The sequence below is a fragment of the Scomber scombrus genome, chromosome 2, assembly GCF_963691925.1.
Source record: "Scomber scombrus chromosome 2, fScoSco1.1, whole genome shotgun sequence".
Lineage (NCBI taxonomy): Eukaryota > Metazoa > Chordata > Actinopteri > Scombriformes > Scombridae > Scomber > Scomber scombrus.
In genome coordinates, this window is record NC_084971.1 from 6,770,794 (window position 1) to 6,912,784 (window position 141,991).

The following is a 141,991-nucleotide window of genomic DNA, read 5'->3' on the forward strand; positions in this document are numbered from 1 at the left end:
TGAAGCGCTCTGTGTGGTAGGACAGGGAGCCGCTGTAGGCCGCCCAGTTGGGGTACTCTCCTCTCTCCAGGATGAACTGCTGGCCCTGGAAGTCATGGTGCTCGAAACCAACCCAACTGGACAGAGAGGTGGAAAGGGTCAAATGAATGAGTGACAGGGGTACAAAGAGTTTAGCCGATTCAGACTGGAGATAAAACAAACAGATGACAGGTGACATTAAACATGATGAGAGGAGATAAGAGAGGGGGGGAAAGGCCTGCAGATCCCTCTAGTGGTCAGAAGCAACACTACACGTAAATAGGAGGATGATAAGTTGTTAAGAATCCTGATTGGATGATTTAAAAAAAAATGTTAATTGTGGAAAAGGTTTCATCTTTAAATTCAATATCTGCCATTTTCCAAAGGATTGTACTATTTTTTCAAGATTCAGGAAAACCTTAGCTGAATTTACAAAATGACATTAATGAAAAAATAAGTTTCTAAGTTCTAATGATACAAACGTGACAAGTTCCTGTCAGGTTGCACAGAGAAGAAGAAAAGGATATTTAATGTATCATTAACTGTATGACAAAGAAAAGTCTGGAACCAGAAATTTAGCTTTAAGAGTTACGAAAACTTTGAATCCGATCATCAAAATAGCTGCAGATTAATTTGTATTTGATCATTTTAGTTTGTTGACTTTGATTCTGCAAAAACAGCTTTTGGAGCTCAGCAACTATATTTGAATCTTTAATCCATAAATGATGTATACTGCTGCACTGTCGGCAAGATTCTGAGTGAATCTCTCACTGAAGAGTTAGAGCTAAATCTGCAGTCAGCTGCTGAAGTCAGCAGGTGCTGGAGAATCAATTGGCAAGCTTTGCATAACATGACTAAGACCTGGGCTGCTCAAAGTAAAGTTTTGGTCTTAAATGCGTCAAAATACTGAGGGTGACGTGAGTATGCTCTTACTCTCACTCTGAATTAAGAATAAACGCTGTGCGTAAGTGTTAAGACTGATCCACTGCTGCTGAATTATTTGAATGAGCTCGGAAGGTTTTGTAACTGTGTGAGGAAACTCCGACAGATGGCTGTGTTACGCACGCAGAGACACGCTTACCTAGGAAGAGAGAAGATGCTTAGAGATCCTCGGCCTAATACTGTGTTGAATTTAGTGAGAATCCGATCAAAATGATAAAAACTACAATAACTATCAGCATTTGGCCATTCTGAAAAAAGAATTCATTTCAAATTTAGCTTGACACTATCTTCCAAAACTGATAGAATCTAAAACTTGTGTCCTGCCTCTTTTTAAGTTAAATATTTCATGTTCAAATTAAACTCTGTATTATCTGATCTGGAAAAACAGTAATAATCAAAGACCTCATTAAAGCACAAAGTCGCATTTAAAATTAAACATGTGTCCTTGTTCAGCTCATGCATCTCATACATTTTAACATTAACATTATCAATTCTAACTTAACATGAAGAGCATATGTGTGTATGTGACACAGTGAATATTCTCAGAGGGATTCATCATCACAGGTTGTGCATTAAAATGTGATGAATGGGTGATGCAGCATTGACGTGTAAGCTTTTGGAGGCCTGTCATTGGCTGATTCGGTGACAGGGGGTGGGGGGCAATTTGGGTAGACATAGCTGTAGTTATTTATATCTAAGTTATTTTTAGGGGTGCATCTAGCAATTATTTAATTACCAAATAATCTACTGATCATGGCCTCAATTCATTGTTGTGGCTATGAAATGTTAAAAAAACTAGAAAATGCTCAGTGTTCAAAAATCTGCAGAGAAAAGCAGCAAATCCTCACATTTGAGAAGTTATTTTTTTTATTTTGTAGACCAATTATGTAATTACCTGACTAATTGTATCAGATTGACTTATTTTATAGCATTTATGAGTAACTGCAGTCAGCAACTGAGCACCACAGCTTAGCTCTTAAGTTAATTTTAGTGTTTTTTAATAAGAAAATTGTGTTGTAGGATCCTATTATAGGTTTTTGCTCCTGTCCCCCTAATTTTTATGACTTGTAAATCAAAGTTAAGACACATCTGTGGAAAAATTCTTCATTAATTTGATACTTTCTGGCCCACTTCAACCCCATCACCCTCATCCTTTCCTCTCCACCTCCCGTTTGAGTGTTTTTGAGGGCTTTCATTCAATTAAGCTCCCTCACAGCTCAACAATGCTGACTCACTCTCTTTCTATCGGCTTCCCCTCTTTACCTATCTGTGAGTGAACTTCCATCATCCCCAAAACCAGGTCGAGTGGAGTTGAAGTGGACTCTGTAACACTGAAACAACATCCTCCACTATCCCTAACTGAAAGTACATGTGCAGAAGGATCTTACGCATACTTACATATTTCCATTTCTGGATGTACTCATATATTATTTTCACAGTATGTTATCAGGTGTTGAAATTAAAACTGAAACAATAGCAACATAAACATATAGAATAGACTCATTGTTGCAGAACATGTGAAATTGGAGGTCGATGACAACTTCCACGATCAGTAGTTATAGTGATGGATTTATACTTGGGGTCAAGGCCTTAGATTAAAACAGTAAACCAGCTGGCATCCTCTAGAGGTCATGCTGATCTTTTACACCATGTAACTCTCACTTTTGGTGCTGAAAATATGACTGAAATAAAAATAAAAGTTGTGAGTGCAAAAACTGGAAGATAGAAATATAATAGTAACAGTATAGATAGTATAGTTTACATATGAATAGTGTTTTAAATAGTAAAATCCTTTGTGTATACACTTTATGAGACAAAGAAGTGTCACACGGTTTTACTAAAGGCACAAAAAACCCTTGTGTGGCCTCAAATTATCAATAGAATCTGCTGACCACAGGTGAGAGACACATTCCAGGTTTGAATAGCCAGCACAAAAGTGAGAGTCCAGCAGTGTAAATGGCTTTCAGTCTGGTTAAAAAGACTCTTTCTCTGTGTCTGAAAGAGCAGCAGTCCTGTTTATCCTGGGTGCCCCCCCCCCATGTGTAGGATGGAGTGACCTCTGAGGTGACAGCTTGGACACTACTTCCTCTATTATGATCTCTCTCTCTTTCCGTCTCACAGAAACAAACACACACTTACATAAACACCCATACACAAGCACAAGCACAAGCACAAGCACACACACACACACACACACACACACACACACACACACACACACACACACACACACACAGTCAGCCAGCCAGCTTTCCACAGAGACTTGCAGGCGTACAGGCTGTGTGACTCACGCTCCACTCTCCACTCGGACGGAACGGATGTTGTCCAGGCCGCACTCGTGGATGTTGCAACACTCGGAGGTGAACTCCAGACACTTGCCCTGGAAATGCTCCCTGTCGAACACAGTCACCTACATACACACAGAGAGAAGCAAGTAGGAGGTGTGAAGGTGTGTGTGCTATATGCGTGTTGATGAATATGTGTGTAAGTGTGTATGTGTGTGAATTCACCTTAAAGAAAGGGGCTGTACCCATGCTAGGGAAGTACATGGGGGAGGACATGTGGGTTCTGGTGATTCTATTCATGTCTAGAGAAAAGCAGAGAGACATGGATCAGAAAAGGAATAAAAAAAACATTCAATAAATAAAGTAAATAGTATTGTTTAATATATTAGATAAAAATAGTTATTTTTAATGTGAATTTTAAGTGAAGTGTAATAGTTTCTATTTGTTGTGAGGAAAAAAAATTACTAATAAATAAATAAATAAAATAAAATATTTCCCTCCATATGAATCAGGACATTTGACATTGAATTTACAATAAAAAAATCAACTATAAAGTAACAAGTCTGAGGTACAAACAGTGATCCTGTAAATCCAGCGCGTGGGAAAGTTTATCATTAGTTTCCCGCTCTGCTTACCTGGATGCTCTCCTCTCACTCCTCACACGTCAAATCCTCTTTAGGAGACTTTTGTGTGAATCTGGCGCTTCTGTTTTATACCGGCGTCCACGCGGGGCCTCGTGCCCGCGCGTGCGCGCGTATTGCCCCAACATACCAATGACTCTGAACGAGGAGAATTTGTTGAGTGTGAAGCTTGATACAATACAGGTAGATACTTCTGGTTCAATTCTTCAAATTAAGCTCTATTGAACAGAATAACCGTGTGTGTTGATTTAGATTTCAGTGTGATTGTTCCACATCATCATCCAGATGGTCACATGCTTTGTACATTTTGAAGTTATCACAATTCAAATTTAATTTTTCATTTTTATTTAAAAAATTAAAATAAAAATTTCCCCAAGTCACGGTTTATAAAACCTTTAACACCTTCTTTTTAAACATATTCTTTTTCACAACATTCATGAATAAATGATTAACTACAGATGCTGCTTTATTATTCTTTATATTCTAAGCCCATTAGCCTGCTACTGAAACAAACTGCCAATTAATAGATTAGTCAATCAACAGAAAAGTAATCAGAAACTATTTTGATAATAAATCAATGAATTATGTTTTTAAGCAAAACTATCAAAAATCTTCTAGTTTCTCCTTTATGAGGATTGTTGCTTTACTATAACATCATAAATTAAATATATTTGAATTGATCCCCCTAGGCTTTAAGATAATACACATTTTTGACTAGACTTCATGACATTTTAATCGATAAACTCATACATAATCAGCAGATGAGTCAATATAAAACAATTGTTGATTGCGCTTTATTTATATATTTCTTTTATTTTTATATTAATTTATTCTTTCATTATTCTCATTCAATTCCTAGAAGTCAGGTTTTTATTTTGAAGGATGAAGAAACATGACTTCCGATACATGGCTAACAATGAACAGCTTGACCCAGGTGAGATGACCCCAAACACCCATGTGACCTCTGCACGCTCCTCTGTTCTCGTGTTATTGTGCGTAAAAACGGATCGTGCGCGCTCCGGGGAGCCGGCTGGTGCCCTCTCTCTTTCTCTCTGTGTCTCTCTTTCTCTCTCTCTCTCTCTCTCTTTGAAGCTCACCCCATGCGGCCTGTCGACTCAGCAGATCATATACAGTGCAGCCACAGAGGTACGGGTGGTGAATGCAGGGCTGTTGTGTTCTTGGTCTATTCGTATAGGTCAGCAGTGCCATCGTATAGAGCAACAATGGCCGGGGCTATAGGCAGAGAATGAGGTGGATTTGTAAAGCCATCCGGGGAGCCTGTGTCCATGATGCCTCCCATAAGTTGTGGAAATTGGGATAGAGCAATAAAATTAATGACTATAATTATTAGTTAATACTAATAATGGTGTTCTCTTTAAATGAGTGAGAAAAAATAGCTAGAAAATGGTTTAGGATAGTCATACATGTGCAAATAAAGCCAATAAAAGAGAAAATGGCCCAACTTTGTGGATATTTTTGGAAAGTTTTCAGCCTATGAAGTTGCAGTTGTGTCACATCCGCACAATATACGCATTGATGTGGCTTTAATGTAAACCCACAAGTCCATCACTTCAGACAATGGGCCAGTTACCACAGCAACATTCCCACTCTTACCTCATCTGGTCCTTGGAACTTACATTTGTCATCACACACACACACACACACACACACACACACACACACACACACACACACACACACACACACACACACACACACACACACACACACAGGCCTCATCAAAGGACAACCCAAGTCACGACCACCGTGATATTCCTACAGAATTTCTTGCACTCAGCTGTGTTTTATAACGAGAGCGAATGCTGATGTATAAGGCGTTGTGTCGTTTGCTGATGTAGAGGAAGAAATCACTCCTCTGGAGGACTGCTTTTTACTTTTATGTAACAAAATCTCATGTGGGTATTTTTGCCCGGATGCTCCAATTGGATCATTCGGTTCTAGTATCAGCTCTGCACATGTATTCAACCTCTCCGATATGTGAACTATTTGGGATAAAGTACCAAAGGATGAGTTTTCTGATATGAGGATGCAACACTGACGCACACACACTCACTTCTTATAAATGGGATGATGTACTGATGGACGAACACACAGACGGATGTACTGACAGAGTGATCAATGGATGGATTTTCAGTCATTTAATGAGCTGGTGTAACAGCCTGTGTAGTCCATCCACTTACTGATGACATGACAACTGAGTGACTTTTAATATACTAGTTTGTTTTTAGAGCTTTGTTTTGCTCATATTTTGTGATGTCCTGTTGTGTTAAATGCTGCATTTCTCTGTTAGTGTGTATTAAACTGAGAACATTAAACATCACAGGTGAAGGTGTATTTCATACATCAGTCATGCCTCAGGCACTGATCAGTGGGCTTATTTAAAGCTAGGTCCTTGACTTTTGTTAGCATGCCATGTATAATCTGATGAAGTTTAGAGTCTTTTTATTTATTTTTTTAACTTTCTTTTTCATTTTTTTATTTTCATTTTGAGACAGCAAAACAAATACTCATCAAGAGGACAACATATGATCACAGCTTTCTGCTGTCACAAAAAGATTACATATAATACAAGACCATACACACATTCAAAAACAAAACACAAAACAAAACAAGCAATCAAAAAAACAAAAAAAAACCCAAATTGTGTGGGGGGGGAGTTTAGAGCTTTACAGTGATGCTATTACAAACTATTACTCATCACCTAGTAAACCTTTAGACTCACAGTATGAACACATTACAATGTTGAGTCCATGCTTTGTTTCCAGCTGAATGTAAACTGTACAGTCACACAGCATTGTCTAAAGGGACATTCATGCAAGATAAAAGATAAAGAGTTTACGACTTAATAATTCTGTGCAAATATCAAATAAATATAAAGTCAGAACTTCTTCTTGGCTGAGAAGCATCCACAAATAATCTGAACTTTCCTTATTTATTACTGAACAATATCTTACAACTGAATTCAAATATCACATTTTCAACTTACTTTTTTTGTTATTTTCCCTCTATCCCTATATCATTTCTTTCATATCTTACAGATCATGTTCTATAGTGCTCTATGTGAACATTTGATATTATCTGCGTTTTCTCTGTTGTGTTAGTTAAGAAATGTAAACGCCTTCTCCTTCATTTACTTCATAATTTCTATGATATGTGAAGTGATTTCAGACAGAAAGAAAGCAAATCACGCATTTAAACAAAATATATCCAAACAGGATGCACTTGTATATTCTTACTCCTCTGAGAAATATTTCATCAAATCAACTATACTATAGGATGATGAACCTTGTCTGAATCCATTTGTGAATGGAGGACTTAAGGTCTGTCCTCCAGGATGAATGAATAATAGAGGTGACCCACTGTGCCAACTTCCCCTCACTGCCATCCACTTCATTTAATGCATTCATGTGAGTCTCAGCTGTGACTGAGGACGTCAAGCAGTCACAGAGAGGGAAGTGTATGATTCACCCCTTCAATTCCTCTCCCATTGACATTTCACTGATGCTCCCCTGAGAGTGAGAATTTGACAAAGTTCAACTTACAGGATTTATGAGGCCGACTATTGAATCCTAGATATGACCATTTTCACCTCAGGGGATCAGGATGTTATCTGATGAACAGCTGAGGTACTGGAAGCAACAGACTTGAGCGTCAGCAGCCTCATGTGGAGGCTTGATGTCACACGACCTCAGAATGCGTGTTCGGAGCTATGTTTGACCGGTTCACGCCCTCGTGTTCACTTACAAATAAGCAGCTCATGGTCATCTCTCCTGTAGCTAACACCCATCACATTATTTTATCCGCCCACATGAGGACAAAAAAGGCAGAGGGGCTTTAATTTCATTGCTTTCTCCCACTGTGATGTACATGGAGATTCAGGTTATAGTCCGTGCACACTCTGAACCCCTTTGCTCACCCAGAGGTGGAACACGGAGGTTATTGCTTCTCACAGCTTATTGCTTTTCCTGTTATTATTTGTCCCAGTGTCTCTTGATTACAGCACTACCTCACTGAAGGCAATAGGAATGAATAATTATGTGACAGCCTCTTAAATGGGAACCTGGCCAGCTGGCTTCGGTATTATGAAACTGATATTGTGGTTAGGATGCTTTTGTGTGTAAAAGCTCACAACAAAGTCTCATTTTAGTCCAGCTGCGCTCTGCTTTTAGCTCAATTTGTCTTTCATCAAGACTCATAGTTTAAATAACCTTTAAGTTTGAGCTGACGCTCTCCAAGACTAATTTTTTTTACATTGTTATATTCTTTCTCAAGTTCTTCTCTCCTCTTGGGCCTATAACCTAGCATCTCTCTGCCTCTCTCTCTGCCCCACCATCTCTCTCTCTCTCTCTCTCTCTCTCTCTCTCTCTCTCTCTCTCTCTCTCTCTCTCTCTCTCTCTCTCTCTCTCTCTCTCTCTCTCTCTCTCTCTCTCACTCTCTCTCTTTGATGATGGGGTATTTCTATTCTGTGGGGGCTGTGAGCTCAGCGAGTTTGTTTCTGTGTCTATAATCCCCTCTCACTGGGCGCCAGCATATAAAAGCTACAAGGGGCCCAACCCACACTCACACAGACCACCAGTCCCACTCCTGAGTCTACTACCAGTTTTACTCACACACTGCCAGAGGTAAGACAGTGGACAAACATACAGAAAAGAAAAGAAAAAAGGGAGATAGACAGAGACTTATTTAATAACTAATAATGAGTTGTTCAAGCTGGAGATGTGAAAGTCAAACATTTCAGGTGAAATGTGAATTTCTATCATGCAAATCCAGCCACAAAATGCACTGTAGCCTGTTTAAGTCTCTTGAATTCAGAATAAATCATTTATTCTGAGATTGAATTAGCTAATGCGGATTTAAAACACAGCATGACGGCTCCTTTTTTAATTTAGGTTAAAAACTGAGAAGACTTCCAGTTTCAGGCTTTATAAATGTGTTTATATATGTAATATACACTTATTTTAAATGTACTATTTTTGTGGATTTGCAAAGAATGACATAACTGTGTAGGTAAGTCTGAATTAAGTAGAATATATTTTATGATAGAAGAAGTTTGATGTTGTTTATTATACATTTCAGTGTAAAGCCAGTTGAGTGATAACATGGTAGTTTGTGTGGTGAAGTTTGTACTGAATTCAGCTTTGTTAGTTATTGTAGAAAAAGTATTGGAGATGGGTTCAGAAAAGGGGGAAAGTTGTGTGTATTTTCTTTCTTACTGAATAGGAGATATTTAGGAAATTTTCGACTTTGTCACTTAATTGGACATTTTAACAGAAGCAAAACTAGAGTGAAGTAGAAGTTATTTTAAAAAAGGACAGCTCTTGGGTCAAAAGTAAAGAATGAATAGAATACTTGTTAAAGTCAGATTTTTGTCATAATTTTTTAATGTTTGCTATCATTTTGGTAATTGCTAATTCTACTTCTATTGTGGCGTTTGATAGCTATGTGAAAATGTTTATTTTTTCCATTACCATATTAAGGTTTACATTGAAGTACCACCTTAAATATCTGAGATATTGTGGGGAGTGTTGCAATTTTTCTTTTAGCCAAAGGGAGGGTAATTATTTTCTCATAATTTTTGTCAGTCCCTAAATGTGTCCTTCTCTTCTCTCAGTCACCATGTCTGCTGGAGGAGATAAGTCCAAGTCTGCTTCCCAGACTGACGGGAAGGCCGCTCAGAACAAGATGTCTGAGATGGGCACAATGTCTTACAAGGTATAGTACACACACATGCAATATATGATCAAACATCTAAAAATAAATCACACAATCTTTTTTTCACATGGTGTGGAGCAGCTGGCCTCAAACTAACAGTTTAGCCTCTGGGCGGATGTCTATTATCACAACTTGCTAGTTCCTATAGCTCTGTGAGGGGGTGGCTGACAGCTACAACTGCCAGAAAAATGCAATGCGAGGCCTCTATGTGTTAAGTCAACTGTAGCTGTCAAAACAACACACTTTTGCTTCACCTCGCCTTTCTCCTCTATCACTCTATCACTCCTTCCTTCCTACGTCTACTCTCCTCAGTTGTTGATGTTGACTTTCTCGCCCATGTTCTCATTTTTATTTTTCCACTCCTCTCAACCATCCAGATGTGTGTGTACGACCAGGAGAACTTCCAGGGCCGTTGTATCGAGATCACTGGCGAGTGTATGAATGTGTGCGAGATGGGAATGGACAGAGTGCGCTCCCTGCGTGTTAACTGTGGACCGTAAGTTGCCTGTACCTTTACAGCCACACACACATACCCACACATGCAAGAAAACATACTGTACACAGCACCCACACTTGTCCGAGTGAGCACAGAGTAGGTGATTTCACAGTTGTACCTTCCCATTATCTGAAATTTCACACTATGCGTTTCAGGCTTTTGGCTAATGCTTTTATCCCGAGTGATTTTCAGAGAGTGCAGCAGTGGAGTGAACTCAAATACCTAAATTACACACATAACAAAGCAACACACAGCTAGGACTGTGACTAGAGCAGTGCAGCAATTTTAATGTGTTGTCCATTAAAATAAAAGGATTTAAGCACTAATGGGATACAGAGAACATTTATGCCAAATTAATCCACCACCTTCCCTCCTCTTTCTTCCATGTGAACTTTCCTTACCTCCTCAGCTTCGTGGGCTATGAGCAGATGAACTTCTGTGGTGAGATGTTCATCCTGGAGAAGGGCGAGTACCCCCGTTGGGACTCCTGGAGCAACAGCCAGAGGAATGACTACCTGCTGTCCTTCAGGCCTGTCCGCATGGTAAAGCCCTCTTTCTGTTTTACCTTTCTGAGAATGAAATGCTCTCCTGGCTTTGACGCCCATTTTCCATACTCTTGATGGTAGTTTGCTTTACTTTTCTTAATCTCTGTCTGTATCTGGCCATTTTCCAACTGCTCTCCCCTTTTTTTTCTATCTCCATCATCTTCCAGGACCCCGAGAAGCACAAGATCTGCCTGTATGAGGTCGGAGAGTTCAAGGGTCGTAAGATGGAGATCATGGACGATGATGTTCCTAGCCTGTTCTCTTATGGCTTCACCGACAGAGTTGGCAGCATCATGGTTAGCTGTGGAACGTGAGTATTGTGGCAACGTGTTACAAGTTGATTTTAAATGTATCATTTGGCTTTATGGTAAAAACCCTTATTCACTTTCTTGCCAAGAGTTGGACAAGAACATTAATACCACTCACATCTCTGTCTGACAAGAGCCAGGCTACCTGTTTCCCCCTATTTAATGTCTTTATGCTAAGCTAACCAGCTGCTACTGGCTGTATGGTAAATATAAAAGCACAGACAGAACAGCTGTATCCATTTTTTCAAAAAAGAGAATAATAAAGCTATCTCCCAGAATGTCGAAACATTTCTTCAAACACCAAGAAGACCTGCCTCTGCTTTTTATGTCTGGCTGTAGAGTTGAAAGTCAGCTATTGCAAGTCTCTTCTCTAATTGCAACTCCAGACTGTTAAAGCATACATTTTTTAAGAGTTGGCTACAAACACTACACCCTGTTTTTGCAACAACTGCGTCAGACCATTTGTGACGTGACTGTCAAACTGAGAGAAACAGCAGCATAATCATCTACTATCTGAGCGCTCTAAGTGTCGGCCTGGGAGTGAGCTCAGGAATAGAGGCTTTTTCATTAGCAGCTAGCCGAGGGTGTCATGAACGTCAGCAGCTCAGTGCCTTTCTGCACTTAGGTGTGTGGTAACAGACAAGGTTCTTTAACTGCTGTGATTACTTCATTTGTAGCACTTCAGGCTACCTGAAACAAACAGCTGGAAGGCACATTGCCCCTCAGCAGCAGAACTAGCAGATCAATATCATTATTTGTTAAAAGATGTCTGTCCTCCTTGATTTCTCCGCATCTGTCTTTCTAGCATCGTTCTCTCACATTTTGCTTGTTTGTTACACATCTGTCAGCCTTGAGATTTTGTTTTTTGAATCAATTCTCCTGTCATTTTCTCAGTTCAATTATGAACTTTTTTCCTCTTCAAATTCTACATTGTACACAAATACTATCTTGTGAAAATGTAAATTCAATTTCTTTCCCCTCTTCTCTTCCCCTGTTTCTCTCCAGTTGGGTGGGTTACCAGTTCCCCGGATACCGTGGTTGCCAGTACGTGCTGGAGAAGGGTGACTACAGGCATTTCAACGAGTTTGGCGCCCGTAGCCCCCAGATGCAGTCCATCAGGCGTATCCGTGACATGCAGTGGCACCCTCACGGCTGCTACACCCAGTCCGCCAAGTGAAACCCAGCGAGGGCGAGGAAGAGAGGGATTGGAGGAGAAATGGAGGTCCAGGGAAGGCACAGAGATGGAAGCGGAGGAGGGAGGACAAAGAAGGAGAGGAGAAGGGAGAGGGTGTAATCATTTCTCTTCTGTCCCAAAATCAATCGGCGGTTTGAGTGCAGGGTGGAGGGAAAACAGTAGGTTGTTATTTTTAGCTGTTGGAACATTGTAATCTAGTGACCAATGAAAAGTTATTCAAAAGTGAAGATCAGATAATTACATGGACCGCCGAGACCGATTCTTATAATAAACACTCTCCATTTTTGTTCTCCCTTTCACCGTCTCTGTCAGCTCCCTGCTTCCCACTTTCCTCCCTCCTCCCCTCCCTCCCTCTCTCCCCCTCACACACTTCTCTTCCACATCCCACCAAAGTCAGCCCTCACGCAACTCATTATCGCCTGACTGAAGGGGCTACCAGTGTGGATTCGTGTGTGTTTGTGCGGTGGGGATCTGAGGCAGAAGAGAGCCCCGAAAAGAAAGCGGTGGCAAAGTCTCTGCGCTCAGATCCTGAAGCCACATCAAAACCCTGAAACCCAATAAAGCATCTTAAATCCTACTCACTTGAAATTATGTCTTTTTTTTAACATACATGGTAGTGATATGGTAGTGATATATGTTTACTAAAACCATGGACAGATTATGATAATAGGCACATCCTTATACCTACCAGAGGTGCTGGTTGCTTTACACCTTTTTCTGTAATATTTTCCATGTTAAGCTTTACATTCATGCAGTTGGTTGAACACAGATCCTGAACTATAATGTTTTGTTCATGCTGGAGATAAGACGAGGCTCTGTAAATCTTTCCCAAAGCTCCCAATTGTTATGTAGCTGAATTATGTAGGAGAAAATCAACAAGAAATAACAGCAAGACTTTGGTATAAACCAAGTAATTGGACTAATTAAAATGTTGACCTGATGATGGCACTAGATAAAAAGTTAACAGATCTCCAGATGTATTTGAATTTTATCCTAAGAGGGACATGAAAGTGTGCGCCAAATTTAATGGCATAAAAGTTGAGATATTTCAATCTAGACCAAAGGGGGTGACATCCCTGGAGCCACCCTCTAATAGATTACGCTTGGTATCAGTAGATATTACAGGGTCAATAATATCATCAGGATATCTCTATGTTTGACTGAGCCCTTGGACTTTGCAATTAGAAAAAGTTAATAGCAGTCATGTCAATCTCTGAGACCCCTGAGCCTTTGCCCCCGAAAGGCTCGCTCAGTGATCCAACAGCACCCAAGTGAGCAGCAAGGAGTTCATTATTTTTTACACTGTAGCTCTAATTCATGTTGTATTATTCAGGAAAATGAGTAGGTGTACCCTGACTTGCTGCCAGAACAGAAAACATGTTGCTTGGACTTCATCTTTTTCTTTAAAGCACACGAATTTCTGTTGACTTACTTTATGTGCTTGGAGTAATTTTAAGTATCGACCAGCTCACTAGATTTGTTATTGTTAGAACACACCTCGAGGTGATTTGTGACTTCTAACTCCAGTCCGCTCAAAAGTATAATCACTCAAAATAATTCATGCTGCAGAAACACAGGTCTGGTTTGTAATGATGGAGAACAACTTGAATCCACATTGTTGATTCGTGAGAGAAGAAAGCACTCCCATCTCATCCACCTTCCATCTAAAATAGCACATTACTCTATGTTTTGAGGCTTTGTCTGGAGAATGATTTCTTGCATTATTTATCTTTCTCAGCAAGGAGAGAATACTGACAGCCAGTGTGGTCTGCAAACGTCAGCGCCTAAATGGATTTGACCACATTTGAGCATTCACACTTTCTTTTTATATATAATACAATCAGTTATGCAATGCTTTCTCCTTTCCCCTGTGACCAAATGCACCACAATGACAAACTACATCATTCATAATGTAATCTGCATAGACTCTTGATGCCATGAGGTTTATCTATAGCGTGTGATGTCAGTGATGATTTTATAGAACAGGGCTTCAAATCGTGAAAATATAATGACGCAACTTCCAGTAAACTGCACAGGAGTATTGTTCTGTCATTATTAGTGCAGGAATAATGCTAATAATACAGTATATTAATATCACCATGTTGTTTCCTTTGTCCTATCCAACCTGCGCACCAATTCATAAGCTTTCTGTTCGTATATAACAAAAGATCAGCTATTGTCATCAATAACAACAGTACTCACTCCGATAACAAAATACCGAACCTAACACAATGACATGCTGTAGCGTAGGGGATGGAAATGGTTACATAAAGTGCAAAGTGTTGGGGGCCAGACAGGGAAACATATGAGAAAAAAAGAACACCATTCCCCAAATCATCTTGGGGCAGAAAGAGCAGTATGTCCCTTTACAGCCCAGAAGAAAAGGGGAGGGAGAGGAGATAAATAAGGCACACCTGTGAGCCGGGGGAAGGAAACACCTGACAAAAGGCAACATGAAACACTAAACTTCCAGTTTTAGATAACCTATCTGACCTCTTCAAGAAAACAGTCAATGTCAATGTCAATGCAGTAAGCATGTTGATGTAACCTAATGATCACAGTGGTATCAAAGAATGTCTTACATCACTATGCCTTGTTGAGGAGATAGTGAGAAATAGTTTTCTTTTAATGGAAGTCCCAACAGAGGGCTCTGAGAAGTTTGGCGGTTTTGTAAAATACATAAATCATTATCATCCTTTAATGATACAACACACAACACACAATGAAGCCTGTACAATTTAATGCAGTTAAAAACTACCTTACTGTAGCCGTTAGTGTTCAGAAGTTGATTTTCTATCGGAAGAAAATCACGGAGAAGGGACAAAATAGTGTGAACACTGTCAGAAATGAGCCTCAGATGGGTGAATTTTAGCTGTAGATATGTTTTTTCCAGTTCCAGAGTTCTGTTTTGAACCTGCGTCCTGCATCAAGCTGTTAGCATGTTCATGCGTTGGGTTGGATCACACTATTAAGAAATGATCATTCCTGCATACGTTTTCTTTAGTCCTGCTGGCAGAATTGGGCAGATAATTAAAGTTTGGTTGTGAATCTAATGTCTATCTCTGTTACATTTTTGTATTACTTATTTTTTCATGATTACATGAGTATAAGTTCTGGAAACACTATAATTACTGCTTGAGTATCAGTCAAAATTGGAGCAGGTCTTGTTGGGAAAATTAAAACTTTACTGACTGAATCATCAGTAATATCAGATGAGCAAGCTGAGTTATGCTCTATCATAAATAGTTTGAAGCGTTTAAACCACTTTCTTAATGGCTATACTTAAAGGCACAGTGGGGAGATTTTACATATTTAAATACCAAGATTAACAACGCACATTTTCAGACAGTCTCTCCTGGAAGGCATTAAACTTGTTATTCACATGAAAAGAGAAAAGTTTGTCTCTCACCTCGGCACAGCTGACCAATCATGCATGAAGTGGATGGGACAATTTTTTAATTCAATTTTTAAATTTTGAATAGTTGCTGAAACATTTAACTCAATACTGCAAAGGTCAGCCTCATGGTGGCGCTAGAGAAACATTCAGTGGATCACCAAAATCAGTAAGATATATTTACAAGGGAACATGAACATTTATACGAGGTAGGTGAAAACTTTGACCTGCTGGTGGCATTAGTTGAAAAGTCAGAGGGTCTCTTAAATCATCCGAATTCATCCTTTGGGTAACATGAGTGTTGTTATAAAATGTCATGGCAATCCATCTAATAGTTTGTTAGTTAATATATTTTAGTCTGGACCAAAGTATTGGACCAACTGACCAACGAAATGAAATCTGCTTCATTAATAGGAAATCAAAAGACATGAAGCTGACTCTAAGACTCTAAGGGAATATTGCAGTCTAAGAAATATTCAAACACCAAGTTTAAAATTCTGCCTGTGCCTCTTATAGCAAGCTGAAGTTTACAGTTTATAGACTCCAGTAAATTATTAACAGATTTGGAATTTTAAATGAACTCACTTTCTGATTCTGTGTCAGTGTTAGAAGAGGAGCAGTGTTTTGCCCTTGTTACGATGACAAAGGGAATTTGATACAGCTCTAATTATTGCTGGCTGGTTTCTTCTCCACAGCAGAGACTGATGAGGCTCACGGGTTCTGCAGAATTTAAAGTCACTGAAAGAAAAAAAAAAGTGATAGACCATTTAGAGTCATTAAATGATCTCATGCTGCCATGTGAAGGGGTATTGACGTTTTATTTTTTTATTTGTTCTTAAATGTGGCTCCACCCTCTTTGCTAGCCTCCTGGAGCAGATCATTGATTGGCACATGGTCTATCATTCAATCATGAGAGCAAATTGAAACTCTCAGTAATAACATGAATGAAAACTGCACAATGAATGAAGACTCCACAGATAGAGTGGATACGGCTGGAGCCCACAGACGTCACCAGACTAACATGTGGGTGGAGGGAGTAACAGAAATAGCAAAGCCAATAGAAAGAGGTGGCTCATCTGGGGAAAAAGAACATTTTGCCATACTTAAAGCAACATCCTGGAGCTTATTTGAATTTATCTTGTGTTTACTCTTTGTGTTTAATTAATTTTTTGTGCTTCATTATAGCTCCATAGAAATTATTTGTGTGATGTCACCTCATTTTTCTTTGACAGCTGGACAGGTATAAATAATGTAGACTCAAATCCAAGCTAATTTAGTTCTTGAAACAGTGTTACAGTTTAATATGTGATGATGCTTCATTTAAACACTTTTCTCATAATTATTTCATCCCTCTCTCCTGAAATACTTCGGTCTTTTGAAAGTGCAGTTAAAAACCCCTGCCATCCCATTCCAGAAATAAACTCTCTCAATTCACCTCAGCCTCCTCCTCCCTTCAAGGTACAGGCACACTTCACCTGTCACATTGGGACCCAGTTTAGTTTAATCTATAAATACATTGAGATAAGACACCTACAAGGTGCTATGAGCCTTCCTCACTATGCTGTTAAATATGGATTGGAGGAGTATTGACGTCAGACTGACACGCACGCACACACACACACACACACACGCAAATACGCACGCAAGTTAACACACACACACATATGGAGGTCCATACATGAGTAGATCCAAGCAGCCACACACACACACACACACACACACACACACACACACACACACACACACACACACACACACACACACACACACACACACACACACACACACACACACACACACACAGACCCACATATGGCCACTCTTATTTCCAGCCTTGCCTCTGATGTCACTCTGTGAATTGGGACCATCTCAGCAGCAGGGCATTATGGGAGAGCTTTTGAGAGCTTAATGACTCCTTGCAGTACAAGACTGATAAATAATGAGTAGGGAGAGAGAGAGAGAGAGAGAGAGAGAGAGATAGAGAGAAAATGGCAAAAACACACACATACACACAAACAGGGAAATGAGCCTAATCTCCAACTTCTCTCTTCCATTTCCTGTGCTATACCTCTCACTCCATCTGTTGTTTGATCGACCCTGTGCTCGCAGAAAAACAACACAACAGGTCCTCATGTTTGTTGCCAAAAATGACCTATAATTACGTTACGTGTGACACACACCATGTAGGAGCTGTATTAATTATTAAGTGGTGCAGTTCAGATGGCGTTTATATATGATGACAAATTGTGGCTGATTAGATTCTAACTTGCAAAGACTTAGTTGACTTCACTTCCCGCTGTTCACTTCCACTTTCCAACTGCGAATCGGGACAGTTTAAAAAAAAATGTAACTACGATTGTCATGGTGTTTACTTTTGCCATAACGACGAAGGTTGCCTAATTTTTATTTATACATCTCCAAATCATAACAGGAGTTATGTCGAGGCACTTTTCAAATTGTCTAGGTGTCGAACTAATTTAAGTTCGAGAGCCACATACAGTCCAATTTGATCTCATATGGGGTGGACCAGTAAAACCATTGCACAATAACCTACAAATAATATATATTATATATATATATATATATATATATATATATATATATATATATATATATATATATATATATATATATATATTATAATAAACCATCTATTTACAAAATAGATAAACAGCCTGAGATGTCTTAAGAAAAATTAGCGCAATTTCAAAAATATATATGTCTCAGGTTTTTTCAGATTATTTTGCACAGAAGCTGCTGATTGACAACATTTTGCACAATTTTCAATATATGAATGATTTAAATATGACAATATGTGTTCATTGTTTTTTTCAGAGAGTTGTAAAAAACTAGCAGAAAATTATTTTTCTGCAATTTTCATACTTTGCAAAGTTATCCAGTGGGCCACATTAGACCCCATGGCGGGCCAGTTCTGTCCTGCAGGCCGTATGTTTGACACCTTTGGTCTTCTAGATTGTACTCTTTAATTTAATAATTTAAATGAAGTAGTAACTTTCACCCACAACATATTTCAAGTGATCTTTTTATCCCAAACCATGATCTTCCCTGACCCTAATCAAGTGTTTTTTGTGCTGAAACCTTACCAAACCAGCTCCACAGCCCTATCACATCATAAAACATCTTTTTTTTTTTCAACAAAGATTGGTAACAGTTCTGGAGAGAACACATAAAAGAAGTTGTTCTGTTAATTACTGCTGATGGAGATGCCAGATTAGAAGATGCTCCCATGGGTTGTTCTAGAGTGCATGGTCAAAGGCCTTTTTAGTCATTCAATTTGGAGGACTTGTTTCTTTTATTAGCTCTCACCACCTGATTGGCTGCTCACAAAAAGCAATTTCACATTTATTAGAAGTAGTTGAAGATGATGAGATGAATGCCCGCGCATTCTTCTCCCAGTAGGGTGAGGTCACTGAAGAAATGATCTCTACATAACAATAGCAGTTGTCATCATCTACAGAAGTGAGAATGCACAACAGCTCATTTAAAAGAGAGGCTTGGGCTTATGTTAATCTAATTGGAAGTAGCGTGAGGATAGATTCTTCAGTTTAAGGGATTGTCAAATCGACTTTAACAAGGTCATTAAAGCTACCATCTGCTTATTCTGAGAGCTGCTTTATGGAGGACCAAACATGACTCATTAAACACACACAAAGATGAATGAATTTATAAAACCAAAAAGTAATCTGACAAATAAACAAATAAATATAATAGATCCAAATGAGAGAATCTCTTACTTACTTTTTGTTTTTTATTACGGACACCCTGTAGCTGAGTGGTTACAGAGCATGACACATACCTGTTTGAGTTCGGCAAGGGACCTTTGTTGCATGTCATACCTTTCTCTCTCTCTCTCCCCTTGTTTCCTGTTGACCTCCATGCCACTAATTGTCTAATAATAATAAAGGCAAAAAATGCCCCAAAGAAATATAAAACCTTTTTTTTTCTTCATTACACTTAATTATTATGTGTGGTCACACATACACATTTCATGAAAAGCTTTTTTGTGACTTTTTATCCCTTGGACACATACTAGTTGCCCTAACTTCTGATTGGTGGATGAAGATCTGGCGCATCATCTTATTTTTTACATTACACTGTTTCCCTCCTGAAATCATCCTCCACCTACAAAAAAAAAGAAAAGAAAATCAGGAAAAATAGATTCTACTATTCAAGAATATACATTGGCCAGAAAAAAAAGAAAGCTAGATGTGACAGAAAAAGTATTTTGTGTATTAACGTTAGTTACATTTATCTATTACATTATTTATAATGTTTTTCCATTTTATTTACTTATGTATTTGTTTGTTACATTTTTTTTTAAAACCTTTATTTATCTGTTCATTTATTTTCATTTATTTATTTGACACTTTCTTATTTATGTCTTTGCTTATCAGTCAGGTTTGGTCCTCCATACTTTAGACTGTAATCATTATCGTCCTTCCCACTAACTGCACTCTAACTGCTTCTCGGAAAGCTTTAATCACTTAAATCAGTTACAAGAAGATGAAGTAAACCACCAAGCAGATGATTCTGGGTTTTTAGTTTTAGTTTTTAGTTTTAAATCTATAGAAGTCACATATTTTTGCCAGCAATAGAATGTGTCATCAGTACTAATTTTACTTTGATATTTAAATAATATAGTCCTACATGCAGCATTATTAATCATTATAATTGGCAGTAATTTGTATGCTGCCATTGTAACGTGCAAAGCGTGCGATGCACATGTATGTTGAGTGGGAGTGGACCAACAATTTTTGGTTTCATTGTCCAATTATGAGTTATGTTTGTTATATTATAAGTTAGATGGAAAAAGGGGAAGGTGTTGGATCATATGGAGGAACAATTTATCCTTTTTCGATATTAAGGAGCTACTTCCCATCTATGCAGGCAAATTAATCATGCACAAATACATTTGCACATATTTGCTCTCCTTTTCTCACACACACACGAGCACGAGTGCATAAATAGTTCAACCTGACAGTTGTCAGTGTGTGCGTCATGAAGTGTTGATGCTCATTCAGTACCTCTATGAAAAGTCTCCGGCTGACTGTTGAGTGATGTAAGATTGATATGTAACTCCTCTCCTTTCTGCTCAGACAATTGAGTGGGCGTGTTCAGCTTTCAGTAAGATAGATGGAGCTAGAGAGAAGGAGCGGGAAGAAGCAACTATAATACAATGCTGATTATGTTTTTTTGACATATGTTTTACACCACAGCAGGGATGACAAAAATGTGGCTGACAGGTATTTCAGTACGCGTTGACATGTGACACATGTTTGATTACCTGTTTAGCACTGAATAATGTGTAAAATGATGAACGATTTTGTCTGTTTCTTTCCATTTGGCTCAACACCTATTCCTCGCCCCCAGACTTTCTCCCTCTTTGTCTCCCTAACAAGACCCCCCCTGTGCCTGTTTTCTTTTCTAATATCAGTCACTGTATCTCAGCCCAGGCCTTTCCCTCTTTAGTTGTGTCCGCATTACGTGCATATCTGCGTCATGCATGAGGCATGCTTGAGGGTTAAAAATAAAAGATGAAAGAAGGACAGAGGGATGCAAGTAGAGAGGAGAGGGGAGTGATGATTAGGGGATGAGGATTTGGAGGGGGGAGAGGTGGGAGGGAGGGTGAGGACTGGCATTGAAGCAGCAGCTTGCAGGAGAAAAGTAATAAATCCATCCATTTATAGTTGTTTGTTCATGTATTTATTCTACAGCAGGGGTGGATTTAGTGATTTGGGGACCCTAGGCAAACTCAGTCACGTGGCCTCCTTCACGCCTTATTTTCATTTTTTTCTGTAATTGAGAATATTGGTATTCGACATTGCGGATGAAACTCTCAAAACTTTAAACTATTAATACCACACTAACATTATTCTGTTAAAAGTAAAAGATTTTGCATAAAGTGCTGAAGTATAAATAACAACATTTACGTATATTAACTTCATGTCTGTTCAAATTGGAGCTCATTTTAGCTGCTTTACATTACTGCTGGATAGTTTAATCTATAATAACAAATAATCATATTTTTTGTTTGTAAAATCTTAATCTGTAAAGTAACCACTAACAAGCTGTCTGTAAAAATATGTAGTAGAATGACAAGTAGTGTGTTGAACCAAATCCCTCCCAGTAGAAGTATACAGTTTCATGAAATAGAAATATTAAAATAAAGTACATGTATCTCATAACTCTAAGCATAACACTGAGTAAATAAACTGGTTTGCTTTTCAATGTGTGGCATTAAGCAGGTTGATGGTTTCTATAACTACAGTCATTTACCAGGGGTTTCCTCTGCTGTGCATGAAGTGCACACTGAAAAAAAAGCTAAATTGATTTACTCAAGTGAGGTACTTTTATAGTTCATCATAGCCGTAGCTATCATGGAAAGTTAATGTGACAATTCCATTACCATCTCCAGCTGAAGGATCCTGTAAGGTTGTTTGGCATGTAGCAACACCATTGCTTTAGCAACCTGGGCTGTCACTGCTGGCCACAATGAGCAACTCCTCTTGGCTAGTATTAGCAATGCTGTCATTAATTAAGCATTTTGATGCCACTTTATCATTTGGATTATAAGAAAGACATAATTAATTATCCATCCATCCATCTTCTTTCCGCTTATCCAGGGTCAGGTAGCGGGGGCAGAAACCTAAGCAGGGAAACCAAGACTTCCCTCTCCCCAGCCACTTCGTCCAGCTCTTCCCGGGGGATCCCGAGGCGTTCCCAGGCCAGCCGAGAGACATAGTCTCTCAAGCGTGTCCTGGGTCTTCCCCGGGGTCTCATACCGGTGGGACGTGCCCTGAACACCTCACAAGGGAAGCGTCCGGGAGGCATCCTTACTAGATGCCCGAGCCACCTCATCTAGCTCTTCTCAACGTGGAGGAGCAGCGTGTCTACTCCGAGCTCCTCCCGGATGACCGAGCTTCTCACCCAGCTCTAAGGGTGAGCCCAGTCACCCTACGGAGAAAGCTCATTTCGCCCACTTGTACCCGCAATCTCGTTCTTTCGGTCACTACCCAAAGCTCATGACCATAGGTGAGGGTAGGAACAAAGATCGACTGGTAAATCGAGAGCTTTGGCTTTCGGCTCAGCTCCCTATTCACCATGACGGATCTGTGCAGAGTCCGCATTACTACAGACGCCGCACCGATCCGCCTGTCGATCTCCCGCTCCATCCTTCCCTCACTCGTGAACAAGATCCCGAGGTACTTAAACTCCTCCACTTGGGGCAGGATCTCATCCCCGACCCGGAGAGTGCACTCCACCCTTTTCTGGCTGAGGACCATGGACTCGGATTTGGAGGTGCTGATTCTCATCCCGGCCGCTTCACACTCGGCGGCGAACCGATCCAGTGAGAGTTGGAGGTCACAGTCCGATGAAGCCAACAGGACCACATCATCTGCAAAAAGCAGTGACCCAATCCTGAGGTCACCAAACCAGACCCCCTCAATGCCCTGGCTGCGCCTAGAAATCCTGTCCATAAAAATTATGAACAGAATCGGTGACAAAGGGGAGCCCTGGCGGAGTCCAACCCCACTGGAAACGAGTCCGACTTACTGCCGGCAATGCGGACCAGGCTCTGACACCGGTCGTACAGGGAACAGACAGCCCATATCAGGTGTTCCGATACCCCATACTCCCGGAGAACCCCGCACAGGACTCCCCGAGGGACACGGTCGAATGCCTTCTCCAATTAATTATCAAAAAGGCTTATGCAGCCCTTGGTAGCTTTGGATCTCAGGCCTATAACTAAACCTGATAGTATCCTGCTAAACAACACAACAGCCACAAACTGCAAACAACAACCCATATTGGGTTTCCTCATAAAGTTTCCTTATTAACTTTAACTTACAAACATGAACACACAACGTAAATTAGCAGGCTAGATAGCCAATTAGCTGTACCGCGGCTGCACACAACAGCTTAACACACTTTAGTTACATTAGATGCCGGTTAGGTTATTGCTCTCTGCTAGTGTCACATCAGCACTCTAGCAGCCTGCTAGCTAATGCTAATCAAACAAGACACCAACATGGCCATCCAAACAAAAAGGAGCATTTCTGATATTTCCCCAGAACCCTTTTGATAATAGTTCGATCATACGATTGAAACTATTACCAATACACTTAAAGACATGCTGACATTATTTCTGACCACAAAGAGGGATGATTGAATGTGATTTCAGTTGTAAATTAAGGTTTAAACTGGGTTTAGACACAACTTGACTTTTACATCACATTACATATTCATTTGGACATCTCCTTTATCCAAAGCAATATAGAAAAAAACATCAATCCAAGAGAGGACCAAAGAGAAGACTTAAGTGCTGTGACACTCAATTTCACCATTGACCACAAGGTTGCAGGAGCAAATTACTTTTTTTTCTTTACAGAGAGAAAGATAGATAGAGAGGAAGAGCATGTTAGGTGAGTCATCTTACTTATACCACTACTGAGGGACCACACAGGGGAAGAGTGTGGTGGAGTTTTTCTCCTGGCAGTGAAAAAGGAGGCTAATAAAATAGTTTGGAGTTTGGAAGAAGGACCAGCCTCAAACTTTGGCTGTCATGCAGATATGAATGCTGACTGCTTGTTATTATATTTGGCAGTTTGGGCAATGTCGATAGATTGGTATTGAGGGATTTGCAGATGACAAGGCAGTTAGAGACAAGCTAAAATATTCCCCATGTTCTCTATAGTCTCTGTGTCACTGCTTCTTCCACCCTTGATGTATAGGTGTATGGGTGTAGCATGGCAACACATGTCCAGGCAAACATTTTGTGAAATGTGCTGAGATGATATTGATCCAGCACACTAAAAAAAGTTCATCTGTGTTTTTGTGGTACTATAGCTTATTTTTAAGATCTTATCTACATTACTGTGAATGATGCTAAACACCTACAAAACATAGATGGTGAAGGTCATATCCACAAATCTTGCGTATATGCGATTAATCTTTTATTACATTCACACTTCACATTTTATTACACATTTCAAAAGAAATGTCTTCACCTTTAAAATATTGCATAATTGCATTGTGAAGGATTTCTCTTCCAATTGACCAAGGCTACGTCTCCTGTTCTTCATGGGTTTTCTCTTATGAGTTTTTCACAATTTCTCTTAGTCTCAAGTTGGTGGTGCTGCATAGGGTCAGTTAGGTAGGATGTGTAGGCTCTTTCAGGCTTTCTCAAGTGTAATATTTTGTATTCCTGCATACCATTTTACTGTCTGCACTGGTTACCTTTGTTTTGTTTTGAGGTGCAAAGCATGTCACGGATCCATGATTCACACCTATTCATTCAATCATTCTGCTCCAAAGCAGCTGTTAAGAAGCAATTGAAACATATTAAACCAGGTTAATGTGCTTCACTTCTTGATGAGCAGTGGGTGAATAATTGATTGCACAACAGTGTAGGAATGTGTACACTACAATTTCTTTATGATTTTAGAGGGGAAATTATGAGTTATTATTGTGCACAACGTAAATATGAAATGATTCATCCAGCAACATAACTCATATTGGAGTGTGAACTCTACCACAGTCATGTTAAAAGGCTAGTTTAATGAAATAAGAAAAAGTCAGAGCATCCTGAAGTAGGAGAGAAAAACAACACCTTACACCTGGAGTGAAGTGTTAATATGAAAATATATGCAGACGTAGACACTAACATACACACAGGTGAAACAAGCACAAGCATATTTGGAAGTGAGGATGACGTGAAGCAAGGCGGTGTGAGAAAAGAGAGGGAAGTGTGCTCTGGCAGTACTACAGTATAATCATGCCAAATGAAGCCTCTGTGAGCTGAGTTAAACCCACCTGGGAGATGGAGCCAGTACTGATATGGAGCGCATCAAACACTGCTTCAGATCAGAAGAAAGAACATCAATCGTCACAACCTGAAAGAAACAAGAAATACTAAACAGAACTGCTATTTGATCCGACACAGAAAATATGATTTGGGTGACTATTTGTCCCCTGTGTAAGATCTTGCTCAAACCCAACGTTATTGATCGCCAACTCCCTGTAGATAAAGCACAGTTTACTGTAATACTGCAAGGCCATCAAGAGAGGAGTGTATGCAGTCACTGCATGAAAAAAAGAAAAGCATTACATCTTCTGCTGTGAAAAAATGCCTCGCTGCGGGAATCGTTCCAAGATTAAATTACAACATTCCCTGGATTTCTTCTGTGAAGCTAAAACAGTAAAAGACCACCTGCTGTGTGTTGTAGTAAAATACACTCTCCTTGGACAAAGCTAAAGTTTCTGTGAAAAGGGGCCTGACTTAAACATGTTGATCACATTGTGCTATTAGAAGTTTATTAATATGGTAGCACTGAAGTGAAAAACCCCTAGTATTCTGGTTTAGGTTAATATTAGGAGGACAAATTCTCTTAAATCACTTGTATGTGCTGCTTAAAAACAAATCTGTTCATGCAAGTTGTACTTCTTGATGTTGAAATAGCAAAATGTGGCCTTCGTATTACATTATTGTTTTACTCCTATTACCTAATGCACATCTAGAGAAACAAAGTAAGAAACAAATACACCTAAAATCAGTAAAACAACAATAAACAAATGAGCAAAGCAGACTTTTTTTAAACCTGTTGCGAGGAATAGCATTATATTTTTAATTAAATATAAACAATTAAAACATTAACTTTGTTACAGAGCAAATAGATTCAAGATTTCTTCACACATGTTTAGTTTCCCTTATAATATTTATCTTTATTCTAACACTGCTACTATATTTGCTGATTTCTTGCAGCAGGACTTAAAGCTCCAAAGTGTAAAGGTCTTAATTATATGAACTGTTGACATTGTTCAGGCGGAATCGAGTGATTTGTGACAAGTTCGTTCAGTTAAGAGAGTTTGGTGATTTCTGACTTGGATTACATTGCTATGCTTCCTTGTTACTTCTGCCATCGATTGATCAACAGATCAGAGCAACACAGCAGAAAGAGCAACTTTTAAATCATTTTTTAAAAATTGTTATATAATTAAATTTGAAATAAAAACAGGAAACATGGGCAATTAAGAACAGAGAGACTGTGGTTATACGGTATGCATCTTAATTATTACTTGTTCAATTAAATCCCTGACAATTACTTCCCTTTCATAACCTAATAGATATTTTCCCATGGTTTCCGATTGCCTGTGGTAAATTGTACACCTTTCATAAAGTGTGTATGTGATAGAGAGATGAAAGAGAGAGAGAGAGAGAGAGAGAGAGAGAGAGAGAGAGAGAGAGAGAGAGAGAAAAAGTAGGTGGGGAAAATGCTTTCATGCTGTTGGTTTTTGGTAATTGCAAGGGGAAGCAGTGCGCGGATACTGAGCACAGTAGCTTTGAAGAGAAATGGAGCGCGTGAGTTAGGGAGGGATGTGAGGAGGAGGAAATAGAGTGGACAGTATTGATCGGAACACATGCAAGCATGTTTGGCTTAGCGTTATACAATTGTTCTGCTGGAGATTAAGGAGGAGGAGAGGAAGTTCCATTGACCAAAGAAAGCAGAGTGAGTTCAGCCAGTTTGTTGCTGAAGGGCCTTAACAGAAGAAAGTGGCACATGATTAATGTTCAAGGATTTCAGAAATGAACTGAGATACTTTTTTCCTCTAAGTCACTTATCTTAATCTGTTTCCCAGTACTACAGATGACATTTCTTGGCCATCCACACAAATAGGGAGTGAGATCAGCACTTACCAGATTCATGATAGTGACTCTATTCATGATAGGGAAGTAGTTACCCTTTTGCTCCATAAGTCTGAGCATGTTTTACATGCATACAACTGTCTGTAGTGCAGATACAAATATATTATCTTAACTCCAGTGAATCAAAGAACTGACCAAGACAGCAAGGTTACATTACTAACTGGGGAGTGGAAATTGTCCAGGGGCCATATATATATGTTCATATGGTAATATTGTACTCCTGTACTGCATTTTTGTCTATGTTTTACTAAATTACAACTGAAATGGCAGGGGCCCTAAAATGTACCCTGTGTGGTGTTTGATCATTAGTAGTGCAATGGAGCAATGTTTTTATGAGTGGTCCCTGTTTTGTATGAATTGTGCATGAGAACGTACATGCACATGCATGACGTGACACACATACTAGCTGTCAGTTTAATGCTATTCTGCTGGTTGACAGTTGCTCACAGTAATGTGTAAAGAATATCGGCAATGTGCCAACAAAGGCAAGGACGAAGACTACAAGCTAGAAAATATATGTACATTACACAATCCTGCACTTTTCAAATTCAATTTTCACATGCCAATTTTCTGAGGAAGGAAATGCATTCCACGTGTTTATTCAATCTCAAGGATTCACACAATGTGATTAGATAAGCTTCATTCAATGTAAACATAACTTCTGTTACTTTAAAAGAAAATGTCACAGTGCACCTTCTAGGTGGCTTTTACATGTTTTATTATATCTTGAGGTCCTGTCTTGTAATACCTGTCTTAATAGAATAGAATAGAATATACTTTATTGTCCCCTAGGGGAAATTTGTCATGGACTCAAAGTGCGTAGTGCATAGTAGTAGCTGCCCCTAACAGACAATAAATATGCATAAAATACATATAAAAGCTAAAGACGTACACGTAAGCTACATACACACTCATGACACATCCAATGAAAGAATAGAGTAATGTAAGTCATATTGTGTTTACATGGTGCAAATTCTTCAATACATTTATGTTCAAAGAAATTGCCACAAATTAACTGATGCACAGCAAAAATACAGCCAAGTAGCATTCATATAATGAAGCTGCCATGTGGAGTCCGCTCTCCGCATGATGGGTATTTAAAAGTGTAGAGCATTATTTACGTGACTTGTGAGAGAAAGATTTTTTTTAAATGTAAAAATCAGTGAGACATCCTGACTTTTTGTCTCTCATATGGGTCAGGCTTCAATAACATTGAATCCTACATTTCCCATAATGCAACTTAACTAGAGTTGCGTATACTTTCCTCAAATTTCTGAAACATTCCTTCAGAGCCCTAACTGTATACTCGGGCTGAGTAGTCCTCACAATGAGTAAACTGATCTTTCTGTGTAAAATTCCTTTAAAGACAACAGCATACATACATGCTGCACAATGCAATAACATTGGAGGAGTAATACTATCTGCACAAAGAGCAAAGCCTTAAGAAACACCAAATATACAAAATATACCTGATGCCAAAACATGTCATAATGAGACTGTGTTAATGTAACTGGGGCACCAGGCAGCAGAGAATAAAGAAAACAAGTAGTCATCAGTTGTCTTTGATAAAATGCCATAAAAATATCAAAAATCTAATCCAAAAATATCCCTCTTTAAATGGTTTGGGTTAGGGTTATGGTTAGGGTTATAGTAATGTATAGAATATTTCAGCACAACTTTACAAAATGAGGACAAATAAAACAATTACTTTACCTAAAATGGCTATCTGGCAATCTGGAAATTTAGTTGCCTTATAAGAAGAAACAACTGATAACATGTCACTCCAGTAGCCATTGTGCTGCAGACTGTGTGCCTGTGTGTGCAGAGAGAAAGCAGCACTATATGGTTAAGCGGAAGCGGTGACGCCAAGGGACAGAACAAATGAAAGACACTGGCAAAAAAAAGGAGGGAGCATTGGAAAAAAAAACAAAGAGAAAAAAGTGATGTAGGAGAGGGGAGGTGAGCAAGGCGTGGATGAAAAGCACGAGCGTCTTTGTCGGTGACAATTGGGCAGACGCTGAAACACACATTGCATCTGTGGATGAGTGTGTGAGACACGAACTGTGCCATGAGCAATGTGTTAGATGGTTTCCTACAAAACAATATGACACAATGCGTCGCCTTTTTAGAAGTACAAGAATCGGCTTGCTTTTGTCTTACTGCTTATGTTCGTGACACTGTGACACATGTCTATGTCTGCATCAGTCTTTTCTTTTAAATCACACTGTCTGTTTTAACCATCAGGGGGCATGTGGGTGCTTCATGTCTTTTTCTTGTACATCTTCATTAATGTGGCCTTGAAAGAGTGTATGTATACAAATGGTGCATGTAAACAGTCTCCTGATGGAGTTGACTAATGAGAGGAACCATGTGAAAGTCATCTGTTATTGAGTGTCCTTCTTGATTCAATACCACTCAGGGTGATTACAAAGAGAGGCAAATGAGTAAGAGAGGAGTTTTTTGTTTGCTTTGAGGCAAATGAGATATGAATATGGGCTGCAGCTCAATAGCAGGAGGATACAGCCTATATTTAATATCTTCATCACACATCTGAAAACACAGGGATGTGTGCTATTACCTTGGCAACAGATTCACCTCTACTAGAGTGTCCTGTTAGCTTTTTCAACAGACATCCGTCCATGTTGACGTCACGCAGTACAGACTTGCACAGCCTCACCTGCGGCAATGAATCCAGGAGGCTAATTTGAATCAGCTGATTGAAACTGCAATCAGTTCAATTCAGTGTGTCTCGTACCACAGGGAACCAGATAACAATGTACCGTGCTTGTAGGTGCAGTGACGCACTCCTCAGTTACAGCAAATCAAAGCCGAGCAGAGATGGACTGAATCGAACGAGGTACAGCGGGATACAGATTGAGAAGGACAGACAGAGTTGGACAGAGGGTTGGCAGATGTGCCGGAGTAGGGAGAGGGCCGGGGAAGCCTGGGTTTGTTTCTGTGTGGTGATTACACAAACACGACGAAGCGATCATCACATTCATTGAGAAGACGGTGCCTACACTGTGGCGCAAACCTGCTGTGTGGGTGACTGGCACAACGCTGATTGACTGACACGCCGTGATGGCATTTAGACAAAGTTGTGCCTCAGCGGGCAGGAATGCAAACACACGTGTACACGCAAAACAGTGACAAGCACATGCAGACACACACTTGCACAGCAGGTACTGTGGGTGTGTTTATGTGTGTGTGTGTGAAGGGGAAGCCTGTGTGCTATTGGTTACGGATGGGCAGTGGGCACTACCGCTTGTTCACAAGTCCAGATAAGGAAAAACAGGAGGTGTGAGGGGACAATATACACCGTGTAACCCTCAATTACTCATTTGTTTATCATGCCTGTGGCTCAGTTGGCTGCGTGCAGAATGGAGCTGTGCACACAAGTGTGTGAGCCTGTGCTGTACTGTAATCACGTTGATGTGTGTGTATGTGCTGCCTTGCCTTATGACTGTTTATTCCCTCATATAGTCATCTGTTTAGCCGCCTTTCTGTTTCTATGAATGGGTTCACGTCTGTTGTCTCCCTCCTCACCAAATCTCGGTCTGAGCAGTACATTCATTCTCAATGTCAGACATACAAAAAATCTGGAATGATTGCCCACGGTCAACTCTGACCCACTCCACTATTGCTTGAACTGCTTAAGGCCAAATACTCTTAAAGTTGTGCAATAAAGGTTCAAGGTTACTTATTTACATGGCTTTTTATAGAACTTCCTGTAGCTCTATGCCTTGAATTGATAGAAACTAGACCCTTCAGCAGAACAGCGGTGCAGTGCTTAGTATTGTCAACACAAGTGGGTTCTGGCTTTGAATCCAACAGCCGACCCTTCTGTGAGGAGCATGGGTTCTCTGTGGATGATCAGACTTCCTTCCACAGACCAAGTACATAAAGGTTAGGTTAAATGGTCACCTGTCTCTGCCTGTCGCTTGACTGTCTCTATATACAGTATGTAAGCCCTGTGAATGACTGGTGACCTGTCCAGGGTGTACGCCGCCTCTCGCCTAATGACAGCTGAGATTGGCTCCAGCTCATCCCTGAACCTCTAGAGGATAAGCAGTAGAGTCTGTGAATAGAGTCTACTCTAAAAAATGAATAATAACAAAGCAAAATATTAGAAGACAAAGAGAGCATTCTTGGAGAGTCCTCACAAGTGGACTACAACAGACTCTAGGACTATACACTATATTAAATGTATATAGTGTATTCAGTGTACTGTACTGCCTGTGTACTTCAGGGTATGTTGGTCCTTTACATTGCTAGGCTTTAAAGGATAAATTCACAAATGTTCAAGCCTGTTCTTAAACAATAGTCACATGTCCATATGAACACTGACACATGTTTTAAGAGATGGCTTCGTAATAAATTTACAATGTAAGTGATGGGGGAGGTAATCCACTGTCCATGTTTTGAGCAAAAATGTATTTAGAGTTTTAAAGTTGATCTAAAGCTTATATGAAGCTTCAGACACTTGAACAGTACATACAGTGGATAGCTTACACAATTGTAATCTTTTTTATTTAAAAAAAGTATTTCTTTGTTTTTGATGCACTTGATTGTTTTAATTGGGAATTGAGAAAATGTGAACATATCCTTTAATCTGTGGCTTCAGCATCTTGTGATGTTTCAAAATGGCACAATACCACAATCTTTATCAATCAATCAGTCTTTATTTATACAGTTCCCAATCACAACAAGTCATCTCAAGGCACGTTACACATAGAGCAGGTCTATAGTTGTACGCTACAACTGCATTTCAAGCAATTCATCAATTGTAGCATACCAACTATTGATCTTCCCTCCTCTACAGGTTTATATGGACACTGATAATAGAATAAGATATATGTAGATACAATATTCAGTGTCCAGAAAGAAAGAAACACGTATGATCTAATACTATACAATTCAACAACCTTGCTAAAGACTGTAGCTTTAGTTATTTATGACTCAGCTTTTGTTGTATTGGAAGGTGTTTCTTATATTTCTGGTGCTCATTTACACACAATGAAGTGCAAAATAACGAACAAACAAACAAAAAAACTGAAATATGTGATACAAAGCACAACGAAACTGCAGTTTCAAGTTGAATCAACATTTTTCAGTATCAACAACATTTACATGCTTGAGTTTCAGGGGTTTCTGTTCTTAGTAAAGAAAAAAAAGTTGATATTTATCACACTGTATCTTTGTCAGAATCAAAGCTATTTTGCTATTTTACAGCTGGTAGTCAAACACAAGCAGTGACAGCTTGAGGCTCACACACGCACGCACGCACGAACGCACGCACGCACGCACACACACACACACACACACACACACACACACACACACACTCACACACAGACAGCAAAACCGACTTGAAGTGGCAGTTAAGGCATCTGTTGTGTTCTGCTTTCTAGCCACTCTAATAGACCATTTCCCCTAATTAACAATATTTGAACTTGTGCAATAAAAACAGAGAAATAATGATAAGAAGAACTGAGAATGGAACTGAAATTACATTTCACCACAACCAAAGGGGAAAAAAGCACATTCCTATCTGGCCACTCTTGCCTTTTAGCCATTTAATGCCAATTCATACGTATCTCCATCATCAACAATCATTATGTCAGGAGCTATAATTGTTCAAACAGCATTACTGGAGCATGTCGTAGTTAACCTCCACAACAAATACTAGCTACTCAATCATGGTTGTTTTGGGTGACTCTCTTCTGGCACTGAATTTTCTCTTGTGACTGAATCATAATTCGGGGGCATCCTCCTATCCTAAGACAGAACCAATTGAGTCTTTGCTGTATCTTTCTGTCTGGCTGCAGCGCGCCGGAAACAGACCATAACTGTCTCTAAGAGAGCCAGCCAGGAAACGAGCTGTTCTCTTCTCCTACCCGTCCTCCGCTCCTCCACAAAGCCCAGTCATCATTACCGGGCACCGTGCCTTAGCTCAACCCCCCCCCTCCCTTCACCGTTTTTGCTTGCACTCTTTACACCCTCCCTTCTCCCGTTCCTATGTGCGTCGAAAAAGTCTCCTCCTCTCACAGAGTATGAGCGCACGTCTCCAACGAGCCTTTACGCGCGTACAAGCTCTCCAAGAGAATCCCCTACGGTCGGCCCCTCCCCTTTCCGTTTCTTGCCGCCCTCATTCAATCATGACCCCGGATTGGTGACGTAGGAGATTCCACGGTGCCCACTGCCGTAGGCAATAACTGGATGCTTGAGTATATATGGGACACTGGTTGCCATCAACCGGTACACTCTCAGTCACTCCGACTCGGGAACCAGAGCATCAGCGAAGATAGCAAGCTTTACTTCAGCTTCTCAGGCTAACTCGCTTTGGGCTTTGGTTCAGGATGGAAACCTCTTCGAATTCTCGGAGCCGACGATGCTCCATTGTGCGCAACTGCAAAAGTAAGTTTCACTCTGTCTTCTTTGGTTTTGAATGGACGCTACAGACTCTAATGTTGAATTTCATTAGAATTTGTGTAACAAAGTCTACATTTTTTCATCTAAGAACTCTTAAAGAGTTTGGACACATTTAAAAACATTGAAAATGGATAGATGGATACATAACATGGAGACTTCGAAATTTTGTCAGACTATGTCTTGTTTTATGATTAATATTAGTCAGATTTCATGTGCATGATGTGAAGCGGAACATGATAAGAACTTTTTGATAACTCTAAAAAGTAGCTGCTGTGTTCTGACAGAACATTTCTGTGATCATGCTGTGCGTAATGCTCAGCGCAGTTCCGGTAATGAGGCGAAAATTCACTGATTATAGAAGAATGAGGCTATAAAGTGCTATCCTAAAATCCTGTAGGTATAATGCCACCTAAAATGAAAGTTTATAAATGTAATTATACGAGAGTAAAGATGATTTTTTTGCATGCAATACAAAAAGAGCACAGCCTTTCATCCATTTGGACTCTTTATGTTGTTGCATTGATGTTAATGGCTGATTTCAGCACCATGGACATCTCCCGCTCACCTCTAACTGTTCTCTTCCAGGCGGTCTCTCCCTCTGGCTGGTGGTGTGGCTGGTCCTCGGTAAGCCAAGTCCGGCATCGGCGTGCCCGCACTCTTGCGTGTGCTACCCGACTCCTATGACTGTGAGCTGCCAGGCGCAGAACTTCACCGCCGTCCCCGTTGGAGTGCCCTATGAGTCGCAGCGCGTGTTCCTCCAGAACAACCGGATCATGGAGCTTAGAGTTGGCTCTTTTGGCTTCGGGACTCAGGTAAGAACGAGTGGAAATATGTAAAAGTGGTTCTCAAATCCTTTTACACAGAGAAACGTTCTACTGCATGTGTAGCAATGATTTAAAACAAGTTTCTTACATTTTATGGCAAAGTAATAATTGTTAAATAAATGTGTTTTTTGTATCAGGTTCTGTGGCTGTTCTCCAACAACATCACGTGGATTGAGGCTGGGGCCTTCAGTGAGCTGAGGGACTTGGAGGAGTTGGACCTGGGGGACAACCCTAACCTCCACAGGCTGGAGGGGGGAGCCTTCCGTGGCCTAGAGAAGCTCCAGAGCCTCCACATGCACCGCTGCCGGCTCACTGCCCTGCCCCATGACATCTTCCACAAGCTTTACAGCCTTCACTTCCTCTACTTGCAGGTAGGGGCACTAGAGAGACATACAAATGCATTACAGATGACTGATCTGATCAGATACACCACAGAGTACACACATGCACCCACCCACACATCCATATCATGAATGTCTCGTCCTGTTACAAATACTACAAGAGCCAGGGTACATATTCCTCTCATTTTAAACCCTTTCTTGTTTTGTTTTTTTCTTCTTCTTTAGGAAAACAATATCCACTTCCTGCAGGATGACATCTTTTCTGACCTCATTAACTTGAGCCAGCTTTTCCTGCATGGCAACCGTATCCGCACCCTCTCAGAGAATGTGTTCCGCGGCCTGGTCAACCTCGACCGTCTGCTCCTCCACGACAACCGCGTCAGGCAGGTGAACCGCCGCGCCTTTCGCGACCTCGGCCGCCTGACCATGCTCTTCCTCTTCAACAACTCTCTGGCTGAGCTGCCCAGCCAAACCCTGCGTGACACCCAGGGCATCGAGTTCCTCCGGCTCAACGCCAACCCCTGGTCCTGCGGCTGTGAGTCCCGCTCTCTGTGGGAGTGGTTCCGTGAGGCCCGTGTCTCTTCATCCGAGGTGATCTGCGCTTCCCCATCCACCCGCCGCGGCGAGGACCTTCGCTTCCTTCGTGAGATGGACTTCGCCCTCTGCCCCCTGGCCGATCCAGGTTCCATTGGCGGCTCCACCACCACCACCTTCAGCACCAAAACCCGCTGGTGGTTTCACAAGAACAAGCCCCAGTCGTCCACCAAAGGCATCTTTGAGAAATCTTCAGAAACCATCAAGGCTGGTTTGTATGGGAAAGGCCCATCCACAACCACATCAGTAGTCAAGTATGAGCTGGGGGAGGAAGAACTGGCGCTGCCCAAACTTGACCCAGAAGAGTACTGGCAGAACTACGGCAACGAGGACTCAGGTGTCACCCTCCGATGCTTCGAGCTTGAGTGCCCACCTGATTTCGACCTGACTCCATCTTCCTCCTCTCCCTCATCCTCCTTGCCCTCTGTCCTCTCTCTACTGGCCCTCTTTGTATTCACCCTCAACCTCCACCTGCTATTTGGCTGAATCTGACTCTCGGTACCACACCCCTTCCCTTCCAGCCTGTTTTAAAGGCTGTGAGGATCCCTGTTAGACGCTCTACACCCCCTTTGCCCGTTTTGCTGTAAGCCAATCCTCAAGGTACAGCAAGGGAGATAGGGGGATGGTTAGATTCTGAATCTACCACCTACAGGGCTTAACACTTTTCAGGGCTGCTAAGAGTTCTTCAGCTAAGGTCATATATATCTACAATAGGTATGGCTTTCTGTGTCACACCTGTATGACGTCATAATTCCCTGCAATCAGGGATACGAGGGCTGAGTCCATCTATTATATCATTGCGATTTGATAGCAGTTGTGAATGATGTTGTTAATCTTGTGACCTCAACTTAGTTTCAACTACTCATGCTGTTAGTGCATCCAGTAAAGCTGGCTGCTACAAATACAACGATTACTGTTAGAATCAGAGCACAGTAATGACAATACTGTAATCACTTAAAGTGTCATGTAAATAGTTATGTATCTTGTTAGTGTTTAAACTGATATCAGTATCTGTGGTCCAGCACATCGCTTTCATCTCGATCCAGGAAAAACTGTGAATGATAGTGCTTCTACAGGGCAGAGCACAGCGCACAGAGAGGCGAGTTTAGCATGATCAATGGCAATCAGGGAGAGAAGAAATTATAACTGTGATGCTGAGAGAGAGGAAAGAGAAAGAGAGAGAGAGAGAGAAAGATGCACAATGGAGAAGGAAGGGCGATGAGGAAAAAGACAGGGAGAGGACGGGAGGGGAGTTTTAAAGAAACAGGTTTAGAAACAGGAAGAGAGAAGAAAAGAGGAAAGTGTAGGAGGGATGACAACGTTCATGCAGCAATAAGAAAAGAAGCAACAAGATATATAGCGAGACCATGAAGGACAGTGCTGGCCGTAGAAGCAGCAACCTGCAGGAGAAAAGTAATAAAACCGCTCATTTAGAACCAATCATTACAATCCATCATTTTCTGTAAATATGGTGTCATTTGCGACAACCACAGGGGAGGGATGCTTCCTGTCAGGAAGCCAGAGATTTGATTGTTGGATGTCTTTCTGTGACATATTGATATATTTGTAAAAATTGTCGTCTGGATGCAGATGAAGATCTTGATAAAAAACACTGAATATTTCCTGAATCATGCTGTCATGCTTTTCTTTTGGGGGCAATATTTATAGGATATATTGTTTAAAAAAAAAACTGATCCAAAGTGCTCTGCATGCTCATTTTTGTTTTCGAAAGGGTTGACTGTTAAAAGCAAAGAGCAAATCTGGGACAAAACAACTAAAAACAAAAACAGAATTCTGCCAAAGAGTAGCAGGTTGCCATCGTGTGACTAAAGCGTGACTAAATCTGACTAAAGCAGACTTAAAGGATCGACCACATGGACCTGATGTCGCAGCTACATCGCCGGTCAGAATAACTCTGGCTGTGATGGGCATCTGTCTGTCTGTGTGTGAATAAATGTGGATGAATGGATTCACAAGCTGGCAACGCTGCAAAAGGCAAATACGTCAGCAGGTTTTGTCACTCCACTGATTCATCGGTGGGCGATGCCAGATGGACAGACAAGGTGCAAAATTGGCGGATTTGTAAATACGCTAATAGAGCAATGAGAGTCTGGTGAGAGCAAGACACAAATTAAGACCGACAAGCTGACACGCAGGCAGACTGACGGAGATGATCTGAGGTGTTGTGGGGAGGAGTGGGCTTTCAAGTCGAAACCTAGAGAGAGCTGTTAATGCTTAGAGTGCAAAAGTAGAAGAACAAGCAGTGGAAGTAGGGCAAAAAGAAAAAGATGAGGAAGTTACCCAATATGGGCGCCCACGCAATCTCTCTCAGCAGAGTATTAATCCCTCCCTCTCTGATCCAAGTTTCCACATTGCCTTGCAGGAAGCAATATTATGTAGGTGTGCTGATGTATAGCAACTCTTCTTTTCTTTTCTTTTCTTTCCTACTTTTCTTTTTCTTTCTTCTTTACACACCGGATTCCTAAATCTATTTAAATCTCTCAAGGGCAGAACACAAATAGCAGGAGCTGGGTATGCATAGCTCCAGCAGAGGTGAGGAGAGCAAGGTCAAGATATAGTAGGAGTGAAAGAGAAGCAGGCATTATTAGTGATGTGCACACACCCACACACAAACATAAAAAAACACACACACATACACACACACACACACACACACACACACACACACACACACACACACACACACACACACACACACACACACACACACACACACACACACACACACACACACACACACACACACAAAGCAAGTTAACCTTGAGACAACCGCAGTCGTTTTTTCTGGTTTTGAGTCACAGCATGCGACTGCCCCTTTTTGAGATTTTTTTTTTCAATCTTAAAATAATAGAAGTATGATTTTGGAAAATAATCAGTGTCATCTGGCTGTTCAGTCTCTTATTGAGTCTCGTGGAGGAGGTCAAACTGAGCCCCGGTGCTTTTCAGTGGCCGTGACAGCGAGGTCAACTGTCAGAAGACCAAAGTGCCAGTTATACCATTTTTCACAATTTCCTTGTTGAGTCTGTCAACGTGCATGTTCTGTGTTTTGTATCTGAGAAAGAAATAATTCTATATGATGACAGAGTGGCTTATTTGTCATTTATTTTTTACTGTAAAAGAAAAACATGAGATGTTATTGAAAGATATAGCATAAAGAAATAATAAATTCATACTTGTTTTACCAGAATTGCTTTGTGGTGGTGTTTCTCACACACTCACACACAGTATTGTGTAAGCCCTCCAGGCAGTTGTCCAGCTTTCTCAACTATTTCGCTGAGAGAGACAGAGAACAGGAAATAAAACCAGAGCTTGAGAACAGTGTAAACTTCATTACTATTCACTGACATCTCATGCACACTGACCCTGTACAATGATACAGTGACATCATAAACAACACCTGCTCTTTCAATATGCTGACAGCATGTCATCAAACCAGAAACAACACAACAAATACTAGTTACTGTTTAGTAGCATTGTAACATTAAGTATCCAAACACTAAGACAGCAGCATTGACAGTAAATTAAAAAAAACATGGGGTGCTGATCAGGAGCAGTTAATGTGATGTAGTGATATTATCTAAACTCATGTGTACTCCAAACTGGTGTGGATTATTCATCAAAGTAAAGAGAAGCATGAAAATATAAAAACAGTGAAACCCCCACTAAAGGATAGGTTCACTGTTTTGTTCAAATCCATCTTGATTTGGTCTATCTTAACTGTCAAGGTCTAACAATATTAACACATTCTTGTATAGATACATACAAATATGCTCGGAGCGCCTTGGTGTTTGAGTGGTTAGAGCGCATGCCACATGATACTGACTGAATAAAGGCAAAAGAAGCCCAAAAGAAATCATACAACAAAAAAAACATGTTGGTCAAAATCCTCACTATCTGTATTCTAAAGTTTATCTGAAGTTAATATGAGGCTTCAGCAGCCTGAGTGAGTCAAATCAACTGGATGTTTTCCAAAGTTACAGATTTTCTTAGTACATAATGTCAGGTTTTCATCACACAGTGCTCCCTGACGATCTGCAGTGAAAACACAGTAACAGCCCACCTTTCAGATTTCTGCTGTCAAAGTGGCCGAGGATAGAATTTCATTCATTCCCCTCAAACGTCTGCTTCCCTTTCCAGAATATATATATATAACAAATATTCCATGGAGAACACATGTTGCTGTTTAATATTTCAAAAATATTTTCATCTCAAAATCTCACCACATAAAGGCCAAAACTATCTTCATGTAATACCACATGAAAAAAAATTGTTTTTGTAATTTGGGTGAAATCAAACTTCAAATCAAACTTTTCTCCTGGAAGTCAAGTAAACAATGCGTTTAATAGTTTTTTCCATGTTCATTTCCAGCAATAAGATGCATTCATTTGTTGTTGTCATGGGAACTTTATGTCCTGCATACCGTTATTACAAACACAAACACAGTTAATTGGTAAGGAAAAGATGTATACTTTTTACATATTTAGGTGCATTTATTGCACCAAGTCTTCACTTTGATTCTTTCATTGCCTAGAGTAATATTCACTTTGTCCAACAGTATGTCAGTGCCAGACGTCTTTCTGTGCAAACAGACAACTAAGTAAACAGAAAGCTGTCACATACACAACTCACAGGCTCACAGTGCAAACATACACAAACACACACACACACACACACACACACACACACACACACACACACACACACACACACACACACACACACACACACACACACACACACACACACACACACACACACACAGATCACACTCTGTGGCAGAGATCTCACTGTGCGGAACCACATGCAGCTTGTCATGTCTATATAAGGATGAAATAAGGACATCAGACAGCTTATCCTTCACATTCTCATTGGGCTCCAAACATTTGTGTGTGGCAGAAAAATTCCATGACGCACTGTCATCGCAGAGTGCATACAAATTGTGTGGGTTCGATTGGAAAATGTGCATGTCAGTCAACAGCCAGACACAATCAGAATCATTGGGCAGAGCTGCGAAAAAGTGGGGGGGTTGGAGGGGCAGGACATGAATGTGTCTGTGGATGCTACAGTATGTTGAATAGATGAATATTGATGACTCCAAATGTATTCACGAGAAGAGAGGGAGCAAAACAGAGACGGAGAGAGGAGGCTGGTTTCTTTGCACTTGTTTAAGTGCGTCACTACTTTGTCACAACTTGCCTCCACCTGCTGCTCCACCATCCCTCTCTCCTTCTCTCTAACACTCACAAACATGCGCATATTCACAAGCATGTGAACAATTTTCACACATTCTCATGCAAAGACGTGCTTTTAGCGTTGTTCACATTTTAGGCGTTCAAGGATTGGAATTTATGCAACTTATCAGACTTATACAGCAGATATAACACTTCCTTTCACCAGGTCTCTGTATTCTTGTTTTCACACATACACTTTCTCTCTAGTAATGACCTGCTGACATCAGATGCACTGCTTTTCCCCTCACATCTGTTTCACTTTGTCTATTCCCTTTTCTTTCTAACATGTAACCTCCAACATGTACTGGCAAGCTCTTCTGATTTTTTTCTGACTCATTCATAGAGTTAACCAGAAATGTGTCATTTCTTGTCCGTCCATTTTTCTGCAGTCGTCCATTAGCAGTTTCTGATTTATTTATTTTACTCATAGTCAGTTTTTTTTATTATACTCATTATTCTGTTGTATTTTATTCAAAATAGTCCTTTGTGGAAATGTTTTTCATTTATGTCGATTTTCACAGTGGGGAGGACTGTGAATAGTTTCCATACCAAAGAGACGAGAGCAGGAGTTTGATCCTGCCACAAGCCTACATGAGAGAAAGACTTTTGATGAGGCACTGTTGTTCCTTGTGTAATGCATATCAAACACATGCAAGGTGTTGCTTATAAATATGCAAACATGAAGATAAATGAACACACATCCAGGAACATATGGGCATATACAAAGTATAATGGACTACAATCTGATCAAGAAATAGTACCCTTAATGAAGCTTATAATCTTCAGTTTGTCTACATTTTTATCTCTGTGATACATGCATGGCCAGTATAAAAAACATTCTGTGCAAATAGACATTTCACAGACTATATCCCAGACTGTTACTCTGAATGTGTGTGTGTGTGTGTGTGTGTGTGTAACAAAAAGACTGAAAAAGGTGAAAAGTCATTGATTCCAATATGGGGTGCAACACAGTTTGCTGTTGACAGAAAGAGATGAAAAGGAGAGCTTGTGTGAAAGAGAGGGAGACAGAAAGATAGCAACAGAAGAGGTGTGACGTTTGAGTCATGTTCTTGGATCTCTCTGCAGCCGAGAACATTTGGAAGGCTTAAGTGTGCACGCGCACACACGTGCGAACGCACCCTCGTTGGCAGAGTTTGGCATTGCTGGTACGCTTTGAGAGAGGCCCACTGGGAGACAGACGTTCCTCATCACATCACAAAACCAAGATACACGCATGCCTACACATACACACACCTACAAATATGCATATAAGAGATACACTTCCTTATGTGCATAAGCAGCACAGGCTCGCCACATTTTCTCAACTAGGCCACAAAATATTATTTATGATTTAAATGACACAAGCATTCACAATTCAGTGTGTATTTTAGTGTTTCTGGAGTATCTCATAGACTTTCCTGGGATACTGTTTCCACAGAAAAAATTCCAAAGAAAGATTACATAATTCTACCCTTTTACAGAAATATTGATGTGCATAAGAAAAACACTTAACCCAGAGGGCTTAGTGAATCAAGCACTAATATAAGCAAACATGTTCCAGAACAAACACAACAAACAGATGGACACACACTTTTACAGATGTCTGGGGATGATTCTGACATCATCAGTCAGGTTGACATTTAAAGTGAGATAATGGGAGGAGAAGAAGAAGGGGGTGACATAATGACAATGGAGTGGAAAGAAATAAAAGCAAGATCTAGAAAAAATGATGGGATAAGAGGGACAGAGAAGGAGGTAAGCTGGGGAACATAGACAAATTAAAGGGGGGAAAGGAGTGTGACAGACAAGCAGCAAAAACAAAAGAGAAAAAAAAACTCAGCTGTCACGTAGGTCAATGAGCAGCAGTTTCCATTAGTAATAGTTTGCACATTTTACTTTTCAAGCAATTAACTATAGGAAAGGTAGTTATCACCTGCTGAGACTAACCTTTCCTTCTTTTATTTACTTTGCAAAGTAAGAAACTACCCAAACACTTTGGCTGTTTGGATCAGAACAATTTTTCAAAACAAAGTCAAGTCACAGGTCTACATAAGAAAATTATAAGTCAACTCAGTCCTGTGCCCCTTCTTCCACCAATTGCACCATCCATGGTATTTTGCTGGTTGGTATTTTTGGTGCATTTTCAAATATAATTGATCATCTCATGGAAACAGCTTCTGAGATCATAACAGTTTCAAGAGAAATCAGATATGCCTGACAATGACTGTCCTCCCAGACCTCTAGCAGCTGTAAGAGGTATGACTCTTGCCCATTGGGAGCAATGAGAAGGTAGTGTCAGGAGTTAAACATGATCAGTTCCTGATTGGGTTCTTCTTTTTGCTTCCAGGGTACTCCTTTGGAGTTCCACATTGTGGAAGCTGAATTTTGGCACCATTCAAGTATAAAACCAAGCTTGCCTACATGTTTTTTTTTTCCAGGGATTGGTCTAACAGAAGTATTGTCACATCTCAACAGCAACAAACACAGCAACATAGCAGTAACCACCATTTTACATCTATATCTGTGAGGACTTAAAATGTCTGATGTATGTCCCAAGTGGTGTCGTCTTTTCAATGATGTACTTCTGAAAAGCAAGATAGAATTGACCACCATTGCTCTATAAGTCCTCAAAGGTTCAGGTTATAGATTGTTAAGGTCCCTTGTGTTGAGAAATGACCTTTTGGTCAGTGGACACACTTAAGGGAATATATAACTCCCAGCTGGCCTGGGAACACTTGACCATGACAAGGTGCAGGAAGTCAAAAGGACATCAAGGTGGTCACATGGGGCATGACATGGATAGACAAATTCACTTCATGAAGTGTTAAGCATATAGAACATTTCCTCCCGAGGTGTAGAATCTGTAGATGCAGTGTTGAACTTTGTATGACTACTTCATGATCTTGAGGAAGCAGTTGTCTATACCACTGTAAAATATTTTGGCTAATGCTAATAACTGCCATAGGCTAAAAACCCCAGAACAAATATTTATGGAATCTCAGGGGGTGGGCATGTCTGATCTCTCTAACTCAGAAAATCATGATACAGCACCAATAAATCAGTCCTCCTACCCACAGTTCCCTCTCCCCTGTGTCCTCATTTCCCTCTGTGCTTGCCTGATTAAAACTGTCACAGACCAACTATATCATAAGCTTGAACCAAAACAAAATCACGGCCCTCTGCAGATCGCTGCCCCCTTCTTTCTCTGTGTCTTCTAGTCCACGTGTTTCAGACTCACATGGATCCCTTCCACCTCCTTTCCTCCTAGTCACAGCTCTCTCTAATGATCATATCCTGCAGCACCAAATGAAACTTTGTGTTCATCTTATCACTTCTTTGTCTCATTCTCTCTCCAACCCACTCCTTCTTACCCTTCTCCTTCTTTGCCTCCTCCGTCATCCTCGGGACGTTCTGTTCTGTTCTACCTGTGATGTCACTGAGGTGTCACTTCAGTCAACAGTCATTCATACTCATCTTTCTATTGTACTGTTGTTTCTTCACATCTTGATTCTACTGAATTAATGTGGATTGTAATTATCAATAGAAAATAGGAATTAGGAGAAGTGGCTGAAAACTATTTAGGTCCAACGAATGATCAGACCATTCAAGAAAAACAAAAACTGACAACCTAGGACTATCTAGTTACTATTAAATATCATACACAACTTTACTGGAGGGCCCACAAAAACAGTGACTACTGTTTAAGTAATTGTTTAATAATGAGTTGTTACTAGTTTTGTATTGCTCAACATGTGAATCAGTCTGCAACAACTCATGAACAAAGTGTTAACACCAAACCAGTTTATTTAGTCCTCATTCTCAAAGCTGTGTCTCTTGTACCACTAAAAGCAAAGCATACAATTTGCAAATACAAACAATAAAGCATAAATCTAATCTGTCTAGCTGGCTCATGTAAGCTAAGCAGCCAAACAGGTTTAAAACAAACTGTCAGTCTCCTACATCTCTTATATCTTATAACACTAGGGCTAACTAGCTTTACACTGCAATACAATGTAGTATTTTCACATATTCTACATAGTTCACTAGCAGTGTTGGGGAAGTTACTCAAAAAATTACTCGTTCACATTACTTGTTACTTTTTTTTTTTTTTTAAAGTAATGCGTTACGTTACTTAACTATTCCCTGTGGAAAGTTATTACACTACTAGTTACATTACTTTTGTGTTACTCCTTAGTAACTCCGGTGATGTTGTGTAAAAATAATATATCAACAGTTAAAATAACATGGGCCTTGACCATCCTAACACCATGTTGTACAAATAATAACTGCCTCAAAATAATATAGACAATATAGACAACCTGTTTCTCCTTGGAGTCAGCACAAGACTGGCCAGGCTAAAAAGACTCTCCACGGGAACACTAGATGGTGTTTCCATCCCAACAAAACACCGGCCCAGATAGCTCACCAAAGTGTACCTGTCTAATGACAGACATCTGTTCACTATTATCATTACTTTGCTGAGTTTGTTTCTGAAAGACGGAGATAACGAACAACGCACAAACTTTGGCTGCTTGGTTGGGGTCTGCATACACTCAGCTTGAGCATTACTGTGTGTCCGTAAGTGTTTCGCTATTAGCTTTGTGTTAGCATGAGAGGTCAGGCAATTGTGCCACAAAGTGTGCATGAAATGCTCCTTTGATTATTTTTTTATCCGCCCAATTTATACATTATAATTGAAGAACTTGTGTAACGCAAGTAACGCCATATTTCTTTGCTTAGTAACTGTAATGTGATTACTGACTGAAGACACAGTTAGCTGGTGAGACTGCCTCACTTATTTAAAATGATGTCATGTATGAAGCCATCCAGTACATATTAAAGGGCACATTTGAACTAAGGTTAGCTTAATTAACTAGCTAACAACAGCTGTTAAAAGAGACTCATCATTTCAGCCACTAAAATCAATGGACCATTATATTAAGGTTCTTTTGAATACATTTCAATGTTGGGTCCTCAAATATTCTGTGAGGTTGTCAGCATGTGATTATTCATTAATACAGTACCTGTCATCATACTCTAACTGGTCTGTATTTTTTTCTGTTTGTCCTGGTTATCTTGTTTTATCATTGATTTTATTTATTTGATTAAAAATCCTACTGTAAGAGAGTAACTGAAAATCTTGTTTTTGATTACCTCTAGTGGTTTTCCTTTTCATCTTGCTGTAGTGGCCTAAGGCGCCAGATGAGGGTGTGCTTGTATACAGCCTTTTGCAAATACTCAGTTGTTCTCCCTTTCTAACATTTTCCCTCTTTTTTCCCCACTGACTTGCAGCCACGAAACTTCATGTGCTACTTCAGGTCACAATAAACAGTTACTGAATGGCGCCTTAACCCACCAAGTTCCCCTCTAAAGTTTTTCAGGTGGTTTCATTCATCTAATTGTTAGAGGCCTGAAGATATTAGAATATATAGCAAATATCAAAGATTAACATAAACAATGAATACAATTTTGTTTAGCAGTATCTTTTTCTCGTCTTCCCTACCTCATTAATCATATCACAATCCATCACAAGATTTATTGGGGGTCACTAAAAACTGAATATAAAGCTGTGTTTACTTTTGATACTTACAGTACATTTCCTGATAGTATTTGTGTACTTGTATTGATTTGAATTGGTTAGTGCTTTCACAGGATCTGGTGACTCATTGGCCAGTCAAGATTATTCCACTATAAATGCAAAGAATCTGCCCTGTCTGTAGGGTCAGGATCTTTCTTGCTGCATTAACCTTAAACTGGCAGACAATGTGTAGAAAGAGCTCAAAGTCATTATTACATTTCTAAGCCAATACAATGGAGTTTAAACAATAAGAAAAAAACACATCACTGTGTGTTACTTTCTGATTGCACTATAGATACTTTGAGGGTGACTAATGCTCACCAGGAAAGAGAAGTTGAAGTAAAAACAACTTAACCAGAGGCATGGCGGGGGAACAGGGAAATGACGGACTAAAACAGAGGCCTCCACACTGTAGCCCACTCAGCACAAACTGAACAGCCTGGGCCCACCTGGGGGCTCGACTCAGTGCAGCACTTACGAAAAAACATAACAAGGACAGTTGTTTCCCTGCAGCGTTAGTGAGAAAACTGCTGAAGAAGCCATGTTCCTGGCTCTGCTCCAGTTCTCTCTTCTTCTTTTCAGTCAGAAATTAGCAAAAAATAACTGAAGTCTTAAATGGCTGCTGAGTTCACTACTTTCGGAAACGCCTGGGGATACAGCTTTGTGTGGAATTTTGTCTGTTCTGAGATTCAGAAAGACACTTGAAAAACATTATTTGTTCTACATTTATTTTTTGCTTCAGTAGTATTGCTCCTGCTGAGCATCATTCAGCCCCATTTACATGATAAATAGCTGCTTAAATAGTGTTTTTTTCCCAAAGCGCTTTACAAGGTTTCTTTTGCTCACTCACCCATGAACATACACACTACCTCCTGAACCACTGCCACCAATAACAGCAACATACATGTAAATAGCACAGACCAGCAAGATACTGACATATTTTTCAGTTTTTTGACAAACTGTTCTCAAACTGTTTAATGTTCTTTCATATAGATGTGGGTTGCTCTGTCAGATTTTGTTCATATAAATTATTGTGTACTTACATCCTATGTGGGAAGGTTTTATGGATGCCAGTGCACAGTTTGCATGGAATCAAATTTTACTGCATGAAGAATATGTGTCTTCTATAATGGCTTTAGTTGTGGGTGCCTTTTGAGTTTACTGAGTCACCAGCTAAATGAGGTTAAAAATGCGCTATCATTCATACCCCTGCGACACTAGGATAAACACATATGGGAAAAATAAACATCTAAATGTGACTAGGAGTTCACTATAGATGATCAAAGCTAGCAAATCAGGCAGAGGCTTAAATGATATAAAGAAGACTGACAGTAAACTCTCCAGACTGAAACATTTTCAGTCAATCTGACCTCAGAATTTATGACAATAGCTGAAATGCATCTCTGGCAAGGAACAATAAATAATGCAACAACAGACTGACAGGAAACTCCTATGTCAGTGTAAGTTTAGACCAAGATATTGTAGCTACATCATGAAACAGCCAATTAGTTGAGAGGCTTAGATGTCTGCATCAATCAATAAAACCTATGAGTATAACCAATATTCCATGCACAAGACTTCAGGCTGCATTTGTCTGTGCTTTCCAAAACTGTTACATGATCTAAACTACCTCACTTTTCCAGATCATATTTGTGTCTACTGTGAAAAAGGTTCCACTATGACTTTCAATATTTTCATGGTACTGACACATCATTTTAACACATTACGTGCCATCACCATGTAATAGAATGTTAAGGCTGATTTATGGTCACTCAACAGTTTTGTCCGGCTGTGTCTCAGGAGGTAGAGCGGTCGTCCTCCAATTGGAGGAATGGCGGTTCGATTCCTGGCGGTTCGATTCCCGGCTCCTCCAGTCCACGTGTCGATGTGTCCTTGGGCAAGACACTTAACCCCAAATTGCTCCCGTTGCTGCGCCAACGGTGTGTGAATGAGAATGAATGGTTAAATTCCTCCTGATGAGCAGGTTGGCACCCTGCGTGGTAGCCCCTGCCATCAGTGTATGAATGTGTGTGAATGGGTGAATGAGTTGTAATGTAAAGCGCTTTGAGTGGCCGTAAAGACTAGATAGGCGCTATATAAGTACAGTCCATTTACCATTTACCATTTTGAAGAGTGTTTTTTGAAAGAAATGACATATTTTAGGCAGAGTAAAGTGGTGCTCAACACGTTCCTCTCATGTCGTGCACATGGAGAATTTTGTTATGTCCAGGGCATCATCATACAGTATTTTGTTACGCAATGTGATTGGGTAGTGTTACTAACGTCGTCATGGAGATTGTAGTTTTCACTGAACTTCCTTATTGATATTTTGTTCTGTAACTTTAGATAATGTCCTTGTTTAATTAATTAATTAATTAATTAATTAATTAGTTTAGCTAACACACCTAAGTATAAATTTAAAACATTGTGTGACTCTTTAATTTCTGTCAAGCGACACTTAACAAAAGTGTCAAAGGACCAATAAATCAGCCTTTAAAATGTCATCGCCATTTCATGTATTACTGTGAGATCAGGCTGTCTTGATTGACACAAACAGGCTGCATCATTCATGGGTAATATACGTCTCTCTGTTTATTCATAACCCAGTCATTCTTATTAACATAAATACAAAGGTATATGCGGTATAAAATAAGAGGAATAGAATAAATCAGACGATCTGTGTTCAGTGTTTTGAAAAAAAGAGAGTGAGAGATGTTAAGGAATGTCTGTGGGTGTATTTTTGCGTTTGTTATTCTGTGTTATTGAGGGAAAAAATGTCAAACTGTTCAAGGTGTGCGTTCATCATTAGTGAGTTGAACATTTTTCGAGAGATGTTGCTTCATGTTTGCTTGTGTCATTATCAAATTATGTTTCTCCTTCACTTGTGTAGGAAAGGGTTCATTGAGAGTAAAGTGTTTCTAAGCAGACAGCGCTGTTATTCATTTGCATTTAAAGGAGAGGGAAAAACTTTTTTGTCAAGTGCTTTTCAGTGTGAAGGAGTGAACTGAGAAACTAAAAGGTAAAGAACCTTGAAAAGTTTTCCTATTACCAAAGGTTTGATAAGTCGTTCCATATTTTGTTTTTATCGTTCTTGTTTTAGCTTTTTTTTTAATTCTTGCCTTCCTCCACTCCAACATTTGTTTCATTATCACATAAGCATCACAACCAAAACACGTCATCACCGCTAAATATAGAATCCAACTGATCACACCCTCATATCACATTTGGCATGCATGGTCTTGTCTGATGTACTCTGATCCTTTTTGATCTGAACAGACCTCCTGAGAGTTCTCGTACTAGAAGTGAATCACTCGCCGCCAGTTTCCCTGCGTCCCCCCAGCCCCTCTCCTTCTGCCGTCATCACTGCATTCTATTTTCATTGTGTGGAAGTTATCATCAAATCACTGCATTATATTAGCTACATCCCTTTGTAGTGCAAATGGATAAACTGTAGCTTTTGTGGCTCATTTTACAGAGCTCCATCTTAAGCCTCGAGCCAAAATAGAAACAGCTGGTGTTTGCTCATTTAAAACCTCCTTCTACCATTTGCCTGTGTAAATCTTGAGCAAATTGCAGTTAAGTAATGGAATAAGAACTTGCCTGATTCATAGTCCAGGTGAAAGGTTACATGGCCTGTAAATAAGACAACTTTGGAGTAACAGGTAGTCACATTTCTCCTTATCGGTAACCGCCTCCCCACACCTCCAGCTCCTTTATCGAGCTAACAGTTTGTTAACTGAAAGCAGAGAGTTATAACATATATTAGTCCTGTCATAATAATTATGGACATAACCTTGATCTTTTTTTGACCTCAATATTGCCACACTTCACATTAGCAGCTAAGAGTCTATTCATGTCACATTGGCTAAACAAGTAGTGTCCTCCATTCCTCACTGTTCACGTCCTGAGTGGAGACTGCAGAAGTGAGCGGCTCCGCTTATATGGAATTAAAGGTAAATAAGTTTAACTCCCACTCTCCAGCCCCACCCTCCACCCCCCTTGCATTATTATGCTATTATATTATCATTATATCAGTGGTATAAAATGATCTTCAAATGACATTTTATATTGATTATTGGGATTATTTCTGAAACAATATATCATCCAACAAAAATTATCTAAAAAGCATCAAAGCCAAAAAGCATTACTGGCATTAGTATTGTAACTGTAATGTAATTATTGTATATCAAATTTCAATACATTACACTACTTTCTAATGAAAAAGGAAACACCCTATTGTTATCCTGCAATCACATCATATTGGATTTAATGTAATTACAAGATTACAAGAGTCGCAAATTGCATTCACAACAGCGTTTAATTCATAATTACTACTGAAAAGGAGCTGATGTATCCAACTTGGCCCTTCATAATAGGAAAGTATTTGATAATAAAGCAGTTGTACATGGTCATTAAACCCAAATTTAGATGAGGAATTTGACATATCCTTTTGCTGTTGTTAAGTTCTGTCTGTCTGTCTGAATGCTGTACTGTACCTCCTGTTTTGCCCTCTTGATGTCATTATTGAAAACTACCTGTTTGAATGCAGTGCCCCCCCCCATCACTTTACCTTTTTCTCCTTACAATGCCCTTACCCCCTAATTGATTAAGTCTGGGAGCCCCTACCTGCTCCCCTGCTAAATTGACCCTTGATATTGTCTGTGTCAAACTGTAAGATTTGATTGTAAATACCTCCTTCCTTCTGTTTTTTTTGTTGATCTGATCACAATGCTTCAACCCAGTAATCACAACTGTATTTGCATGCCCGTTATCAGTTGCAGCTATTACTCAAAAGCTTGGACACATAAGCCATACATTCAAATGTTTTTCTTTATTTTTCACTATTTTATACATTGTTAAATAATACTGATGACATCAAAACTATGAAATAACACATATCGGATAGCTACATATCAGTAGCTTTTAAAAAAAGCTTTTCAAAGTAGCTTAATAAGTTTATTAAGATGTCAGAGAAACCAGTTCAAACCACAACTACTAGATAGTGAGTTCATTGGCTTTAATATTTAGGATGCGTCACATTTCTTCAAAGTTAAACTAGTGTAACTTGAAACTGAAGACTCTTGCCTTGCACCGCCTTTACCGCTCTTTCATTGAAACCTATTGGCTGTTACTATGAGTAATCAGGGATTCAAGGAGCCTTTTACTGTCATTGAGCGCAACATCTGCTCACCCATCCATATGGGAACTGATAAGGGTGTGGGTGTGACTGGCTTCCAAACGTATTTGGGCTGTATGCTGGTCATCTCATCTAACATAACAAAAAGAAGCATTACTGCAGAAAGACTAGTTAGATTTGAAAGACGAGTTATATCTGCATCCTCTGCCTGCCGCAGCCCGTTATTTTACAAAGTCTGATATGGAGGAAAAAGTGCAGAAAGGGGATTACAACAAACCAAAACCAAGACCAAAAGCTCAAAATGGATTTCAAACAATAGTTGTGCGTGAGTTTGAGCCTGCGGACAAGCTGCAGGTACAGCAGATCTTTTCTGAAGGGCTAATGGAGATGATACCAGACACCGCCTTGAGAGGCTTGAGACATCACCCTGAGAGTCTGCTGCTCTATTCTATTATGACAGGTAAGATCACTGCGTAAGTTCCTTTTTTCTGTGACTACTTCTGCAGCTTAAGTGTGGAAAAAAAATGTTTTTGGTGGTATATACAAAAACCTTTCTGTAAAAGCTCAATGATTGCTGCAAATAGGCACTTATACTTCTCCGTTTGTCATGAATCCTTGTGCTTTCTTTCCTTGTGTTGCCACAGTTTATAACACATTCTTCCAATTTTCTTTTAAATTCAATGTAACTTGGTGGTTTTCTGTATTCCACTGTATTTTTCTCTTTTGAAAGCTAGCTGACAACCTTAATAGTCTTCTATACTGTCGTTATGAAGACATTTAAAAGTAGCACAACTGCATATTTTCTTAATATTCACACATATCTTTCCTCCGGCAGTTGTATGTTTTGTCATCACCATGTGTTGGTGGGTGATAGGACTCCTCCCTGCTTTTGTGCTGTGTGGGCGCTACTTCTTCAGCAGTCGTGTGATACATGGTTACCTGGAGCAAGCCATGAGCACAGACATGGGTGACATTGAAGAGTTTTACATGAAGTCCCCAGGTAATAACTGGAATTTAAGTTACCTTCCAAAAATGTTCACACGCAGCATGTACTGAAAAAATATCTGCTTTGACTATTTCCAACTGATGCATATGGCAGAATTGAGACAGCCAATACAGTATATGTTCATGGCCACTTATCCAGTTTTTACACATCAAATGAAAAACACAAACTTATATACAGTAGTATGTTCTATTTGGTTAAATAGCAATAGCATTACCTGGATTCAAAAGTTTAGTGTCACAGGGTAATCTTTCTGCACAGTTTGTGAGTACAGACAGAATACTTTTTTTGCCTTTAAAATACCTGCAAGAAAATGATGATGAAATGATGATGAAAATGATGAAATTTCGGTGGCAAAAAAACTAAATTAAGTTTTTTTTATTCATAAATATGTAAATACAACAAAGCCTTTTATCTGCAGGCCTAGTTGACTAAAAAAGTGCTGGCAGATATGAAGTCCAAAACATAATTGAAGGTCCCCTGCAGACATGTTAGGACATATAAAAATAATCTGCTTAGAATAATAAATTGTGTCTGACAAGTTTTCTATGTTAAAAATCCCTAAAATAGCATCTTCTTCTTCTTCTTCTTCCTCATTAAAACTCCAGAATCTATAAATATCAAAATATGTTTCATTTCAAAAGTTCAACTGCTGTACACGAGACATACTTCTTCACTGAAAATGTCTATGCTCAAGTGTCTGTGCACTGGAGGATTGAAAGTTCCGCATCACACTTGAGTAAGTTGTATATTGGGTCACATTTGGCCTAAAATGTATTTTGATGTCATTAATGATGCTCGGAGGTACGTGTTTTATAAACTCAGATTTTCAGTGAGCGCATTTTCAGCAGATTAATGTGGAAACAGCCTTCAAGAGTGAAACATGAAAATCATTCTGCACAATAATCATCAAACATCCAACTGAATGAATAAGAAGAAAAACTTTTGAATGGAGAGGGCCTTTATAGATTTAAAATAAGATATAGCTCTACTTTGTACACACTTATTGCACTCTTGAACAAAGAACTGTTTGAGTGATTGTCCATTGCTAGATAAATACTTAAGATAAGTTCAAATAGTCAGAACATTTACTGCTGAAAGTAAAAGGTTTATTGGGAAGACTCTCCAGAGGCATGGTGACACACAAGCTTTAGAAAAGAAATTAAATAAGCAGCCATACCAAAACAAAGCATCAGGTGCTGTGAGAATCTTTAATGTTTTTGGCCTGTGAAATACAATTTTTATTCAACATTGCTCTAAAGGTTATTCTTATCATTAGGAAATATGTAACAACTACATGACAGAAGAAATACAATTCCTACTGACAGAGGATATTGTCCATTTTCTTAGACTTCGACTGATGCTGTGACTGTGAAAAAAAGAGACATGAATTGTGTTTGAAAATGAATGATTTGCCTTTGTTCACTGTATTTTCTTATCCTTTATTCGTCATGTTTGTGTTGTGTCCTTGCACTCCACCTCAGACTCCCGTCTGTGGGTAGCAGCGCTGGAAGGCAAAGTGGTGGGTGTTGTAGCAGCAGTCGGCCAGCAGAAGCCAAGTTCAGTTGAATTAAAGCGGATGTCAGTTGACCGCAGTTGTCGACGGAGTGGAGTCGGCGTGGCACTGGGACGTAAAGTCCTGGAATTTGCTGTCACTCACAGATACTCCACTGTTGTCCTGGGAACCACAGCGTATACACCTGCTGCTCACCAGCTCTACAAGGGTCTGGGCTTCCGCTGTGTGGAGGTCACAAACGGGTTTGTCACACCTGGTGCGAGATGGTCCCTGCTGGAACGAATTTTCTACAGGGTCCGCCATCATCACTACAGCCTGGATGTGCAAAATATCACTTTAAATGGACAACACTGACCCGAATGACTGATCTGTCATTGTAACATTTATGTACTTTAAATGACACATGTTTACGTTTTCCATTCAATAACCTCTTGCTACCATGCAAATCATTCTGTCCTCTCAGTAGCATGATGTTGTAGCACCACTACACCTGTAAGAAGGGAGGTGAACCTGTCTGACTTGACAGTGAAGACTGGGATTCACCTCCATCTCTGGCCAAACGGTCTTTCTTTCTCCTTCACTTTCTCTCTTTATTCAATTAAGAATTGTCAACACAATCACATAAAGATATTAACCCTTACATACTGTTTATATTCTGAATCATAATTAGTCTCTACACCAGTTCACATTCATAAATTCCCCATCATAACTTTTTTTTTCAATAAACACAGGTCAAATTTGTACATTTGCATATAAACAAAGGTTTTCCACCTTCATAAAAACAAAACACCAAAGAAACAACAACAACAAAAAAAAAAAATTATTTCCATTTTTGTAAATTTTAGGTCACATTAGGAAAAGTCTGGCTAAAAGAAATGTGTATAGAGTGTTTTTACAACTCACAACCGGAGGAGACGGGGACCAAATCGTAGATACCTGAGCCACAGCTGCCCCCATCTCAATTAATTGACATCTTAACTGAACACACAAGTAAATTAGTATGCAAGTTTCAAGTAAAAAAAAATTAAATTAAAATGTATCCCATTTTAACGACATATCAAGAATGTACTGTCATTGTTTTACACAACAAAAGTGAAATTGAGTCAAGAACAGTGTCCGTTAACTGTGACTACGATCTTTCTGTACCCATACCCAAGTATTTTAGTAACTTAACTCTGTAGAGGTGATGGATCTGTTTATGGGTTATTTTGAAAGGACAAATGATGTTTCCCTGTCGATACATGACAATGCCTTTATATGGATCACTTTGTAAGGACAATGATATTTTGTTGTTTAAGGCTGGTGATTTGAATAAATCGTCATTTGAAATTGTATGTGCTATTAGATTGTGACTTTTTAAAAAGACAATTTGTTTAATATCAGTGTCTTTTGAATTGTACAGTCTGTTATTATCCACATGACTTTAGCTCAGCTTAAATATATATATACTATAAATATGTAATATACAAATATTTGTATAAATAAATAAATATTGTCTGTGGCTGTACTGGCAGGTATTAAAATAGTGAATTATTTATAATGGATAAATCTCATTTGCATTGCTTCGCTCATACTAACAAAGCCCTGCAGGTCTTTTTATTTTAAGCCTTTACTCTGGAGTCTGTCAGTGTAACATTCAAATGAACCAAAGATTTGCTTTATGAGTATATCTCTGGGAAAACAACAATGCATCTTTCTGTACACACCTTGGAGTGGTCATGTCTGTACGTTTGTGATTCTCAGTCTCTTTTAGAGCTTATCTTGACCACTCAGCTGCTTAGACAAGATAACAGAAGGGTGCAGCAGTTGATCCCAGCCCTGTCAGGACTCTTCACTTATTTTCTCTTCAGTTGGCTTACTAACTGTTAACATGTGTTGTCTCAGCAGCTGTTGGAAACTGCCATCAAAGGTTTCTGTCAAATAATAAAAATAAATACCACATCTGGACATCCAGTCTGACAGGAGAACTGTCGCAATTTCTTTCAATGCTTGTGGGCCCAGCATTTTGTTGCAATTTGTTGTGCATGCTGGTAATCATGTGTTGCTTCTTAACCTTAGCTACTATATCGGCCACTAGATAGCTAACCTCTGGTACACTCTGTGACACTTTTGCAGACGTCATCATCACTTGCTCTTGTCGGTTGAGTTGTTGTCAAAGGTATTTTTTAAGTTTGCTCAGAATCATTGCTTGATTTGACAATTTCATACCACATACCAGGCACAGTGGAAGAAGGCATGATGGATCCCTGATAAAGATAAAGTAGTTGTAGTTGTCAGCGTACTGTGTTTTCTTGGTCTTGCTGCTGGCCTCAACTACTCTCGTTGCTGGGCTACAAACGGATGAGGAAGTTGACGGCTCAGATTCCGAGTCATCTGATTATGAGTAGTCTTTCTTTTCACAAAAACATGCCATGATAGTTTGTGTGCACTGTTTCACCCAACTGTTTCATAAGTCAGCATGCATCACGTGGTAATAAAAAGAAAAAAAAACACTATTCATTCGCTGATTCTGATGTTGATGTCTTAACATGAGGAAAAGTGCATGCGAGACAAATTTTGATGATGCATCAGACAGTTAATGATCTGCATTTTCATCAATAAGTTGTAACTATAGTTTAATAATTTTTGATAGAAAAACGGATGAAGCAAGAAAGCAACCCAGAGTATAGCGGTACTCCGGTTGAGAAAGGCTGGGTCAGGGAACTCGCATTTCCCCATTCAGTTCAGCTAAATTTAGTGTCCTCTGGGAGAACTTCTCCTCTCAGCTAGAGGCAGAAACGCATGAATATGCAATATCACACACTGTGAGAATGAATCCGAATTACCACAATATTACTGACCTTACATCCTGAATGAGATCTCTGATAAAACTCACAGAATACATCACCATCACAGATAATTTTCTGATGCTAATGGAAAACTGCCCTGAATCAAGATGAAAGGTGACTCACCATTATTTCACATTCCTACAATTAAGTCCAAGGTCTGTGCACATTTAATGGATTAAATAAGTAATAGGAAACTGATTTTTTTTTGGTTTACTTTTACTCTACATTTGTAAAGTTATGATTGAGATGATGATTATATGGCAGAACTTGCACACACTTTCCTTTGGGCAGCTGTGAGTTTCCTGACTTTGTTCTGGCTGGGATGTGTTATTGCTGATTTGTTGTATCATTTTCACAGGAACCCGACTAAGCGTGAGTTGTTTTGCAGTTTTGAAACACTGCTGATTAAAGTTTTCCCCACATCCGCACCCTTTTGACAAGTCATCAAGAGCTAAAATGTAACCCTCAGTTATTATTTCATTAGTCAGGGTCATTTTCCGGCAAATCCGTGTCAATAAAGCAAGGTCAGCATAGTTCAAGCTCAGTTACCACGGCAACTTATGCTGGCAAACTAATCTGGTCCAGACCAGGCTAATTGTCAGGCTTAGCCTGAGTTGCTGCTTAGCCATGACACTAACCTGAAAGAAATGATTTACTATATATACTCATATGTATAGAGTGTATAAATGTATATACAATGGGAGAAATAAGTATTGAAGCGTCAACATTTGTTTTAGTACTTTGGTATTAACACAAGAAATCCACCCATATAAAGAAATCATAACATTAAAGCCCATACATAAAATGATGTTGTAATAAAGTGGAATGACACAGGGAAAAAGTATTTAACACACTAAGAAAAAGCAACACACCAAGGCAAGGAGAGGCAAGGAACCAGCTGAAATCTGTAAGTAGTTAGACAGTCATTCTACTCTATCTGTGCAAGTTAGTATCAGCTGGGTTACTGCATATTGATGAGCTATAAAAAGTTTCTTTATATTTGTGGATGTCTTGAGTTAATACCAAAGTCTGGTGAGAATTTTTATGTGAGTATCCTCATTGCAAATATATTTACTGAAAAAAATGTTGACACGTTTAATACACACATAACCCACATATAATATGTGTTCATGATATCTCACATTGAGACATTGAGGCATATGCTTAGTAAATATATATTACCCTGACAGAATAATAGCCTCATAAATATTGAACTGCAAAAATATCTGGACAAGAAATGTAATATTTAAAACCATATTATTTAAACTGCTATTTTCTTGGTAGGAAATGCTGTTTTAAAAGGTATTGGTTACTGATTAGTACATTTAAAATAATGTCTAAAAAGTAAACTAAGACGTGTTTAGTGGATGCATGTCAAGGTGTTTCCCTTTTTCTTTTAACTAATTAAGGTCCGGTCTATAACGACCTCAACCCATGCACTGTTTCTCTGTTAGTCATGGCGTGTTCCTTGATTGAGGAGCTTGTACATGGCAGAGCTGTCGTAGTACACAGGGCACTACAACAAGAGCGCACCTTCAGAGACAGATCAGACCCATTCAATCGATCAGCAATTTCCTGCCAGCCTTTCTCTTGGATTTTATTTATTGCTGCTGTATTACCTCTTTTTGTGATCATATGTTTAAATTCTTCATATATCTCCAGCAGAAGTGTCTGCCATTGTGGAGCCATTGTGAATCCGTCTGATCTGTGTTCAACGTCATACGCTGCTTATGAATGGCACACACAATTAGTCTGAATACTCAAGCCTGTCTTGAATTAGTCTGATTTTGCTCATGTGGATCGGCCTTTATGGAACCGCTTAAGCCTGATCTCATTTGTTAGGCTCATTCAAGTCAGGTGTTCTACAATAAAAAAATTAAAAAAAACGCCTTTTTTCCCCACTGTTCATATGGACACCTGAATATTGTTATAAGACACACTTGAAAAATGGTGAACCATTTGTCAACATGAATATGTCCATAAGTGAGCTCTATAGTAATCTGAGCACTGAGAGTATTGTATATGAAATGTGTAACAATAAGAGTGATGTGCGAGTATACTGCATCATACATAAAGTAGTAGATATACTCATCAAGTTCAGATAAATGTGAGAAAACACAAACAGACAAAATTAAAATTTCTACATTCTCAAACAATCACTGTTTGGTGTTAACAATACTCATACTGTTGTGTATTAATGATCACAGCAAGATGAAACAGTCTGAACAATGATTTACAAGCATTCTGTGTATGTTCTAAGAGTGTAAAAACTGGCACAAAAACTGGCACAAAACTTGAGTAACTGACCTGACTCAGACTTTTACATTATGATGATATGAAAACTGCATGTTCAGCATTTCTGTGTTCTCTTTCTTATATCCGTTCATGTCAACATGTGGTTTGTGTTTTGAAATGGGCCCAACGCTTCCTCAGATCTTTATTTCAGTTGGCACCAAATGAAAACTTAACAGGGTTTTAATGTCAATGGTTTTTATTGAAGATGAACAGTGGCTTGATGTGATGAGTTTTAAGTACCTGGAGAGGAGGTGTTTATTCCAGTGGGACACCCATTCATTTCACAAATAGGTTTAACTTGTTAGGTTCAAATTGCAGTTACGATGATTATAAAACTAATAAAGAAAGAAAGCTATATGAAAGCTTATAATAACACCACAAACTGCACTATCAGAAGGCCAAGAGTATCCTGAGTATTATTTCAACATAAACACTCCTCAGTCTGATTTTTCAGACTAACTCAGATTCAGGAAGGAAGGTTGGAGGCTTTCACTCCGCCTACTGACCATCTCTTAAATCTGGTCCACTGGTCAGTTTTAGGAATGCAGACATTTATTGTGAATGTGGCATTCCAGGCAGCATAACGACATTGTCTTTGCAGGGTGAAGTCACAGGAGACAATTTATAAGTTAGACTTCAGTTTCAAACTCCTTAATATATCCAATTCTTTGGTTGTTTTTGGCTTCATCTCTTCAAGGAAAGGTAAGATTTACTTTGTGTATATCTTACATTCATGATTTACTATATTCCAAAACCTAGCACTAATACACTTCTTGCATTGTAAAATTCTGGAACACCAAGTCTATTATTTTAAGCTATTAGCGACAAAGAAGTCACATTTCAGCACACTGACCATGTAAATAGATCATTTTCATTTTCCTAAGAATACAAAAAAACAAAACAATATTGATATACTCTGCATCTTCTTTATGGAAAGATATGAACTGGAGGGCATGTAATAGAGGAACATAAAAGAGAGTGAAATGACTTAAAGGGGGGAGATTTTGTAGTAATATTTGTAATGTAGTAAAACATTGAAGAATTAAAGCAGATGCTGCTTTTTCTCTTTTGTTTTATTGTTCAGACTCTCCAGAGCAGATGCAAACATGACTGTCGAGTTCAAGTCCTCTACAGTGACAAACATGGACATTGATGACAATAAAGTCGGCTACAAGCAACTTTTAGAGGATGGCATTCCCAGGTTTCGGAATTCAGGTAATAAAACTTCATTTCAAATAAGGCTGGGTGATATTTACACAATTGGTACCATGAGACCAAACCAAACTGTCAGCAGTCACTCCCTCAAAGCTCCACAGAACATTTTTTCTTTTTCAGTCCTGTCTCTTTTGTTCCATTTATGATTTCTCCGAAATGAATAAATAAATAAATAAATACACAGACTGACACAGTACATCACAGTGTTTATATAGCAAACATGTTAGCAAACAATTGCCTATTTCCACAGCTAACACAGAACAACATTAGCATTCGTTTGGAGTCATGTTTCAGGAGTTTAAAAGAATGCTCATAAACCTTCTTTAAGCTAACTGCCCAACACCAAACAGTAGGCCCACAAAATTAGCAACTAGCTTGATAAAACAGTGGAGCTTTAAAACCAAATCGTTCCCTCAGGAATTAGCGGAGATGCAGACCTAAAAGAAGGGGGAAATATTGGACTGCATTAAAAACATGTTTGCTGCAACAACGAAAGTATAAAGTGATAAGGTGTTGTGTTCCTACCTTGTTCTTGTTTCCTAAATGTGGCCTAAATAATCTACTATTATTGCTTTAATTCAGTTTAAATTCCTGAAATTTCAGGAAGCTTCTCTAAAAATGTGGTTAACAAAGCCGCCACTGGAGAAAGTAAAAGAAAAAATCACTGGGACTAAAGAAGCTAAATTAAACTATAACACAGTATGAGACAGTAGGAATTTGACAATTTATTGAAAATTTGCCATTTAATATATATTAAGGCATTTATTTCATTAGTATCATTAGTTGTCTTTGGTCAATGTGGACAATGTTGCAAAATTGCACCGAACAGGACTGACTATTTGCAGCATGGGATTAACAAAGTTGTTATATTAATGTGATAATGTATCTGATTTTCCAGGTAGTTAATTCCCAGGATTAGCCAAAACATTTATTTCTGTGTATTTATTTTACCCATAAAAAAAATTCTCAATTTAACAAATTGTCTACATCAAAAGTTAAAACAAGCTACAGGTACATCTTACTAGGTTTGCCAGTTCCTTTGGCTTCTTAGATATTTTACAAATTATATGTGATTTAAGCTGTTATATGTTATATATAATTATAATAATAAATCATGTGCATTTCTTAATAACACATAGTCAGCACTTTCTGTTAAAGTGGATATCCTGTAGAGTATTTTGTAATACCATTCGCCATCACATTACTGAGGAGGCTAACCACAAGTTCCTGAAATCACTTCATCAATTTCAAGTTTCTGTTCTTGCTCTTGCTGTTGTTCAGTCTACGTGGTGAGGAACAGCCCTTTCAAGGTTGCAACAGTTTGCCTCGGGCTGCTGTGTGTCCTCCTGTTGGCTGGGGTCATAGGTCAGAGTGCTCATTGTGAGTCTACCCTTATGCTTTCCCTGTTGAATATTCATCTTTCACAAAGTTCCCTGATGTTGTGGTAAAATCACTGATTGACAATGTGTTTTTTATCCTCTGTGGCAGACCGAAGTGTGGAACAATTCCAAGAGGTCAAAGAAGTAACCATGAATAAAGAGAAAGAAACCCTGCAAGAAAGCCTGAAGTCGGTTCAAAAAGAGAAAAGGGATTTTGAAGTCACCCATAATCAGTTACAGCAAAGTTATGAATTCTTATCTAAAAAGAGAGATCAAACACAGACCAATAACAAATTACTGATTGAACAAGCAAGCAAATATAAAGTTGATCTAAGTCAGTCACAGGCCAGTGCTGCTGCTTCAAGCAAGGAGTTAGAGCAGGTAAAGGCAGCTAAAATCAAGTTAGAGACTGAAAACAATGCCTTGACTAAAAACAAAGAGATACTGCAAAATTCATACACTACAATGCTCAACACCAAAAAGGACTTAGAGGTCCGTTTGACCTCAGTGACCAAAGAGAGGGACAATTTACAGAACAAATTCAATAATGCAACCAGATCAAAAGAGCAGTTGCAAATGAGCTACAACACTCTGATTCTGGAAATAGAGCATTTACAGGGCAGATACAACTTCTCTTCCAGTGAGAAAGACAAGATAGAAAGCAGTCACAAAAACGTAACGACACAGAAAGACCTTCTCCAGGTTACTTACAGCTTACTTGTAAATGCCACAGAAGAGTTGCGGGCTTCTTACAATTCCTTGATTCAAGAGAAAAAAGAGCTTGAAAGCACATCCAAAAATGCAACTGAGGAGAGAGACCTGATGAGAATGAAAAACGACAACCTGACTGCTGAGAGAGACCAGTTTAAGGCGGAATTTGACAGACTGAACATAATGATTCAAGGTAAACTGACAGAAAGAGATTAAAAAACAGCATGTATCAAACTTGTTTCAAATTTGCAAATTTCATCTGCGTGTGGCTTTTTTGACAAAATGATGCTGGTCACAGCTGAAAACAATGGTTGAATTTTGTTTTGATTAGATTTGAAATATAGACTCTCAGTACACAAGTAAAATATATTTTTGTGTGAAATGCCATCTGATGACAAACAAATCCAAAACTTTTTTACTACAGAAAACTACCTAAAAATGTTCTCTCAGTGCTCTTGAAGACATATGCCGGTTAGTGTTTGGTTATTGATCGATGAATACCATTACAGGTAAGAAGTGTCCCACTGGCTGGCAAAAGTTTGAGGGGAGCTGCTACTTCACTTCCGTTAGCCAGAAATCCTGGAGCAACAGCAGAGAATACTGTCAAAACAAAGGAGGAGATTTGGCAATCGTGAAGACCAAAGAAGAGATGGTATGTCTGTGTGCATTTTTTTATATGCATGTACGTGCAGATTTTACTATAAACATTTTTATTCTGAAAGCATAATGACCCAGCTTCTGGAGGGCTTTTGATTGAATATCCAACTCCACAACGTGTCTTACACCTTTCTACTCATTCACTCACTCACACTTTACTGTTTTGGTTCAGTTTTCTACCCTCATCCAAACCTGTTTTAAATAATCGTAATTTAAAAAAACTATAAAACTGAAAATGTGAGAAACTGAAAAATCTCTGACAATGTGGTCAACAAAGCAGCCAAGCACTCACAAGAAGCTAAGCTATCTACTTCTAAAATGCATCTAACCTAAATGAAACTGGCAATGAAAAAAAGATGCTCAAGAATGTGTTAAAGTTAATTCAATTAATCCTAAATACACCAAAACATACAATAGGTTTTGTTATAGTATATCTTTCCCATATACAAAAAAACCCAATTCATATATTGAATTATGCTTTAAATCTTAGATAAAGCTTCATTAACTGATTTATTGGCAACTTGGGGTTAGTGGAATACATAGCCAACAAAACATTAAAATAACCTTATACAGTTTAAATGGCGGCTATGTTTAGAAACAATTTTCACACAAAGGAGCCCAATGCATATATTCACTCTTTTAAAAAATATCTCTCTATTTAAGCTGGGGTTGATGAGGGTTGAAAGTGAACCAAAACAGTGAGCTGAAATAGACTGAAAAATTCTGCTATTAAGCAATTTTCTCCACTATACCCTAATTGTACTGTATGTATGACGTGATCATAAAGTAAAATATCGTTGTTGTTTTTTTATTTTAATGCTATTTCATGTGTGAAAAACCACTACAATAGCTTTAAGTGTATTGCTTTTCCCTCATAGAACTTCATCAATGGCCTGTATGGAAGTGACAAAGAAGTCTGGATTGGACTGACTGATAAAGGAGTAGAAGGGCAGTGGCAATGGGTGGATGGGACCCCAATGACCACAACGTAAGAGACAAGACTCATATCTCTTCATGACCAAAATAAAATCTCTCCACATTGTTGATTTAAACTACCCAACGATAGATTAGTATTTAATTTCAATTTGAATGTCTCCCTCTGGACTATAGGTTTTGGGGTTCAGGCCAGCCCAACAGCTACAACGGAAGAGACCAGGACTGTGTGGAGTTCTGGCACCGTGCGACCAGACAGGGCGAGTGGAATGATGAGAACTGTAGCCTTGAACAAAACTTTATTTGCGAGATGTCGGTTTGTTAACAGTTAAAAACCAACATGTACGTTTGTTTCACTAGGAATGTATTGACAAGTTGAATCTAGCAGGTGGATCAGCTTGTGCTGGTGCAGATACAGGCTGTTGTGGGGGGACAGGGATTTCCATTGATAGCTGTACATACTGTAGACACAATTATGCTCATATAATGGCTTCTTTTTGCCTTAGATGATTAGATATTCACAGGCTGGCATTTTAAAGAATGATAACTAATTAATATTCAGTATAGCTACCGTATATGTAAAAAAAAAAAAACAAAAAAAAAAAAAACACTGAGATTTTATCAATTTAATTTACTACTATGATTGGTTGATTGACAAATGAATGAGATGTACATGTGAAATTGCATTTTTTCCCAACCTTTTGTGGCAGTAAAAGTCACTCAACAATTTCTGTACTCAGTTATCGTTGCTTGACGTTTGACCAAGAAGGCATTAGTGCACAACCATATAAGTGCCTCACACTGATTTCAGAGGACACCAGCAATAAATATACTGTATTATTTTTTCAAAATTAATAATCATTCAAGTTGTGCTTTTACTACTGAAATGTCCCAGAATGTTGATTACAATTCAATTATATGTATTTTTTAAATTTGATTTTATATTCATATAAAGACATTTTAGTTATTCATTTCTGTAAACACACAATGAATTGATTGCACATTGTTCATCTTGTACTACTAATGTAATGACTTGCATTCATAGAGCTCATCTATATGTTCAGGTACCTTAAACACCTGCATGAAGCCATATATATTAGAACAATTTATATTGCTATGTTCTTATAATGATAATGATGAATAAATAATGAATGTGTGTTATGCTGCATTAATCAGGAGAGTACACAGATTAAGAATAATATTATTACACACATGGAGGCCAAAAGAAAGTTCCTACCAATTTTGAGTCAAGTCCAACCAAAAGATTACACTTAATATAATGACCACTACACAAAACTAGTTTACATTACATGAGCCTTTTGACAAATACAGTTACAACTAAAATATTGTTCACCTGTGTAGAAGTTTTTGTGCTTGTGTTTAAACTATTTCAGAGTTTGCTTAGTAGTGATATCTGGTAGAGAAATGACAAAGTACCTAATGATTCTTTTCTCTATAACCCTTTTCAGGCTTTTTAGAACTGACGAAATGCCAAAGGAAAGTTACATCTATTCCTAGGATGACAGGGGTGTAATGCTTACATGTTACTAGTATGATGGCAAATGGCTTTGCCTATGCATATTTAGATATAGCTGACTTTAAGCAAATACAGTTTCATGTTTTTGCACCTCAAGTAGAACCAGATGACATTCAGCCAGCATTAGTCAACTTTGTTTCGTCTTAAAGACGTCATTTATTTCTACTTCTGAAACATTTGGACACATTTGTCACAAAACAGTTCAGGATGTGTGATGAAAAGAGAGTTCATGTGGGAGATACTGTATAAGATGCACCAATCACTTACAATCTCTCAAATAACTAAATAAAGTTTTCACTCGAAGTAATGAAACCACAGAAAATTACTGTACCATAGTTTGAGCCATAGTTCATCTTACCTCTGTGGAAATGTTTAGTTTCTTTCAGCTGTCTGAGCTGTTTTAATCTAAAAACACCTCCGCTCAACCCTGCAGTTGCTGCAAAATCAGTTTCATTTTATGAAAAACATTAACATCATTACATTTACATTTATTATTGAGTTATTTTAATTGTATCCATTCTCTGTAAGTACCTTGTTTTATAAGGTGTTCTGTCGCAAGTTCCAGTTTCTTTTTCCCCCTGCTTCATATGTTTATATATACATACACAATTCCTTAAATTAGTTTTTGATTATGCTTTTGCCTGCCATCTACTGGCTTAGAAAAAAATTGGTCCGAGGCCAAACTTAACTGACGACACCAGTTAAACAGGGTGTACAAGGTGGATGCTGGCTTTTTCAACAACTTTTACTGTCAATGTAAGCTAGATCAACTGACAATTGTCCCCAGTTGGCCATTTGCCACCTGAATTAGACCCGGTCAGTCCACAAAAAGAACAGACATCACACAATTCCTTCTGCTGTTCCCAAAGTTCAAGAATGAACTTCGATGATGGAATATAATTAATGCTTTTTGTTGTATGACTCTTTTTTTAACTTAGCATTTCCTCTGTGTTACAACCCTCATACTACTAACCTTTACTCCTTTATGAGAAAAAAAAATCTAACCAAATTGGTATTGCATTAGTTGTGCTTCTGCTAACACATTTTACTGTTAAAACAGGACCTTTAGGTGAATATATTGCTGGGAAAGCTGCACTGACCAGCATTTATCTCCACTGTGCTACATAATCAACATTCAACATTAACTATGCTTTGAAACCAACATAGTGTTGCTTGGATTTTCTCCACTGTTTGGCAGATATCCTACTCAATCCTTTCCAATACGCCTTCGCATTTTCCTAAGAGTGTGTTCTCATTACTCTCTCAGTACTGGGTGTTCCTTTCATTTTCTTCCTCCTTAGATCTTTTTGAAAAGACAAACAATAACTGAATATTTCACCTAATGAGCAGCAACATTGACAGAACAATTGATTGTTTTAACATATGTACAACAATCCTTACTTATTAACTGCAGTATAACAAATTGGATTATCCACACATTTAATTGAAGATGTTAAACAGGCAAATTGTTTCAGATTTCAAGCATCACTGAAGAGTCGTTGTTTGCAGCGTCTGCCCTTCCTACTCACATCAAACATACACTAATCTGTAGTTTTTGAGTGGCTCTACCTGCTGTATCAATCAATCAATCAAACTTTATTTATATAGCATCTTTCATACAGAATAGTGTAGTTCAAAGTGCTTTACAGTTGCATGATTGACAAGCTGATAATAAGAAAAAATAATAATAGTAAAAATAAAAATGTTAAAAGACAAAACTGTAGGCCGAAGAAATGCTGAATCCAGTGACTCCGAACATGGATGAGGAACAAATTATACTTTGTCAAGCAGTGTTTCTTTTGTCAGTATATGGTTAGTTTTGTATCCACACATGCATTAATTCTGTCTGTTATAAAGAAAGTCCTCCTCTCTGCTCCATATTAACATACTGTATTTATAATTATATTCTATCTTGAGTTTATTTCGATTTCAATATCTTTGGGAAAATATATTTTCATACAGTTAATTAAATCTTCTACGTTATCTAACAAACCTAACTATATAATTCCTTCACTTTTTCTTACATCCTACATGTAATTTCAATTTAATGAAACCGACTTGTGTCATAAACCTTTAGTTTAGAGAAAACAATGTGCAAACATCATATTATGTTTTACATATTACTATTACTAAATTGTATTGTGTAGTGGCATACAGTTTATAGCCACATAAGAGCTCAAGTGCAGTGTTGTACAACATATACACTTACATTGTAGCATCAGGTCTATGTGTGTCTGTATTCATCTGTCTATCTAGATAATCCACTACCATGCCCACTCAAACAGGTTGGTGGTGAGTTCTCAGTTTTGCTGCAATGCTGTGTGGGAGCAGCTCCATGTGTACTGACAGGTTAAAAGTCTCAGCTTCACATACTTTACTATACTTTCACACACAACCGACAGACAGACATTCTGTGTCCCATGCTTTCTCATTAAAATATATGCATCCTATATTCATTGTCATCTAAAAAATACTGGGAAAGCTAATCAGATGCTAAATATTGTTTGCGTTATTTAGATACTACACTATATGATCCCGGTTTTAAGTTTTAACATTAAGTGAGAAGCATGTCTCATGCACTTGGCAATATAAAGTGTTTAACCTATGGTGTTAAAGTGCTACAGCAGGTTATACGCTCAGTTTCATTTTATGAAAAACATTAACATCATTACATATACATTTATTATTGAGTTATTTTAATTGTATCCATTCTCTGTAAGTACCTTGTTTTATAAGGTGTTCTGTCGCAAGTTCCAGTTTCTTTTTCCCCCTGCTTCATATGTTTATATATACATACACAATTCCTTAAATTAGTTTTTGATTATGCTTTTGCCTGCCATCTACTGGCTTAGAAAAAAATTGGTCCGAGGCCAAACTTAACTGACGACACCAGTTAAACAGGGTGTACAAGGTGGATGCTGGCTTTTTCAACAACTTTTACTGTCAATGTAAGCTAGATCAACTGACAATTGTCCCCAGTTGGCCATTTGCCACCTGAATTAGACCCGGTCAATCCACAAAAAGAACAGACATCACACAATTCCTTCTGCTGTTCCCAAAGTTCAAGAATGAACTTCGATGATGGAATATAATTAATGCTTTTTGTTGTATGACTCTTTTTTTAACTTAGCATTTCCTCTGTGTTACAACCCTCATACTACTAACCTTTACTCCTTTATGAGAAAAAAAAATCTAACCAAATTGGTATTGCATTAGTTGTGCTTCTGCTAACACATTTTACTGTTAAAACAGGACCTTTAGGTGAATATATTGCTGGGAAAGCAACACCTTAGGTGTTAAAGTGCTACAGCAGGTTATACGCTAGTGCAATATGCCCTTGTAATCAAAAGAAAAAAGTGGGATTTGTCACCCACTTGTACAAATATATATATAGATGAATTATAATCGCTTTTGACCCAAATGTCATATGGAAACTCTTCATTATTTTATCTATCATATCGCAGTTATCTTGCTGTATCTGCATGTGTCTGTGTATGTAGAGCACTTCACTGAACAGGCACTCTGACCTGATTAGCATGCTGAGAGAAGACACCAGTGAGGCTGCTGTAAAAGTGAGTTTTTAAAGTGAAACTAGCATTTTTGTAAATTTCAGTTTCACAACTGCCTGACTGGACCTTGACTGGCTGTATGTGCTGTTTACCACACTAGCATATTGCTTGGCAGCTGGTCCTACATTGACTGGCAGATCCTCAGCTACAGTCCCCTTCACCATTAATATAATTTATTAATATAAATAATAAATTAATATAAATTAACTTTGTATGTCACTTTTTATTCATCTTTATTTTAATTATTTAATCTGTATTTAAAATGTATCTGTACAGCATAAGAACAAGAAATTCAAGAGTCAAAAAGACCCTGAGTCAGGTAGAATTCAATGCAATATTAGATTTACTACGCATAACACAAGTAAACTGGGGCGGGTCCACGGACCAGGCACCAAAGGAGGATATTGGATTGGTAAGTGGTAGGAAGGTGGAGCAGATGTCAACAAAGGCCTCGAGTGTGCTGCCAAAAAATTAAGCGTTATTTGCCATGATTCCAGTGGAGCCCCAGGTTAAAAATATAGATCTGTAACTTGTATATTATGTGACACTTAATCCTTTCTTAACTTGGCCTACACTAGAAGGCAGTACTATAAGAAAACTAACAAGAGAATAATAATAAACAATGAAAACAAGTCTTTGTAGTCAGTTTAAGATCTGCAAAAACACAATTTGTAAGTAGACAAAACTACAAATGAAATATGTGTAAAATAGGTTTGGAGACTGAACCCAAATACATATATTTTTATTCTACCACAGATGTTCATCTTATGTTATTCAAAGTTACGCAACAAGAAGAATTTATAACACATCTAATAACAGACTTTGTACAGTCTCCCTGGTGTGTGCGTCACCTTTGTGGAACTTGAACTTATGCAGACACACACACACACACACACTCCAGGAGAAACTCTCTCAGGTAGGATATTTGTGCAATTTTCTATTTAATTTCTGAAATATTAAATTCTCTATAAGCCATTACTGTAAACATTTGCAGTACAGACATTGCCTTCATGTAATGGTACTGTATATTTCCATTGAAGAGCTTCCTGTTCAAAATTGTCAATATATGGGTGTTTGCTTCCACATGGACACGCATTGTAACACCAGGAGTGCAGCTATAAATGTTTTTTTAAAGTTTATACTTCTAAATACATTTTGGAAGGAACATAATTGTGGCATACATTAAAATCACAACTTTTTTAACTGCTTTGTTCTTCTGTGAGAGAAATACGCTTTGGTTAAAGTTCCCTAAGGATTGTGTTTTAGAGTGCACCAGAATGATGCACTTGACTTAAAAATGTACACATTTTTCTTCTGGGGGAACATGCCCCCGGAGCCCCGTAGAAGGTCAGACTGAGATCCCACCACCATAATCTCTCAAAATTCTGTGGGAAACACTGCATGCAGTTGTCATGTTCCTCCTCAGTTTCATAATAATGTATTCTGAAATGCATTTAAATATGTGTATTTATGGTTTTTTTTGTTTTTTTTTAAAGATGACATGCGTGTTTTTGAAGGCTTGTGTTGAAATTTGTTTTGCTTGGTTTGAAAGATATAGAAGTTGTTCAGAACTTAATGACAATGGAAAATGTGGGTGCAAGGGTGAGGTTTAACCAATCCCCATGCCAGTAAATCAGTCACGCATGAAGTCAATCATTCACCCTTCAGCTTCTGTGCTTTTATACCAGTATTAATGGCTCAGGCCAGTTTACAACAGGGAGTGGAGCTACTAAACAAGGCCTTTTGCTACACTGTATTAAACTGGGAAATCAGTCATGATTCATTTTGATGAATCTTGTGGTGGTGGCACATTTACCAGCAAAGTCATGAGCCAATAATATTATTCAATAATTAATTACTTACCCTGATTCTTAAACTGCACTGACATCAAGCAATAAATGACAAATCTTTAATGTTGGGTGTTGACATATTACCATACTGAACTTAATTTTAACATTTGATACTTGATATTTGGCTTGTGAACACATCTGCAGGTTGATACTTATCTGTAATGGTCCACTGGCTCTATGGCGCAAAGGTGGATGGATGTGTATCATGTAACTGACTCCTGAATCAATAGGGTGATGGATTCAAAGGAGGAGGATGATGTGAGGTAAGAATCCATAACTTCACTTATTACATATTAATACCATTCTTAATTCATGTGTTTTTTATTATCTTTTCAACTGAACAGATCAGCAGAAGAACTTAACTGTTTTAATACTTTTCAGAGTGAATGTGAAAGAACTTTTGTCTGCATTTCGTGAGAAAGAATTGTCAGGAATGTCTGCCGACTCAAAGTACAAGGGCAAAAGGTAAGATCAGTGTATTTCAAATAACATCTAAAAAAAAAAAAAAAAAACAACACTTGCAAACTGTGGGAATTATTCCTCTTAATAAAAGAAAAATAAATAAAGAGCTTCTGTCTTTTTGGAGTTTTATTGAATTCACATTTGCAAATGTGGATGTCTCAGTTTGTCAGGCTGAAAGAGCCACCTGAATGAGTACTCAGCGATTATTTGTACATGAAGTTACATGCGTCATAACACACTCGTCTTCTGAATTAGTACACAGTTGCTTTTTGTCTATTCGTAACTCTGTCTGCCCCTTCTTGTTTATCTGCTGAGTTTTTAGGTTCAAGGCCGTATCATAGCTTCTCCTTTCTTTTGTTAGCATCACTGCGAACTGGCAGTGCTCACACAAATGAAAGAAGACACAAAATCTCACACTGCACTCAGCCATAAGATAATATAGGCCTAACATAAGACAACGTATTTTTTGAGATATTGAGATATACTGTATATTGGTGTGGCACAAAATGTATGATTTCTACCTATAACGATGGGGATCAAGTTATACCCACGAGCCAAAAGGAGGGTTCAAACATTTGAATTATGTAATTAAATGTTCAAATACCAAATATAAAGTTTTATTGTGAAAACATTCCCTAAAATTGCAAGTTGCCTTTCAGATCGAAGTCACCACAGTCGACCACCAGCGGAAGTGTTAGCATGAGGTCTGAGAAGTCCATTGAACCCCCTTTAGTTTTCAAAGGCAAACAGTAAGAAGATACTACTTACTATATAAACTTACAGAATGAGCTCTCTGAATACACTGTGATCTGTAAACCATCTTTCTATGCTACTCAAGCTCTAACTCAACTAATAGTAATACTAATACTTAACTATACTTAGACTAAGAAGGCTTTTTACCTGGGTAAAGGTTAAGTTATACATTAGTAAAGAAGGGTTCAAATGCATATGTGACATATAAAATATTAATGTCAAATAGAAAGTGTTATTATGAAAACATTGTGAAATTGTGTGTTACCTTTCAGATCAAAGTCACCACAGTCAACCACCAGTGAAAGTGTGAGCATGAGGTCTGAGAAGTCCATTGAACTGCCTTTTGTTTTCAAAGAAGAACGGTAAGATGACATTAAATCTATGTATTATGACTATACTATATTATACATACAACATAAGCTCTCTAAAAACTCTCTAAACTATCTTTCTATGCTATTTAAGCCTTAGTAATACTAATTCTTAACTAATGCAAATGTGCATCAGTCTTCTTATTTAACTCAGTGACTAGCCATAGTTCAAGTGAAAAAGTCCACAGGGTACCTTTAAAGTCACAGTGAAATGGATGTTATGTCTTTAGACTAAGAAGGCTTTTTACCTGTAATAATCTGCTAGTGGATAGCAGTTAAGTTGTACTTAAGTAAAGAAGGGTTTCAAATGTTTATGTAACTAAATATTCATGCCAAATAGAAAGTGTTATATGAAAACATTTTCTGAAACTGTGAATTTGCATTTCAGATTGAAGTTACCACAGTCGACCACCAGCGGAAGTGTGAGCATGAGGTCTGAGAAGTCCATTGAACCACCTTATGATTTCAAAGACAAACAGTAAGATGACATTAATCCATATACTACTTATTATATAAACGTACAGTATGATCTCTCTGAGCACACCGTGATCTGTAATCTATCTTTCTGTGCTACTTAAGCTTTAACTTAACTAACATTATTACTAATACTTAACTAATGCAAATGTGCATCGATCTTATTTAACTCAATGACTAGCTATAGTAAAAGTAAAAAGGTACACGTGTTCTTTTAAAGTCACAGTGAAATGGATGTTATGATTTTAGACTAAGAAGGCTTTTTACCCTTAATATTCGCCTAGTGGATAACAGTTAAGTTGAACTTAAGTAAAGGGTTCAAATGTATATGTAACTAAATATTCATGTCAAATAGAAAGTGTTATTTTGAAAACATTCTGAAATTGTGAGCTGCCTTTCAGATTGAAGTCACCACAGTGGACCACTAGTGGAAGTGTGAGCATGAGGTCTGAGAAGTCCATTGAACCACCTTTTGTTTTCAAAGGCAAACAGTAAGATGAGATGAATTTATGTACTATAACTATACTATACATACAGCACGAGCTCTCTAACGCTCTGTAATCGATATTTTCCAAGTTACTTAACTTATGTTCTTTTGTTCAAGTAAAAGTTTGATTTTACAAACCACAGGTTTAAAGCAAAAGGTCAATATTTTGGGACATACACTCATCAGTTTTCTTGATGAGAGTTAGATGAGAGCATTGGTAACACTGTTATTTTAAGAGTTGTATCAATCATGTCATTCAACTCAATTTTTAGTTGCAGTACAAGTGGAAACAATTGTACAGGATAAAGTCACAGTGAAATGGGTTTATGTCTTTGGAATAGCAAGGCTGATTTCTATCTTTAATAATCTCCTGGTGGATAGGCATTGTATATAGGTGAAGGAGGGTTTAAACATTTAAATGACTGACTACATTGCCATGTTGAAAAGAAAGAAAATGTTCATTTCAAATAGAAAAGTGTTATTATGAAAACATTTTCTGAAATTGTGAATTGCATTTCAGATCGACGTCACCACAGTCGACCGCCAGTGGAAATGTGAGCATGAGGTCTGAGAAGTCTATTGAACCGCCTTTTGTTTTCAAAGACAAACAGTAAGATGACATTAATCCATATACTACTTATTATATAAACGTACAGTATGAACTCTCTGAGCACACCGTGATCTGTAATCTATCTTTCTGTGCTACTTAAGCTTTAACTTAACTAACAGTATTACTAATACTTAACTAATGCAAATGTGCATCGATCTTATTTAACTCAATGACTAGCTATAGAACAAATAAAAAAGTACACAGGGTACCTTTAAAGTCACAGTGAAATGGATGTTATGTCTTGAGACAAAGAGGGCTTTTTACCTGTAATAATCTGCTGGTGGATAGCAGTTAGGTAAAGAAGGGTTTCAAAGGTATATGTCAAATAGAAAAGTGTTATTATGAAAACATTCTGAAATTGTGAGTTGCTTTTCAGATTGAAGTCACCACAGTGGACCACTAGTGGAAGTGTGAGCATGAGGTCTAAGAAGTCCATTGAACCACCTTTTGTTTTCAAAGACAAACAGTAAGATGATAATATATGCAATAACGGCTTCTGATTTCTTTGAGTGCAGAAGAATATGTAGAATATCAGATTTCATTGGATTGCTCAAAACTTTACAGAAAAGGAAAAGAAAGTAATTTTATTGTAAAAATATACACAGAATATTTTGGACATACTGTATATTTAGCACATAGTAATGGACTTAACACAGGGAAAGAGATAGATGTCTTTATGTTTGAAGAAAAACAACAACAAAGTTTCTTCACCTAGTCTAATTCTTACAAACTCCAGTGTTCATACCAAATTCTCCAACTCCAACTGCTTTATGTACTTTAACTTTAACTGAAATCGTATCTTCTTTTTTCCACTTCCATTGTGCAGTAACTACTACTTGAACTTCTTTCAGTTTTTGAGTTCCTGTTTTCATTTCAACTGCAGCTTGAACTCTTTGTACTGTTACAATGACAAAATGTTGCCAATGAGCACATGTAAGGTTTGTTCAGAAAATATAGCCTCTTCTAGTTTGTATTCATGTGTATGAAAAATATTACATGCTACATTTTTATATCTGATTTTATGTCTGAAAACCTTGAAATATTTTTGGAAAGATGACATCTGTGTCTGTATCTGGTTTGGTAGATTGAAGAGCAAAAACGAAACAAAACAAAAAAAGTGAATACAAACAGGTGATTCTATTTTTTCTATTGACTTCCTTTCAGAGAATGGCGCTCATATGGGATGCCCCAAGCTTGGGGTGGACGTGTATTGTGTCCTATTGACCAACCAAGGTAGTGTATGTTTGCTGCATATAAATCTGTCTTATTGTCTGATACCACACTAAACATCTGTCTAATTAACTGGAGCATATGAAAAAGCTGATACATATTACTGTGTTACTGTCTGTAATGATTTTCAGGTTAAATTCCCTATGTCCCCCATCTGCTGTGTATCCAGTGGTAAGAACTGATCATAGAGTCCCTGATGATGTTATCCATAGCAGGTAAAAATCACACTTCAAATATTGAAGTTTCTTGTGTCATAACATGGTCAAGTTACTGTTGAAAACATGTGCTGTAACAGTTGATTAGTCAGTTAAATTATATTTTTTCTTTGACAAATTTAAGCAACTTTGGTGATTTCATATAAATAATTTTTCACATTTTGAAAAAATCTGTCACATGCTGCCTGCCCCCCTAGTTAAACGTAACTATTACACTATAGTAGAGTAATACAGTACATCTGCAAGAAAGCAGATGCAATAAAGGTTTGCTACATCACTCAAACCACTGACCTTGCAATTATAAGGTATGTGCTGTACCCACTCAGCTACCTAGGCCTGCATGTCACTGCTTCAACAGTTAGCTAACTGAACAGTGAGACATCTGTCAGTATAAAAACTACAAGACTAACAAAAACAAAAGGGCTGTGAGCAACAGGTAAACAAAATATGAAGATTTCTTTTATACACTGAATGTAGACATTTTTATCCAGGTGCCAGATGATTTTATTATACTGAAAAACACAACAAAAAGACTCAGTGCTACTACTGTGACTGTCCTCATTATGACTGGGCTAACTTCAACCAAAAAATAAAGATAACAGCTGAAAATATCTAAATAAACAATGTAAATATATATGACATGAATGAATAATAATACAAAATGTTCACTAACTTCAATACTGCTTACTGCTAATATGGACTGAAACCAGCTTGTTTTCAATACATCAGCTTACATCAGAACAATACGATTACAAGGTCAAGTCACATACATACATTACCATGCAGCCATACAACTAGCGTGCTCGACATGCTAACATTAGAGGTTAAGGCTAGTCTTAGTTAGCTGCCTTTTTTTGTAGCACTTATCACTTTATTACGGAGCCAGTAAAGGATCATGGTAAAAAGAAAAAAAATGAAATTGTGGCCACAATATAGCTATAACGTGCGCACAAAATACTAATTCGTGGCCACGAGATACTAATTCGTGCGCACGTTATAGCCTACTTATTTCGTGGCCAGGAAATAGGTATAACGTGCACACGAAATACTAATTAATAATATTAATATCATTCCTGGGTGCTCGGTGCACTCTCAATGCCTCCCGTATTTCTGGTGACAGCTGCACATTGTAGAGCTCTGAAAATGTAAACTTCAAGCTGAAACTGTGAACAGAATTTGGTCCGGATGTAGGCTATTGCAGGTTCTAGAGAAGGTGCGCTCGATTTGCTTACCCAGCTGTCCAGGAATGATATTAATATTATGAATTAGTATTTCGTGCACACGTTATACCTATTTCGTGGCCACAAATTAGTATTTCGTGGCCACGTATTAGTATTTTGTGCGCACGTTATAGCTATATTGTGGCCACAATTCAATAAAACGTGCACACAAGTTAATAAAACGTGCACACGAGTTAATAACGTGCACACAAATTAATAAAACGTGCACACTAGTTAATAAAACGTTAGCACAAGTTAATTAAATGTGCTCACGTTTTATTAAATCGTGTGAACAAGTTAATAAAACGTGCGCTCGATTCCGTCAACATTAAAAAGATATTGCATGATCCTTTACGGGCTCCGTACTTTATACACTTCAAACGAACGTTAAATGCAACAACACAACTGGGCTCGACTAACTTCCTTCAACAAAGCATTACAGCGCCAGTCACTAGCATAACAAAGCCATTACGAAAACTAATAAAGCTAAACAAACTTCTACCATCTCTGGATACATGTTGTCGAAACAGTACATTTACTTGCCAATTATCATTATCACATGTAGGCCTAGTGAAACAAATAAATCTTGCCTTCTCAACAGAGGAAAAGAAAATCTTGAAAGTAGGTTTGTACCAAGTATTACTTTGAACTGAGTCTGGGTTGTACTGTTCTACAATACGTGCTATCTACCTATCTTTTACAAAAAACTACAGCCAAAGTCAATTCTTTCTTTCTTTTCATTTTCTTGTATTAATTGAATTCTTTATTTTACAGTTCATTTCTCATGTTTACATTCTGCTATGGACCGTTCATACTTCAAGACAAATAAATCATTGTTCACAAAAAAGAAACATTTATTCAGTGTGGCTGATGGAAAGGAAGGATGGCATTAGTTGCATAACATATTTGTAAATTGTAATAAATATATTGTACCTGTATAATTTTTCAGGATGAAGGATAAACCTATTACATCTAATGGATATATGACAGACATATCTGACGTTTCTCAGGATGACCCCTATTATTTCAAAGGCAAACAGTTTGAAGCCAGACTTGGTCACATTTTCAATCACAGGCTAATTGTTTGTTTTTCATTTTAAGAAATTTCAATTAAGGTTTTTGATAATTTCTCCAAAGTCATCTGAAGGCTGATTACTCCTCAACTTCTTCAGCTTCCCCAACTGCCATTTGGATATCCACCATGTATTCTTGTCCTGCTAATCTCTGAAAACAAATAAACAAATATGTTCTTGACTTTCAGGGAGAAAGTGGACAGTCCGATGTCCAGACCGGAGCCAAAGTGGTCTGAGCCTTCCCCTCCAGATCCCTAGTAAGACAAAAATATGTTGAATTTGAAAAATACATAATGCAATTCTCACAGTTACCATAAGGTGGCATTATAGTAGCCTGTTGTTTCTTAATACAGTTAGCCTTGGCTGGAGTAAATGATAACAAGTCCTTTTCATTCTCAGTTGGGACTATGCAGGGACAGCAGAATCTAACATCACATCTGACACATCTGATTATTCTGGATCAAGGGACTCCCAATTTGATGAGGAGACAGCTGTGCTTGATGACATGTGAGCCACTTACTACATTATTATTGAGCTAAGAAAGGCGATGAAGAACATGATGGCCATTGCACGCCATTGCACAAAAATACTAACAACCTACTAATTACTTATAATTTGTTACTGTTTTTGTGCTGTGATTATCTCACAGGTTTTTCCAAATCTATCCACAATACAAAAAAACAATAGTTTGAAGAAAAATACATTGTCCAACTGCGACACTTTACTTTTGTGATTGAAAACAGACACGAGGAGGTGATTTGTGACATTTGCAGTGTAGCTCCAGCTATGAAGACCTGCTTGACCTGTAGCATTTCCTACTGTGAGTATGATGTCCGCCCGCACTACAAAGTGAAGGTCCTGCAGAGGCACACACTCATAGATGTGACTGCCGAATTCGAGGGTAAACGCTGTCATCACTCCGAAGAGGTTTTAGATATCTTCTGCAGGACTGATCTGATGCCGATCTGCAGAAGATGTGCACAGGAAAGCCACAAAGGACACGACATCATCTTGCAGACTATGCAACATGCAGCAAGACAGGTACGAGAAAAAGAAAAAGAAAAAAATCTAAAATGTGTAAATATTAGGAAAATATCTTGTATTAGTGAAGTGCAGAATTTTTCTTATTATACAATTGAATTACAGATGTGTGGAGCTGATGAAAACCAGGATCGTGGACTACCTGGTACAGGTCAGTAAATACTTATACAAAGGTATTCTTATTACAGGCACACTGATGTATTTGAGGTGATCAAAGATCAATAAATGTGCCATAGTGAAGCAGACCTATAAGGAAACAACAAAGTCTGTTTTTTATCTGAGTTTTATGACAAGCTGTAGTTGCGAAAACACAAGCCCAGTAACTAAAATACAGTTGAGTAATTGAAACCCTGAAAGCTGCCTCTCTTTAAACAGAGAATGAATCATTTGCTTCAGAAAATGTATTTCTAAGTGTGTATGTGAGTTGGAAGAAGATTTATTTAATAGAACCTGTGTGATTTATATAAAAGCGACTTATGAGTTCCATACACAAGTGTACAAATGTTACATCAGATCAGTTGTGCCTGAGTTGTTCAGAATCTGTATTTTGACGCATACTGTATCCCTGAAAACGCAAATTTAATCTGTGCTTGTCCACATAATATTAATGGTTTTGAGAATTTATTTCTGTTAATAAGTACTGTAAGATGGCAAAATTGGTTTACTTAACAGAAAGACACTCTCACATATTCTTTCTATAAGCAGAAATGAATGTCATATGTAGAGCTTAATATTTAGAATGTAGGACATACAGTATCTTTAAGTGTTCAACCCCTCACAACTAAATAGCCCTCTCCTGATTTAAATTTAATACAGAAGCTTGTGACGCTCTGTTTGTACAACTAGTTAATGTTTTACAAAATTATTCCATTTTAATGACACTGAAACAGACACAATGCCTGAAATCACTTTACAAAGTGCTCTGAATGATTTCTTGTGATGTTTTATGTTTGCCAGTGGTGCCCCCTCCTGGTAAGATCAAGTTCCTGTCAATCAAGCCAAACTCTGTGGTCCTGAACTGGGGATGTCCAACAGGAGTGGATGGACCTATGAGCTTCAGAGTGAAGTGGAACTCATTTCAGAGGATGGAAGAATATATAGTCATCAAAGGTTTTCATAGAATTGAAATAAACAACCTTGAAATAGGACAACAATATTTCTTCAGCGTGGCCACGGAAGACAAAGATGGCAATCGGAGTGAATGGGTCAAAGAATCTGTTTTCACAGGTAGGACATTTCATATTTCTCTCACTGTAGTCCGTTTACACTCTACTAAATGAATAAAACAGTTTTTTTGAAAGGACTGCTCTTTTACAGCGGTGCCAGCTCCTCGACACCTAACAAAAGAGCATTCAGAGGCCACCGCTCTGTCCTTGAAATGGACCAAAGGAGACAAATTGGAGAAAATTCCACATCGATACCTTATAACTGTTACAAGTCCGGAGAAAGAGCCACAGGCAATACACACTGAGGACTGCTACAAGATGTTCTCTGACTTAGAGCCAGACACAGACTATACCATCTCTGTCTTAACTGTGCTAAATAGTCATTACAGTGAGCCGGTCTCTACAACTATACACACAGGTGAGAGGTTACATTGCCTTAAAAACAAAGCAAAATCATAACATATTAACCATACTACTATGTACTGTATTTACAGTACATTGGCACAAACACAACTGGCAGCCGTATATATCATATAATACAAATACTATATATATTATGGGAAAAAAATATTTGCTATAGTAAAAGCAACTTTTGTATGATAAGTAAGGGTGGGCTTTATTCAAGTAAGTATGATGAATTTGTGATCAGTGAACTGAGTAGAAATAAAACTAAACAACTTAAGTATTTAACATCCATTAAAGTGCTATGAAACAGGGGAGGGTTTTTTTTAATACTGTAAATCATGCAAACATACAGTATACCAGTAGCGCCCCAGAATATAAATATTGACCTGTAGAGGTGCACATACAGTATGTCCCCTTTTTTCCTCTAAGCTTAAGCAAAAATAACCATCAGGGGTTATTTTGTCAAACTTGAAAAAGTCTGTACAATGACCTCACAAACTGAGTAGACCCCCCCCCCATACACACTCTCAATACCCATTGATGACTAAATTGATCTTCATGTCTAAAATTGTGTGGTTCATTTTGATTCACAGATCCATGTCTGATGGAAGTGCTGTCACAAATTGGACTTGAAGATCAGTATGAAAACAAGCTGACACCAAGCACAGTGCTGGAGATTAATCATAATGATACTTCAGAGAGCAATCTTGAAACTGCAAAGTCACTTCCTTGGGCCTTTTTGAAGAAACTTATGATGCTGAATGCAAATGCTAGAAGTGTTAAATGTTTGTCCTGCGACATGGACTCAGATAAGAGCAATGCCATCAATCCGCTGGACCTGATAACAGCATTGTTTCTGTGTTCAGACAGCTTTTTTCAGCAGGACATAGTTCAGAAAATGTCACTCTGCCAGTTTGCTGTCCCGCTCCTGCTGCCCAACAGTGAAACAAGAGAAATCACAATGATGCTGTGGGCTATGCGCGAAATTGTCCGAACCTTCAGACCCTCCAAAGAGGCATTCAGAAAGTTGAACTGTGAAGAAAGACTTGTGCACTCTGATATTCCTTTGGTGTCATTTGTCAGGCTGGGGAAGATGCTCTCATCCAAGTCCGAGATGTTAAACAAACTGCTTAGCAACAATCAGCAACAAAATGACACATTTTATCATCGTCACATGGTGTGTGGTGATGTCCCCAGGAGGATTTCAAATGGGCTGGTTGAAATCAGCTGGTATCTCCCATGTGGGAACAGGAACATAGACATATTCACTGAGCCAGTTGCCATTGCCAACCTCAGGGGAGACATCAGGGCTTTTGACAAGCAGTTCTCATTCCTCTGTGAGACATCTACAGCTGTTTATATCTTCTGGGATGAATCAGAAGCTGGTGCCTTAAAGAGTCTGGAAGGAAGAGTCGTGAAAGCAAGAGTCTTTTTGATTAGCAGCAAAAAGGGGAAAAACTTTACATTAAAAATGATGACTTTGGAACCAAGCCTAAAGACAACTAATCTGAGTAAGAAGAAGACAGATGCAGAGCTAATGAAAGTCATCCAGGAATCCATCTCCAAGATGCTAGAAAGATGCCCAGACAAAGTGCAGCTGGCAAATCTGGCTGACAAAGCTCGCTGCAATGGAATCCTGGTTGATGAGCACACTGATGAATGTCAGAGTGCCAGGAAGAATGTGGATAAAATCACCACGTTTATTGCTAACACCTCCGAATTCAAAGATGAACATCTACGTAGCCAAGGAAACATCTGGAAAGCGATTTCATGGCTGGAAAAAGAGTGGTGGAGACTGCGAAAAGTTGGCAATCAGAACATCGAGAACTACCGCAAGTCACTGGAAATAACAGAAAAAAAGTTCCGAACAAAACAGCACAGATTTGAGATGACCGCTGCAATGTTAGGCTTCCTTAACGGTGTGTCCACCTCAGAAGTGCCACGCTATTATTTCCTCAAATGGCTTGAAATAGATCTAGACAATCTGTCCCGGCAGCAGCTGTCAGCTTTGCAGGCGCAATACAAACAGAAATGTCTGACATTTCCCAAAGAAAAAGAACAAATGGAAGAGATTGACAAGCAAATGTATGCTTGTTCTCTACACCTGAAACACTTTTTCCGAGAGTGTGGGCAGCTGTATGAATGTGCGAGTTACCTGCCAGAATACAGTTGTCAAAGAAAAACCATGGAGCAACTCCCGGCACTGTGTGCTCAGATGCTGCTAGATGGTTTTTCCATTGAGCTTGTTGATGGAGATGCAGCAAACATCCCAATGAAGTGGATCACTGAGGTGCTAACCGAACTGCACAACATGATGAATTCCAAAAGTAAGCTCAAGGTCATTGCAGTCATTGGAGCTGAAAACTCAGGAAAATCCACTCTGCTAAACACCATGTTTGGAGTCAAATTTGCCACTAGCAGAGGAAGCTGCAGCAGAGGGGCTTTCATCCAGCTGATCAATGTCAACATTGACGTCAGAGAGGAACTCAAGTGTGACTGCATCCTGATCATTGACACTGAAGGACTGAAACCACATCAGAAGGCTCAAGAAGATCACAGCCATGAGCGTGACCGGGAAGTTGCAAGCCTCGCCGTGGCACTCAGTGACGCCACAATCGTAAGTGTTTCCAGGGACAACTCCAGAGAGGAAGACATCTTGAACATTGTGCTGCACGCTTTCACAAGGCTGAAGGATGTGGGTAACAAGCCACTGTGTCATTTTGTGCATACCAATATGTCTGACATGCCTCCTGTAGAGAGGAAGGAAAGAGATCAGGAGTTAGTGGAGCAGCTCAACGAAATGATCCAGAAGGACACCAATTTGACGAAGGCCAACATCACTAAGATCTCAGATGTTATGGAGTTTGATCCAGACTTTTGCAGCTGGTACCTGCCTGCCGTTTGGAGCGGGACGCCACCGATGGCTCCTTTCAGTGTTGAATACAGTGAGACTGTGTATGCTCTCAAAAAGCAGCTGATAGGTGACCTCAAAAAGTGTCAAGAAAGAGGTGATCTGACACATTTTGCCGGGAGGATAGAATGTTTTTGGAAGGATCTATGAGAAATGTAGTCACCTGAGAAAAAAGGCCGGAAACTGATGTGAATGCAGAAAGAAAAGGAAGAAGAATAATTTAACAGAAGCAAGTTTGGGAAACCCAGGTCATTTGTAAATACAAACAAAGGGAATGTGTCTGGTTTTTCAACTTCACATGAATGAGACAATGAACTTAACAATGAAAAACTATGTTACACATCATGTCTTTTATTTACAGTGCAATTTATTATTTTTTAACATTTGAGCTATTGACCACTGTACAAATAAAACATTAAACATGTATATATACTTGCAAAAAATATACTCTGAGACAGTCAGTCAGTTTCCACCTGAACAGAGAAAGAGGTATGGACATTCATTTTAGTGTTTAGATTTGATAACATCATATTAGTGTTATCAAATCTGTATCAAAAAGATATTTGACATTTAAATCTTACAGCATCTGTAAGAATTTTATTTGTTTATGTTGAATTATATCAAAAGTGCACAGCTGACAGGCCACCTGAAGAAACTTGATATGTTGTGAATTGATGTGGTAGTTTGTACATTAAAGATGTCTATAATATAATCTCATTTATTATTAACAAATTACTCACTTTTACTATTTATACTACAACTATATCGCACAGTCACAATCATAATAGTTACATTTCAGTTAGTTTGGATTGAAGATTTTAAATGCATTACCGAAATTCTGAAAATAAATCTTCATATTTATATGAATGTTACATCTGACTCTATACCTAAGTCCAAGTAATTTAGTAAACTAGATATTTAAAGGGTCAGTTCAATCAAACAATGTTAAAACATATTTGATCACTAGATTTGTTTTAATCTCTCTGTGTTTTGGGATATCCATCTATGATTTGCTGTTCACAAAAAAATCACCTTGAACTGAACAAAATAAAGTCAATTTTTCTTCGGTGTACTAGGTTGGAGGCAATTAATATTAGAGATGGGACAACTAAACCCAAACTTAGCATGAGGGTTAGGTTTATGGTGAATCTTAACTCCAACTACTGCAGATGGCTAGATGCTATTAGAGGTATGAAACAAACCCTTCAAGCAAGTAATGTAATACAAACTTGCATATTGTTTCAATTCATATGTAGTGTTTGATTCACCTTTAATTTCACCTCTAAACATTTTATTTAAACCATATCCTTGCTGAGCTGTCACTCTCTTCATAATCTCTTATTACATGTTACAGTAAATACACGTTACATTCATACAACGGTAACACATTGAAGGGATTCTCTTATACTCGATAGATGATGGAAGTGACAGAAAATAAAATACAGAACAGACACCAAGATTCTTTGTACATGAAGAAGAAATACAAGAACATTAACAGTGTGCAGTCTGGTCCATGTTGTGTTCAGTGCAGCAGAGAGAGGTTTGGTGAAGAGTCAGCGAGACATCATTCGAACAAACTCTGTGAAAAAAGAAATGTTATTGTCATTGGTCAAGAAAATTATTTGATCTCCTTTCTGCCTTTCAGCCAGACTATTCACCTTTGTTTTCTTGGATGCTAATTGAATTTTGAAGAATCTTCTGTCATTTCTGCCAAAAGCAGAATTTTCAATAATTTTACCCTAACATTACGTTAAAGTAGTTTCAGGTGCCTGTCTTTATGGTCAAATCTTTGGAAAAGAAAGGTTTTCCCTTTTTCCCATGTTCCCTTGCTTCATTTACTCTTCTTTTTATTGCTCAGCTTCCTTAACTGAAGCGAAAATCCCATCTTCACTCACCTTCAAAGTCCACCTGTCCATCCCCATTGAGGTCTACATCTCGCAGGATCTCATCAATTTCACGGTGGTTGAGCTGTTCTCCCATCAGCTTCTTCATGGCTTCTCTCAGCTCCCCAAGGCTGATCTGACCATCACCATCTGAATCAAACTGAAAATAATAGATAGAATAGAGAGAAAAAGAGAGATGCATAGAAAATAAAATGCGTAAGAAGTAAAAGTGGGGGAAAGGTATCTTCGCAGGGGCCCACCTGCAATGTGGATGGGCTTTTTGGCCATAAATTCATATATGTTATTCTTGCTTCTAACTGATAGCAGTGATCATAATGCAGACCTCTCTGAACGCATCCCTGAGCTCTTTGACTCCAATCATGTCTGCAGTCTCAGCGAGCATCTTAGGACCCATCAACTCCACAAAGTCCTCAAAGTCCACTCTGCCGCCACCTAGAGGAAAAGGATATTATTTGATACAAAATAAATTGTTGCTTGATCTTCGTTAGGTGCTACAAAGGTAAGTAATTACAGTAAGAAACTGTTTTATGCGACCTACATGCGATAACATGAAATGTTAATGTTATTCTGAGCCCCAAGAGCCAAAAGTAATGGAAATAATGTAGAGTGCATACTCATACCATCAGCACCAGGTAAATACCCCCAGGTTATATGATAGATCAGACCATGTCCTCTCCACAGCTTGTAGACATTTGCTTTACATGGTGACTGTAGGTCAATTCTGTAACTAAACATTATGGGCCTGATTTACTAAAGGTTTGCGTGTGTAGAAACGTGTGCAAACTTGACATCACCCGCAAAAAATGTGCAAGCTGATCTACTAACGCAGCGCACTGATGTTTGTGTCTTTCAACTGTGCAAGATAGTACGCGCTGTCCATTTAGTACGTTTGCCTTAATGAATATGTAATATGGGGCGTTTTAACCCCAGTGTGCAAAATACAGGGAGGAGAAAATGCAAATATGTTATTTAGCACACGCATTGTGATTTACCAAACCTGAAGGTATTATTTCTGACGTTAACTGCGTCTATAAATAATACCTTTGAAGGACAGGTATTAACCGGCTGCGCACTGGGCACAGATGACTTCTGTTACTGTGGAGAGGAGGAGACGGAGGCACAATGACAGGACAGGACAGAGTTTTTCCACCTGTGTTATTAATTTTGGAGTGGAATATTTTTGGTTTTACTAACAGCATTGACTTTGTCACAAATATTCTCCCATATGTCGGTTTTTCTGGTAATATTTGTTTTTGTTATAACCCAATATATTTGTTAACCTCTTCCACTAGAACCTGATCACATTTCATTTTGTGCTTGCAGCTTTCTGCTCGTCCAAATTCTCCATAAAGACACGCAAAACCCTCATTTTAATACTGCTGTCTCCACCCTGTTGCCCCTGTTTTCATTTACGCAGTTATTCTTAGTAGATCACCCGCAAAACGCTCGCAAACGGCACGTGCAATCTATTGCACCGTGCACGCAATTTAGTACACACTATTTGGGATCTTAGTAAATCAGGCCCTATGTGTACTAAATTATTCAATAACATTATTTACCTTTACATTCTTGTCAGCCTCAGTTCTAAAAAACGAGTTGGTGAAAATTTGTTACACCTCAATAACAGCTGATTCTCTTGAATGAGAAAGTGTGTCCAACATTTGATAGTATTGTATATATACACTGCATATTATCCTTCACATTCCCTGTGTCATTGTCCATACATTACATTTTTTGCATGATTTTTTTAAAATATGTGTGCTGACTCACAGATCTGCTGGCTGAGTTCTATCAGCTCCATCTCTGTTGGCATGTATCCCATAGTCCTCATGCATTCTCCTAGGTCTTTACAGCTGATGAAGCCATCCCTGTCTTTGTCAAACTCCTTGAATGCCTCACGCAGCTCTGCAGGGAATTCATATATATGTGTGAGAGATTGCTGTCCGAACTTTTTTGAATTGATTATAGCATCTTTGAGTAAAAATAGACATTCATGGCGGGGGGTGATGAGTTTGATACTGATATATCACGACATATCACTATCACGACATTGTGTCACATTGTAATTGGAACTTTGCAATTAAAATCTTGACTTTGTAATGTTAATGGTTTTCTAATTATGATTTGTGAATTCTGATCAGTTAAAATATCTCCAAAGCTTAGTAATAAAATTATGTTTTTTTTAATAATAATACCAAAAAAATCACAAATCAACACATAATCAAATTACAAATTAATGTTGGAGGTGTGATCTATACTTGAATTGACAATTAAATTGAATTCACTTGAATTCACTTTGCTTTTACACATTTTTAACAAGTTAGAAAAAAAAATACAACAGCAAGGTGACACAGCAGAGAAGTACCTGAAGGATAAGTTGTGATATCGCAGAGGGTTACAAAATTAGACTTATGCATTGACCTGGACAAGTGTTTTTTGCAAGAAACCCAAGAAATCGATGATACATCTCATATTTATATTTTCATAAAAGAAAAATGTTTTCAAAGAATTAAAAACAGCAATATATGTATTCAGTATCACCCTATTAACCCTCCTGAGGAAAATCTTAAAGGTCTGACTTCAGATGTAACAGCCCTTTGTAATCATCAATATTTTCCTAAGTATCTGTAATTTAACTACACATTTTTTCTCATTAACTGTAATGGATTACAGGTTAAAGGCTGAACATAAGTGTCACAGTCAAACAGAGGGATTAAAAAGAAGGCGGGTCAGAAAGAAGAGATGTAATGACTGAGATGGAGCGAAGGTTCAGATTGGACATTTGATATCTCTGTACCTTCCATTTCCTCTGGTCGCAGATCTCTGTCCTGCAGTTGCGTGGATAGAAGAGAGAACACACATACAGCAATGGACAGCCAGTCAGTTTACACACTCTGTGCATTTTGTTCTGCTTCACACATACAGTACACACAGTCACAATGACAAAACAAACATTTCAGTGCTTCAGCTGCTCTGTTCCTCCACTCCTTTCCCTCCTATGACGATATTAATTTTTTTGTTTTTGTTTCATGTTCGTCTGCCCGAGCAGAGATTCTATTACAGGATTATTTCATTTTTGATCGGACTGACCTTAATAACCTTTTCATCCTGCTCTTGCTGGTACAGAAGCTTTGTAAGTCTGCTGTGCATATGCTCCATAACAAGCATTGAAAGTGTACAGTGCCACGTGAAAAACTGCAAATACACAATGAACAAGCATGCAGATTTCTTTTAGCCCCTCTCTCACTTTCTAAACACACAGAAGTGAAGCGTCCATGACACAACAAAGCTGATTAAGTTATTTATGTGTTGATAAAATTCTGAGAAACCAAACCAGAGAATTCCAACCCGCTTGCTCATGTACTAAGTGAATTGGTGAATTGGTAATTTAATGGTACTTTGAGAAATTATCATCAAAAATCAATGAACTTATAATACTTATAATGACAAAATGAATTTAAACAAATGTGTTTGCTCCAATTTCAACAGCACACACAAAAAAACAATTTGAAGTTTGATGTTGAATTGGCTCCACAGTGTGATGGCATGGACAGACGTGATGCCCGTCTGTTCACGATGTGTTCTACGAAGCTGTGACATCAGCAGCAGGAATAATACAAGGCTGGATTAAAGAATGCAGGGGAGAGAACAGTGGCAGAGAGATTACAGCGCTAAATTGTATTACAAATCACAAAAGCTTATCGGTTTTTCATTTCACTATCTGTTGCTGAATTTTTTTCATCTGCATCTGCAGCGGTCCTGCCGCCACTTGATTGAATAAACATTATCACACCTGCACAGGCTCTGCACATGAATGTGCGGCAAACAGACACATAACGCTGTTGCTTGTTATCACTTTTACTAATATTTGTGACTGTCAGGTTGAGGCAAGTTGAAGGCAAATATTTTAGTTGCATTTAGCAAAAGTTAAATACCACCCAGGGAAAAAGGGCACAAAGGCAAAGCAGAAGACATATCCATACATTTATGATGAGCTTTATTAGTATGCCAGAGGACATTTGGTTTGTACTGTGTGCAAAAAATTCTCAATAGCAGTCCAAAACATCATACTCTGCTGCTATGAGCATCAATTCAATGTCTAATTTTTAGTTTGCCATTTTAGAGAACAAAAGGGATTATGGAGGATTAATAACTAGTAAAGGCTCACTCTCACCCTATTCATCTCATAGACTAATCTGTGCATTCTGTCGAGGAATCTCATCTCTTTCCTCGATCTGTGACTTTAAGTTCAGGGAATTGTCCTACAAGTTCATGACTGTGATTGCTCAGAAAGTATGCTCTATGACAGAGTTCTAACATAAGAGGTCAGCATGCTAACATGCTCATAATGATGATGTTGATAGGTTGATGTTTGGCTGGGATAATGTTAACTGTGTTCACCATCTTAGTTGTGTGTTTTAGCATGCAGACATTTGCTAATATGCACCAAACAGTTGAGCCTGATGGGGATAAATGACAATAGTTTTGTAGGTATTTGGTCAAATTAAAATTTTGTTTCTGATGATGGCACAAGAAGAAAAGTGTACATCACCAAAGTGATTATAATTCTCTCACTGTGGACCTTGTGGACTGTAGTCATCCATCCTTTCCTGCATGTCACACCCCCCTGTCGCTCCCATGTTTCCTGTCTGTCTACTTCCAAAAGTGTCTATGCCAGACAAAATCTGCTGATGCAGTGCTGTGGTGGTATGTGTATTCAGGATGTGGGCCAATTCTGGTTCATCAGTTTTTTCTTGGTTGATATACAGCATTGCTATGGCTTGCTTGTGCCCAGATTTGGGAAATGTGGGCTGGATGAAAATGCCGAAAGTTTCGGGTTTGGGTTGGATCTGGGCCAAAGCAAGTTTGCTATCTGTTCCCAGTAGGACTATCAGAGCTTTTTCTTGGAAGCTGCTTGTTACTGCTAGAAGCAATGCTGATGACAGCAACTGAACCAAAACATTGAAGATCTGGACCAAGTAATCACTCTATAGAGCTTAGGGAAACTGAGTCACCCAACTGTCTCCATCAGTACAAGCAACATATCAATCAACAACATCACATGTAGACATTTGATAAATTAATGTACAAATATTCATTAAAGCAGCTTTAAAAGAGTCATTTTGAAATAAAGTTGGTAAGAGGGTAATAATAATAATAATAATAATACATTTTATTTGTATTGCACTTTATATTTTAGGAATCTCAAAGTGCTACAGAGCAGAACATGTTCTAAAAAGGGTTAAAAGGAGAACCTATAAAAGACATTTAGCAAAATGCTTTCGTAAAAAGAAAAGTTTTTAGGTCTCGTTTAAAAAAAAAGGGTGTCCCGATGAGTCACCTTGAATCTGTCACACGTGCACAGTTAAACAAGCCATATGAAAAAATAGTGGCAGAACTTAACACTTCACACAGACAAGAATCTAGGACAGCTTTCATACTTTTATATTCATTCATTCAACAAAAACACACCAATACAGTGGAAGAATATGTAAATTACATCACATCATACATTAATGATATTCAGCCCCTGTTTAAATAAATATTTAAAAAAATTCTGTTTCTCCTCTGGACTCAACCCAAGGTCAACCAATATCTCGGGAGCCTCCAGCTCACTAAAGCACCTGTGATTATAGACATCACCTCCTTCCTAATGGCTCTTTTCAATTAGGGCTGCTGTCCGCACAGTCAGGAAATGACTCTGTTATTGATCTCTGCCACATCTCCCCTCTCTACATGTGACATTAATCAGACATCGGAGGTGTGCCTGATGTCTCCTGTGCTGTTAGAAAATGAATTTATGATGTTAATTACAATCTGGACAAATTGTGAGGGCAGTAACTCTGTCTTTAAACTACAATCTGTTCTACTTTCAATTATTTTCTTTTTACAGCCCATGACTCCTATAGGACATACAATATGAATAAATGATCCTTTAAATGTCTTTCTTTCTTTTTACTTTTTGTCATTGAGATGTTTTGTAAAAAAAAAATGCAACAGAAGTTTTGAAGATTTGATTGTGCTCATAAATTCTAGTTAAATATGTTGAAATCATTGTGTACAGCAATGAATGATTTACTGAGTGAAATACTTATAGGTGGAGATGGGATTGGAGAGCTGTGATGACATCACACTGAACCGATAGATGACCTTAACTCCACAAGTCTTTGGACAGTGAGGGCACTATGAAAATGGATGGATGAAAAGGTTTATGAAAGAGATTTTGGCTATGATAATTCCAGTGTGTGTGTGTGTGTGTGTGTGTGTGAGAGAGAGAGAGAGAGAGAGAGAGAGAGAGAGAGAGAGAGAGAGAGAGAGAGAGAGAGAGTCATACATACAAGCTGGCTCTGTGAGAAGCCCTGTCTGAGGAAGATACAAGCAGGCCCCACTATGTTGTGCAGCACGTTGCAGTTCTTAACCAGAGCACAAAGCGGCTCATCGATATCCCGCTCGCTCCCTCCTTCCTCCTCCTCGTCTGTGTCCACCTCACCTGCACCACCCCGATCCCCTAGCATGGCTGCAGCCAATGGGTTGTCGTTTCGTTGTACAGGTGACACCCCCTTAATGGAGGGGAAGCAGCCAGATCAGGAAACAGAGAACATTACTGCTTAAATTCCGCTGACTGCAATGAAGCTAATTCACACTACCTACTGTTATTACATCCATATGTCAGCATTTAAAATATGATTCATTTATTTAAGTATCATTATTGAACTGCAAATTATTGCATCTGACATTTTAGCAATATAATTTTTTTCTGAACTGTGGCTGAGAAATTAAAATTTCCACAAACTTGGAAGTTTATATATTAATATCTAAATATACGTTTACAATTATCTTACATATTCAGTTTAACGCACTAATGAATTTACTTTTCTCAGTAAAAAACAATTAATCTTTTCTTACCGTATTCTTTTTACTGTTCTTTTTAGATGCCTTGTTGATGTTACCCATGACTCTGAGCTCTCGTGATCTCTTCCAGCCCCCCCTCCCTTTCCTCCTCCTTTGTTCCCTCACTTCTCAACTGTTTCCCCTTTTCCACCTTATCTTACTCTGTGCTCAACAGCTACAAAAAAGGTAAAAATTCAGCAACATACTACATCCAGTTCATCCCACATGGCATTTCCTTTGAACATCCAGTGAGCCAAAGACATTTCCACTGGCACCACAACTAAGCAAATGAGGACTCTTCTCATAGCACGTGCCACAATCCAAGATCCTATTGGTCCAGTGAGAGGCAAGGTAGGCTTCTGATGTTGCATTAAATCCTAAACTCCTATAGGTTGTTGGAGGCTGTCATGTTGAGCTTTGAGACATGTAGTGTGATATGGAATGGCATCAGGGTGCTGGAGATTGACGGGGTGGAGTTGGAGAGCTGGGTCATATCTGGGCTGAAACAACCTGCTGCCAGATTCCGGCTCTGATTGCATGACTCGAACATTTTCTCTCTCTTGTTGTGTCTCTCTCTCAAACAAACACACACACGCACACACACACACACACACACACACATTTTTCCCCCTCCTATTTGTGTCACCCCGTCTCGCCTCAAGTGATCCCTTGAATTTGGACCAACTTAATCTAATCCATCCAACCCACCTTCCCCTCTCTCAAACATTATGCTTATGTTCTCAAAATGACTAGTCTGGCACAATTGTATGTGTGTGTGTGTGTGAGAGAGAGAGAGAAAGAGGGAGAGAGCAAGAGAGAAAGGGGGAGGGGATGGGTAGAATTATGGAGGGGGAGTTGGCTAACTGTTTAATCCCCAGCATTTCAGATTAGAGGAAAAGAGTGATGTTGGCCTGGGGAGTAGGAGCTTGAAGTGGGGACATAGAGGAGAAATATTTATCTGACTCAATCCCTTCTGATATTCAAGAGTGGCAGGAGTAGCGAAACACTGAGACTGATGAAATAAAGGATACGAGAGAATATAACCTCCAAAAAGTTCTTGTGAAAATGTCAGAAAATGTAAAACCAAATGAAAGGGTATGACGAAAAAAGGGGGACACTTATCAAACTACAGTGAAAGTGAGGAAAATTTGGCCAAATTCCCAAATAGATCTCATCCAATAAAGACATATTTGAAAAACCCTCAACCAAACACTGGGAACATTTTTGAGTATTTAAAAAAAAAAACACGTTTTATTTAGCCATTAAACTGTGAAGTTATATTTTCTATACGTCTTTCCCTCTACAGTAAGTATTATGGTCTGTCAAGTAATTCTAGTTAAGAATACAAAGGTAATTTAATTTGGGTTTTTTGCCTAAAAGACATTGTGTCTAGATAAACTACCTACTGCTGTGACATCAGTAGAAGGAATAATACAGGGCTGGATTAAAGAATGCAGGGGAGAGAACAGTGGCAGAGAGATTACAGCGCTTAAATGTATCACAAACCACAAAGGCTTGTCTGTTTTTCATTTCTCTACCTGCCGCTTAATGTTTTTCATCTGCGTCTGCACCACTGTCCAGCCAGTACTTGATTGAACCAACATTATCACACCTGCACAGGAACATGGACAGCAAATGGACACATAAGACTTTTGCTAAAATTTGTGACTGTCAAGTTGAGCAAAGTTGAGCCACTGTTGGTGTTTTCATTTCCGAACCACTAGAATCACTGAACATCTCAGAAAATGTCTAAAATAGAGTGGCAGAGATTTAAAGTTTAAGGGCAAACATGAGAGAAGATTTCAGTAATTCATCATGTTAATTACGATGAGCTTTATTAGTATGCCAGAGGACATTTGGTTTGCAGTGTGTGCACACAATTCTCAATAGTAGTCCAAGACAAAGAAAAAAAGTCAATAGGTCACCAAGGTGATTACAATTCTCAGTAAATCCATGCAAAAGCTGCCAAAACCAACACACTGACATATTGAAGGATTTACTGGAGGGATGTCAAACATATGGCCCCCTGGATAATTTTGCTAGCTATGAAAGTTGCAGAAAAGTAAATCTAATTTTTCTGCTGCTTCAGAGGTTTTTTCCACCCTGACCATCATATTTAGAACATTCATATATTGAACATCAATCAGCAGCTGTGTAAAAAAAACTGAGACATAATATCGTTGAAATTGCACTCATTTTTCTTAAGACATCTCAGGCTGTTCATCTGTTTTCTAAATAGATGGTTTATTATAGTAAAGTTATAATATGTATATTATATATTAATGGAATAGTTTTACTGGTCTGGCCCACTTGAGTTTGAATTGGGTTGTATGTGGCCCTTGAACTAAAATGAGTTTGACACCCCTGATTTACTGGGTGAAATTCTCATGAAATTCCCATTTCCTCTTTTCCACCTTATCCTCCCGCCCATGCTTATTTTCTTACATCCTGTCTGTTTCCTGTTTTCCACTTTTTTATTTCACTCTGCTCAATAGCTGGATAAAAGTAAAAAATTCAGCAAAACTCTACATCCAGTCCATCCTACAGTGCATTTTCTTGGACTACCCAGTGAGGCAAAGGCAACATTTCAACTGGGACCACAATTACAAGGACTTCTTGGTGCACGTGCCACAATCCAAGATCCTATTGGTCCACTGAGAGGCAAGGTAGGCTTCTGATGTTGTATTAAATTCTAAACTCCTATAAGTTGTTGGAGGATGTCATGTTGAGCTTGTGTAGTGTGATATGGAATGGCAGCAGTTTTTTTTGCTTGCAACAGTTACATTCTGCCTAAGTAAATGTTTTTGTCTACTATGGTGTCTATATTAATGAAACAGAAACAAACAAATAAAAACAGGCAGAATTTTTGCAATTTGTACGACTTTTCTTTGTTGTCCATTCTACTTATTTTCTTGCTCTCCGGCCCTCCTCCTTTCCTTTTTCCTTCCCTGTATTCATCATTCTTTCCCTCCCACATTTCATCCTTAAACTGCTAACATCAAAACTCACAAAACTGGAGATGTGAGATTCTTTACCCAACAGCAAAACAGAACTCTATAATATATATTAAATGCTGTGCTGATGCTTCTTTTACTTAAGCAAATAAATGCAATATTTTTTCATGATGTAACAACTGTACAGCTATAGTGCAATCACTGCTATGAGGACTCTCTAATCCTTTTGGCACCTTCAAATAGATTAAAACTGCAGTTGTGATCAGGCTTTATTTCACATGATCTCGTGATCTCCAACTTCATACATCCTTCTTATACGTTTTCTGATGCTAGATTTAGTCCAGCAACTACAGTATGGATGGATACTTGTGTTGTGGGGAGATAAATGTATTTAAACAGACACAGTTTGGATTTGCCTCCCTTTTGGGGACAAAGATCAAATCCCCATAAATCATTAAAAGATGATGAAGACTTGGTTAAAGGTTAAGGTAAGGTTAGGGTTATATGAATGTGTGTGTGTGTGTGTGTGTGTGTGTGTGTGTGTGTATGTGTGTGTGTGTGTGCGTGTGTGTGTGTGTGTGTGTGTGTGTGTGTGTGTGTGTGTGGGGCACCACATGACTGTTGTATACTAGTCATGTGGTGCTGTATTTGTGCCAGAGATTAACGCAGTATGTGTAAGGTCCATGCTGAGTGCCTGCAGCCCTAATCCTCTGCGGCCAGTTTCGGAGAGCTAACACATTTTTGGTGTCTTTCCACATTTCACCATATCTGCCAATGACGGACATTCACTCTCCTGGATCTGTTTCCTCTCATATATTCCTTTTCATTGTACTCTACTCAGTTTTCTTCCTCTTTTCATATCACAGTGCCTTTTTAGTGCAAATCTTTCCATATTTCTGCTGTTTAATTTTTTGCCCGGCTCAATAAATAAGTTAGTTGCATGCTAACATGCCACGCTTGTGAGAAGGACACACAGGACATACCTCTAGTCTCTTTTAATTAATTAGTGGTAAAGATTCATTGGTGAGTAGATGTCCTACACTTTACACTGTCAATGTATCACCAGAAGAGTGCAGCAAAGTTCAGGATATTGCTGATGCAAATATGAACCTGTGCTTAGCCGTAATACTGAATGGCCAACACTAGGTGTCAGCCTAAGGCCTTGCTATTTAAGACTTTAGTTCATCATTTTGGTTTCAGAAAACATTTGAAATGATCAAAACAGAACACAAAGCACAAAGAGGGAGGAGAGCAGAGAAGAATAGTGAGAAGAGAGATGTTGAAAGGGAAAACCTTTCAAGCACCAATCACTGAGTCCCCATCAGCTCCGCAGACTTGATTCTCCTGACCCTGCAGTCTGACCTTTCTATGGAGTTTTGGGGAATATTAAAAAAATTGAATTTCCACAGAGAATCTATTAAGTAAAGAGGGCAGAGTGTGATGAGATGACTTGCGACAAAGGATTTGAATCCACAATGTCTCGGTTATATAATAGTATGTGCCTTAGCCCACTGATCCAGCTGGACGCCCACCAGCTTAGCAAATGGAAGCCTCAGTCCTGTAATGGGCTTTTCCTGCATTGCTTCCTATCATACATTTCACAAACATGCACAGAATGCTTCAGATTAAGTGAACCACAATGGCTTCTGTCAACATTGGTTTTAAGTAGGAGATGACTTGCGCAAATGCGGGAAGAGTTACATACAAACAAAGTAGACACAGCTGCTTGCAGAAAGCACAGAACAGAGCAAATTGCTCAATGAGACACCCTGTCTCAACCAAAAATCACAGCGTGAACAGAAAGCCTTTCAGTGATAAAATCCAAAACAGAGCTGTTGGTTGAGAATTCATGCCCCATCCCTCGACAACAGCAAGCGACCACATGCCAGAAAGACGAGGTTTGAAGACAGGCCAACAGAAAATCCAGTGCTGGGGCAGTAAACAACATGATGGACAGATTCTAAAAGTTGGGATTTTGCATGCGATGTTATGCTAACAGTTTTGGTGTGGGTCAAGTCAAACATTGTGGCTGATATGGTATACGTTCATGTGTATTTGCATGATTACATATGCACGCTGACACAAAACACACACTTATGACATAGGCTGCAAATCAGCAAATGTGACTCAAATATGGTGGCTGACAAATTAGGTTCACAGATACACATCGCAGTCAACCAAAATCTTACAAAAAAATTGGAACAGTTACGTATTTTGATTAGCAGAATACCAGTTTCATCCAACATAGTATCAGTGTCATCGAACTGTGATTCTGAAATTTCTTCTCTGCATCTCCCATAAGGTTTTTACCATAATCCCATTGCATTAAAGGGGTAAAAGCACCTTTATGTATAAGTATTTCTAATGTCAGAGCTTTCACAGAAATATAACATGTTCATCCCCTCATTAAGTCTTTGTGCACATACTCTGTACCACCCATTCACATCAAACAATGCCTTCTGACCTTGAACGTGAGCTAATCTCTCTCTGGCAAATGAGTTTATGCAGCATGTCTACTAAAACAACTGTAAGATAGGTAAATATGGCTAAGAGTTGTGCCACCAATTTATACCATATATTGTAAGGACATATGTAAGGACAGCTCCCCAAAAGTAAAACCAAACATCTTGATTGCTGCCTGGTGGTTGGGTGCAGTATAGTTCATAAGTACACATCCACAAAATATTTCCCAAAGATGGTTTCTGTCATTTTAGGTAGTTCTTTTCACACTGGTGTATGTCAAAGTGCTCATTTTTAAGTTTATTTTTAATTAGTTATTAAATGTTTAAAAAAAAAGAAAAGAAGGGGGTGTGACATCATGATTGACAGCTGTGACAGCAGCTGGCCCTAGTGTGAGTGCGCCCTAAGAGAAAATGACCCTAATTGTTACTTAACTTATTACGTCAGCAAACAGTTTCCTAATGGGTTTATGATCCGCTAGTTTCAAGTCTTCTTCAATGTAGCATGATGTTCATTTAGTAAATTACGGTCCCTATTAAAGTGTGTGGCCATTGCTATTTATGTGTTCTTTGCTGTTTTCAGTTCATTAAAGTTAATTGTAACAATAATTTACACATCACCTAACAAAGTCTTGTTCAGTATTTGTTTGTACTAAAAGACCCTCTAAAGAGTCAGCAGTTTTTCTGGTAAGTACATTTTGTTTTAATGGTTTGAAGCCTGTTTTTCACAAGTAAAAATTAGCATTAGCATTATCACAGTTAAGACAGTAAATCCACTGCTAATGCTAACCAAGCTAGCACCTAGCATTAGGGTTCTCTCTCTCATCCAAATATGGTCACTTCTTGCTTGAAAAATCCAAGATGGTGATGGTTAAAGTGCAAACTTGAGACTTCAAAACGAGAGTACGCAAACCAATGGGTGACGTCATACACCCCTTCCCTGTGTAGTTCTGACTCAACATCAGAATTGTTCAGTTATATTTAACAATTACACACACTATTTAACATCACTTCACCAAATATTCCATGTGTGTGCATATCCAGAAATATACTGAGTGAAAGAGAGATCAGGAACAGAGAGAAAAATAAAGAAACAAAAACAGATAAGGACTATACATCTGTTATATAAAGTGTTAAGTATTACTTCATGAAACACTTGAACTTTGATCAAATTCCTAGAGTAAGTGTGCTGACAGCAATTTTCATATAAGGCAAGGTAAAAGTGCTGGTACAGTCAGAGCAGGATTTCAGTTTAACCCAATTTTAAACTCATTTTACAGACTGACACCACACATGGCTGCCTGGACTGTTCCACATTCCCTGCTCTCATTTTCGCCCGCTTACCCATTCCCAAAAGGAGGATAATGCCTTTTGCACCTGTCCAGATTTTGTTCATTTGACCTAAAAGTTTGATTTTAGTTTTTCTGGAGGTCGTTTGGATTATAAATTATCTGCAAAGAAAAGGATAATAGATAGAAAATTGCACAAAGTTTTCATCACAAAATTTAGTTTAGTGTCTAAATCTATCATTTTATTGACAACTGATATTTTATCACAAAGATTACAATGAAAAGAAGGGAAAAGAAGTGCTAAAAGTGAAAATAATCATGTTTCATGTTCTTACTTGCATGATTTCTTCAGGACCAGACTATTAAACTGACAGACAAAACATCAAAGTATATTGTCTCAATGCACCTGTACATTGACGTTAACATTTCTGCTAGCACACAACGAGAACTGTACTTCCTCGATTCTAGTAACAACACAATGTCCCAGTGCCACCTAGTGGATTAGTATTTAATACCCTTACAACATTCCTCCCCCCTTAAGCGGGTTCTATCCATCCAACAGAAAACATCATTACATTTTCCTTTTTTTTGTCACATCTTGTTTTGTTTCGTTTCATGGTTATAGGACTCCTTCAAGATGTTATAATTGCATTTTAGGGTCGTTTTATTTAGTTTTTAATTTTATTGTTGTATGCATTTGTTTTTTTGTTGTTTTTTTCTATATCACTATTTTTTGAGCTGCTGTAGCAATGAATTTTCCCCACTGTGGGATCAATAAATGTATCTTTATCTTTATCTTTATCTTTATCAGGTTCATTAGCCTTGCCTTGCCCTCAGTGTTTTCCGCCTTCACACCAGTGCTGTCTCCAGTGTCCTCCCAGCCTGCACTTGTGTCTTGTCACCTATTCCACATTCCCTCATTAGTTCTGTTCAGTGTGAACAGTCTTGTTTCCTGTTCCTGTTCAGTCCTTGTTGGATCCTTTGTTTTGATTGGTCAGTTTTTGTCAGTCTTGTTCGAATTTGCCAAGTCTGCTTGGTTCTGTTCTGATCGGTGCTCTTTCAGTTTTTGTTACACATTCCAAGGTAATAAACTTTTCTCTGCAGCCCTCCATTCGGTTTCTGCATTTGGGTCCACCTGCTCCACTTTTTGTAAAGTATATATGCACTATTAAAAGTCTTCTCTTAGATTAGCCGGAAGTCTTTAAGCTAACTGGGTAACTTCATCTACCTTTTCGACTCTCTCCTCACTGGATTTGGATTTGACAAAGATCCTTGATCTTTCTCTGATATGCCTGCAGCATCTGTTGCTGTTGGCTCCTCCAACAGGTCTCCACTGATCACCACACCCTCAATGTCAAGACATGTCTCTTCCTTTGTGATGGCCTGACTTTGCTGAGTTATGTCAGCCTGTTGTCTTCCGTTGCCTTTTTTCTGGTCTCTAGTGGTGACCATGAATCTGCTCCACATGTCTCCTAACTTCTCTCCTGTCACCCAGCATCACTTTGCATGACACTGGTCCTGTCACAGACTCTATGATTCCTGGAATCCACTTAGGTGCAAAACTAAAGTTGCGGGTCACTACTGAATATCCTGTATTGAACCATTACTGCTTTGTCATGCTCTCTTATTTGTTTTCCTTGTTTCTCCTGCGCTTTTATCTTTAGGTCCGGCTGAATTAAGTTCAATGTGCAGCATAGCTTCTCCCGAGTAGCAGCTCTGCGGGTGATGGACCTGTCTGTACCTGATTTCCAGTCAGTTAAGTTTCTGCACAGCCTTGCTGAGTCATCTAATTTTAAGACAAACCTACTGTGCCCTACTTTGTGCTCACTTCCACGCCTGTGGATCTATGTTGAAATGCTCAGGGGTGTTTAATTTGCCTGCTTAGTAGTAACCAACAGTTTTATCTGAGTAAACTGGCTTATAAACCATGTTTTGACTTCGATGGTAAGAAAAATAATTTAAGCAGAGTAATTAAACTTGTACAAAGCACGGATTAGTACGCAGGTCACTGTGTGATGTTAATCAACTTTAAAACTCGAAATCTCTCACTGATGCTGACTGAGTTATTACTTCAGTTTGCTGTGTTGTATCTGTCAAACAAATCCATTTTTGGTAGAGTTAGGGTTTAGCTCATATGTATTTTAAGCTTCATGTTAACTCTTTCTCCTGTTCAAGTGATGTGTGTCCGACTGTCTTGTCCTCTCAGTCTTTAAAGCTCTAAATCCTGTTTACGTCGCAATCAATCTCTTCTTTCTTTATGACATCCATCCCTTTCCAGCTCTCATCCCAACCCTCCCTTCCTTCAATTTCTCATCATTCACTCCATCTGTTGCTGAGTGTATGGATGACTCATATGAACCATGAGAACTAGAGAATAAAAAAAAAAGAAAAGCACATGAGAGAGGAAAAATACACCAGGACCTCCTTTTTCCTTTCAGTGGACTGTTTAGGAATGTCTTGTGAATGCAAAGAAATTAAATAGAAAGTGACACTTTGTAACCCATGTTATCTAGTCTACTGCTGTTACTACCAGTGACAGATGAAAGAGCAGATATTTACTGTATTACAGCTAAAAAGAGAGTTCACTATTTAAAGCATTATTATATATTTCAAATCATAAATTGTTTTTTTAACTTGATAAATCTGAAAATGAATTGAATTCTTTTTTTATTTGATCCAATAAAAAGCATGAACCAGACCAGGAATTGAATGAAGCCACGACTGTTGCCGTCGATGGCAACAGGAAGTGTAGTTTTTGCAGATTTGCAATTCAAATCAATCACAATTAAAAAACAAAGAACAAAAAACCTAGACAAGACTCCTTTCTGTTGTGTACAAGCTATAGGTACATGCACAGCCGAACAAAGTGCAGCAGACTCCATCTGAATACACACACTCAAACCTGTTACACACCTGTATGCTCATACACCTACACACATACTGTACACACGACCACCAGGTATTCAACAGAACAGAGCACTTTTTGAAGCAATTCACAAGCCCGAATGTACTGACTGGACTGACTTTCACTGATTCACGTAGGACATAGTCAGCATGTTCCCACATGAGTACATAATGCTTACATGCCTGTGGAAGGTTATAGGTCAGGGTGTGAAATCAGTCTGAGAGGCTGAAGCTCTGATTATCCACAGCACATGTAGAATGATAACCATGTCCTCGTGTCTCATTGTGACAATTTGCTTCTCCACTTACGGACGTTTAAAATTAACTTCCCCTTCCTGCTGTTAAACTTATTCACAGTCTGTCTCCATTTCATTTTGCTTGTGTTTTTTTCCTCTGCCTATGGCCTGTCTCCATCAGTTGATTGTATTACGTTAGAAATTGGCTTTTTTCCATCAGGGTATGAGGAATCTAATTATGTGTCCTCTACTCACCTCACTTTTAACATGATCTTGATTTGAAGTGGAAAAATAATCCCTCCTGCTATTTTGATTTGTTTTTTGTGTTTTTTTTATTTTTTTTATTTTGCAATGTGATTGTAGTAAGGTCACAGGATGATGTCTGGGCATTACAGCTCATACCCCCACACTCTTCATTACTGGCTGCTAAATACTAAATATTCATCTGTGATCCACAATTTGGTACACTACATTATTGTATTTGAATCAGAATGATAAACAGGCTTATTAGAAATAGGTTTGTGTGTCATAGTGTTACAATTATCTCATAAGGGTCTCAAATGATTTCCTATAGACATATAAGAAAACAGTTTAATAGAAGAAAAATCCTTAATCCTTAAATTGCTGCTTTGTAGTTTTTCTATAGCATGTGCAAAGTGAGATGTATTTCATAAAAGCCAATTAAATCAAATAATTCAAAGGCACCCCGTGGCTCATCTCAAATGAATCATGTGTCCTTAACAAACATATTAAGTACATTTTCTCCTTCATAAAAGATTTGCAAAGCTTATTTCATGAATGTTATGAAACCTACCAAGTTTGCAAACTTGCAGTCTGCTTCCTCCCTGTTCCCTATTATCATCAGCGAAGCACTTTAATAATACCACATAGGCACAGACATTTTTTTAAAGTGCACTTACACACAGACATCTATAAAGTCCAATCAGTGTCCTACCTGTCCGAAGACAGAGTCGACAATTGGTCGCAGTTTCCTCCTGTCTCCTTCTTGCAACCAGAGTTCTTCCGGGTCTCCCACAGGAGAGGACAGACTCAGGGTCTTGGCCTTAGTCTTTGGAGGCCTCTTTATACTGGCTGAGCTCCATCGCCTCAATGACTCAATCTTCTTTTTAATGGAACCCTGTAGAACACAGAGAGGTTAACATTAGGTCAGGGGAAATTCAGTCATTAATGCACACAAAATTTAAATGAATGGCACGAGAAAGAGAACTGGGTGAGATTATGAATGAATAAATAAGTGCATGATACACAATCAAATAAACTGACATTACTTGAAAGATTGTAAATGGGGAAAAGGTTAAGGTAGAGAAACTGCAGCACCAGATTCAAAACTAAAAACACACTCACTTGGTCAAACACTATTAACACTATTAACATTTCATATAACCTTTATAAATGTACCAACTCAGAGCAGTTCCAATATTCGTAGAATTTGGACAGAAAAGTTGACAGTCTAAAAAGAAAACCTCAAACAACAAAAAAATATATATATAATTGATGAAAACTGTTGGTTTTACTTTCATGGTTTTACTCCTCCTTGATTTTGATTGTGTTTAAGTAAGTAAAACACACAATAATTCAGTTTGAAAGCAGTAAACATATTAGTTAGTGTCCATGCCAGCCTGGCCTCAAATGGCAGATGCTATGACACCATAGTTGACTTTATAAGAGGAAGAGTGGCAGGATGTAGGACACTGCAAAGTCATACTGTATTCTGGTATGGTCGTCAACTGACCTTCTTCATTAACTTCCCCTCTGGCACCTCCATGGATGATACGCTCTTCACGTCAGTCATCTTTGTCGCCCGGCTTGCATGCACAGAGGCGTCCTCTTTTTCTGTCTCTCCTCTTGTCACGCTCTTGTCCACTCCTCCTGTTTATGTGTCTCTAGAGCGTCTGACACCGGTTGATAATCTGCGGCATATCTCCTACTGTTGTTGCCCCTCCTTCTCTCATCTCTCTCCCGCTCTCTCTTTCATCTCTTCTCCTATATCTCTACATTCATCACTCACTTTTTCATCCCTCAGCTTGTATCCAGCTCTTTTCTTGGTTTTCTTTCCCTATACATTTCTCCATGACACACAGTCTTTTTAAACTATTGGTGTTAATTAATATTACTTTCACTATCAATAAGAGTGTGTTTTTGTGTGTGTCTGTGTGTGTGTTTTTCAGGATTCTCTCATGAAAAAAATTAACTAAAAAATGCAAATATTTTGAAGTGTCAGTGACAGTTGTTCACACATCTTGTCTTTTTTTTAGCCTGACACAATTTTCTGTCGTTGAATGTGACATTTTCAACAATAATCCTGTATTTATTTATTTCTCTTTCTCTCTCTCTCTCTCTTTCTCTCTCCCTCTATGATCTCGTCTGTTCCAATGCTGATGTAGGCTTGTCCTCAATCCTCTTCATTTTCTAATACTTCCCATTGTTCATCACATATGGGCCTGTTCACGAGCACACACACTACACAATCCCCACATGTACTATGTGTTGTCCAACAATGAAAGATATTCTCCAGCTTGGGGCCAACGGCACCACTGTGGTATGTGGTTTGTATTAAATTGCAGTATACATTGCATTTCAGGTGGGCCAGGGACTGTTAAAAAATGTGTTTCATGAATTAAACACCACCTGTAACTGAGTGGAGCTTAAATTCATTTTATTAAACAGGATTAAATAGATTTTTGGAAATGGTTGATTCCCGAAGGGGAACCAAAGAAGGGGCTCAGCAAGAGCCAACAGGTAAGGATTAATAATGGTGATGAGCTGTTACAGATGTGGTGTGTGGTGTTAAAATGGGGAACTGAACTGTTCCCGTACCTGAGTAGACCTCGTGGAGATCCCACTTTGAGGACTGTCCATTTGACTAGATGCGATCCATTACTTTAATGCATTCTACTGAAAAGAATAATCCCGTAGACAAATTGAACATCGACACACGCAAGCTTTATAACTCTCTTTAACCACAACCTGTTCAATCAAATTTAAAAAAAAAAGTTTTACTAAATATTAAATGACAGCACAAACGATCAATTTGATTGTGAAGGATTTGTGTAAAGTTGCCAAACTACAGACTCATTGTGATTATGCTGGTGTGAGCTGCAGGCCTTTTTGACAGCAGATATTTTGAAATGTCATTATAAGAATAGGTGATACTTATAACAATGAACAATGTAAGTCATGACAGTGTGACAGTGAGCCAGCTGAAACCGAAGCAGTTAGGAATTCAGCCATCATTTATTTTATTATTGACAAGCCAATATGTGTTCTGTAAAAAGTGTCTACAGTTGTCAGTACAACATGGTTCTCACAGGGTGAGAATGAAATTGTCTTGAAATTGTCCAGTATTGTTGTTTATTCAGTTTTTCACATTTTATGCACTTTTTTTAGAACATGCATTTATCCATGTTGATAATGTTTTGTCCTTTGGGTAAGAAATTCAACAGCAACAAGTGTCAAAACCTTAAACCATAGCATCAATAGGTTGTGCGCAATTAGGGCAATGTGACTGAATATTTATCAATATCATTTCAATTATGATCATGGTGCAATTTAAAATTTTGCTAATTCCTTAGATCTTTAGAGAATGTCATGCTAGCATCTCTTTTGTTTTCTGGTGTGTTCATTACATGCCAGAAAACAAAGCTGCAAGAAATTAAGGTATTTACCACTAATAAAGTAAAAGATTGAAAGTTTGACCTGAGAGTTGTAAGTGAAACTACATGACTTTTGAAAGAAAAAACACACTGTACCTTTCCAATGAAAGATGGAATTTATAAACAATAAAACACTGGGCTGCTACAGCTAGTATGACCAATAGCTTATGATGGTTAATGATGGCAAATGTTAGCAAGATAGATATTGCAGTGTAATTGGCATTACTGAGTCAGTTTGCTGACTTAATGATTCTACTTGTGGTATTGTTAACATTTAGTTTAACATTTTAACACAGTTCATCAAATATTTACCCCCATCCTTTGCACAATGGAAATCTGAGTCCTGTCAGAGCATTCCTTGGGGTCAGCTTTTGTCGGTCAAAGCAATCACTTTACGATAAGAGACACATTCCTGAGCAGCTGCAAAGTAGTTGTAAATTCATGAATGGCTTAGTAGATTGCTTATTTCATATTTATTATATAGAGTGTTGAGTTTTGCTATAGTACTGCTACAGAGTACTGCTAAGTAGCATGTAAAAGTGAGACTACTTTTGAATGTTGAAATTACACATTTTTCTTCCTATAAATTAAAAGGTAAATTCATAATCAATCAAACACATTCATTGAAGCGATCTCAGGCAAGTTCCCTACATACTTGAGTTGAAAGTTCTCATTTTTATGACTGTTTACTTGTGCTTCATTTATTCCCATACTTTAGTGGTGTTATTCAACAAGTTACATCTTTTTGCTTTAATGGAATCTAGTGCCCACATAACTACAACACAACCTACTTTACATGCAGTACATGCGAAACACAGAAAAGGTTTAGTAACACCATAATATTACAAACAATGCCTTTTCATACCATCAGTAATCAGTTCTCAATAATCAGTAATCTACCTACGTGATTACATCTGCTGATTCTTAGCAACTCATGAATGATGTGAAACACCTAAAGTCTTACAAGGTTTACTAATGTCCTTAACATCGATGACAATGAAAATCAGACACATGTTGTCTTACCATGACTGTGACCCAGGATTCAGTATTACTAGACACAGGAATAACCGGATTCACTCCCTCTCCCTTCAAAATTATGTAGATAACAAGTCAAAGCAGCAAACAAATTCTAATGCTGCAGCATGTGGTGTAACAAAGGAACATCAGCAAACACACAGCTATGCACAAAGAGAAAGTCTCACGGTAGATATTTGATATGAAAAGAAGAAATTGTTAAAATAATGAAGTAACCAGCGTCTTGAACGATCCTTGACCACCCTTATAATCTCACAGTAAGGGACTCTGTTTGTATAGGAATTTTGAGTCTGGTTCTACAGTGGAGCCCAGCGGTAAATATAATACACAACAAGAAAGTAGTTTTATTACTTTACCCTGCTTTAAGTAATCTTATATCAATGCATGAACAGTTATTTTCTGCTATATGTAACCCTAACCCTACCTCCATGTAACAGAATCAAAACTGGTATGTAATGATGACAACGATGATATGATATATCATGATAAAGAATCAACAAATCAATGAATCAACGATGCAATGTTGATTCCAAGCAATGTTTTACAGACAAAATGACAGTATGAACCTATCTGTTTATACTCTGGGAACCCTTAAACTGTTAGTAAGGAATATAAACCAAGTAAATACATGCAGTTACAATAGAGGACTTTTATATACACAAACATGCATAATAATATATATAAACTGTTGTTTTGCACCCCTATGTTGTTATTTTTTATCTATTTGGTTGAATCTGATTAGACAAAACTGTCTTACTTTTATAAGTTTTGTATGTGATTGTATTGGCGCTTTTCCACTACACAGTTCCAGCACGACTCAACTTGACTCAGTTTTATTTGCGTTTCCACTAGGGATAGTACCTGGTACCTGGTACTTTTTTAGTACCTGCTCTGGTGAGGTGAGAAGAAATGGATGTAACATCCGTGACGTCACCCATTGGTTTGTGGACTGCTGCTCGGAGGCCAATAGATTGGATCTGAGCAGTGCCATCTTGAAAATTTCAGGTGCATGCCGGGAAAAATAAAAACACGGATTCTACTTATTTACCTGCCCTGTCTGCGTCAATAACTGACATCATACATTCCTCACTGACTTCTGGTGCTGTCCCATCATCACTAAAGACTGCTGCAATAACACCAACACTGATCCGAATGATTTGAACAACTTTCGACCCATCTCAAACCTGCCATTTCTCTCCAAAATACTAGAAAGAACTGTTGCAGCCCAGCTCCACACCCACCTGTCTGACAATAATCTCTATGAACAATTTCAGTCTGGCTTCCGTCCCCTTCACAGCACCGAGAAACAATCCTGGAGAGGTTATCCTCCATTGGAATCACTGACATCCCTCTGGCCTGGTTCAGATCATATCTCTCTGGTCGCACACAGTTTGTTCAATTCAAGAACCTGAGATCCGGCTCCTCCCCAGTCTCAAGTGGTGTTCCCCAGGGCTATGTCCTTGGCCCCCTCCTGTTCATTATTTATCTCCTGCCTCTTGGTCATATTCTCAGGAAATTTGGCATTCAATTCCACTGTTACGCTGATGATACCCAACTCTATCTTTCCACTAAGCCTTCTTCCACTCTGCCACCCATCGCCCTATCGGACTGCTTACTGGAAATTAAATCATGGCTCTCACTCAACTTTCTTAAACTCAACAGCGAAAAAACTGAGGTCCTCCTCATTGGTACCAGATCAACCCTAGCAACACTCAACACTTTCTCCATGTCCATCGACAATTCCACTGTTCCTACATCCCCTCAGGTAAAGAGCCTGGGTGTTATCCTGGACAGCACATTATCTTTCGAAGCCCACATCAATAACGTTACTCGGACTGCATACTTCCATCTACGGAACATCAACCGTCTCCGTCCCTCACTTTCACCAACCTGCACCGCTATCCTGGTAAACACCCTGATCACATCCCGTCTGGACTACTGTAACTCTCTCCTCTTTGGTCTTCCGCGGAAATCTCTTCACAAACTCCAGCTGGTACAGAACGCAGCCGCCCATATCATAACCAGACCCAGCCCCTCTATTGAACACATCACTCATGCCCTGCAGCAACTTCATTGGCTCCCTATCAAATCCTCTGCCAACCAGCTCTTTGCCCCATCTGCCAACTTAACTACCATGGGGTCAAAAGCTTTCAGCCGATCTGCCCCCCGCCTTTGGAACTCTCTCCCACCAGACATTTGCACTTCGGACTCTGTTTCCACCTTTAAATCCCGCCTGAAAACGCACCTATTCAGAGTGGCATACTCTGTCTCATACTAACTATGCAATCACGTTGTTGTTTATTTGTTGTACTGATGCATTTTATAGTCACATTCATATTTATTTCTTTATCTTTGCACTAAACGTTACCTGATTTTTATTGTTTGATGTACTGTTGTCGTGTTTTATGTGCCTTGTAAGGTGTCCTTGAGTGCTTTGAAAGGCGCCTTTAAATAAAATGCATTATTATTATTATTATTATTATTATTATTATTATTATTATTTGGGCATCAGGAGGGGCATGATGCGGAGCAGGGGAGGTTGCGAGGGCTGGATCTTCCACAGTCTACACCAGCAACATGGTGATGCTAACAAGGTTAGCTGTTACGACTGATTATAACCACAAAACTCCAGAGAAAACTGTTGGTGTGAAACAAGTTCACGGCTATTTTCATACAGTCTATCTGTCCGCCCTCCTGAACCTGTGAATCAATCAACCTGTCAATCACGACGTAGCCACGCCCTAATGCATACCCTGCTTTATCGTCAAATATAAAATCAGGGAGGCCAAACTTTCATAAATGAACATCATACTGCATTGAAGAAGGATTTAAACTAGCGATTGAGACCATAAACACATTTTGAAAACGTTTATTGAGGTTAGAAATGAAGTGAGAAGTCGGTGAATTCTCCATTGACTTCTAAAGAGACGGAAGTCCTTTTGACACCAAAACGGTCATCCCCTGATGGCCTTTTGATAAAATGCAGTTTTAAGTTATTTCCGCGTGGGCCTCCGCTCAGAGGACCGGAACTCCCTGCCTGGTTCCAAGCGAGCCGAGCCGATACTTAATGTGACGTCAACAGACTGCCGGCCACTGATTGGTCAGAAGAGTTGTCGCTGGAAGAGTCATGAGCCATCCCACACAAGAAGCATTTTTAAATACCGGCAGCAGCGTTACAGCCATACGGCTCAATTTTCTTGCTTTGTGTGTGACAAAAAGCCACATACAGCAGCAAGTACACCACTGCCTCAATGTCCTCCATTGTTTATGTGTTTTGTGTCGCGTATAAAACGAAGTCACAGCATTTTCGCGGAGCCAGGCTATGACGACCCCATCCACGTTGAGTAGGTACTTTTTTGTAATGGAAAAGGTCTGTTCTGGAACCGAGTCGAGTCGAGCCAAGTAGTGCTAGAACTGTATAGTGGAAAAGCGCCATATGTGTATATACAGTAGTACATACAGTAGTATATACATAAAATCACTGATGTGTGGCTTTAATTCTTTAGTCAGCATCTGTCAGCTATAAGCACTGTAGCAGTGCATTAAACCCTTTAAAGCAATACATTCCACCCTCCCTGCCCCTACTCTCTTTTTTCTCTCTCTCATCCCTTCCTTATCTCTCATCTGTACCAACTGTTTTTTCACAGAGCTTTATATAATTTCTCTGGCTCCATTGCTTTCAACATCTTACGTTGTCAATGTGCTCATTTTTCGCCTGCTGTTTCATTATCTTTTTCCTTATCCATGTGTTCCTCTTTTCGGCAGTTGAGTGTCCGAATACCTTCAAGCTTTATCTATAATTCAATCGTTTCTCTTTAGAGCGATTTTATGAATTATACCAAAAAATATTAGGACTGCCCGGTTGACTCATACAGGTTTGTTTGTTTTTTAGCTGCTGTAGCAATGAATTTTCCCCACTGTGGGATCAATACATTTATCTTTTATCTTTATCTTTATCACCTGGATTTTCTAAACCTCCCCATCCATGCATCACTCCATTATTTAAAATATTCCTTCAAAGCATTGCTGATATGCTTTATTATATCCTTGAACTGCAATCCATGATGGTACAACTATTCAGTGGAAAGTACACAGGGTACACATCAACCTCCTTTTTCCTTCCTATTCCTTCAAATTCACTTCAAGAATCTTCTTGGTTTGCTCCATCACTTTAGAGACAACCCATTGCTGCACATCCACAAAGACATAGTGTAAAGAGGGAAATAGAGGAATAGAGATCATCCTAAAGGGAGGGACAGAAAGTGGAAGATAATCTGCTGGAACTCAATGGTTCAGAGGAAAGTGGAACTTTGTATGTCAGTCTGACCTGTTTAATCCTGCTCTGTCTTTATATAGTGGATCTCCACTCTCTAATATTCTATCCAAATTACAACTACCTCTATGGTAATCCCACACTACTGTGGCCTACATTACACCTCAGCCTGTGTGTGTGTGTCTGACTGAGCGTGATGGAACCAGACAATTGGGACGGTGCTGATGAGACAGTCAATCAAAATGGGTATCAGATATGATCAAAACTAATCACTCAGAAAGCTGGTCAGACATTCACAAGTTCAGATTTAAAGTGCTCCTGGATTACAGGACCTTAAAAGCATAATCCTATATTTTCATTTCATGTCTCTCTACGAAATCAGTGCTATACTGCTCTCTGGTGGCCAGTATATGTATAGCATGAGCCCTCAACATAAAGCAATAAAGGTTCTTGGCATGTGAATTTGAATATTATTTTTCTCTCTTATGTTTCATTTGTACAATATCAGAAAATAATAAAAATAGTTTGGTGTAGCAGAAATTAATGGATGGATTGATTGACTTTATTCGATACATTGAAAACATGCAGAAGCCAGCTTCTCACACACATTCTTACAATGTTATCAAGGATAAAACACAATAAAGCTAGAAAACATTGTGGTCCTGTGGGCACTGAGCAGCATAATTTCACAAAATCAGCAACATCACATGAATAGAAAACAACAATGTGTTTGTTTTATTTTATTCCCGTATTCCTCTCTGGACTCTTCACATTTGTCTTTAGACCATTTGGAGGTGTTACAATATATCAGCCAAACTCCCCCGGAGTAGGAGTGCATTTCTTTCACTTGCTTTTTCACTTCCTTTTTTTTGCTTTTCCTGTTTATGTGTACAATTTACGTTGAGCAGAGAAATGTTGAGCAATATCAGGAAAGTGACTGACATGACAAATAAATAAACCAAAGCAGCTCAGTAATTTCAGTCATTACAAAATGCCTGCAAATTTAATACTACAGTAACACAAGCAAAAACAATCTTCAGCAACCAACAAACATAAAGCCACAAATCCAATACATTGAGCACTTCAGCTATGATCTAACTCATTCTTTGATTCATGTCCTGAATTCTCTGTTTGACTGTCTTTGTGGCCACGTCGAGTGTCAGAGAAAGAAGGTGTGACGGACGGTGGAATGTCAGGTGATTGATGGGGTAAATGTGAACTGTTTGGTGACCCTGGTGTTGCAAAGCTCACATCTCGACTGCTCTTCCGCCTAATATGAGCTCGTAAACTCTTCCCTTGGGCTACCAGTATCCCTCCTCCCTCCTCTACCAGTCCGTCAAACACTGCTCCCAGACTCTGTCGTATTCTCACACAGAAATGTGGGCAGCTGAAGGCATACAGAATGGGATTCAACACTGGATTTAAGAATGCAATAGTTGTAGCTAAGGGCAGCCCCACTTCCACCAGCTTCAGATTTGTGTACCCATACTGGGCTGTCACTTCCATCATGCAGAAGATGTGATAAGGAGCCCAGCACAGTAAAAATGCTGTGATCACAAATGTCACCATTTTGGTGAAGCTCTGAGACAGCTGGCCTTGACTGTTCTGAGTAGGGGCGGTGGTGGGAGACATGGAAGTAGGTGTGAGCGCCAATGATGGACCAGAGGCCGTAGGCTTAAGAGAGATAGTGTTTTTTGTGGCTGTAGGGGTACTTGTATTGTTTGTCAATATCAGTGTATCAGTTAACCTGCTGGTACTCTGCTTCCTCCTCCTCCTTCTGTTTCTCAGGCTGAGAACAATTTGGATGTAGCTCCCTGCAATCACCACCAGGGGGAACAAGAATGCTAGAAACAGCTTGGAGATGGCTGTTGCTGCTTGCCTCACTTTGCAATCTCTCTCAAGCATGGTTGAATACATGGCAAAATTATGATAGCACAATTTCCTCCCATCCAGTGTGTCAGTCACTGAGCGGAACAGGAAGTAAGGAAATGTATTAATTGCTGCCCATAGCCAACCCAATGCACACACTTTCCATGCTCCTGCTACTGACCGATGATTCTGGCTCCACACTGGTTTGGTCACAAGAATGCAGCGGTCCAGTGAAATGGCTGCCAGCAGGAAGGCAGACACAAACATGTTCAAGAAGAAGATGGAAGCCTGTATTTTGCAAAGTGGGCTGCCAAGCTGCCAGCTATGGGAGGAATTAAGGTAGAGAGTGAAGAGGGGAAGTGTTAGGGTGGCTAGGAAGTCAGACATTGCCAGGTTGAGCACCCACACTGAAGCTACAGTGCGGCGCTGCAGGCGGAAGCCCACCACCCAAAGGATCAAGACGTTCTCCAAAATTCCAAAGCAGGAGAGCAGTCCGTGGAAGCAAACCACTATCAAATTGGCCTCTGTGTTGTTATTGAGGCTGTGATTCCGCATGGTATCTAGCAGGGGACAATACTGCTTCTCCCTTAAGGCATCCGAGGTGGAGATCGTGTTAAACATTGTTGCTCTGAAAGAAAAAGACAGGAACAAGAAGCTAATGATTAAAATCAGAGGTGCAGAATGCTTACATGCTTGTTCTTGTTTGGAAACTAAATGCTTTGTATGTGTTTCCTTCTGCAGTAGCTGATGCTCTATTTTACATGTCCACATTTGTTTATTGCAGAAAACATTTACGAGTACAATTGGTCACAGTGATAGAGATGAGGGTGGTGATGATGATGCTTTCACCAGTAGACATGTCCTTGCCTGTAGACAGCTGACAAATCCTCATTATTTTCTTCACATCCTATGACTGGATCAAATGATCACCATCATTGTCTCACTTGTAATCTTTACAGATCAATTGTAAATGTATCCAGCTGCCAAGGAAATAATTAAGTGCAATTAAATAGATGAACAGAAAGACTTAAATCAACAACACTGGCAGGATTAAAGTATTATTCTTGACATTAGCAGTACAATTATACAGCTATAACAAGAATGAAAACTTCACAGTGACTTAGCATTTTATGTATGATGTATTCATATCCAGCTCTACAGCCTATCAAGTTGCATAATGACACACTAATGTGATGTCTGTACTTGGTCTATTAACGCAGTTAAGGATTTGCAGGGGAAACTGTTTTACATACCAGCTGATAGGCGTGCTCTTTAGTCTAATACGCTAAAAACACTATAATTTAGGGTTACACAGTTTTCCTTTTGTTTCTCATGCTCTATTTAGTTAGAAAACCATGAAAAAAGAAAAAAATTCTACAGTGTCTTTCATACAAACAGCAGGTCAAAACTTGTCCCTATGGTCTAACCACATACCAACTCTTGAGAAACTATGTATGCTTAGTCAAGCAATGCAGTCAGAGAATGTTTGGGAACTGAAGAAGATACCAATGTGCTGTCGTCAGGATTAAAGTGTTTATCTGTGTGTCAATCTATCTTGTATTCTTTTAAATATTCACTTTGTACTATTCTTTTTGGGTAAAATTATCACAATACATACAGTAAATCAGGTCAAAGTCATGAAAGCAGCCTGTTTATGTCTGTTTATGGTGCAACACTGTATTATCCAATGCAAAGCACTTCAAAATGTCTTCACAGCAATGTAATCATGTAATCACAGTCAATCTGTGCCAATAGGGGCCAAACCCTAGTCTGGGATATAACCAAAGTCTGCTTGTCACCAAGGAATTATAAGACAGGACTTAACTAAAGGATGGTTCACAATTTTATAAAACAATAGTTTAGACACTGGAATAGTTTTGCTTGCTATAATCATTCCTGCTGTTCATACTGACCATTAGACTATCCCTTTATAATGCACAATGTAATGGCACTTTTCCACTACACAGCTTCAGCACGACTCGCCTCGACTCGGCTCACCTCGACTCGGTACGGTTCCAGAATAGACCTTTTCCATTACAAAAAAGTACCTACTCTACGTGGGTGGGGACGTCATAGCATGGTTCAGCGAAAATGCTGTGACTTTGTTTTACACGCCACACAAAACACATAAACAATGGAGGACATTGAGGAGGTGGTGTACTTGCTGCTGTATGTGACTTTTTGTCACACACAAAGCAAGAAAATTGAGCCGTATGGCTGTAACGCTGTTGCCGGAATTTAAAAATGCTGGGTTTGATTCTTGTGTGGGACGGCTGATGACTCTTCCAGTGACAACTCTTCTGACCAATCAGTGGCCGGCAGTCTGTTGACGTTACATTTAGTGTCGGCTCGTCTCGCTTGGAACCTCACCAGAGCAGGTACTAAAAAAGTACCAGGTACCCTACTGGGAACGCAAAAAAAACCAAGGCGAGTTGAGCCGAGTCGAGTCGTGCTGGAACTGTGTAGTGGAAAAGCGCCATAAGTTAATGGGGGCCAAAATCCACAGTTCTCTTTCTGTTCAAAAATGTATTTAAAAGTTTTATCTGAAGCTAATATGAAGCTTATAGCTTATGATATCCAAATTAGTCAAATCAAGTAGATCTCTTTCAATGTAACCCTAACCCTAACCTGTGTTTTAGTGCCAAAGTCCCTCTTTTTGTTGCTATACTTCCACCACAACTCAACTGGGAAACACTGTCCGAGAAAACACAAAGAAGGAATTTGATGCCAAAAAGACTGTAAATGTGGCAGATATCCACTTGATATGACTAACTGACTGCTGAAGCCTCATAAAAGCTTCAAATCAACTTTTAAATGCATTTTTGCACAAAATGACACCCTGTGGATTTTGGCCCCCATCAATTACATTGAAACACATTTGAGTGGGATCTTTTAATAGTCAGTATTAATTTATTATATTATATTACATGATTACAGTGAAGCTCTTTTGCTGTTTATATGGACACCTGATTTTGAACCTATCCTTTAACTAATGTTCTGGCATGATGAGTCACCAGAATAATGAAGACTGACCTGCTAGGTTGCAACGTTGGCAGTGGCTGTATGTCACACTTATCGTTTTGCTGCAAGACCTATTAGCACAGAAAATAGCTCTTATACTGAGACACAGCTCTATAGAAACAAAAATACTATGGGAGTCATTACTTAGCCTGGCTTATACCCACCGAGAGTAAGCAAATGTTGTTTGTTTCTGATGCCAATGCCAGCAAGTGTAACAAGCGACAAGGGGCGAGCTTAAAACAGCAGCTTGCTCAGCACAGTTTGGCAGATAAAAGTTGCTAGTGTAGTGTATCTACTCACAGTAGCTTGTTAGCAGAGCTGATAGGGAGAACTGGCCTTACCCATTGTAACAAGAAACCACTGTTGTGTATTCTAACACTGTGTGGTCAGTAAAATCAAGATGGCAGCTAAAAATTGCTAACGTACACATGCAAACAATTAATCAGCAAAAACTGAACAACTATGCCAATAATAGGCCTGCCTCTACAGAACAAAACAAACATGACAAAGAAATTGATATAAGACTTGCTGTGACATCCAAGTGCTACTCTGTACTCTCTGACGTGCATTTTGCTTTTTACTGCCCTCTCCCAGCATTCTCCTGGGCTGCTAATTCACTGTTATATCTTTAATAACAGACATATTTCCAGACGATACAAGAGTGTCTTTCCTGGAAAGTAGTATGGTCACTAAACTTAAAATTCCTTCACAGCAGATGGCATATGTTTTTGGGATAACTGGTCATTGGACTATGGACTTTCAGTTCAATGGGGCATTTCTTTTTCAAACTACTGGGGTTTCAGAATAATGGGTCTTCGGATGAATGGACAGTCCCTGTTCATAGTTCTGTACATTAGTTATGTTGGTTATATGGGGTCAGCTTTGGCTTTACATGCCACAAAAAGCTGTCATTTCATAGAAAATCTTCTTATCACAAAATAGTTCAGTATAAAAATGTGACAAATCAAAACAGGTGTTTGCATTGTATTCTTACACACAACCACACACTTAGTCGCAACTCATACGGAATGTCTAGATGAGGTAAATACAGCACCATGCCTGCACATGAATACAGACATATGAGTAAATATACCCATGACACAACACTGATGACACGACTGCTTTCCCCCTCAAGAGAATTTAGTGACGTCTCTGCAGTTGAGAAATACAACTGCAGAAACGTCACTAAATCTAAAAAATATATATATGTTAGAGCTACCTTTATAATGAATAACCGCAATACCAAAAGCAGATGTTTCTTGGAAATGCTGAACATACAGTACAGTGGAAATGAATCTACAATAATCAGCCAAATGGCAGATGTGTAGTTGCATTAATACTTCCTTTTTTCATTTCTATGTTTAGAGTTGATGGTGTAAATGCAGACTATGTTAAAATTACAGTTGGTTGCACATCTCTACTTGTGTATATACGTTTATACTTGTCTGTGTTACTGTAACTACTCCTTATTAGCTGCTCTACTGTTTGGATATTAATATACTATATATACAATGCCAGCTTATTTGGTACACCTGGCTATTTTTTTCTCCATGCCTCATTGATGTAGATGAGGTGGACAAAATATGAGATATAGATCTTAGTTTTACACAAAACAAAAGTGTAAAGCTTGTAATAACCTAACATTGAGCCTCAACTACCATACAGTAGTTGAGTAGTCTAAAACAGTATCAACAAAAAACACTAAACAGGTTAACCTTTTATGATGGAATGATTTATAGCCAGGCTGCATCAGTTAAGGCAATGCCTATATTACAAAATGTCATTAAAGTTCCTACTCTCACAGCAAATTTCATTGTGAATTCCTTATCACAAATATCCACATTACTGCTGTACCGTTGTAGTATGGTATGCTGATAAGAGACAGTATCTTTATCTTGTATCAGAATACTTTCTTTTTACATTTTAGAGCTATTTGTGTTGTAGAGTTGCATGCTGACTACCTCTTAAAAGTATGGATCACATATGTTTGGGTACAGTATCTCCATCTGTCTGAATTGCAAATTAAATGTAATAGAAAAAGCATAAAACATACCTATTTTGGAAGTGTTAGGGCGGCATGGAAAAAAGTAGGTCTGCAAGAAAAAGTTTAGTATAATGAGCTGTCTAATCAAATGTAAAAACAAAACATTCATAGTAACTTAATAAAAACAAGAAGTAGAATATAATCATGAAAATTCAGGAGTATCATAACATGCAATGATGCCTCTTGCTACTGTGATCACACACACGTACAATCATCATGGTGGTGACAACTTTGGGTGACACTCACCTAGACGTTACATTCAAGTGAGAGAGAAAGTCCAACTCTTACATTCCAAATTCCTGTTCTGTCTTCCTCTTTGTCTTACTGTCACAGGCACTCATCCCTCCAGTTCTGTCACTTTATGCAACACTCCTCTTATAGAGACACCCACTGAATCCCTGTCACACACACACACACACACACACACACACACACACACACACACACACACACACACACACACACACACACACACACACACACACACACACACACACACACACACACACACACACACACACACACACACACACACACACACACACACACACACACACACATACCTCCCCTTGCTCCACCCTAAATGCTGATAAGATCACTGATGAGTGAGCGAGTGTGTGAACATGGATCTAAATGTAACTAAATTTCAGATAGGTACTTTGAATTTGAGGTGAATAGTGAAATTCTATAAGATATAATAGAAAAAATATTGAAATATGAAATTGCATGTGTCATCATCTGTCCTACATGACTACATGATCATCATGCCAAGAGGAGACTTGTTTGAACTAGTTACCCTGACACTTCAAGAGCTGTGCTGTAGTTTCCATGATGATACTGTACATAGAATTAACACAAAGTATAGTCTATGTACCAATGCATTTTGACATGAGAGCCACTGTGTCCTATTTTTAACTAGAACAACATATTTGGCAGCTAAAAGTATCTATTAGAGCCAAGTGTGAAGAGTTCAATGTTGTGTTTTACTTAGTGGTTACAAACTTCTCTGTCACCATCTAGTGGTGAACAGTACTTAAAACACATTTAATGTCGGCTCTGTGTGCATATGACATGTCAATGAGCCACCATTGTGTTGAATGTGCAGAAATGAAATAGATAATAGTTATAGCGAAAAACACATTTTCCCCAAATAGCAGAATCAACTTAATTATATCATGGCCTGCATCATTGGTCAAAAACAACGTGTGATAATGTTCATCATCCAATAACAAGACTATCTGTCATTCCTACTTCCTGTTTCTACTCTTGTAATTTTATAATCTCACTTTTCTTTGCTCCTTTATCTTATATTTCGGTTATCCCATCCCTCAATTTCTCTTTGACTCATGTTTTAACACATTTCTCTCTTCTTTTCAGTTACTTTCCAACCTACCGTCTACTTGCTCTCTCTGCCTCTTCACTCTCTCTTTCCGGGGTGCTCTTTGGACCTGTGGATCTGGGAAGAGATGAGATGAGAAATGGGAAATGGTTTTGGAGGCAGGGCACTAGGCTTTTTCTAGGAAGTAGCTAGTAGTAGAGAGCCTAGAACTTAGAACATAGAAAAACCAGTCCATGACTTGGTTGAACCATAATATCATTTTGTGTTGTCATGTTTACCCAATAAAATAACATTTTCTGTAATGACAGTGTTTATGTTGTCTTCAGTGAAGACTTCTCTGTAAAAGTATTGGCTAATCTGTGACCTCATTTACTTTTTAACCTTGTGTAACACTAGTATAGATAAATAAATATGTATTTCATATTTGAAATTTGTTTGTGAAGTAAAATTTTTGCCTATGCTGCCAACCATCTTTGATCATTATGCCCTACCCAAACAAAGGGGCTGTTTAAATTGTCATAAACATACACATGTATGCTTCATTTGCCTTAATCAGGGTTATGAAGGTTACTTTGAAATTGCATTCCGATACAGTTACTAGTTATCTGTTAAAAAATGTAGTCAGTAACGTAATCCAAGTACCACAATATTAAAGTAATGTAACTTGATTACTTTCCATTACTTTAGGATTATTGCAATACCAAAAATGTAATAATAAAGGCACAGGCACAAAATTGGCAACTTTCTCTGCAAATAAAAACCATCTAATTTACAAAGACCAGCGCAAATTGCCACAAGCAGTTAGGGTGGAGATATTAGTGTGTTCAGAGTTGGTGTTAACTGCTCTGTCTCTCTCTTTCTCTCTCTCTCTTTCTCTCACTCAAGGCTTGAAGTACAGTATATCGAATTGATGTTTAATGATATCAAGGGCGAAATCTTCAGTCAGACACAGGGCTACTTAAAAATAATTTCAGCTACTTAAAAATAAAAATGTCCTGACAGCTCTGATAGGACTCAGTGTTCATCCATACTGCTTTATTATAAACAATCCCACTGCATAAACCTGAGTATGTGTGTAACAACTGATGTGTAGATGTGTAGCAGAACACAGAACATTAATCACTGTTAGCTCCGGATCGAGTATTTTAAAATAGTAATCCTGCTAAATAATCCTAATTTTTGCAAAATGTAGCTGTAATCGGATTACATCTTTTTTTCCCTGTAACTGTAGTTGAATAGTGTTACCATTTTTGTATCCTCATTACATAACAACGTGGCATATATTCCATTACTCCCCAAACCTGGCCTGGTAATCTGAGTCCACATTCACACTGAACCCAACTGTGACATTTAAAATGGTTTCTAATCAGTAGCATGCTTCACATTTATTCACATTGCCTTTCAGTTCATGCATTCATCTAGATTGATGGTGATTCTAGTTTAAAAATACCAAATAACACAAATGATTATTTGTTAGTACAACTTAAAACTGTTAAAAGAGGCATTAAATCAGGTCTCATAAAAATACCCTGAGTTCTTCTTTTGTTGTGTATCTTTATTTACTATCAGTCTGTGCATGTGTTTCCAGGCCAGAGTACTACCACCTTTATCTATGACTTTGTGGAGAGCTTCAAAGGACCTCACCCAGGTTATGCAAAACTCAGTGGACGCCCACAGGCAGGTAAAGTACATGCTAACAGTATAACATTGACTGAATATTATAATAATAATACTACTACTACTACTACTACTACTACTACTAATAATAATAATAATAATAATGCATTTTATTTAAAGGCGGTGAAAAGCACTCCAAAACATCTTAAAAGACACATAAAACTACAACAGTACATCAAATAATATAAATCAGCTAACATTAATGTGGAAGTTAATTACATTTTACAAAGATAAATAAATAAATAAACATTAATGTGACTATATAGCGCAATAGTACAATGGATAAAAAACATTGTGTATACATAGTCAGTGTGAGACAGAGTATGCCACTCGTAATAAGTGCATTTTAAGGTGGGATTTAAAGGTGTAGACAGAGTCTTAGTTGCAAATGTCTGGTGGGAGAGAGTTCCAAAGATAGGGGGCGGATCGGCTGAAAGCTCTTGACCCCATGGTGGTTGAGTTGGCAGATGGAGCTGAAAGCTGGATGGTGTTCACTGTTGCCATGACAGTAAAGGTTGCATATCTTTAAGGAATTTGAAAACTTGTCTCCAGTGATCATTTTAACCCAAACCATGATCTTTTCATAGTTCTAATCAAGTAAACTAGACATTAACCACAGTGTCACACCTTCATCATTAACATCATTAACACCAACATCATTATTTTCACTCCCTAAAGATACTCATGTGTGAGGGCAGTAGTGTAAAATACAAAACAAAAGAAACTGTGAAAATACATAATTGTTCATCAAGGGTGGAGATAATCGTTCATTAATCGTAATCAAGGTTAAAAGTTCAATTATTCGTGATTTTTTGTGAAACACACTCACTCCACAATTGATGGTGTATTGTGGCATCCTTCTACCACCCACACTTGAAATTGTACAATGTTTACTGTAAAATCAACCAGTGACTTTTGGCCAGTAAAATGGATTTCTTTCTTGTTCTTCCGCTCTACTTTGGACAACCAGGCCAGCCAACCAACCTGATGCTCTCAGTGATGGGTAGAAAAGGTCCGTCCTCGATTACTATTGGAGAAGTTGGCCTGGTAACCGTGTCTGGTACTGAGGCTCTTAGCAATGGCACAACTACTGACATGGGCAACGGAGACATCCTGGTGACTGTTGATGTGGCCCCCGAGGGAGAGTTTGTGGTCATTCTGAAAGGAACTGACAAAGAGTCAAACAGTAAATTTCAGAGGCAGTCTACCACCCAGATGTTTGTCTCCAAAGTGAACATACAGGTCAGTCTTTTCACTTCCTCTTCAGATCCCATGCATCTATTTCTCTTTGTCCTGTTCATTATAAAAATTACATATTGAATTATAATAACACTTGAAGACGTTGAACTGTCTAAGAGTAAAACAACTTATTCATCTCTACCCCTTTTCCCTGTAGGCTATGGTGGACAGCAGTGTGGAGCCAGGGAAAGCCTTTGAGCTCCCTTTCAGTGTCATGACCCAGGGCTCTGGTGGTCAATACATCATCAGTGCTAGAAATGACAGAAACTTCCCCATGTCCTACCCAAACCGGTGAGGGGAGGCAGCTAAAAGCAATTCTTTGTTTTAAAATTTCTTAAATGTCCTTATCAATGCCAACATGTCTAAACAATCTCGTACCTGTAGCTTAGGGTAAGGTAACTAGGGATGCACCGATACGATATTAATATCGGGTATCGGCCCGATATTGACTAAATACCTAGATCGGGTATTGGATAATGGGGCTGATCCATGGGGCCAATGTATTCACTTCAATTCTATGTTTGCGACGCGTGCTACGTCATGCGTCAGTAACATGCACAGCATGAGTCAAGTCTACCACACAGAGCAGACATGGGCAGCTGTGTCAATTTCCAAAATATCAATAAATTGTTAAAATAGTGTTGTGAAAGCCAGTGAATCAGATAGGTAAAATGTTATTTTCTGATTGTTTCACAGTGGTTACAGCACAAATAAACTTCCCCACACACCACTCAACCCTGCAACTCCACCTCAAACTTTTGAATCTGAAATGCTGGCCTGCTATTTAAAAGCAGCTGCACGACATTATTCTGGTTTTGGTTGGTTCAGTGTAAAAAAGCAAAGGCTTAAGGGCCGTCCACACCACAACTATAACGATAATGATAGAGGAGAACGATATCGTTGGAATCACTTTCAGAGCGATTTGATGAATGATAAAAACGCTGACTGTCAATCAAAATCCTTATTTATTTATTTTAATGCAGCTTTGCTCCTTTCTCACCACTGACTGACGCGCTGTAAATTGGAGCAGGATGACACCCAGAGGTGATTTCTTTAGAGAGGTCTTTATTATTACAAAGATGCTGGAATTTTGTTCTCTATTATAATGTAAAAAAACAAACAAAGTCAACGGATCTTTGTAAGCGGATCTGTGCTCATACTGTGTGTCACTGCTGCAGCGGTGCACTTTTACACACCGCGCTTCAACATCTGCTGCGGTCAGTTTAGTCTGTAAATACTGAAACATCACAGCAGCTAGTGTCTGTTATAAAAATTAGGATTATGATGTAATTCAGATGTCTTGAAATCATACAATGTGTGTGTTCCTATTTTTACATGATTGTTTGATACTTCCTGTTTCAACGGTTTGCTGAGACTGGCAGAGAGAGAGTTCAACTCTATGTGTGATGGAGGGTCAGAGACGGGTCAGGGAGTGGAACTTCTGCTTGTCTACTGATTAAGGGAACTGAAGAACCGTTATGATGCTATCTATGGAATATGTTGGCTAGCTGTTGAGAAACCGTTAAGACACTATCTATGGAATAGATCTGCCAGCTATGGGAGGGGGCTGAGACAGCACAAATAAAGAACAGTATAAAACCTTTCTGACAACGCTCCTCGTGGAGCCTTTTCTCCTGTAACTCTTGTTGTTGCATTTGTGAAACGCTCCGCTTGTACAAGCAAATAAATTCATCCTATATCCTGTTATTTCGAATCCAGTCTCCTTTATTAAGGGTAAATATTCCTATAACAGTGTCTGAAATACTTCTTATCAACACACTGAATCAGCGCCCACTCCTTTTCTTTTTATTTCACTGTACAACATACTACAGCAGTAACAGCTCATCAATAATTAGTTGCAGACACAGCTGGAGCGCACAGCGCGTACTGGACACCGCTGTTTACAGTACATTATTGTTTCAGTTTGGACGCTCACATCGTTGTTGTTATAGTTATGGAAGACCCTTTAATGAGAGATCCTCTTTATGGCTATGATGGGGGATCTCTGTATTTAAGAGTATGGTTCACCTTGGTTGGAGCTGAGCTCTCAGTGAACCAAGTGAAGAACTGGAGGTGACAGCTACACTCAATAAAAGCTACCAGAGTAAAAAAAACAATTGGAGTAATTAAATTTAATCCACCCAAAGGATGGACAGATAGTGGTTGAGGGTGCGGGTGGGGGAATGGGGGCGTGGCAATGTACCAAATCTTCATTCAATTAAAGTGTGTTATATCTGGGATATATATCATTGCCAGGATATGAAATTACTGTCAAAATTTCATGTGTGGCTTGCTCACAATAATTTCCTGTAACCAGTGTATTTTCCTTTCTTCTCTTGACAGCCTTGATTTGACAACCGGACAACATGCTAATGGTACTTTGACTATTACACCATCTGTTGACACACCATCGGGCACCGGCGTTACTCTGTCTCTGGAAGCCAAGTCACCCAGTGGCGGTGAATCTAATTACGCTGTTCTTAGAATCTCTGTTGTTACCAAGGTAACCAGGCAAATTCTTATTCACACTTAGTTGGAAAGATTAAAACAAATAAATAGAAAGGCTTTAACACATAGCTACAAAGATAGCCACAAAGATGATTATTACAGATGCACTAAGTATCCTACAGATCTAAATGGAAGTTTCATGTTCTAATTACAAAAATCACTGTTATTCATGCATACATTCCCCATCTTTCTTTCTCTGTTCTCTCCAGATTACAAATTGTATTCAGCCTCTGTGTGAAGTGGTTAGCGTACTGGCTGATGCTTGTCCTAAAGACGTATCTCAGTGTAAACCTTTCCAGTGGGAGCTATCAGCCAACCTTACAGATGGAAATGGCACCGGGATACAGAGCATTTCCCTGCGTGAAGGCGATGGAACCCTCTCATACACCTCCCTGAGCTCTCCCATCGTCCAGGCGAACTACAATGCTTCCTGCTGTTCACAGATTGTCGAGTTTATAGCTGTTGATAAAGCTGGCAATGTGGGAAAGTGCTATCACTCCATTGTACATTCTGCTGGCCCTCCTTCTCTGACTCTGTCTCTGCCTCTGTGGCTGTGCCTGTTGGTATCTGTATTTGTAGTAAAAACTTGAAGAAGCTTTGGTTTCTCAGAATCTCATGTCTTTTGTAGAGGTGGACAGGGAACGTCTAGTCCAGTCTTTTTAAATTCCAAATATCAATATCAACCAGTATTTGTCAGGCTACATTTAATAGTCCACCTTTTATGACTCTATGTATCACAATGTGCTTCAACTATGGAGGAACACTTTCTACTGGTGGTGGTTATCTTCTGCTAATCATGAGCACTGATGAGGAATTGAATGTTAACTCTATACTTTGTTCGAATAAAAAGTAGAAAACATGTATTTGTATTGCATGTTTGAATATTTTTGTCATATGTTTATGGATATCTTTGGTTCATTGGACATGTTTCACAGTTATTCACATTCCTGTAACATTTCTTTAGAAGTGCTGAAATGGGTATATAGCTTTGAGGCCTTGCATGGCATTGACATGTCAGTGAGCCACCTTTGTGTTGTAAATACGCTGATATGGCAGGAGCATGTATGAGAGAGGATTAAAGAGGTTGTTGACAATGCCACTTGGGGGAATTTCATCCCCAGGAAATTATGAAAATGAATTGGTTATTGGTTGATCTTAATACCCTGTATAAGAACTATAATATCATTTTGTGTTGACATTTTCCCCCAATAAAATAAAATTTTCTGTAATGACAATGTTTATGTTGTCTTCAGTGAACATTGCTCTGTTCGTACTGATGAAGCATTGACACCAATTCCTCTGTAAGGTGTTGGCTAGCAGGGCTGAGAAGAAGCATCAGGTTGTTGTCGAGTTAAACATTAATCTGTGACCTCATTTACATTTTTGACCTTGTGTAACACTGGGAAATAAGCTTGTGTTTCTTCACAAGGAAGCAATAAACTATCACAATTTCATATCAATCAGCTGACACCTGTGCCATTGAGTTCACAAGTTAGCTGGAATATGTAGGATAAAGTATAGATGAGTAGATGGAGAATGTGCCAACAAATTTAAGAGAGAGAGAGTAAAGCTGTGGACAATATGTATTTCATATTTAGTTTGTGAAGTTACATTTTTGCCTATGGTGCAAAGCATCTTTGATCATTATGGTGGGTATTTTTGACAAGTAAATAAAGTCCTGTGTTTCCTGGATACAGGTCAGGCTGACCCATACCCAGGCTACATGTTGGCATGTGTACAAGCCAGAAAGAAAAGCTCAACTGACGTGTTCTAATGAGTGAATATTATATTATGTTATGTTATTCAAAGTCTACACCATGTTATTGGAATCATAACCCCCCCCCCCCCATGCCTCCACCTTCAATGTGAAAGGTGGAAGAATGTATGTATGTCATGTCATATTAACTTCCCCCAGATTGTTTGAACCTCTGTTTCCAAATATTTTTTTTATTTTACATAAAAAAATTAAAGCTGTTAAAATGGAACACTGACGTATGACTATAGTGCTACAAGGGTGCTAGTATTTTTTGCACCCTTGTAGAACTGGGCCTGGCCACTGAGGAGGAATATTTACATTTACTTAAATAAAGCAAGATGTCATTGCTTAGGATGATCCATCTATACAGAAGCCATCATCGGATCTCACCTATGGATGTCACATATCTCTGTTACTGACATGTAACCTATAGCTAATATGGAGAGGTTAGGCTTTAATATCACTACCATTACGACTTATGAGAAAGAATGTTAATCATTAAACAAGGACACTAAAAAAGAAGGAAGGGTCATTAACACCAACGCTCATATACTCTGCTTGGTGCCAGACTTTGGTGCCATATAATGTTATTGGAATATCACAAAGGTCTATTCCAGTTAGATGTTTTCAAGCCTCTTTTGATTATTAATTGTGCATTGGTATGCTATAAGCTAAGCCTTAGCTATAAAACAACAAAGGCATACATTTCATAGCAGAGACCTTTAGAAAAAAACCCCGTTAATAACAAACTTGATCATCAAAAAATAATGCAATAATAATGTAATTATGAATGAAGCAATGTCTGCCATGATCTAATCAACAAGTTTGCTGTTTCCCATATCTCTGGTGCTCTGCCGTCTGTCTGATCACCATATCATAAACTGCAGATTGTATTAGCGATAGCGGGCTCGGAGTTCATTTAGTCAGGAGATTATGACAGTTAAACGAACTGTGTCTGCTACTAACATCAGCCACATATGCACAAGTCACATTAATATGAATTGTGGGCAAATAAATGATTGAATTGAATGCAAATCAAATGAAATGTACCTTGGAAAACACATGAAGGAGTTATATAACAGTGCACCAAAGTACTAGTGCTGCCATCATTGTTACTACTGATAACAATGTGAAACTAAAAGAGGAGAGATGGAGGTGTGGTCTGCTCATTCACCCTACTTGTTGACTGCACCCAGTGACGTCATGACACTGCCTTCTTTAAGGTTTCCTAGTTATTTAAAAGGAAGCAGCACTGGCATTTCTACACTTCTACTTCTGCAAAAGTCACTGGAAACATCAGAGCTTTGACACGCCAAGGTATGATAATGTGTGATATGTTGATTTAATCGTTAATAATTTCACATTTTTCCCAAATTGCTTGAGACATTTTGCAGTGTTTGAAGTGTTTCTCCTAAAAATAAAAAGTAATTTTAAATATTGAAAAAAAATCCTTCGAAATTCTTGATTTTTTTGATAATAATGAAAAGATCAGAAAGCGCTCATTTTCAATGATGTCGAGAGCACAGAAGAACAAAGAAACAACCAACAACTAAAACAAAAATATTTATATACAGTTTCATTCAAAAGCAGGGTAGCTGGAGATGATATTTTTAAATTTGTTCCATGGTAACAATTGTGTTGAGTCTGAGTGTCTGTTGTAAGGTATTCCAGGAAGATGCAGCAGAAAAACTGAAAGCAGTTTTACCAAATTCAGTATTAGTCCACGGAACATTGAGCATTAAGTTATCACTTGAATGTGTTGAATAGTTACTATGAGACCAATTTAATAAAGTGATGATGCATGATGGCATGTTGCCTGTCAAGACATGATGAACAAGTGCATGTCTCGTTTTGCAGATAAAGGTGCCTATCCCACCTTTTCATACAAAGTGCAATAATGGGTGGGAGTAACAGTCACCAGTAATTAATCTAAGTGCAGAGTGAAAGTGTCCAGTGGTTTTGGAGTGGAGACAGAGGCATGTCTATAGATTATGTCATCATAATCTAGAATTGATAAAAAAGACTGTTTGGATGAGCCATAATATGCAGGGCAAGGGGAAATTTGTTTTGTTCCGGTATAAGTATCCTATTTTTTTGTTTTAATTTACCTTTAAGTGTGTCAATGTGAAATTTAATTGTAAGTATTTGATCCAACCCATGCCTAGATATTTGTACTCTGTAACTCTTTCAATACTGTGTCCTGTTACAGTGGTGATATGTAAACCATCATCTGTGATGTTTCCTGATCTTGAAAATACCATGTATTTGGTCTTATCTGCATTAAGGACCAATTTCAGGTTGCGAAGTGACTGTTGTAATATGTCAAAGGTTTGCCGAAGGATTTTAATTGCTGAGTGTGGGGTGTTGGAAGTGCAATACAGAACTAAATCATCTGCATAAAGATGGGCGTTACAATCTGTTATGGAGAATGTAATGTTATTAATATAAAAAGTGAATAGGACAGGACCCAGTATTGAGCCTAGTGGAACCCCCTTTGTTAATAGTAAGAAACCATTTGAGGGAATTGAGGTCAAATCCAACATCTTTTATTCTTTGTAGGAGCAGAGTATGATCAACAGTGTCAAATGCTTTAGTTAAGTCAACAAATAGAGCAGCACAGTATTTTCCTTTGTCCATAGCACATATGATGTCATTTGTAACTGATCTGATTGCAATAGTAGTGCTATGTTTGGTTCCGAAACCAGACTGGTTCATTAAAAATGAATCATGTTTTTCTTTCCGTAGATTGATCATGACTTCAGTGCTGGGTGTAGCCCTGGTCTTGGTCCTATCAGAGTCCACTGCAGCCTTTGTCTCTAGGGGGTATGGTGCATCCACACATGTCAGCATTACAAGAGAGGCCCTGTTACAGACAGTGGCAGACACATGTCGAGATGTGGTTGAGGCTGCAGGTCATGAGTTTGAACCCATGGTAGGATTCGAAGATAAAAATGTGCACACAACACGAACGTTATCACGCACACTCCAAAATAAACACACTCACTCTCATTTCAACATATTCATGTGTTTCAATTCAGCCTGAGGTTCAGCCTTGATATATGTGAACATAGGCCATAAGAGGTAAGTAAGGAACACACACAAACACTGGATAAATTGTAATTACGTGGTTGTTTCATGCTACATTCTCTAGCAAGGACCACACCCACAACATAATGCGCTGGAACGATTTATTAAGAAAACGTTTGTTGAGCATGGCATAGCATTCTTCCATTGCTGACTGCGTTTTGGGGAGGCTCATAGGAGGTCCGCCATAACACCCGGCTCGGGATGCGACAATGGAAGGGGAGGAGAAATCTAGGTGGTATTTATAGGAATGTTTGGAGGCGAGACAGTTGTGGTGTGGTCCTGCTCCTCAAAGTACGCTTAATAAGCTCCTCTTTTTAAAATACAGTCAAATCTTACTGAAACTGACTTTGATGGGAGCAGTGGCGATGTATGGGAGAGAGTTTTATCTGGAAAAGCAATCATTAGACTGATTTTTTTTGTAAACACTTTGTGAAAGACATGGCTCCATTCTTAAGGCAAACAGACCTTTATGTACATCTACAGTACTACACTCTCATCTCTTGTCATGTGTGCCAGCAACCGTGACCTTTAGCCTTTTACCTCTGACTACAGGGTTTATATCCTGAAGAGCTGGTCCGCGCCTGTCTAGGCCCAACAGCAACAGGAGAAGTATCAGCTGCCAAGTTTTACACTGCTCTTCAAGAGATTTACATGCAGAATTCACTGGTAGACCGTGACTTTGCCAACAGGTAGGAGTTAAGAAAGAAAGATAACAGCTCACAATATATTAATAATAGTAATAAATTCATGAATCTATTGCAGAGTTTTAAATGTGATTGATGCTTTCAAACTGTCCAAGTAATTTTAAATAATAAAGTAATAATTTAATTTCAGTGCTCCACATCACTTCAACTCAGAGGCCTTCTTAGAGGGACGCAGCCTAATCATGGAGGGCATGGCAGCTATTAAAGCTAACGTTCAACAGGAGAACTTCCAGGCTGCCAGAGAAACACTGGGCAGAGTCCTTCATACACTGCAGGTGAGAGAGGTGGAAGGAAAGCGTTGATCGTGGAGAAAGTTAGAATAACAGACAGAAGATAGAATGACAGAAGGCAGAAGAAGAAAAGTTTGATTGTGTGCGTAATCGGTCAAGATGTAATCATAGTTGTGTCTATAAAGTGTTATTTCCTTGTACTGTTAGGACTTTTACAGCCACAGTAACTGGGTGGAGCTGGGATACACAGAGCCATACATTGCCCTCATACGTCCAGACCTTATCCTGGAAAACCTGGCAGGTGTGTGTGTTTGTGTTATTGTTGTCATAAACATAGGTAGATTATTACTACTAGTATTATGGTGGGTTTAAAGTCACAAAGACAACATCCATATCATTGTAGGCTGGGTAAAACTCGATCTGGGAGGATATTTTTAAACTGAAGAGCAGAGTGTTATTTTTGTTTTCTTCATAGCATGGCCAGAGTACTTGTTTATGATTGGCTCATCAAGTTTTGTGCCTTATTCCTAACATATACAGAAGAACAGCAGTTCAACCTATGTAAGTGATGCTTACTTACTTTGTTTTGCTACATTTCACTCTGCATCTTCTTTGCATTTTGCCTGTGTAGATGTCGACACAGCCACCTGCAGTGACTGTGCCAGTGGAACTTGCCCTAATCCGATCCTTCCCTACATCCTGAAAGAGAAGAAACTCACATCAGGCTACATGGGAATCTTCTCTGCTGCCAAGCCTAAAGGTATCAGTGACATCACTAAACTATATTTAAACACATATTTAAATACATAAGAACAAATTCACACAAGGTTAAGTGAGGCTTGTGATCACTACAGTACAGAACAGTAGAGTATGTTGTGCAGATGCCCTGTCAGGGTCACCCACATTAAATAAATACATTTTAATTGCCCTTAGGGAGGAAATCAATCTCCATAGCTAGTCAAAATATGTAACAGTGATATGAAACCATTATTACCTGCGTGAATGACTTAAACACACCATGACAGAGAGAGCATAAATGTTCTCATCAAGAAAACAAATGAATTCATGTGTGAATGGGTGAGTGAGTTGTAGTGTAAAAGCGCTTTGAGTGGTCGAAAAGACTAGAAAGGCGCTATATAAGTACAGTCCATTTACCATTTACCATAAAAAACAGTAAAACTCTGCAACAAACCCCCAAAACATCCATGCATACGTGCACGTAGAATCACATATCAAACATGCATATAAATAAACATGATCAACAGATTTGGTGTGTTCATTTAAGAAAATGCTTGAGTGAAAAGGAAGGTCTTTAGTTTTGTTTTGAATGACCAGTGTTGCAGCAAGTCTAACTTCAGCAGCCAAACTGTTCCATTCTTTAGCTGCATAAATACTGAATGCCATTCAACCAGACTTTGAAAGTGCTCTCTGCACATGGAGTAAATTTCTACCTTGTGTCTGGAGAAATCTGTATGTCTGACATGTTCTGCAGAGTCAGACCAGCAAAGCAAATGCTTTGTAAACCAAAAGGAACATTTTGAAATGTATTCTGAAAACAACTAGTAGCCAGTGAAGGGAGCACTGGAGTTTCATGGTCTGATCTTTTAGTCCTGGTTAAAACTTGTGCAGCTGACTTTTGGATATATATAATCTAATCTATTTTTTTTGGGAAGACTCATAAATAGAGAGTTGCAACAATTTAGCCTTCTCATCACAAATAAATGCAGTGTAACTGAGTCAGATTGAGAATGAAAGCATCTGTTGCTGTTGATATGATCCTTAAAGCTGAGTTCAACATCCATACTTACTCCTAGGTTTTTAATCAGGTCACACAGCCTTCTTATATAACAACGTTTCTCTACTTTAAGTATAAGACAATATTATATTTTTTCATGACAGGTAAAAAAGAAAAAGCATACATGAGTACTTTGCAGGCTCAAGTCCACTATAAATAGCTTTTTGAACCATGTCCCATGACAGGTAAGTGTAGCCATGGAGGTGCATCTGACCTGACTAGCAAAAAAAATCCTCGTGGAGGCATCAGCAAAGATGAGCGTCGCTCAGACAATATGGCCCTCCACGATGCTGCTGTAAATACAGCCACAGCTGCCAGCCTCCAGCTGCTAGAGGATATCCGACTGGCCGTAGGGGACAATGACTTCCTGAGGTAAATCATCAAGGATGGAAAATATCTAAATCTAACTATTTGCTGTGAATGAACAAAATAAATAATTATAGTATGTGATGAAAATAAACAATTTACTGTCCAACCCAAATTAAGTTTAACCTGACTTTAATTTTTCACCCCTCTCACAGAATGATGGGAATCGCCCGTTCTTCTGTTGTATGTTTTGTTATTGATACCACTGGCAGTATGTCAGATGACATAGATGAAGCCAGGTCTGTTGTTTATGAAATCATTGACAGCAAAAAAGGAACACAAGATGAGCCATCCGAGTACATTCTGGTGACCTTCAATGACCCAGGTATGATCTCTTCTATGCAACTGTATAAAACACCAGATCCCTGGTGGTGTGATATTACCATATATTGTTTTCTATGTTATGCTTGACTGTATAGTTTTAACAGTAGTTAAACATTAGTGTATAAGATAATATAAAGTAGATTTAAGTATACTTAAGTGCATATAGTGAATCATACAGCATATGGCCACAGTGGTTCTGTAGGATGAAAACTTTGAACCAGAACGATGTACTAGCATATACCCTTTTGTGTGTTTTGTATGCAGAGTATGGACCTATGATCAGGACAACAGACCCTGATAAGATGAAATATGAAATCTCTCAGCTCACAGTGAATGGAGGTGGTGATACCCCTGAGATGTGCTTATCAGGACTTCAGGCAATAAAATGGATTGACATTTTTAAATTGTAGTTCAACATATTTTTACTGATCCCTCTAAAAGTGTGATGATTCAGAATAAACTTAACAGGTTCATTATTGTTATATCTCCAGTTGGCTCTGACTGGTGCTCCTGCCTCTTCCCACATCTTTGTTTTCACTGATGCTCCAGCCAAAGACATCGAGCTCATGGATACTATTGAGGCTCTCATCAGTAGCACCAAATCAACGGTAAGTATTGTATTGACATCAAGTTGTGTCCCATGGTCACTTATTGTTTCATTTGAGAGGCTGGGGGTATAATCTTTCCATTAATTCCTCTACAGGTATCATTCTTCAAGACTGGGCCCATCAGCAGGCGCCGTCGTTCCATCAGAGCTGCTTCTTATAATGACTACAAGGACTTGGCTCTGGCCTCTGGAGGTCTGATGATCCAGGTGTCCAAGCAGCAGTTGTCTGAGGCCACAGATGTCATTCTTGACACCTCCACTTCAGCTCTGGTAAGACTGTGCAGTTCTGATTAAGGGTCAGTATGTTCGATGCACAATCTGAAGCATGTACCAGGCCTGAAATGGTTCAACCAATAATAGTTAGGCATTGAAAGGGTAATTCACCCATTTTTTGTCCTCTTGTCCCTCTGTCAGGTGACAGTTCTTCAGCAAACAAGGAACCCTGGGAAGCAGGAGACCTTCCCCTTCACATTGGACGAATCTCTGAAAAACATCACCATCTACATCACAGGACAATCCATTACTTTCACACTGATCAACCCTGCAGGTAATATACTACTACCATTGCAGGAATCAGTTGTTTGTGCTGAGAATGCCATTGTGAAACTACTTTATGACTAATGATTCATTCTTCCAAATTCCAGCTGTGAGCCAGAGCCATACTGAGGCCAGCGGTAAGCTGGGAACCATTCAGACAGTAGGCAACCTGAGGAGAATTCGTCTTAATGGTGACAAACTGACCGGAACCTGGCAGATCGACGTCAACTCAAAACAACCGTATACACTTAAAGTCACAGGTTAGATACTTTATTATTCATACTGAATGAGGATAAGTATAATTGTGTTTTATACTACATTCACATGCATGCTTCATTTGCCTTCATTTAATTTAATCTGAGTCCATATTCACAATGAATCTGACTGTGACATTAAACATGGTTTCTAATCTATAGCATGCTTCACATTTATACCCATTGCCTTTTGGTTCATGCAACAATTCTAGATTGCAAAACATCTAGATTGATGGTGGTTCTGGTTTCAAAATGCCAAATAACACAAATTATTGCACATTTGTTAGTACAATATAAAAAAGTTAAAAGAAGCATTAAATCAGGTCTCATAAAATTACCCGGAGTTCTTCATTTGGTGTGTATCTTTATTTACTATCAGTCTGTGCATGTGTGTCCAGGCCAGAGTACTATCACCTTTATCTATGACTTTGTGGAGAGCTTCGAAGGACCTCACCCAGGTTATGCAAAACTCAGTGGACGCCCACAGGCAGGTAAAGTACATGCTAACAGTATAACATTGACTGAGAATTATACTAACACAATGTAAGTATGTGTAATTATCAATCATTCATGCCATGGTCATGAGACATCTTTGTGATTTTCATTGTGTTAAATTAGACCTATGGTATATCTATTTGTAGGGATGTATATTTTTTAATGCAATTATATTTCTGTTAACATTTTTCCAACCACAGAGCATTTGTCAAAGTTTTAAGTAAATTTTCCACCCACAATACCAAGAAAAGGAAATTGTGTGATGGTTATTAATGACAAAAATGTTATAAATCACTGTGTAGTAAATTGCTGGACATGTTTTATCTAAAGCGGATGTCACTGTACTACAACTGCCTCATTTAGTGGTGAAAATAATGAGTCACTCTAGCAACAAACCAACAGGCAATAATCATCAACTCTGCAGTTCTTTCAGCTCTTAGGAACATCTTTAAGATTGTTGATTTGGTTTTAAGACCAAACTTTATTAATGAGGGTTCACCCTCACTGCTCTCCGTTGTAATGTTTTCTAGACACAGCAGGCAGTGGCACTTGCAGAAAAAAAGCTTTGATAAACCCATGGTACCCACTCTATTTTCTCAGCATCAAACAGCATACAGAATAAGTTAGGAATTACTTATACTTCTTCTTTTTCGCTCTACTTTGGACAACCAGGCCAGCCAGCCAACCTGATGCTCTCTGTGATGGGTAGAAAAGGTTCGTCCTCGATTACGGTTGGAGAAGTTGGCCTGGTAACCGTGTCTGGTACTGAGGCTGTTAGCAATGGCACAACTGACATTGGCAACGGAGACATCCTGGTGACTGTTGATGCGGTCCCTGAGGGAGAGTTTGTGGTCATTCTGAAAGGAACTGACAAAGAGTCGAACAGTACATTTCAGAGGCAGTCTACCACCCAGATGTCTGTCTCCAAAGTGAACATCCAGGTCAGTCTTTTCACTTCTTCTTAACATCCCATGCATCTATCCCCCCTGTTTTTGTCCTGTTCATAATAAAAAAATACATATTGAATCATAATAACACTTGAAGATGTTGAACTTTCTAAGAGTAAAACAACTTCTTCATCTCCACCACTTTTCCCTGTAGGCTATGGTGGACAGCAGTGTGGAGCCAGGGAAAGCCTTTGAGCTCCCTTTCAGTGTCATGACCCAGGGCTCTGGTGGTCAATACATAGTCAGTGCCAGAAATGACAGAAACTTCCCCATGTCCTACCCAAACCGGTGAGGGGAGGCAGCTAAAAGCAATTCTTTTAAAATTTTTAACATTTCTTAAATATCCTTATCAGTGGCAACATGTATCAAAAATCATGTACCCCTTCTTGTAGATTATGGCAAAGCATGAACAGTACAACACAACCCCACAACTGTAGAAAAGTAGCCACTCAATGGTGTTACTTCAAATAAATCTGCAAATGAGTCCCCCCTAATACATGTCAAAATTTCAAGCATTGCTTCACAATAATTTCCTGTAACCAGTGTATTTTCCTTTCTTCTCTTGACAGCCTTGATTTGACAACCGGACAATATGCTAATGATACTTTGACTATTACGCCACCTGTTGACACACCATCGGGCACTGATGTCACTCTGACTCTGGAAGTCAAGTCGTCCAGTGGCATTGACTCTAATTATGCTGTTCTTAGAATCTCTGTTGTTACCAAGGTAACCAGGCAAATTCTCATTCACAACTAGTTGGAAAGATTAAAACAAATAATTAGTAATCTTTAACACATAGCTACAAAGATAGCCACAAAGATGACTATTACAGATGCACATAAGTATCCTAATGATCTAAATGGAAGTTTCATGTTCTAATTACAAAAATCACTGTGATTCATGCATACATTCCCCATCTTTCTTTCTCTGTTCTCTCCAGATTACAGATTTTATTCAGCCTCTGTGTGAAGTGGTTAGCGTACTGGCTGATGCTTGTCCTAAAGACGTATCTCAATGTAAACCTTTCCAGTGGGAGCTATCAACCAACCTTACAGATGGAAATGGCACCGGGATACAGAGCATTTCCCTGCGTCAGGGTGATGGAACCCTCTCATACACCTCCCTGAACTCTCCCATCGTCCAGGCGAACTACAATGCTTCCTGCTGTTCACAGATTGTCGAGTTTATAGCTGTTGATAAAGTTGGCAATGTGGGAAAGTGCTATCACTCCATTGTAAGTTCTGCTAGCCCTCCTTCTCTGACTCTGCCTCTGTGGCTGTGCCTGTTGGTATCTGTCTTTGTAGTAAGAACTTGAAAATCTTTCTCAGAATCTCATGTCTGTTGTAGAGGTGGACAGGTAAAGTCTAGTCTAGTCTTCTTAAATCACAAATGCAAATATCAATATCAACCAGTATTGGTCAGGCTACATTTAATAGTCCACCATTTATGACTAAATAATTTAAAACGATGTGCTTCCACTACTGATAAACACTTTCTACTGGTGATGGTTATCTTCTACTAAGTTAACAAGAGCACTGATAAACAATTGCTTGTTAACTGTATACTGTGGTACCAAGATAACCAGGCAAATTCTTATTCATACCTAACTGGAATGATTAAAACAAATAAATAGAAATCTTTAACACATAGCTACAAAGATAGCCACAAAGATGATTATTACAGATGCACTAAGTATCCTACAGATCTAAATTGAAGTTTCATGTTCCAATTACAAAAATCACTGTGATTCATGCATTTCCCATCTTTCTTTCTCTGTTCTCTCCAGATTACAGATTTTATTCAGCCTCTGTGTGAAGTGGTTAGCATACTGGCTGATGCTTGTCCTAAAGACGTATCTCAATGTAAACCTTTCCAGTGGAAGCTATCAGCCAACCTTACAGATGGAAATGGCACCGGGATACAGAGCATTTCCCTGCGTGAAGGCGATGGAACCCTCTCATACACCTCCCTGAGCTCTCCCATCGTCCAGGCAAACTACAGCGCTTCCTGCTGCTCACAGATTGTTGAGCTTATAGCTGTTGATAAACTTGGCAATGTGGGAAAGTGCTATCACTCCATTGTACATTCTGCTGGCCCTCCTTCTCTGACTCAGTCTCTGCCTCTGTGGCTGTGGCTGTGCCTGTTGGTATCTGTCTTTGTAGTAAGAACTTGAAGAAGCTTTGGTTTCTCAGAATCTCATGTCTGTTGTAGAGGTGGACAGGTAAAGTCTAGTCTAGTCTTCTTAAATCACACATGCAAATATCAATATCAACCAGTATTGGTCAGGCTGCATTTAATAGTCCACCTTTTGTGACTCTAAATTATTTAAAATGTGCTTCCACTATGGAGGAACACTTTCTACTGGTGATGGTTATCTTCTGCTATGACAACATGAGTACTGATAAACAATTGAATTATAGTGGTATACTTTGTCTAAAATAAAAAGAACATGTATTTGTATTGCATGTTTGGATATTTTTTCTCATATATACTGTGCGTTTATGGATATCTTCACCCGACAGTATGGTGTTGCAAAGATGAAATTCTGGTGAAAAGTTAAGGAACAAAGAGTACATGCAGAAATACATCTAAGAGCAGGATATCTTGTATATGTATGTATATATTTAATATAGATATATAATAGATAATAAAGATAGATGATTTGGCTGTGATACTTGTTTGATTTCAATAATAATAATAATAATAAAAATGTTACTTGTATTTTTGAACTATAGTATATAAAGATCTGTGACTTTAATTATCTATCTTATGTCATTTTTTGTGTAATTTAGTTCATTTAATGGCTTAATTTGCATTGCAGGTGGTTCATTAACGAGTTAAACTATGTATAAATTCAGCCACCAGGTGGTGCTGTAGAGAATGCTTCATGTTATTGTCAAGAAATAAAGACACTGTTAGTTACAGTCCTGCTTGTGACTGAGTCCTTGACTGCAACATAATATAAAAACAGCTATAGTTTGAAGCTAACTAAGCGAATGCTAGCCATATGCTTCTAACTTTACTTGGGCAAATCCTCCGCCTAAACACATCTTTTACATTGATGTATGTTCCTATGTTACAAACATCAGCCATTAATATAGTCCAGCACAAGGATCATCTCTGAAATTGCGCTTGTCCACTACACAGTTCCAGCACGCCTCGGGTTTTTTTGCATTTCCACTAGGAAAGGACCTGGTACCTGATACTTTTTTAGTACCTGCTCTGGTGAGGTTCGAAGCGAGCCAAGCCGATACTAAATGTGACGTCAACAGACTGATTGGTCAGAAGAGTTGTCGCTGGAAGAGTCATGAGCCGTCCCACATAAGAAGCGAGGCGAGCCGAGGCAAGGCGAGTTGTGCTGGAACTGTGTAGTGGAAAAGCGCCACAGACAGTATGTCTGCTCCTTCATGAGACATCAGCAGCATCTCCCGAGGGAGCAGCAGTCGTTACCAACCAAGTTTAGGGTGACAATGGAGGGCCCTCCTTCATTTTTTTTTTTTTCCCCCCAGAATTCTTTATTCTTTGTTGGACAGAACATACAACAGAACAAATAGAGAATATACAAACAACCAGACATTCCAGTTCATAAAAACAATATTAAAGAAGGAAGTGTAAATAGACAAATAAAACGCTTTCAATATTAAATAATATAAATAAAGAATAAAAAAGGGAAAAAAAAAACAACATGTAAATTTACTTCCATGGGCTAGTTACAATTTTATGTCAGAAAATGTTTCTTTCATGCCCAAAGGCAACAAAATGCTCCTTTTTCAAAATACATACATAATATAACATGTACATATGAATACTATATTATGTAATAAATATTGATGTGTTACATAGTACAACTGTCATGTGGTTAATGTTAAAGTTTGCAAACAAATGCAAAAACATGTGACATAAGTACTTTCTCGGGAGGACTGAATATTAAAGGGACAGTTAGTCTCATATCCTCAGAGGACAGTGAACCTGTGGGAGAGTAGGATGGATCCTACAATCAGATTTAATTTAAAGTGGTATTTCTAGACTAAGAATTACTATTGGAATCAAAAGAATTATATACAAGGATCAGTGTAGCCAACACATTGTTACTAACAGTTTACTTCCAACTACTTAATCAGTTCCACTAAAAACTATGAAAGCAGTTTGTTGACTATCCAGAGAAACCACAACATTGTTACAGGACAGAAGCTGCTGCTGACATTTTCAAATCTAGCTTTAAAATACTTTAGAAGTCAAATTAAACTTCAATGTCTTTGCCTCCATCATAATGGAGTGGGTGCAGGCCTAAAAGGTGGACATTGCCAATTTACGCAGACTAATAAAACCCAGACTATTTACAACAGAGCCAGATACAAATCAGAGGTGTCATGCATCATTATCTGAGGGTTATTTTAACTTTTGTAATAGTAATTTTACTGACAGAAAATGCTTGATTCATTGTTTGTTTTAAAGTACAAGTAAAGCAAATCCTGCACTACAATACTGCTCTGTATTCATATAGGTTCCATACATGCTTTCTGAAAGCTAATTACAGTCATGTGGCAAACCTTAGTCACAGTAAACATATTATTGGAAAGTATTTCAGAAAAAGTACTTGTTTGTCTTCATGATGTTTTTTTACAAAAAGAATGTTGAGTGTCAACTTGACCATTCTGCATTCTTTGAACACCTGTTTATATTTTTTATTATATCATCTTGATTTTGCAGCTATCAAATCAAAGCAAATTAAAAATGTGTAGTTTCTTAGATGGGTTTTAGGATTTTATAAAAAGAATGGGTCAGTATTGTTATATTGGAGGCCATTCCTCTAAATGGGTGCCATTTGCTTGTTGCGATGCTTCCGAATAAAATCATGTTTTAAATATTTTTTGGTAATGAATATAATAACACACATATTTGACTATTCAAAATGTGTATTCTATAATGAGTATCAATCTCAGGCAACTTAATTACATTTTTTACAAGGTTTCTAAGCAGAAGCATTTTTCCCAGTCCTGTTACCAAAACATGTCATTTAAAAAGCATATTTACAGGCATTTAAACCATTTCCTTTGTTTTCCTAAGAAGAAAGTGTTTGTTTTACAGAAATGGCATGTTCAAAAAATTGATATTGATGACTAGAAAATCACTATATGCAAGCCAGTTGTTTTTTTAAATAAATGCAAAGCCATTTTCTTCCCTTTAAAAGAGACCCAAACCTCAAGTACATCCATTTTTTATCATATAATTTATTAAACAATTATTATAATAATATATCATTGAATAAATGATCAACCCAACATAACTGAAAAGACTGTGGTTTTACTTAATTTCTTTCAAAAGAAAGATTTAGTAACAGGAATGAACATTTGATAACAGAAATGTCGACCATATGTGCATATATGTAGCTACTGTATGTGTGTAAGATAACGAAGACAAAAAGTTGAAGATATTACATAAGTCCTTATATCTGTGTATTAACAACCAGTATCTAAAATAAACCTGAAATTAGTCTTACTTGTCTACGAAAACTCTTCTGCATAAAACAGATCTCAACACCTATTTCAGTTGCATCTGTGATGACACCATGTTATAGGTCACTGTCATTTACTCCTGCCTGACTCTAGGCCCCTCCTCTATTTCTCATGTTCCTTCTCTAAATATTTCTGTCTCCTCTCTGGGTAAGCATCGCGTTGAGCTCGATAAAACTTTAAAATCAGGTAATCAGTATTATATCAACTAATATTATTCTTTAAAGGTAACAGGATGGAGTAACAGGACTGTTACATGGTGTCCATGCTAATAGCATGAGGATGCTGAGCACATTCTAGTAATTTACTAAAGATTTGTTAAAAAAAAAAAAAAAAACAACATCTAAGAAAGATTTTGGGTAACAAGACAGAACATTGAGAATTACCTTTTCAGTTATAGTTACAACATCATCAAATATTCAGAAAAATAAATGAGAGAACTTACTTTGAACATGTCCTTCAGAAGATTCAGATGATGTAACCTCCTGTTGAAAATGTGACTTGTGGAATGTTCCACATTTTTCAGTGGGCACAATGTATTAGGGCAACAGGACTGAGTGAAAACCTGGGGACATGACTAAAATGTGTATTTTAACCAAAATATTATGGATTTCTTATAAAAAAAAAATAATAATAATAATAATAAATAAATATATATATATATATATATATATATATATATATATATATATATATATATATATATATA

At 38.5% G+C, this 141,991-nt stretch overlaps 10 protein-coding genes across 12 annotated transcripts in view; 7 read left to right on the top strand and 3 right to left on the bottom strand.

Moving 5' to 3' along the window:
- cryba1l2 (crystallin, beta A1, like 2) overlaps window positions 1-3,545 on the bottom strand; it is a 4,823-nt gene extending 1,278 nt beyond the window's left edge. Inside the window, exons 1-3 of the mRNA XM_062428139.1 lie at window positions 3,471-3,545; window positions 3,252-3,370; window positions 1-116 (exon numbers count right to left, since the gene is read on the bottom strand). The exon at window positions 1-116 is cut by the window's left edge and continues 26 nt beyond it. Coding sequence (XP_062284123.1) covers window positions 1-116; window positions 3,252-3,370; window positions 3,471-3,545 — 310 coding nt within the window. The remainder of the gene's footprint in view (window positions 117-3,251; window positions 3,371-3,470) is intronic.
- Window positions 3,546-9,523: 5,978 nt separating this feature from the next.
- crybb1l2 (crystallin, beta B1, like 2) lies at window positions 9,524-12,145 on the top strand. The gene is made up of 5 exons (XM_062428138.1): window positions 9,524-9,619; window positions 9,997-10,115; window positions 10,525-10,657; window positions 10,828-10,970; window positions 11,974-12,145. Exons 1-5 carry the CDS (start codon window positions 9,524-9,526, stop codon window positions 12,143-12,145), a joined length of 663 nt encoding a protein of 220 aa, XP_062284122.1.
- Window positions 12,146-33,451: 21,306 nt separating this feature from the next.
- Window positions 33,452-36,022, top strand: rtn4rl2a (reticulon 4 receptor-like 2 a). Its single transcript, XM_062436830.1, is given in 5 exon segments — window positions 33,452-33,592; window positions 33,595-33,699; window positions 34,300-34,526; window positions 34,676-34,909; window positions 35,105-36,022. Coding segments are annotated over 5 exon segments (1,512 nt in total). The 5' UTR covers window positions 33,452-33,501; the 3' UTR covers window positions 35,960-36,022.
- A 15,585-nt stretch (window positions 36,023-51,607) lies between these two features.
- LOC133997300 (N-acetylaspartate synthetase-like) lies at window positions 51,608-54,958 on the top strand. Its single transcript, XM_062436871.1, has 3 exons — window positions 51,608-51,900; window positions 52,276-52,440; window positions 53,928-54,958. Exons 1-3 carry the CDS (start codon window positions 51,681-51,683, stop codon window positions 54,311-54,313), a joined length of 771 nt encoding a protein of 256 aa, XP_062292855.1. The 5' UTR covers window positions 51,608-51,680; the 3' UTR covers window positions 54,314-54,958.
- Window positions 54,959-59,633: 4,675 nt separating this feature from the next.
- On the top strand, window positions 59,634-65,134 carry LOC134000791 (CD209 antigen-like). Its single transcript, XM_062440278.1, has 7 exons — window positions 59,634-59,784; window positions 60,167-60,297; window positions 61,579-61,677; window positions 61,786-62,580; window positions 62,897-63,039; window positions 63,923-64,032; window positions 64,155-65,134. The coding sequence occupies exons 2-7, from the start codon at window positions 60,189-60,191 to the stop codon at window positions 64,300-64,302; spliced, it is 1,404 nt and encodes a 467-aa protein (XP_062296262.1). The 5' UTR covers window positions 59,634-59,784; window positions 60,167-60,188; the 3' UTR covers window positions 64,303-65,134.
- A 4,822-nt stretch (window positions 65,135-69,956) lies between these two features.
- LOC133990244 (up-regulator of cell proliferation-like) lies at window positions 69,957-83,996 on the top strand. Of its 2 annotated transcripts, XM_062428482.1 has the most exons (18): window positions 69,957-69,999; window positions 71,078-71,196; window positions 71,315-71,398; window positions 72,055-72,144; window positions 72,421-72,510; window positions 72,905-72,994; window positions 73,392-73,481; window positions 73,998-74,087; window positions 74,464-74,553; window positions 75,252-75,320; window positions 75,449-75,532; window positions 78,014-78,082; window positions 78,225-78,332; window positions 78,569-78,866; window positions 78,972-79,017; window positions 79,824-80,093; window positions 80,184-80,450; window positions 81,031-83,996. In XM_062428482.1, exons 2-18 carry the CDS (start codon window positions 71,168-71,170, stop codon window positions 83,496-83,498), a joined length of 4,332 nt encoding a protein of 1,443 aa, XP_062284466.1. In that variant the 5' UTR covers window positions 69,957-69,999; window positions 71,078-71,167; the 3' UTR covers window positions 83,499-83,996. The 2 variants fall into 2 exon arrangements, with proteins under 2 accessions (XP_062284466.1, XP_062284475.1); XM_062428491.1 differs by lacking the exons at window positions 72,421-72,510; window positions 72,905-72,994.
- A 905-nt stretch (window positions 83,997-84,901) lies between these two features.
- cabp2a (calcium binding protein 2a) lies at window positions 84,902-92,206 on the bottom strand. Of its 2 annotated transcripts, XM_062428505.1 has the most exons (7): window positions 92,159-92,206; window positions 91,591-91,812; window positions 88,050-88,080; window positions 87,023-87,157; window positions 85,575-85,684; window positions 85,244-85,391; window positions 84,902-84,927 (listed from the first exon to the last, which is right to left on the bottom strand). In XM_062428505.1, the coding sequence occupies exons 1-7, from the start codon at window positions 92,204-92,206 to the stop codon at window positions 84,902-84,904; spliced, it is 720 nt and encodes a 239-aa protein (XP_062284489.1). The 2 variants fall into 2 exon arrangements, with proteins under 2 accessions (XP_062284489.1, XP_062284499.1); XM_062428515.1 differs by lacking the exon at window positions 91,591-91,812.
- A 19,844-nt stretch (window positions 92,207-112,050) lies between these two features.
- Window positions 112,051-118,249, bottom strand: LOC133995534 (prostaglandin D2 receptor 2). The gene is made up of 3 exons (XM_062434980.1): window positions 118,148-118,249; window positions 117,911-117,950; window positions 112,051-113,464 (listed from the first exon to the last, which is right to left on the bottom strand). Exon 3 carries the CDS (start codon window positions 113,455-113,457, stop codon window positions 112,051-112,053), a length of 1,407 nt encoding a protein of 468 aa, XP_062290964.1. The 5' UTR covers window positions 113,458-113,464; window positions 117,911-117,950; window positions 118,148-118,249.
- On the top strand, window positions 117,935-125,864 carry LOC133995592 (uncharacterized). Its single transcript, XM_062435063.1, has 6 exons — window positions 117,935-117,944; window positions 120,829-120,921; window positions 121,888-122,159; window positions 122,314-122,447; window positions 124,500-124,659; window positions 124,874-125,864. The coding sequence occupies exons 1-6, from the start codon at window positions 117,935-117,937 to the stop codon at window positions 125,252-125,254; spliced, it is 1,050 nt and encodes a 349-aa protein (XP_062291047.1). The 3' UTR covers window positions 125,255-125,864.
- Window positions 125,865-129,172: 3,308 nt separating this feature from the next.
- LOC133995654 (von Willebrand factor A domain-containing protein 7-like) lies at window positions 129,173-137,942 on the top strand. The gene is made up of 18 exons (XM_062435134.1): window positions 129,173-129,352; window positions 130,060-130,196; window positions 130,342-130,486; window positions 130,649-130,742; window positions 131,073-131,201; window positions 132,422-132,608; window positions 132,758-132,927; window positions 133,191-133,303; window positions 133,418-133,534; window positions 133,630-133,803; window positions 133,948-134,080; window positions 134,178-134,330; window positions 134,723-134,815; window positions 135,492-135,760; window positions 135,921-136,054; window positions 136,336-136,495; window positions 136,710-137,072; window positions 137,556-137,942. The coding sequence occupies exons 1-18, from the start codon at window positions 129,173-129,175 to the stop codon at window positions 137,940-137,942; spliced, it is 3,138 nt and encodes a 1,045-aa protein (XP_062291118.1).
- Window positions 137,943-141,991: the final 4,049 nt, after the last annotated feature.

Bases quoted from the DNA above. Each gene is read 5' to 3' on its own strand.
- crybb1l2 (XM_062428138.1), top strand. From the start codon at position 9,524: ATGTCTGCTGGAGGAGATAAGTCCAAGTCTGCTTCCCAGACTGACGGG. The intron at 10,658-10,827 runs GTAAAGCCCTCT...ATCATCTTCCAG, and splicing joins CCTTCAGGCCTGTCCGCATG to GACCCCGAGAAGCACAAGAT. The intron at 10,971-11,973 runs GTGAGTATTGTG...GTTTCTCTCCAG, and splicing joins ATCATGGTTAGCTGTGGAAC to TTGGGTGGGTTACCAGTTCC.
- LOC133997300 (XM_062436871.1), top strand. From the start codon at position 51,681: ATGGAGGAAAAAGTGCAGAAAGGGGATTACAACAAACCAAAACCAAGA. The intron at 51,901-52,275 runs GTAAGATCACTG...TTCCTCCGGCAG, and splicing joins GCTCTATTCTATTATGACAG to TTGTATGTTTTGTCATCACC. The intron at 52,441-53,927 runs GTAATAACTGGA...ACTCCACCTCAG, and splicing joins GTTTTACATGAAGTCCCCAG to ACTCCCGTCTGTGGGTAGCA.
- LOC134000791 (XM_062440278.1), top strand. From the start codon at position 60,189: ATGACTGTCGAGTTCAAGTCCTCTACAGTGACAAACATGGACATTGAT. The intron at 60,298-61,578 runs GTAATAAAACTT...GCTGTTGTTCAG, and splicing joins TCCCAGGTTTCGGAATTCAG to TCTACGTGGTGAGGAACAGC. The intron at 64,033-64,154 runs GTAAGAGACAAG...TCTGGACTATAG, and splicing joins GGGACCCCAATGACCACAAC to GTTTTGGGGTTCAGGCCAGC.
- LOC133990244 (XM_062428482.1), top strand. From the start codon at position 71,168: ATGGATTCAAAGGAGGAGGATGATGTGAG. The intron at 71,399-72,054 runs GTAAGATCAGTG...GTTGCCTTTCAG, and splicing joins TCAAAGTACAAGGGCAAAAG to ATCGAAGTCACCACAGTCGA. The intron at 80,094-80,183 runs GTAGGACATTTC...GCTCTTTTACAG, and splicing joins CAAAGAATCTGTTTTCACAG to CGGTGCCAGCTCCTCGACAC.
- cabp2a (XM_062428505.1), bottom strand. From the start codon at position 92,206: ATGGGTAACATCAACAAGGCATCTAAAAAGAACAGTAAAAAGAATACG. The intron at 91,813-92,158 runs GTAAGAAAAGAT...CCCTCCATTAAG, and splicing joins AGAACAGTAAAAAGAATACG to GGGGTGTCACCTGTACAACG. The intron at 87,158-88,049 runs GTACAGAGATAT...AATTCCCTGCAG, and splicing joins GCGACCAGAGGAAATGGAAG to AGCTGCGTGAGGCATTCAAG.
- LOC133995534 (XM_062434980.1), bottom strand. From the start codon at position 113,457: ATGTTTAACACGATCTCCACCTCGGATGCCTTAAGGGAGAAGCAGTAT.
- LOC133995592 (XM_062435063.1), top strand. The intron at 122,160-122,313 runs GTCAGTCTTTTC...TTTTCCCTGTAG, and splicing joins TCTCCAAAGTGAACATACAG to GCTATGGTGGACAGCAGTGT. The intron at 122,448-124,499 runs GTGAGGGGAGGC...TTCTCTTGACAG, and splicing joins CCCATGTCCTACCCAAACCG to CCTTGATTTGACAACCGGAC.
- LOC133995654 (XM_062435134.1), top strand. From the start codon at position 129,173: ATGACTTCAGTGCTGGGTGTAGCCCTGGTCTTGGTCCTATCAGAGTCC. The intron at 131,202-132,421 runs GTATCAGTGACA...GTCCCATGACAG, and splicing joins CTCTGCTGCCAAGCCTAAAG to GTAAGTGTAGCCATGGAGGT. The intron at 133,535-133,629 runs GTAAGTATTGTA...ATTCCTCTACAG, and splicing joins TCAGTAGCACCAAATCAACG to GTATCATTCTTCAAGACTGG.